General features: G+C 39.9%; 1 protein-coding gene and 1 long non-coding RNA gene across 2 annotated transcripts; one reads left to right on the top strand and one right to left on the bottom strand.

Moving 5' to 3' along the window:
• Window positions 1–23767: 23767 nt before the first annotated feature.
• On the bottom strand, window positions 23768–26719 carry LOC110964602 (E3 ubiquitin-protein ligase TRIM39-like). Its single transcript, XM_022213377.2, has 2 exons — window positions 26630–26719; window positions 23768–26483 (listed from the first exon to the last, which is right to left on the bottom strand). The coding sequence occupies exon 2, from the start codon at window positions 26479–26481 to the stop codon at window positions 24853–24855; it is 1629 nt and encodes a 542-aa protein (XP_022069069.1). The 5' UTR covers window positions 26482–26483; window positions 26630–26719; the 3' UTR covers window positions 23768–24852.
• Window positions 26720–76386: 49667 nt separating this feature from the next.
• LOC110964601 (uncharacterized) lies at window positions 76387–140383 on the top strand. Its single transcript, XR_007944685.1, has 4 exons — window positions 76387–76634; window positions 81754–81844; window positions 117753–117926; window positions 140239–140383. It is a non-coding gene; the product is annotated as an uncharacterized LOC110964601 (long non-coding RNA).
• The last annotated feature ends 3796 nt before the right edge of the window (window positions 140384–144179 follow it).

Below are 144179 nucleotides of genomic sequence, written 5' to 3'. Positions count from 1 at the left end.
CAGTTACCCAAAGCTATAAGATTAATTAACTACTGAAAGGTGTTATACTCATCAGTCTAGTGTTAGAAACTAGACCTGAGTTCATGATTTTCATTCAAGAGTATGTTTCATAACAGCGGATGTGACTGCCTGATAAGAGACATGGCACCTGTGTTAAATACAAAAAGTGAACAAAACTCTTTCTTTCCCCTGCTCTGGCTTTTTACAGCATCTACACTATTAACTGGAATATGTGTATTGTAAAGGCCAAGCAAGACCTGGAACCTTGAAAACTCCTTTGAGAATAAAAGAAGCACAAGAAAGCTTAGTTGACTTTACTGTTCCGAGAATGCATCCCTTGCTCGGTATTAGTCAGTATATTCATCGGAAAAACACTGTAAAATGAAGGTTAGTAGCTCTGAAACTAATTTTTGTTGACAGCTCTTTCCTCACCGCAACCCCTTCTGATATGTGCCTCTACAGCAAAACATATAATTACCTTTGAGCCGACATCGCCAACGAAATGCATGTAGTGATTGAATTTGGTTTAAATGGATTCGTGGTGTATATTTATGAGGACTGCAGCTGCATAAAACATGTTCTATCCCATATTTTCAAACAGTGGTGAGGAGAAGTCTTCGTTCATGCATTAATTCAAATTCTTCCACTATGTTTGATATTTTTCATTGTCAGAGCGGTCAGATCCCCTGAACTGCATGGACAAATAAGCACGGAGGTTCTGTAGAAAGTTATTTAAAGAGAGGAAGAAAACAAATCAAAATTGCTCAATGATGTGTTAAGGCTATGTCTCTGAATGGGCCTTTATCTACTTCAGATGGATGACCACACGGTGATCTAACTGTATTCTTTACTAGTTCACTTTGGTTGTTCTGCGTGTCAGCACCAGTTCTCCTTGCTGGACACATGCTTGCAGATGCACATGAGTTCACCTGCTAATGTGAGCCAATTTTCTGCCGTTTAACGTGTTCACATGTTTGTAACGAGATCTACTGATCTATGTATTTACACAGCTAATTTACCTCCACAGACATTGTTCCACAGAGCAGACAAATTGTGCAGTGGAGAATATGTTGCAGCACGGAATTATAAATCATTTTAAAAAGGGGGATGGAGGGCGTACAACTGGTTGTGATATCATAATGCAGTGACACTAGTTCCCTCAAACATTTTCAATGTCAATTTGTTTTGACGCAGCACCAAAGAAAAAACATTCACTTCCCCAATTTTGAAAGAGTTGAAAAAAGGCGCTCCAAGCGTGTGTGCAGAGAATTGACCCCGCAGTAAGTGGGATATTGTGTCCCAAATGAGGCGTCAAAGCAATGGAAATTGCATGCTTTCATTTGTTGATTGTGTATGACATCTCACAGAATCACAGCCCTTCACGATGTCATCTTTTTTTTTAATGAAATGTAAAAATTGGGGGGAAATGATCATCGCAATTTCCGAGAGCCGATGGTGACATATTGTGACTGTTCAATTTGTCAATGTAACGCTGCAACAGGCTTTCAAAATGCATACAAAATTTAATTTACAATGATGCACACTGGTGGCAGACAAAAATATTATCAAAGAACCTGGCTCTAAAAACTATATTTTTAGTAAAAACAAAACAAATATTCAAAAGAGTGAAACCTTCAGAACTGAATCTCTATATTTGATTTCAGGTTTCTTTTAGCTGCAGGTACTCAGGACGGGTAGGAACCTAGAGAGTATATCAGCCGTACTGTTTCTATTGTGCCGTGGATTTGATGGCTGCAACTTCAAGTGTGTGAAAACAATGGCAAAAAAAATTACATGGGACATAACACCACTTCTATGACTATGAAGCTGATAGAACAGATTTTTGCTATGTTAGCCTACATGGTGAAAGTTGCATTGAGAAGACCTTAAAAAGGCAGAAAAAATGGTACTTGTTGCCCTTATTGACTTTAACCAATGAAAGTTTGTGTTCTTTGAGTTCAATCAATTAACGTCAGAACCCACACATCAATTGTTTTCAGGGCTGTTTAGAAGTGCCTACCTTGGAGATGGTACATTTTCCCCCTAAAAGTAATCCTAATGGAGGTTCTACAGAGGCGCTTGCTGCAGTTGGAACACGTACAGAGGTTTGGGCCACCATAAAATGGCCTACAAGTTCCTGCACTGGAAAATGGGTTATGATTCTTTTGATTTTTCCTGTGATCTCCAGTGTGCACTGAGACAGTTTACAATAGGAAATGGTGTGTGTCAGCACCTTAAAGTCTGAGGACATAGACTGATAAATAAAACCTTGGACTCCTCACTCTGGCTTGTGAGTAATCACCGCCTCAAGTGAAGCAGTTCAAGGATCTCAGTCTTGTTCCATGTGCTCGTGATCAATAAGCAAATTGGGAGAAAGCAGTTACGTAGACGTTGAACAAGACTGTTTTGGTACAGAAATAGCTGGGCCTGAAGGCTAAGTTTTTGATTTTCTGATTGCTTTATTTTCCATCTCTCACCGTTGGTCATAAGCTGTAGGTAGTGACAGAGAGATTGTGGGTTCAGGCAGCCCACATATGGTTCCTCCTTCATATTAATAAGAAGTCAGTCGAGCTGGTTCGGGTATCTAATATGTATGCCTCCTGGAAACCTTTCCCTGGAGGTATTCCAAGCATGCCCGATTCAGAAGAGGCTTTGGGGCCGACCCAGAGCATGCTGGAGGGATTACGTAGCCCATCTGGCTTGGAAATGCCTCCAGATCCCCCAGGAGATGTTGGCTGGGGAGGCGGATGTCTGGGCTACCTCTCTAATCCTGCTATGATCATGACCCAGACCTGGATAAGTGGTTGAAAATAGATAAATGGTAACTCTAGATAAATGATTATTAAAACGGTATTATTCATTTCCTCACTTCGTAATTAATTTATTAACTAATCGTTTCTGCTCTGGCGTCTCTAGTTGCATCATATTCGTTCCATTTTTGTTGGACATAAGACATTTTGCACAACAGCATGTTTCAAACGTTCCATCTTCTTGGAGATCTATAGATATGTAAAGCAGAGGCTACACATTGCCATACATGTACAATAATATAGATGTATGCATGTAAAAAGTGACATCAGAGGTTTACGTCTCTGCCATGTTTGCATGGACTCTGCTTCTTTTCATAGCTTTGTTTTATCCCTGCAGCTTTTAGGACTATCCCCCTGAGAACTCCACATGTTTTAAATGATTTTCTCATGGATTGGTCCTGCGACGTTTACTCATCTTACTGATAAAAGGGTGTATCATATTCAGCAGACATTTTCTAGTGTTGTCTATGAATCTGTCCTACTTATTTGCTGCATGAGATCATTACTTTTCCTCTGCTGAGGTGGAGCCCAAGGAGAGGAATGATATCTGTTTGTTTGTTGAAAGATTACGCAGAAAGTACTCGCGTTCAAAGTTTCTTGATCTTTCTCCATTAGTTTTAATGCGTTCCTCCTTACAAGGAGCGAAATTCATTAAAAGGAGAACCTTGTCAGCCTTTCTTTACATGCAGACAAATAGTGCAGATAAGATTGGAGCAATTTTGCAAAAAGTATATAGAGGGTATTTTTGTATCCAGGTATGCAAACCTGATATGGACCTATACATATAGACTCAAGGATGTAATTTCTTGCTGTCAATTTTATTTGAGTCTCATCAGATCGTCATTTTCTGAAAAAGTCAATACTTAGACTTTTAATATTCTTACTTTGTCTCATTGAACAAATTCAGGTTTCCATGAGGCATTCTGTTTGTCATTTAAAAAAAAAAAGTAATACACATATGACATTTCACATAAGTTGCACACTTTGGGTCGAGCTGGCATCACTTTTTTTCAACACACATGCAGCTTAAGTATGGCCAGTTTTTTTATCCAGGCCAATTCCACTTTGTTCTCACTGATCCCCTAAAAAATCAATTCTCTTTTTATATTTGTATGTGAATTAATCTGAAAATACAATGGTTTATTTAAATATACTTTATTGATTTTTGTCCACTTGGATGCAGGTTAGAAGCTGTAAACATAAAAATGAAAAACAGTATTATCTGCCCAAAAATAGTGCCCATTGCAAATTTGTTAGAATTCATTAGCATTCATTTGGAGTCATGCTTGATTCCACTCCATGGTTCCAAGTCAAATTTTCACTGTCCCTTTAGAAATGTTTTGGTTTTAACGAACACGTGCAGGAAATGGCAACTCTTTAGTTGCTAAATGTGTTGCAGCATTCACTAGCTAGTCATTAAGTGTTTCTGTTGGTTGGTTTTGTGCAATTAGTATGCTTTGGGTTTGCAAAGAGGTCTTTGCCCCCCCAAATTAAGATACTGTCAAACTAGAAGAGAAAAGTTATCTCTAAAACCAAAACAATGCATGAAAGGCCCTAATTTGTTCTGTGGAGCTGAACTAAGAACAACAACGCAGCTGGTTTGCCACGGCGAGTGGCTGCTTTCATACTGTTTGTAATCATTTGATCAATTATTAATATACAAATGTTGATTACAGCAACTTGAAGTGACATAGGACTTGCAAAAGAAAAAAATTGGAATGATAGAAACTCAGCTTTAAAGCTATCCTGATGTAAAATATTTACAAGCTGTACTAGAGAGCACATTCAAGACAATGTATCACGCTTTCACACTGACAGATTATCGACACTCATCAACCATCTCCAACAATGAGTCTTTGTCTTTATGGAATTCAATCATGGATGATTTACCCTGTATCAACATGCATGTAGCAATTTGATTGCAGGGGTGCTCAGATATGTCTGTTTGGCCTGGCTGTATGCCACCTTAACCTGATCTTGCCTCTTTTTAAAGTGTTTGGATTCCCTGGAGAGAATCTGAGCACTACCATGCGGTCTCTGGAGTTAAGGTGAAGGCCTTTGGAGGCTAAATACACATATCGATACTGGACACAGATGGAGAGAAGAGACATATTTTATTTGAGTCCAAACAAATCCATGCAAACAATGTGTTTGGAAGAACATGATGTTGCTGGATGATGTGAGACACAGCAGGGTGGTGCACACTTGCTACGTGCTGTTTTTGAGGCCCAGAATCTCTTGCAGAATCACGATGTTCAAACCCTCTTTGTTTTCCTTTTCCCCTTCCACAAACTGTGATCTTTTAGCCCACACCTTCCCTTTCTGTGCTCTTTATTGTCTTGAATATAAAGTTGCCAAAGATCAGTTTGTGGACTGACGGCAGAAATATCAAATCCACAAAAGAAGGTGATCTGACACTTTGCTGGGTCTGTCATGCGGCACTAGAGTGAGCAAGAGGGGAAATCCCAGACAGATGGATGTTGATGGGCTGCAGACGTCTTAGGAAAGAAAGACTGATGCAGTCAGTGAAAAGGTGTGCGTTGGTGTGTTTGATTTAACCCCAGACAGTTGTGTTGTACAGACTTTTTGGGCGAGGAATACAGGTGTGAGCTCAAGCACGCGGGAATGCTTGCATTAGTATTCACATGTGCTGTCAGAGGAAGGTTTTGATAAGGATTCTGTTTTCCAAAACGGGAGGCAACGGAGTCAAATTTAAGAACTGTGTTTACAGGAGCGGGGAGGGAGTAGGTCTGGAGGTAAACATGGCGTTGCTGTCACAGACCGTGGATTAAAGCGCTGTATGCAATGAAATACTTGCAGAGATTAAGGTGTTTCATTGTGCTTTAATTTGATCCTATTGATGTGTTTCTATTCTGAATGTGAAGTCAAGTGCTGCACCTGCAGTAATGTTTGGTGTTTGGTTTAAAATTCTGTTTACTTATGCCTGAGACCACCTCTTATCTCAAATACCAAAAAGCATTTTTATTTGTTTCATGCATGTACTTGTAGAAGGACCTGGATACACGTATGTCTTCAAATTGCACCTTTTCTGTATTTTTTACTCTTTTACTTCCATAGAAATTTGATGATCTGATTAAATGTTAAGTGTGTCAACAAAGAAATAAAAAGTTTTGACAATCAGTTGAAATGAAAGTCTTGGGAGCACTATCTGGAAAAAAAAATGCAATAAAGCGTTTTTCTGGTTCCAGAGAGTGCTGGAGAAATCTGATAAGTTACCTAAAGCAATGCCACTTGAGTGAGCGTCGGCTGGATCTGAAGACTACAGGTTTGAAAATTAAGAAAAATTGGCATAGCTGTTAGAAAGAAGTGATTTTACCAGACTCCTGTGGTGCACTTCTCATCTCCGCTTGAGGCCACATTAGCTGCTACTAGCAGAACACACTAGGATCTTCGAATGAACTATCAGAGAGAGAGTGCTACTGGGAATAAGGTTGGGCGCCAGGTTTTGACAAAGAAGAATAGTGCATGGAATGAAAAACACAATGTCTCTTGTGTCGTTGGATCAGTTTTAATCTTTATTTAAAATTGTGCATTCTGAGTTTGCTGCTGTAACTAATTTATTTTAATGAAGAAAAGACTCCTTCAGCCTTTCAGGTAATTAGACATAACAGCCAATCTGATTACTTCCTCCTGCCTCAAGGATGAAGTCAGAAGTCAAAATGATGTACCAAATCATTCAGAAAATCTGCACAGTCACTAGTAATGAAATGAACTGTTTGATGCAGCCCTGACACATTTACATGCAGCACATCTTTAGCATAAACTTCACACAACAGAGAGCCCAAATCATCCGTCTGCCCTCCTACTCCCCACATCCCAATCCAATCAAGCGTCTGTGGGATGCACCGGAGCAAGTCCAATCCATGGAGACACCACTCTGATACCTACAGGACCCAAAGAACCCACTGCTGACATCCTAGTGCCAAAACCCACAGGACACCCTCAGTGGTCACATTTTTTTTTTTTTTTGGGTGGCACAAGGGGGACCGACACAAGAAGCTTTAATGTTGTGGCACATTGGTATATATCTATGCAAAGTGCCTAAATAGGGCAAATTGAAAGCCAGCATCACTTTAAAAAACTACAGTAAACATATTTCTGTATAGTTACTATGCAGGTACTTTATTTACATGAGCTGAGCTGTGTTCTAGCTATGGCTCACCAAGGAACATAATCTGCATTTGGAAGGATATTTTGGATCTTGTGTGTTCATGCTTGAGATGCTGTTTTGCACTTAGGGGTCCACTACCGGATAACAACAGTTTTCTCCAAGGAGAAAAAAGGATTAGACATTTTAGAAAACTGTCTGTTGCTTTTAAAGTAGAGTGGAGTCAAGGGGCCATGTGGCCAGTGTTGCATCTTGCTCACATTCTGCCTGGAAAACAAATCTATTCATCAGACTAATAAGCACATAAGTTCATTATCAAAATCCCAGTCCTTCGAGGCCGCTCGTAGATTCAGGGGTTGCACTCTCGGTCCTTTAGTTTGCTGCAAATCCCATAAATCTAAATTACTCCCGGTCTGTTTTTTCATTTGCGCCAATGCAGGTGTAAAGAAAAGCTATCTTGCTGTTTATGGAATGATCCCTTGTTTCCACTTTCTGCTGCATTTTGAAAGTATGCAGTTAGAAAAAGCACCAGCACCAAACCCAGATTACTTTGAGGCAGAGGATCTAGTAGCTGATTGTTGCAGAAATAATAAAGCAAAGGGTTGACGGATAGATGGATAGCTGGTCAGACAGAGGTACTGATAGAGCAACAAACCACATATACATGGAGGAGGAGTCCATAAAAGCAAGTGGAACACGGGACAGATTGTGAAAGAAAGAGAGAAAGGCTCCATCTGTCCTTGTCTAATAGCGAGTGGAGAAGAGGCTCAGCTGAATGAAGGCGGCTATTAAAATTCCTTGTAAACACATTATAGGCCTGGTCCTGTCCAATATATAGAGCCAAGACATAACAGTGATATAGAGGCTGGGCTGCATCCATAAATGCATGAAGCCAATCTCATGTCAGCGTCTGCGGGCAACTTTCTGTGCATCCTGATGTGCAGTAGTTACAGAGAAGAAAGCACAAGTACACACGTCTCCGAGTGGTTTGTAGGATTGGAAAAAACACACAAAACAAAGCAACAACCGAGTTTCAACAATACACATGGGGCATGTGAGCCGATCTGCCTGGCATCAGCTTGCATTTTTCATCATAACTGGCCATGCACAAACACAAAATGAAGTGAGAATGATTTGTGGTTTAGAGTTCAGGGGGAAATTTAGCAGAATAAATTACCATAGTTCGTGTTTAGAGCTAAATACAGGCAATATATAAACTCCTGCATGTGGCACCAGCAAAAGACACAATGAGTGGGAGAAAACCTTCATTATTTAAGTGGAAAAATCAGAGCTAATGTGTGCGTATGGCAATTCAGGAAGAAACAGTTTAGTTAGTTTAATGTGTAGTTTAATCACATTTTTTTGCGTGAGAGTTTTAGTTCTGTCTTCTGATTTTGTGTTCAGACATCTCTAAAGTTTTTGTTTTGTATGACGATTATCCACAGTAGCGGCTAAAAAAAAAAATTCCTCAGTAAAAAAACAGAGAAAATAATAGTACATTAAAGCCCTTCCCAAACAATTTCACACAAAGCACCAGTAGTGATGCATTTTATGTTAATTTAACTAGCGATGATCAGTTTGCCAGAGATAACCAGCTGAGCAGAGTGACGATGAAAGCAAACAGGAGTATAGTGGAAAACCTCAGAAAGCTCCCAACAAAAGTTTCTGAAGCGCCAGATAAAAAAGAAATTCAAAGGAAGGATTCCAGTGAGAACAAGATCAATGCAGAGTTTACTTAATCGGCTCGCATCAGCAGTGCTTGTGTGATTAAAACTGAATTACTGATTTAAAAAATAAGTGAAAATAATGAACCTGAAGTAGATGTTAATGTCAAGAGTTAGCTGAGAGCTCACATTTGAATAAACAGTTTTGACCTTTTATTGCTTTCCCACCATTCCAAAATTTATGTAAATTTTTAAAAATCAAAATGTAAATATACATCAGCATCTAATTAAACTGTCAGAATCACAATATTGTCAGAGATGTGAGAGGAACAAATGTTATGGCATTTGCCATTCACTCTTAAGCACACATGCCGTTAAACACGGAGGAAAACAAACACCCGAACAACAAACAAGCATGTTGTCAGGCAAAAAACATTCTGTTGTCTGAGTTTGATACCTGAAATTGCCTCTCATCCCGTGGTGGCCAATCAATAAAACTGACAGGGCCTGAAAAAGCAACATTCACTCACAGTCATCTACAACCTTTTGTATTCAGCCGACAAAATAGACACGACAGAAGCAGGGGTATTATTAAGAGCTGACACTGTATTCATTTCACGACAGTATGGGGCTGGTGTTTCCCCGAGTCGTCCTCAGTATTACTGTATTAAGAATATATTTCCCTAAATTTTCTTAGCAAAGGGGAAAATAGTTGATTTATTCTAGCATGTCATTCCCTGGGATTTGAGAATAATGTCCACATTACTGTGAACATTACTGAAGGATGTGACTGTATTTTTTGTTCTGTACTGTGTCAGACTGTTGGTTCTGAAAGAGGAGCAGAATAAGAAAAAAGAGCAGGTGAAAACTAATGTATTTATAAAGCAGAATGCCAGCTGAAAACCATTAGGTAGGTGTGGCTGATTTGCATTAAAGCCCAGACTGCTATATTATGATCATGAGTCATTTCCTGTTTCTCAGGAAAGAAATATTTTTTGGGGGGATTCAGAGCTTGTTTGGTGTTTTCCAAATACTTCTGTTTTCTTTATAGTTTATTTGATCTGAACTTATGACTGCCATTTTTGTAACTTACAGTTTTTTCTTTTTTAGTATATTACTGGTCATCATGGACTTAAACCTAGACTCTTGATTAGATATTTGAGAATCAACGAATCTTAACATTATGTGCATTTCTTGTGCTTTGTTTTTCATTTTTAAAAAATAGGGAGCAAATGTCATCATGGAGAATTTTTTTTCTTTATTATGAGTGTGACCTCAACATATATTTTATATCAGCTGTGAATAATTTGCAGTCTGTACCCCAAGCATCTCAGTGTGGGCTCAAATATAAATGGTGAAGGTACAACCATGACTAAAAGTACAGAGAACTTTAAAATGTTTTTTGTGCAAAACAACAAAACTATAGTGCATCGATCCCAAAAAATTTAAAAAAAGTATAATTTAAATTTCTTTATATACTTTTTGTCATTGCCTGACAAAAAATAAAAATGACTATTGTTATTGTTATTGTTGCCATTACTGGTAAAATGGTGACTCTGCATGTCACATTTTCAATTAGTTTCCATGCTTGTCTCCTATCTACTGCAGTTCAGACACAATGTTCTCAAATTTTTATGATGTGACTGCTGGTTGGACTTGAGCAGTTAATGGCTTCATGGTTGCTCCAAAGGGAATTTTTTTAGTTTTTGTTGACTCTGCACTGATAATTTCTTCTGAACAAAAGAATAAAAATAAAACATGAAGAAAGAAGCGTTTTGATGAAATATCACAACCCAGATGAGTACTTCAATGACCACCAGAAAGTGGAAAATTCAATGATTCTCTTTGTGTTCATGGTTTCTGGCTCTGGAAAAAAGGTACAATTTTGCCAATTTGAAAAAATAAAGTATAGCATGCCTTTCAAAACCACAGCAGAATTATGGAGTTCAGAGGCTTAATGCTATACAACAAAATGGGGTTTATATGGTGCTCTGTAACATACATATTATTATGCTGAACCACAGCTAGTAGTACACTTCCGAGTGGTCTCATCTAATGCGGTTTTTATAATCTTTGAAGGTTTTATGTGCTGTCTTTTAACCCAACAATTATGCTCTCCAATTCAGCAGCTGCAGCCAGCTGTTGGTAAGAGAATGTCTCTCTTTAGAGAACACTGCTGCAAATAGCTAGAAGAGGAAAACAAGCTGCCTCCCTTCAGGTAGTCACAGCTTTATCTCACTACTATTATGGTAGTATGGAATAAAGAAACCTTTTCTGTATAGTAGTGCACCCATGCTCCTACTGTTATGTGTTCTGCTACACAGACCTACCTATTTGGAATTGCAGTTACTCACCTTGTTGGGCCAGATGTTTCCTGATCAAATGTAATTTAAAATGCTAGCAGCATCAAATAACTGCTGCTGAGAGATAAAGTATAATCCTGTTATTTTGAGATAGTCTGAAAGAGGTAGCCTTGTTTGGTCTTTGCCGTTTTTGATTAGCTTGCCATAGCCCACGGCTCTGCTTATTGGACTGTTTAGATGTCATGAGGCTACATCAACAGGAAGCTGCTCAGTTGAGATTTCACATCCGCCTGCCTCTCACCATGCCGGCAGTCCCACCATTCAAATGTTCATGCGGGTTTGACTCCCTCATGCACACTGACCTGTTATATTCAGAATACTGCATTGTTGTCTCTGTGCACACATGCATTCACTGTAGTCTGTTTGCATAGATGTAGTCTTGCTTTGCCAATCCATTCTGTAGTACACAATGGTCTGAATGCACCAGACAGTCATTCTGTCATAGGATGACAGAAAAATGCTTTGGCTTGTTTGGATTTCTTTAAACCAATCGCAGTTTTCATGGACAGTGCGAAGACTTTGTTGTTTCTTCAAAACAGTGACAGGTGGAATTTTGGTGGTGGAACATTTGCATGCAGGGAGAAAAGCTTGGTGATTAAACTGGATAATCCACCGGAAAAAAAAAAAAAAAAACTAGCAGAGCTGCTTCACTGCATGTCCCAAATACTCGCCAAAACATGAAATTTTCAGTGTGGTTCTCTGCTCGAGGTTGTTGTTGTTTCCCGTTGTGAAGAAAATATGCAGATTGTGGAAGTGGAAGGACAAAGCCGCTTGAAATGAGCGGCTTACACCCGCATCCTACATCCGGTAAGTCAGACTAGTGTGAATACGCCACACATTGACGCAGCGAGCCTAATTTTAATCAGGGTCAGTGTGCTGTCTAATTAAAGAACGGTTTTCTAATTAATTGCATTACGAGCTGTAGAAAGAAGAGGGTCCTTCAGACAGAGAGGTGTTGCTCCATGTTCTCATGTGCTGGGGCAACACTAATTGGTCTGGATTTGCAATCTACCAGAGACACACAGGGGCTCTAAATGAACTATTATTAGTTCTTGCAGGGCACAGCTAACTTAGTGGTGGTGCTTCTGGTAAAACATGGCCTGTGGAACCTTGGACTAGTCAACTAAATGGCTAATTTTTCTCCTGCCAAAGACAGTCGGCAACAGTTTCATCAAAGACAGTATCTGTGTATCTGTGCTATTATAGATTTAATTCCAAGAGGTAGAGATAAGATCTACTGGGGAGGAATCTGCACATGACCCATCTTTCCTTCAGGCTCACCACTATCTTGTGAATAATAGTGTTGTGGAATTTCAGCAGTTTTGAGAGAGGATGAGAAGGCAGACAAGGAAAGACACACTGGAGACTCAGATGGCTTAGGTTGAAAGTAAGGTTTACTGACATCAGAAGTGATACAACAAAGCAGCAGTTCATGTGAGCAATGTTCTGAGGATGCTCTTCAACCTTCAGGTATATATTGTAGTTGGGAGGGAGGCCAGATTTAATAGACTGCCCAACGTGGAGACAACTAGTCTGGATGACATCTAACCTTGCTTACTCAGAGAGTTCTAACATATCTTCCTCATACTATAACTGTCTTCTTCAAGTGATATAATAGGGCGCCATATAGTCTGGACCTGATCATGATCTCAGACATTCAGGGGTAAAAGATAAAACAAAATTTAAAAGGTCAAAGGTGGTAACTTGCTCTAATCTTATTGGATGATTTAGGATGATTTCAGATAGCTGCTCCAAGGAGATATGTTAACAATAGTATCTCCTTGCGGTGGGTGCTGCTGTTGGTCAGGAAGGAGGTATTGAGGTAGGCTAATTGCTGTCACTTATATTTACGTGCCACTTAACATCCTCAACTAATCACCTTGCTAATTCAGAGTGCTTTGATCACTTCAGCACTCACTGGACATGTAGTTTGCTTTGTCTTATTTTTTCCAAGCTCCATTACTTTTTTCCTAAGTAATACAAAACATTTAAATCCATATAAATGCATACAGCAGTATATCAACTCCACTCCAATAATACTGCTGTAATGTTTCACGTTTATTCTGACACTCTTCACTAACATCTTCTGTCAGTTGTAAGTTCATGCTGTTCAGATCACTACAAAACTAGCCAGTACAAGCACTATTTATAAGGTTAATAGCTCAGTAAGAATGCATTTGTGACAAATTTACCACATCATGAGATGTTTTGTGGCATTCGAAATCTTTCAATAAGCTTTTAACAAGGAACTAATAGACTACATCACAGCTAAACTGACTGCTTACTGCAGTGGAGGCAGCTCAAAGGCTAAAAGCTACAGTTCCATTCAATAACCCCGCTAATTCGGTGTAGTGAGTCCACTTTGAAGATCCTGCGTCGAACATTTAAGTGTACTTTCGCTTTACACCTCTATTGCAGTCTCTCGAGTTCTTATGGAGAAAAAAGAAATGCAGTCTTCTATTTGCATGCTGAGATAGACTGTAAGATGTTTGAAATCACCAGAAAAGCTTCTGAGTGGACATTTAAATCGCTGTATTATCAAGTTTGAAAGGGAATTTTCATGCTCAGTGCTTTCAACATTATGTTCCCTGGTTGTCCAAACGTGCTGTCCATAATACCTCCTCTAAACACTCTATGTGGGCCAGTTTGATTCCTTTTCATTTCACTTGGTTGTATCGGCTGATTTTTGTACTGTAAAGGCATTTTGTTATGCTGTATGGGGAAAGCAAGAGTATGCTGGATTCTGCCAACAAAGCAACAAAAAAAATGACATTACAGGGAGAGATATCATGGTGAGGTTTTTAGCAGCACTTCACATGATGGGCAAAGCATGTCAGACAGAACCTGGGAATACTAATGTAGTACAAAACAGAGGTCGTATGAGGAAAGCAGCTAGCTTGGTCTAACAATTCATGGTAAAAGCGAACAAAAGATTGTGAATTAGTGGCAAGACGAAGTTGTATAAAGAAAATATGATGTTCCTTATTCCACATTTCTTTAAAATCTGATCCCCAACACCCTGTAATGTAGTTATTGTAACAGTATTGATAGTACAACATGGAAAAGTTAAAACCCTTTCTATTATTCTTTGTGATATTTTAGTTTGAGGGATAAGCATGCATAAAGTGCATGCATCTTTTATCAGTTGTTCCTTCAGCCCCAGATACTTCTCAGTCTTTTCCTGCTCTTTCCTCCTGATGTGGAGCTGCCACATCTACCACACCTGGCCTCTTCTGCTCCTTGTCAACCAGCACTGTGGCTGTTTGGTTAGCCAGATGGTTGAGCCCAAGACTTTTGACATTCTACTCCATAATTGGCAAAGCCGTTCCCATACAGTATCCCATCCACTTGGTTGTGCCTCTTGGTGTAAGCTATCCTAGCCTGTTTCTGTGGTCCTGTCTACTGTGGTGGACAACTGCCTCAATGGACCTGGTACTCAGGGCCTGTGGTTGTGATTTGAGCCTCTGTGCTGTCCTTCAGACTGGCTTTTTCTAAGCACTCTATTTGCTGATAGTTCATCCCATGGAGGAATTTGGTCTTCCACGATATCCATTTTTCCTCCTCATCACACTGGCATTTGCTTCTGAGATGCTCTGAGCAAGTCATCCTACATGACCATCTTCATGGATGCTTCTTGTTTCATCGTGGATCATGGTTTTGGTACTCACTTATTTTCACCGACCATCTTTTTGCTTTTTTCGCTGTTCATACAGCCTCAGGGTGCTGGATTTTGGGTGGAACCCTCAATGCATTGTGAGGAGTTTTTGTGTCTCGTCTAAGTGCCATCCATCTCCTACTGTAGCTAGCTCACTTTTTCAACTTCATGACTGGTTGGGAACACTTGTTGATGGCTTGGATCTTTTACTCTGATAGCACTGGCCTTACTCAGTGGAGGTATGTTGCTGTGACTTACCACCTTGCATCTGCATCATGTCCCCCAGTGATCTCTGAGGTACCCAGGTACTTGTTGCTGTCATGTATGTCTGCTATACTGGAATCTAATAACTCCACACCCTCAGTTCTGCTCATCTCCCCTCCCTTTGCCATCACACAGCTAAACTTATCTAACCCGTGTGACATCCTGATGTCCTTGCCTTAGACCCTGGTGAGGTGGATCAATGAGTCACTGTCTCATTTGCCCCTGGCACACAGCTTGATGGATTTGTACACGTGTATGTGTGTACAGGTGGCTGATGGTTGCGCATGTTCTAAATCTGTATTCGAAACCATTCCTTCAGATAATCCGACAAAGGGGATTCAGGCCTATGCAGAACAGCAGGAGGGACAGTGCATCACCTTGATACTTGGCCTATGGTGATGGCCTCGCAGTTGTAATCCAGTGTTGTTCTCCACAGCAACAGTGAGTTCTTGATAACATTATCAACGTGCTGTGTCAGGCATTACAGTCTCCATGCGTAGGCATTGAGTCGTAAGCTTTCTTGTGCTCAATGCAGGCAGTACTCAGTTGGTCTGCCCAGTCTTAGACTGTAGCTCTGTCAACCAGTAACTGGTGAAGTGACCCTCTGGTATTGGCTCATGTGACTACTCCACTTGCTTTGATGCCTGAGAAGAGATTTTAGGTTGTGGAGAGGCAACCCCTTCAGTTGGTAGCACTAAAGGGGTTGCATCTTTATGGGGCTCTTTGATGATCAGGACTGTCTGCCAGCCTGCCTGCCTGCCTGTCTGTCTGTCTTATATATCTGATCTATCCCATCTATCCTATCTAATTTATCTAATATATTGATATGTGTATATATATTAGATGCAGCTTCCCCTTTATAAATACTTTAGCAGCAGATGCCATTGTCCCTCTCACTTGCAGCATAAGAGATTTGATTCACCATCAACTGTAACAAATATACAAGCAGAATTTAGTGCAACATAACTCAATTATCCCCTTTAATTTGAAAACTAATGCTAAAGAGTCAAATAGTACTTTCCTCCACACCTGGATGAGTTACACCAAGCATCCAGATGTTTATATGTAAATAACCTCTCTTTTTAAATAGTCACTTTAAAAGTCATATTTGTTTTTAATTTTGTGACTAATTTTACAACACTGTACAAAATGGTGATGTGGAATATATAGCAGTGTGTCTGCAGCTCCTGTTCGTCTTCATTGGAGGACTTCACTTCAGATTAGAGCCTGCTCCCTTCCATTCCAGGTGCAACTTTCTTTTTGCCATACGCTGATAACACAGCTAAGGGTAATTTGAGACGAGTGCAATTATTTACCTTTCAGTTTTCGCCCTTTTCTCTTTGTAATTTAAATGTCATTGAATGTCCTCTTCTTCCCACGTTCTATGGTGTCTCTTAGAAATGTGAATTTATTGGATGTGGTTTTAACCCATGGCAACCAATCCGAGGGAACTAACAAAGAAAAGGTGCAGCAGGCATATTTATACAAGTGACCTTGTGACAACAACCTCAATCTCAGAGTTATAGTACAGCGTGATTCACCACAATTTGTGGATAAAAGAAAACAGATGAGCTTGGCATGGCTTCACATTTTATTTTCTCTTTTAAAAACGTTTTCTTTTATTTATTCACTGTAGTGTGTTTGCTTTAGCACCATCCACACATCCTGACTTTTCTCACACCACAGACAGCTGGGAACAAGTCTGTTTTGTATATTGTGGCTTCAGTGAAAGGATATATGTGTGTTTGTGCGTGTGTGGTCTGCTCAGATTAAAGCCTGTCAGAAAGCCTTAAGATCAAAGCCTTTGTGGAGCACAAATCTGATCTGTCACTGGAAAAGCCACACAGTTTTGTCTCCTCCATCTTCGAGGTAGAGAGCAAAGTCACTCACGCTTTGTATTTCACTCTGTCAGTTGCTAAAGTCATGAACACTTTGATTTTAAATGTGCCATTAATGCTGTGTTAAGTGTACTACTGTCATGTTGGCATAGTTCTGAGGAAAGCTAATAAAAGCAGATAATATGAAAGGTAATTTTTGGAATATCAAAGTAGTCTACTTCAAATCAACGTATTAATGACATGTCAGGAAATAGAGCTCAAAAATTCTAATTTTGTGAAGCGCAACATTACCAGAGAAATAGATTTGATGTTGGGAAGCACATTTAGCTGATCTTTTTATGATGTGATATGTCATGTGGCCTGCGTGCAACCATTCAATCAAATACCTCTGTTTTTGTTCCAGTTTTGTGCTTCATGAAAATAATGTTGATAAACGGCTATTGTGTAGTGAATGTTGTGTGTGTGTTTTATGTACTGATACAGGGTACTATAATACAATACAATTTATGAGGTTGGAAGCAAGGTTATTGGTTAAATAGTTGCTAGATACAGTTCTAATACACTGTTAATATAATCTAAAACTAAACTTAACTGACTAAGCATCTGACAGTCTGACATCATCACTGTGAGCATGTAAACATACTGAATTTAAGATCTAATTCAAAGGACTGCTGTGCCTCTAGTACTTCCTTTTGAGCTGTTCAACACTCTTGTCTTTTTTAAAGCAAGCATCGAAATGAGAACTAAATTGTAGAGCAGATCTCAGTTGGCTTTTTTTTTTTTTTACAGGTGCACAGTAATAACAGTAATAAAAATACAATCAGAAAAAACTATCATAATATGGTTCAAGTGCTGTTGTGTTGTTTCAGTGGCATATTTAAGTACTTGCATGCCACTGCAGTTGTTTGTATAAACTGAATTAAGGCTTTGTTGCACCTATAGTTGTACTTATGACTGGCAGGTCTTTTAAAATTAGTATAAAGCTGGTAGGTGGCAATCTTTGTTTTTAGCAAGGCTTATTTATCTCAGTCAGTACCCCTTCCAGTGCTACTGTGGTTAAACTTAGGTGATTCACAAAAATAGAAATGTTCCTAAAACCTTAATGGTTTCTTAGAGCTAAATTCTCTTTTTGTTTTCCTTTTCTCTTTCCTCCATTTTCAACTTGCAAGATCAATACACATCAACACTTAGTGCTATGCATGTATATGGACTTGTTTTCTATATACGTAATAGTTCCATGGTTAAAAAAAAATACTTATACTTTCTTGTATATTTGTGTCAACACTGTGCTGTTACATCAGTCACACGTTGCACAGTATTTAGTGTGTGAGAAGAGAGCACGTTTGCCACAGTGGTAGCTATAAGGGTAATCATGGCTCAACAGAATTCTACAGAGCATTGTTCTATCAGGCTAATGAGGATGGCCCAGTAATGGCAGATCTGTGATTACAGATGATTAGTGTATTCCTGTGTTGGCTACGACTCCAGTCTCTGTAAGCTGTTGCTGCTTGCTAACTTGAAGTCATCCTCAGAAGGACAGACAGCTAACTGATGCACGTTTGCAGCACAACAGCTGGAGCTTTGCATTTGCTGGCTTAGAGGCTTTGATTGCTCCTAGCTCCGGGTCGTCTCCAGCCTTAGTCAGGTCCTCCAACTCTCTGAGGAGGACTGATGGAGCACTGACTCATTAACAGCAATGTGGATTTAGCCTTGTTAAGGGACCCTAATGGAGAGATTTATCTCATTACATTTGGCACTTCATTAGATACACATACTGTTGGACAAATGGCATGTGCCCCTGCAGAAGCGCACACACAGGCACACACACGTATGCAACTGTACTGTACTACTTTTCATACACTGACATTCATTAAGGCGATATAATGACCTATGGCCGTGTACTCGGGGTGTATTTATAATCTAACGAACTTCAACACAGTGAGGCCAGCATCAGAATGACTGTGGAACCAGTTTATCAAACTATAAAGAAAAGAAAATCTATCATGCATGTGAGTGTTAAGTCTATAAATCATTATTAGCGCTCTATTAAATTCTATGTATCGGTAAAGACACACACATCTATCCAGATGTCTCTGCTCTCTGTGTACTTGTATTTTGTGTGTCTCTGTGAATTTCCTTGAATGTTTATATTGTTATATGCATTACCACTTCATTTCTAATTAGTTCAACAGCTGACAAAAGGTGCAGCTATTTGTAATGGTGTGACAGGGGATGGAAGAGGAAGGTGGGTCCACTGAGGCTGCAGATGTACAAGGCTCAGATTTTTGGCTAAAGCACCGCTCATGATGGTGCTAAAGGAAAAGAGAGAGGATCAACAGTCTGCACAGTTTATCCCCCTGGAAACATGGATATCTGAATCAAATGGCATGGCAATGCTTGAAGTATTTTGTTGAGATATTTCAGTTTGGGCCAAAGGAGTGAACTGACTGACCAAATGACATCCCTAGAGCATGTCTAGAAAATGCATCAGGCAACATATCATAAAATATCAGCTACATGTCCTAATTACATTTCAGCCTCTGTGCATATGTCAGGGCCTCACTTCGATTCCAGACACTCCAACCCAATAGTTATTGATTAACAGACAGCAGGTATTAAATTTTACAATAGCAGTAAAGATTATATGCAGCTGAATGGAAACCCAATTGTGAAAATATTCTGTATTATTGTAGTTGCCAGGGGTACTAATAAAGCCAACTACAGTGTTTATTAGCTGGAAAGTAATTAATGAAAAGACCACAGACATGTAGCTTTTCATTATTCACTCCTCTCCTCACCAGCGTCTCTTTTCAAACAATGCATCACAAAGACTGCCCCGGGGCCTCGTACAAACTGCTCGAATTGTCCTTTTTCTGTTGGTATCAGCATTTCACAGTCATCCAGGATGGCCTTCTCTCTGCACTTGTGATGTGGTTAAATAAAAGCAAGGGAACAGAATGAGCAGTTGAAAAGCTGCTGCTTTGTTTAAAGACCACGATTTTACTCGCTGAGTAAATCAATAGCAGGTAAATATGTGTTCTTGGTTAGCTTGACAAGCGACATCTGACTTATTGCATTGGCAGTGTTACTCTGGGATGATGCTTTTCATTTTAAAATGTTGCCTGGCAGACACCTCACAGAAGACTGTCTTTGATGAAAACAGGATCAAGCATCTTTTATAATTGAATATGCCATACCGTGTAGAGAATAAAACATATTCAAAAAAAGATAATGCAGTCTAAAGCAATGAACCTGTAATTTAATGACATGAACAATGTCATTCTCTGGACTTGTCTGTGCTTTTATTGGTGTGGCTGGCCAATGTACACTACCACCATGTTGAAAAGTGTGGGGTCACTTAGAAATGTCCTTTTTTTTTTTAAGTTTTTTTTTCTTCAATGAATATTACATTAAATTAATCAGAAATAAAGTCTAGATATTGTTACTGTGATAAACGAGTATTCTAGCTGGAAGCGGCTGATTTTTAATGGAATATCTACATAGGGGTACAGGAGCCTATTTCCAGCAACCATCACTCCTGTGTTCTAATGCTGCATTGTGTTAGCTAATGGTGTTGAAAGACTACTTGATGATTTAGAAAACCCTTTTGTGTGTGATGTTAGCGCATGAATAAAGGTGAGTTTTCATGGAAAAAATTAAATTACCTGAGTAACCCCAAACTTTTCTATGGTAGTGTATGTAAGAAAACACAGGTGACTGAGGCTTTTCTTTGTGTTTTCTACAAACATTTTCTAATCATTTAGAATCGTGGTGTCAAACTCATTGCAGTTCAGGGGCCACATGTAGCCTTTTTTAATCTCAGGTAGGCCAGACCAGTAATACCATAGAATAACCTATATTTCAAGACGATTTCAAAATTTTCACTTTGTTTCAGTGCAAAAAAAAATCTGAAAATGTTCACATACAATGAACGATTTTTTTTGCTAAATATTATGAACAAACTGTAATTTCTTAAGAAAAATAAGTGGAATGTCAACAGTATTATGCCTCAGTTTATCATTTGCACATGTGCATTACAACTTACAGACCACAGTGTGTCTAGAAAGGCACAGCACCTTTAATGACAGTTATCTGGAACTGAATGATACAGTATTTTACTTTGATCAAAGCATTTTGCCAAGATCTTAAAATGACTTTAAATTTACATTAATTTCCACTTATTTGTAGTAACCTTGACCACCTGAACTCACGTTGGCCACGTTGGCCTCCAGTACTACTGTGAGGAATCTTGGAGTTATTTTTGACCAGGACATGTCCTTTAACTCACACATAAAGCAAGTCTGTAGGACTTCCTTTTTTCACCTGCGTAATACTGTAAAAATCAGGAACATTCTGTCTCAGAGTGATGCAGAAAAATTAGTTCATGCTTTTGTTACTTCCAGGCTTGACTATTGCAATTCCTTATTATCAGGTTGTCCAAATAGCTCTCTCAAACATCTACAGTTGATCCAAAACGCTGCTGTGAGAGTACTGACAGGAGTTAGCAAAAGAGATCATATTTCCCCTTTACTTGCTTCTCTTCACTGGCTTCCTGTTAAATCCAGAATAGAATTTAAAATCCTTTTTCTGACATATAAAGCCCTTAATAACCAATCTCCATCATATCTTAAAGATCTGATAGTACCATATTACCCTAGTAGAACTCTTCGCTCTCAAACTGCAGGCTCACTTGTTGTTCCTAGAATTTCTAAAAGTAGAATGGGAGGCAGAGCCTTCAGTTATCAGGCGCCTCTCCTGTGGAACCTGCTCCCAGTTTGGGTTCGGGAGGCAGATACCCTCTCTATTTTTAAGACCAGGCTTAAAACGTTCCTTTTTGATAAATCTTATAGTTAGGGCTGACTGGGTGACCCACAGAGGTTCGGCTTGTGTCTTCATTTGCACAGCTGACTCCCTCTTGGACGTCCCTTCGTTCTGCCCCTAGTCATGCTGCTATAGGCCTAGGCTGCTGGGGGACTTCTCTTGACGCACTGAGCCCTTCTCTATCTACCTTTACATTTAATATGTATACCGTTATTGCAGTACATTCACTCTGTTTCCCCCTGTGCTATTTCTCCGAGTGTCCCTGGTCCCAGAGCTGGATGCTTCAGATCTGCGGTTGATGTTCCACCAGCTGGTCCAGTCTCCACCATGTCCACTGTGGGATGCTGCTGCTGACCTTCCTCCAGCCCTCTGCTTCCAACTCCCCTTTTTCCACCAGTCAACTCTGCATCGCCTTCACCATACTTGTTATGCTAACTTATACTGTTTGAATTTTACTGCTAGCTATATATGGAGTATGTTTAATATCAGAGCCGTACATCATAAGAGTAAACTATGAGTCAGTTTTCAATGTTAGCTTATACTTTTTTGTGTCACATATCTTGTCATACATGTATCCAAATGTGTGTTGTGTTTTCCTTGCTTTCCCACCCCTCCCTCTTCTCCCATCCCTCCCCCTTGCCCTCTTCTGTCCTTCTCAACCCGCCCGGCCAGCAGGCAGATGGGTCCCCCCTATATAGAGCCGGGTTCTGCTCGAGGTTTTTTCCCTGTTAAAAGGGTGTTTTTCTTGCCACTGTCGCCTTTGGGCTTGCTCTGGGGGTCAGGCATATGGGTTCTGTAAAGCGTCTTGAGACGATTTGACTGTAATTGACGCTATAGAAATAAAACTGAATTGAATTGAATTGAACTGAACTAACACACCATACAAACTAAAAGGAACCTATTAAGGAAAAAGGTTAAGTTGCCCTCCTGCCTTGGAAATGTGTAAAATTTATACACAAAAAATACATAAATGTTGTGGCAGTAACGTGGACTAATTTAAAATTGCAGTTAGTTTTATGGAAAAATTGCAGTTAATGTCGTTTCTGTCATTTTTACACTTTGCAAAGTCATCCCATGGGCCGTATGCTTGACATCCCTGATTGAGAACATGAAAAAAGAGTGTAAACATTTAGATAAGATTTAAAAATTATATTATTTGAGTAACTTATATTCTGACGAATTTATTTAGGTGCCATGTTGCAGGCCGCACTCTTACTGATGTGCATTTGGGCCAATAAAACTAATTTGTTTATTTTTTTTCCCTGTTTTTGGTACAATTTCTTGTACCTGATTTTATTGGTGGCCCTTACGACCATATAGTGGTGGAATATAACTATGTATCTTTGCGCAAATACTATTCTTAAATACAATTATATGCTACTTGAGTGTCTTAGTTTATACTCCTCTTCTTTTTCACAGATGTCTTAAAGATTTTCTATACAAAACATGTCACCTGTTTGTAAAATATGATGCATTGTTCATAGATGAAACTACAATAAAATAGACAATACAGAGAAAAAGTGTTCTGTCACACAAAGTACTTTTGATACTAATGCATTTCAGATTTTTTTTTTTTTTTTTTTTTTTTACAGCATTAGTAAAGCCCATTCTTCTTTAGGAAATATATTCTCCATTAGCTGAAAAACCAAACTGACATTAATCCAACTTTTCTGCTCATGCAACACCATATTTATTGTTTGGAAATAACATGCTGCCATTTAAGTCATGGCATATAAATGTCTATGTCGCATTATTAAAATCTCATTCCCCTGCTCATGACAGGCAAAGTTAACATTAGTTTTGTCTTTTAAATCACACTGGGGGAGAATCTTGATAGATTATTTTCCAATTGGTGGCTACAAAACTGCTAAGTGCATGTTGTGGGAATCTCAGGCTGTCAAGAGAGTCTCTAATTTGTGTTTATATTTTGCAAAGTGACAGATGCGCTTTAATTGCATATTGAAGTAATTCGGCATTCAGTGCATTCACTATCTGTTGGCAGGATCTCTCAGTTTGCTTTGAATGTTTTTCGAAGGTGTGACCTGATGAAGAAATTAAGATAAATACACATACCACTGTGTGCACCTTATTTTTTGCCACTCTGTTTACTTTTCACCTCAATTTTCTGTCTATCCAACACACATACAGCACATTCATTCATTCAAAAAACAAGTCAGATAAGAGAGAAAATGCGAATCCAGTTTCTGAGTGACATTTTTAATAATTACTTTTTCATTCAACTAACAGTCTGAAAATAAAATATAATAACCCCAAATATAGCTTTAAAAATTAGCTGTGGATTAACTTTCTATCATAGTTTTAGTCCCAAAAACACTTGAGAATTTTCATGTAAATAATACAAAATGTTTAAAACCTAAAGGAAAAATAACATATATTTTTTTAATTGATAGTCATCAATTAATACTGACAGTACAAGGGTTTCCTCCTGCCCAGTGTCACAGCTCTGGCATTTTAATAATTAAAGTTTTGATGAACTCTTTCCATCTGTCTCCCATATCTCATCAGACATTTAATGTCTAAATTAAAGAATTAAATTATACAAGCTAATACAGAAGACACATACTCGATAGACTAGCATCATCACTAAAAGAAATAAAACTCTAAACAAAGAAAAAAGAAAACACTAAGACCCTAATTGACTGTGCTAATAAATGTTTGCTTAATTCTCTCTGTAACAGATTTGCAGCATTTGAACGTAGAAAGCCTGCACCTAGCAAGTTTGTCTAATTTTAATTAGAGGACGTGGCATTATGTGCCAGTCAGGCTCCAATTTTGTGACAGATCCTTTCAGCAATTTCCCTTTTAATTAAATAAAATTAATTTGTGGAGAAAATAATTCTTATCTGCAGCTACATTAGAAGAATAGGACTCCTTCAGTGTATTTTAATAGATTCATGATGCTGTTATTCAGTCACTATACCTGTGTGCTGATTAAGCGAGTCTTTGCTGAAAACAGTAATAGCTATTTAATCCTGCTAGAACAATCAAGGCCATCCATCACACCATAAGTATACAGTCTTCGTATCACAAAAGTCCAAGCTACAATAAACAAATGCCTTGGAGTATTTGTGAATACAGCAGCTATGGCCACACTGGCAGGCAAAAGCAGCTTTGTAGCAAGCATTAAAATTAATGGCCAGCTCTTACAAATCTTTTTCAAACCATGGAAATATATAGCTGTATCATAATCCTACAGTGGTGTGTGTGTGTGTGTGAAGTCCTGGTGGCTGCATGGGGATTCTCACCAGCTCTCTCCCCCCCATGTCTTTCACAAACTCTCAGAACTCTCAGCTGGTGTGTTTGACAGGAGTGATGATCAAGGGAGCTGCATTTTTACCTCCATCATTAGCACAGGGGCTGAAGAACGGGAAGAGCTTCTCATTGAAGTGACATCCAGTGAAGGAGAAGATTCTGGCTCTGGCATCCACATCATAAAAGCACACCTGACCCTCCTCATAATCCACAAACACCCCGATCTTTTGAAGCATCTCCCTCCTTTCGAGGTTAATGGCAGGGCCTGTGTTGGCTGTGAGCTCGTTTCCTTTTCTCAGCCTGATAGTCCAGTATCCGTTCTTCGGGCTCAGCCTTATATCACCCTTCCTGTTAATGGACTCGTGTGCAACACCTAGATCCCACTGTGTTTTTTCTTTTACCTGGACCTCATAGTAACATTTTCCTGAGGAGAAGCCTTCCTTGGCCAGGACGTTAAGGACTTCATCAAACCTCTCTGGTTTGTTCGGGACGGACCTCTTTTGGTTGACATGTGTGACTTGCTTCCCATCTTCAGAAATGTTGAGACTGGGGTTTGCTGTGTCAGGATCCAGGGTCACATCTACAGCATGCCGCTGCATCTGTTTAAAGTTGGGATCACACAGCATGGTTATTTCTCTTGTGATTGTTGCCTCCAGTTGGTCCAAGGCGGCCTCAGTTGGAAATTGCTCACTGCTGGGAATCACATCAGACCAGTCCTTCACCTCGGGCGAAATGATGGTAAGAGAAAGGAAATTCTCAAGGAATTTAAAGGAGTCATTGGTGAGTAAAACATCATTAAGCTGCAGATCTTTCTGCTTTATTTGCATAATTTCTCCCTCCAGTTCCTTAATGAGGTCTTCTGCTTCCGTTTCATTTTTTTTCTGCCTCGTCTCAATTACCTCAGTCAGTTCAGCTTGGCTTCTCTTCATGTAGTCCACCACAGCAGTCATCACATGCCTGCTGCATGACAGTGCTTTACTTGCAGTATTTCTGCTTGCCTCCACCGAGTGTCGAATTTCGAGAATCTTCTTCTGACGCTCCTGGATCAGCTGATTCGTGTCTTTTTTTTCTAATCCCAGCTCGGTTTTCCTCGTTTGAGCCTCCTCCTCTAGAGTCACTATCTTATGTGTTTTATGATCACTGTCTTTACAGGATTTACACAGAAACATTTGATCCTCCTTGCAAAAGAGCTCCAGAGGTTCATCGTGTTTCTTGCACATCCTGCTCTCCAGGTTTGCAACTGGGTCGATCAGCTTGTGTTTCTTCAAGGCTGCAACATTTATATGACGATGGAGATGTGTTTGACAGAAGGACATGAGGCACACCAAGCAGGACTTGAGGGCTGGGAGCTTATTTGTCCCTGTGCAGAGAGCGCAGAGCACATCTTCATTTTCTGCTTGGTCAGAGTCACTATGAGATGGAGAGGTCTTGAACTGTGCTGCCATCTCAGCAATGAAAGCGTTAACTCGAAGCATTGGTTTGTTGTAAAACTTCTCATTGCAAAGTGGACATTGGAATACAGTATCAAGAGTGCTCCAGTAGTCTGTGATACACTGAAGACAGAAGTTGTGGCCACAGGGAATGGACACGGGTTTAGTGAACATGCTCAGACAGATGGAACAAAGAAAATTTTCCTCAGTCATTTGACGTGTGGCAGAGGCCATGTCTACAATACACAAGAACAGATATAAAAATGTTAGACCACCATAAAGTCACAATAGTTTCACTACTGTCAGCGTTTGAAATTGCAAAAATAAACTTGTTTACTTAAAAAAAACAAGACTGCAAACTTTTTAAAGAATGTTACTGTACCTGTTCTGAAGAATTCTCTAAAATATGGAGGAAAGTTTACAACACGAGTGAGGAAAGTTTGAGAACACAAGGCACTTTTCTTTCTTTCAGTTTCTCTTTTGGCCTGACTTTAGAGTCTCCTCCCATTTCCTCATCTAACCGGCACATGTTAACCCTTTATAGACTCTGTTCACTGAAAACCAACATTCACAGCTTTCACATTCTTCCTCCTTTCAGGCATACTTTATTATTTATGTTACGCTTCTTGTCAATGTTTCCACAATGTTAGTGTGTCATAAATCCCTCTCATGCACCAAGAAATCAAAGTTTTGAAACGGCACACCATGCCAAATTCAAAATGAGTTTGCATGCATGCATGTGCTTTCACACTTTATCCAAGTCCGTGGCTTCCCTTATGATAAACTGTAAATACTCATACTGTGCTCTATCCTCTGAGGAAACAATGCTTTTGAACACAATAGCTTCCCTGCATCTTTGAATGGCTTTGTCAGAGCTGTAGGAATCTGCGTTTGCGTGAAGGTTTCTTTGCATTAGCAGCATTCATGCATGAATTTCCAGATGCTGTACCCAGATTTATCCACAACATGCACCTTGGAGGAATGTAGGTGTGAATGTGTAATAAGAGGCTGAACGCTGATAAATTAAAAGGAAGAAAGAGCGAGATACAGTACATTGTTCTTAACCTTTCAGTGACGTAAATTAATTATTCTTCTTCCTGTTTGGTATGTCAGTTACACAAGGTATGCATGAAAAAAATAAAGTGTGTGTGTGGGTGGATGCTGAATGCATCATCTCATTGCTCCATTATTCAAACCTATGTATTGTAGATTTATTGTATAAATGTAGTGGTGCAGCCTCAGCAGTCATAAATGTAAAGACAAAAACATAAAGGGAACAAAACTTTGAAATGCTGTCATGAAACACCACGACTTAATGTATATTTGCTCAGAATTGTAAATTGTTTATAAATACAATTTTTATGCTCAGAAAAAAGCTCCCAATAGTTCTCCGTCTGTTCTCATCGGTAAATAATCGACCAACTCTGATCGGGATCTCCTGAGTCACATCTTATTCAAGCCTCACCTCAACACCCTGACTACCATAAAACATTCAAATGACATTTGGATCAGATGGAGATTCCCTTTGATCCTGGTCTGTGTGAAGCTCCAGGACTCAGGCCTTTCTTCTCCTCTGCATGATCTAATGATTAGTTCATCGAGAGATGAGAGAGGTTTTTGGCCTCCCATGTTTTTTTTTCTTCTCACTCCTTCCATCTCCCATCCACCAGTGCTTTCTTCCCACCCCCCACTTCACCCCTGTTCTCCAACTCATCGGGCTCTAACCTTGAAAGCATTAATAAGAGATTAGAGGAACTGAAAGTGCTAGAGGACACAGACCTCCCTCTATTAGAATTGGATGCCTCCTGTTAGGTGTCTGCTTGGTTTTGAAGGGAGTGTAAATCCAGAGGAAAGCCTGATCTCTACAGTGCTGCCGACAGACAAGAAAAGAGCTGTAGCTTGGACTCGGTGGACTACAGATGGATTTGTGTGATGACAGAGCATCACAATCAACCAAACACACATGTAATGTTACAGTTATCTTCATTGTAAGATTCATGGACAAATGTCTGTGGACACTCTTATCTACCTGTTGAAGGTTTTACTCCATTAAGGGGGATTTTAAGGGAAAGCTTGTACTATTATATATTTTTTTATATAGACAAAATGCACATTGAAAGAGATATTTATCCTTTCTATGCTTACTGTGAGGAGCAGCTAGACTGTAATAAATCTAAATTGAAACCCACAGTTTTGGTCCTTTGAGAAAGAACTTTCACAAGTTCAGCTGAACATTATCGTGAGCCAAATCGAGTTGGTATCTGCATTGAAACCGTCGTGTGTTGTTTGAGCACTGGCAATTTGCTCCAGCAACAAACCTACATGCAGTAGCCAAGACATATCCTTTAAGACACTGACAAAAAATGTTTTGACTGTCGAGTTTGTTCCCCTTGTGGTTCAGAGTAGTTATACAAAGCAAAGTATTACTGCTTGGCCAATGTGGGGAGGTGGAATGATAACAAAAGCTACTAACTCTCTAAAAGTACACTTGGCACGCAGTTTTTCAATTAAATTCAATACACTTCAGTTCAGTTCATCCATCTCTCATTGTCTACACACTGTTTAATCCTCATTAGGATCACAGGGGAGCTGGAACATATCCCAGCTGACGTAAGGTGAAGGCGGGGGACAGCCTGGACAGGTCATCAGTCTATCATGACCACACAGAGAGACAAACAAGCACACTCACATTCCCACCTATGGACAAATTAGAGTAAAAACTTCACCTTTGCATATTTTTGGACTGTGGGAGGAAGCCAGAGTACCCAGAGAAACCCCACACTTGTACAGGGAGAACATGCAGCCTCCATGCAGCAAGATCCCAGGCTGGGATTTGAACCGGGATCTTCCAGCTGCGAGGCAACGGTGTTAACCACTAAGTCACTGTGCAGCCCAAATCCAGTTCCATTCAATTGTATTTATATAGCACAAATTCACAACATATGTCATCTCACAGGGCTTAGCATAGTAAAGCACAGACCTGACAAAAAAAAAAAAAAAAGAAACAGAGAAAGGAAAACCCAACAATCCGAAGTTGCCTATGAGCGACGGTGGGAAAGACTGGAGATGAGTGAGTAGAAAAATATTCAAAACTATTCTTTACATGACAATGAATGAATGAATCCCGTCCCGTTTCTCTAACAGTCTTTGTTTCTTCTTGCTGTTTATGATAATACTTGAAAACATGTTTCACTAATGACAATAGACATTTTTATGACAGACAATTTCACTTATTACAGGAAAATCACAACTGAATTTCATTAAAAGATGGCTCATCATGAACCTAATTGCACAATAGAAGGGCAATGCCACTCTAAATTATTATATTTCAGTCCCCTTCAGTAGCCTGGGGACAGCAATGAGCCGGCTGAATGGATCATCTTGACATTATTTGACACCATAATTTTAAAAAACAAACTATATGGTTAAAACTAAGTTATTACAACAACTGTGATGAGAAAAAGTCACCATAATTCCCCACAATTTAGAATAATACTTTCCTTAACATAACCAAATCCACACACCCACAGGAAGGGAGAAATCAAACTTTCCAGATCTTGTTTCTGGGCTGTCTGTATGGCTGCTTTGCTCTACGATGTTGTGAGGAAGAAAAAGGCGAGTCAGTCACCTCCATCATTCTAGTTTGTTTACTGCTTGGTCAGAGCAAGGAGTTGTATTATTTCCAACCTCCAGACATAAACTTCTGGAGGGAAGATAAATAATTAGTCATGAGATGAGTTCTACCCTTCATCCATCAGCCTGGGGATCATGGCTGCTGTAGGAGAACTGAAGCCAAATGAGAGTCCTCTCCCTCCATTGCTTTAGTTCCCCTGATGCTCCAGCTTTTAGATTTCTCTCCTTGATAGGATGACTTTGAAACACTGAAAACTGTGTACGAATCCCTCCATTTTGTTAGGTTGTTCATGGAGTAACGCAGGTTTTTTGCAACTCTTGTTAAAAGCCCTGCTTTCAGCATCTGGAGCAGTCGGCAGAGATACTGCTTTTACCTTCATGAAAATTGCCTGGAAAAGTAGAAACACTGAACTGGGATGCAAGTCAGTTCAAAGTAAATCTTGTTTGAGGCAACTCATGCCATTAAAATCTCTGTTGCATTACATCTTGTTGCCTCTCAGAATTTTTCATATCTTCCGCTCTTGTAACTTGGCAGTGAAGGGGAAGATTTTAGGGTTTGTAAAGTCATATGAGGAGGAATGGATAAATGTGGGACACGACAAGTTGAGAAGTTTATTTGAAATTCATTAAGTGATAAATTGAAACCAACAACAGAAAATGAATACTGAATTCCCGCCTGACTGACACCACAGTAAAGTCCTGCTGGTAGCGGAATATATTCTCTGGGGATGTTTTTTTTATTATGTCAGAGTGTGAGAAACCTTTTTTGAGAGCTGAATGTTTTGTGAATTGTATCTGGGCTTCTCTCCTGCGTTGAAATCAGACCGGACATTTTCTTGAACCTGGAGTGGCGCCTGGAGATGTCAAGGATCAGAAAGCTTTTTCTAAATTTAAAAGCTGTTAAGCTATTTTATCTGGGCTCTTATTCATTAAGCATATGGTGACTGCTGGATTTTACACAACTATCTGAGATAGCCTCCAAACACCAGAGGAGTTAGTTTCTCTGATAGGCTGCTTTGACTGTTGAATTATTCATTTGTGCCATTTGCCAGAGTCAGTGTCCGTGACTGAAAATTTGACAAGGACTGAATGATTAAAGACTCATGGGGTAAATATTTTTGATGTTTTGGAGGTCACAAACTTCTGATAGTTTGCTGTTTGTTCATTCTGAAAAAGTGAAAAGCAATAGATTTTGGCGTAACATTTTTGAATCAGGATGTTCAGCGAAATGCATATTACATTACACGCCTAATGTTTAATGTTAGCACATAGGCCTCATCAGGAGGCCATAGAGGAAACTCTGGAAATGGGAAAAACAAAAAACTACATGTGTTCATGCTAGAAAGCATGAACATATGAGAAAGACAGTCAAATGGCTTGTATAAGTCAAAATTCTTGACACCCCTCTCTAGTCATTGATTAAACCCCTGAAAACTAATCTATGTGTATCTAATTCACATATTTAAAGGCATTTTTTTTGCAATGGAAATGATCCCTTCCTAACTTTAAACGACTCTGTTAAGCACTGTGAAACTACTGTACAACACAAGGTGTAATACTGGAGTAATTCAGTCATACATGTTCGAGCTGGAAACTGAAGAGAAATAATGTTACGATGATAAGTCCCACCCTGCAAGGATTGTTTTTTTTTTGAGACTGTTGTCTATATACTGCAGTTTCAATTTTTAGTTCATTCTTTATATGCCTTTTAGCATATAAAAAATGCCACATGGACATGTCGGCAAGGTAGAAAATTTGATTTTCTTTAATATTTCTTCAAGGTTTTCTTTGGCAGCATTTTTTCATTTATCAATTTAGTCAGTGTAGGGACTTTCTGTACATTGTATAAAACAATAAACTATATACTCTATTTACTATATAGTTTACTATTATGTGATACTTTCTCAGACACCTCATGAAGTTTTGCTTGTAAATATTAGAGCAAAAGGCAATATGCAAGTGTTTTTCTATCTTCTAGTTGTGCTTTCCTCTGACACACTTGTCAGATATTCAGGTGTGCAGACTGAGACTTGTTTTCAGCTTCTTTCTGCAAAAGTATTGGAGTTAGAATAGAAGCTGCTGCACTGAGCTGCTACATGAAGAACTGCAGGTGACTGTGGTCCACTGTCACATGAAACGCTACCTGTGCAGCATGAAATGTGATTGCAATCATTATTAACCAACTTCTAAAACATTCCTGAAACAATGAAAGTTTTAATTGGTCGTGCTGTAAACATCCCCACCTGTGGTTCCTCTTTTGTATTCTTGACAAAGTGAAATGTTTGCTGTTGTGGGATCAAACCCAGCCATGACAATATGAGGCATGAACACAACAAAGCATGACGAACCATAAACAGGGAGACAACAGTTTCCATGTCCTTCCTTTTTGGAGTTTTCACAATGACAACTTCAAGCCGGCTCAAGTGTCTCCTACGATTAAAAGGCTCCAACACAAGGCTAAACGCTAAACAACATGTGAGACTTTCATTACATCGGTTGTCAGGAAAAGGTACCCGATGTAAGCCCAGATGCTTCTTAGAAAACAAAATACCAAACAAAGGGCATTGTTATCCAGACTGAGGAAAAGTTAGGTTGTGAAGGAATTCAGTGTTGTTGTTTCTGAATCTATATGAGCATATTTGATTGTAATATTAAACTGTCCTTTCTGTAACCACCAGACTGTATGACTACTTTGGACAAAGTGAGCATCTACAGGCCAGCTGAGAATTCTCAGATTTGTCACCACAGTTCAACTGTTTTTCAACATATTTTATCCAGTTTTATCCATTTTTACATCACTGTAACTTTTGCCACTTTGTGTTGCTCAAATAAAATAACCAGTCAGCTGAAGACAGTGGATTTCCATCCATCCATTCTCTATACACCGCTCCATCCTCACCAGGGTCGCGGGGGACACTGGAGCCTATCCCAGTCGACTCGGGCGAAGGCAGGGGACACCCAGGACAAGTCACCAGTCTGTTGCAGGGCCACACACACAGACGAACAACCACACCCGCATTCACACCTACGGGCAATTTAGAGTACTCAATTAACCTCAGCATGTTTTTGGACTGTGGGAGGAAGCCGGAGTGCCCGGAGGAAACCCACGCATGCACAGGGAGAACATGCGAACTCCATGCAGAAAGATCCCAGGAAGGCCAGGAAGCGAACCGGGGATCTTCTTGCTGCAAGGCGAAAGTGCTAACCACTACGCCACTGAGCAGCCCGACAGTGGATTTATTATGCAAATAAACAAGTGTTTTAATTCATTAAGGGACCATCAGATGTGTCACCAACCCTTCAAATATCGTATATCCTTTAAATCATGTCATCTATACTGACGTGAAAAAATATTGTCACCTTACACACTGAACCTACAAGGTTTTTTTTTTTGTATTTTCAGAATAATCTCAAAGTGTTCTGTATATAAGAATTTCAGCATACTTTCTAAAATATGGTGTCTTTTATAATAATTAAAATCTGAAAAAAAATGGTAAAATATTCCATAAAATTCTTTAAAAAAAAGTATAGTGTATTTAAACACCAACCATGAGCTAGGTGATGTAGCAGCTAACCTTTGCTAACCGGTTAATAATCAGATCTTCTCAGGCACTGCTGTTACCTCATGCTAATTAGCTCATTGGCTAGAACAGTTTATGTTGCTTAGCAAACATTAATCATAAAAACAGTGTTTCCTAAATCTAGATGCTCTATCACTAGTGATACGTTTGCTTATACCTTTAATTGTGAAAATGTCAGTGTTACTCATCTTAGTGAGCTTCGACATGATCTTCCATTTCCAGACTATGATTTTTCTGCTTATTGCCATACCTACCTCTGAAATCCTCTCTCTCTGTCCATACATCTCTTTTTTTGTCAGTCACTCTCTGCAGCTTCAGCCACATTTAATGACTCACAGCTGCAGCCCTTCCTTGGCTGTCACAGAGGGGCTTTTAACAAGGTCCTGCACTCCTTTTGCTCTTTCCTCCTCATTTTAACATGCTGCCACCGCTTTCCCCCCTCTCTCCTGTAATTTCGCCTTTCTCTGAGGGTAAAGTGTACAGGTGACCGACTAAAGTAGAAGAGAGATGGGAAGTGGTTAGAACCTTTTTTTTTCCTTTTATTAAACAGGAAACTGCACATTTCTCAGGCCCCTTCAGGCCTTTGGAAAGACACATTGCTCAGAATTTGAATTTGCTTGATGAAAAGTCATGTAATGAATAAGAAAGTTCTATTTAAATAAATAAACAAACTAGTTTTTGAACCGTTATGCATTTCCCTGAGTTGAATAATTACGTGGTTGAAATATTGTGACAATCACCATATTATTGATGTGATTTTTGAAGCACAAATTACTAGAAAAATAAAGGTTCCCAGCTTGTCAGTTGTAGAAATGTGTTGCTTTGATTTGTTTTCCGTGACAGGAAAATTAATCTTCCTGTTTTTTTTTTAAATGTTTGTGGACTTTTAAGTATGTCAGATTACATTCTAGGAAATTGCAATGGACATATAATAAATGCATTTTGGGGAAATGTGTCATTGAGATATTTGTTAAGAATAACTATTATTGTTATTTTTTTAATAATAGAAGAACATCTGCCACTATGGAAGACAGAACAAGCCCAATCCTAATCTGCTGGAATGCTCTCATAGTCAATGAGTCGTCTTCATCCACACCTGGTGAATTCTCATGAACAAGCTATAAGTGAACAGCAATTATGTACGAGTTGAGCCTATATATTAGTCAACTTTGAGGCTGAGATTGACTGGCTTCACCTCTGTATTACTGTCTGTAGAGCATCTAAAGACCAGCACCAAACCCTTCAGTTTAGTAGCTCTAATTGACTGCAACAATACGTGAAATAATGATTTTGTAGCTTGTAACTGCTTATCAGTGAGGAGATTATGGCCGGTCGTTAATTTATCGAGCACAATTAAAAAGAAATAATGTTCTTACAAGCAAGTTTATAACAAATTGAATGCATTTTTGAAGGAATATTGTTGGTCTTTCGCAAGTTTTCACATTTACATGGTTGGCAGGTGCTATATTTAATGCCATAATAACCTCTTTCTCCTCCCAGCTCCCCTCCCTTCAGCTTCATGTTCTGTGCAGGAGCACAAATGTCTGTAGGAACTTGCTTGCTTCTCATTTACAGAGCCAGAATTTGTCTAGAACTTATTAGAATTGTTGACTGCAATTGTAGTTCTTAGGAGGAGGTGTCTCTAAACATGATGTTGTATTAGAAAAATAATCTTGTCACTCTCACAAATGTGTATATATTTATTTATTCCTCATGTTTTGGATTTGTTAGAATATACACTACTGTTCAAAAAATTTGGAGTCACTAAGAAATGTCCTTCTTTTTTAAAAGAAAAGCATTTTTTCAATGAAGATGGCATTAGATTAATCAGTCCAGACATTGTTAATGTGGTAAATGATTATTCTAGCTGGAAACGGCTGATTTTTACTGGAATATCTCCATAGGGGTACAGAGGAACATTTCCAGCAACCATCACTCCTGTGTTCTAATGTTACATTATGTTAGCTAATGGTGTTGAAAGGCTAATTGATGTTTAGAAAACCCTTATGCAATTATGTAAGCACATGAATTAAAGTGTGAGTTTTCATTAAGAACATGCCTAGTTGACCCCAAACCATGTCGATGTACAGTATAATATACTTTTTCCTACAAGAGCATCAGATAAGCTCACACAAATGTCTATGAAATAAATTATGGTAAAATATTATATACATTAAATATTATATTGTATAATCTTGTATCTGTTTATTCAGTCAGTAACCCCACCTGCCACCTTCTCAGAATCTCACTCCAACTGGTAGCTGAAAGATAGAAACCAAATTATGGGATGCACTCCTAGACAGTGTATGGATTCACTTCAGTAAAAGTCATTGTATTTGTATTTGACAGTTATAAAGTTACATTGGATTAGGTTACTGACCACATTTTTCACAGATAAATATTAATTGTATTTGACTGCATTTTTAAAATGACCCTCTCAACCCTGTAATTGAAGCGCATATCAGTTAATATTAGAATGCGTGTATGTGTTAGTGTGCATTTCTAGATGAATGGAGATCTGATGTCCTTGGGCTTATATTAGTATTCATGACAAACAAGGAAATTAAAGCCAACTAAATCACCTCAGGCTCCCTGCATTTCAATTATAGACAGTATAAAAGAGTTATTGATCCATAGCGGAGGAGACACACGGAGAAGCAGAAAGATTTTTAAATACTCATCAGTCGTCACACTCGTATAAGGTTTAGTAAATCTGTTCTTTAATTGATTTCTGGAAGGAGGCAAAAGCCGGCAAGTTTCAGAAAACAAGTGAAACAGTTCAAAGTGTTGGTATGCTCGTGTGAAATACATTCCCCATGTATTCCTCTGTACTGTTTCTTCAGTAATCTATGTGGTCCTGCAGTGCTCTCTCAGAAAGCCCCAGCGGTTTCCGGTGTTCCATTATCTGTAAGATGCAGTAAGGAGTAGGGAGGAGTGGCTGCTCGGGTTCATTCAGTGTTCCACCTGACTATGATAAATGTGAGAGACCCAGTTCACACCTCAACCACAGAGCCTTCCCAGTCCACCCCTCCTCACCCCTTCCCTACCACCTCCAGCTCCTCTCTCAATTGGTTTAGCAGTGGGATCCAATGTGCTCCGCTAACCATGCAGCACAGAAGCTCCAGAGGTCAACTAGCTGCCTTCCAGATGTCTAGTAAGCCCCTGGCTCCATGGATATATTACTGGACAACCCGGTCTCACAAGGATTCGTGAAACTGTTGTACTGGATGGGTCTAGTGAGAATAGTCCAGGAGTCCAAAGGGTCAAGGGGGACAGAGAAGGACAAATCTGAAGTGACGGGTAATATTTCCTGCTTGGAGCTTCCCCGCAAAACAATACAAAATAACTAAGAAAAACAAGAAGAGACACAAAACAGACACAAAGAGATGCAAAATGACAAGAACAAGACAGAAAATGCCTGCAGAGATGCAATACAACTGCAACGTGATGTAAGAAGAGAGATAAATGACCACGAAAAGCACAAACAGCACAGCCATTCCTTGTTTAGATGTTTTGTATTTCTTTCACTCTGGTGGATCCTGTCTTGATCTTATCTATAAGGGGTGGTTGAGCTTTTACATGTCTGTGCCCAGCAGCCTGTTGTCTCACCATCCACCCACGTCTAGTTTCTTCCTTCACTGTGTTTTTTCTCTCTCTCAGTTTTTGTCTCTCTCTTTTCTCTCTATTTCCTGTCCTCCTTGTGTGCCGTCTGTCTCCCCTCAGTGTCTCTTGTAACGCCAAACGGTCTTTGTGAAAGATGGGGGAGATCACAGAGGATTTCTATCTATCTGACCCCGATGTGCCCTTCATCTTCCTCTCACAGCTTGATCTATCATACACAAGTGCTTTTTATTGTTGTTTGGCAGCTGGCTCTTGGCCCATGGCTCTACTTTCCTCCCTCTGCCCCTCTCATTATTGCCGTGTGCCTCGCTCTGTTGGGAACGAGCCAAACTATTTGCATTTCCTCCATACGACACTTTTGTTGTTGTGTGTAAAACTGCACTCAGCCTCAAAGCCCCTCGTATTTCTGATATTGTCATACAGCAGTCTTGTGATCAGGTAAAGGGTATTCATAAAGAAATGCTGTCACAAACAATTATCTTAAACACTGCAATCCTCCACCCGCCCCTGAAAAATTTATTGTCAGTTCTTACGGAGCTTTCACCGAGCACAAACTGCGGCAGCTCACCGTGGCAGTATTATGATGTTTTAGAAGTCTGGTAGGTTTAATTCAAAGACACTCCACCTATTCCTTGATGCTTATTTTAGCTGCCTCTGTCACTGTCTCTCCTTGACCCTTTAGAACAAGAGATATCCACTGTGCTGAGAAAATGTAATCATCTGCTTGACAAACTTCTCAATGTGACAGAATTAACTTCTACCAAAACAGGAACTGGAGCATCTCTTCTTCACTCTGTCTTGAGCTCTCTCTCTTGTGATCTTTTCCAACTCAAATGGCAACTTTATGTTTTATTTTTATTATTTCTCTCTACTACACTGAACACGATGTACACGGGACTATTCTCACAATGTCATAATCATTCTTCACACTGTTTTTTTTCCCCCACAGCATGTTTATTTGTGTAGAGATGAAACTGATAATATATATATAATGTCACTTTACACAGACTAATGCAGAAGCATGCTGTCTCATTTAAAGCACATCTACACAACACAAGTTTATTCACATCTTAAAATTGAAACTAAGCCCTCAATAACAAGAATTCTAATTAAAATCAGCCATTGCACACTCTAGGGTAGATTGGACAGTGGTCAAAGTGTGCAGTTATCTCTGGCTAATCTCACAGGGAACTTGGCAGTGACGACAAGTCTCGTCTCTTTGAAGTGTCAGTTCATGTATATTATGAGGCCTGCAGGGCATTGTAGCGTCGCTGTGTTTGTATCAACACAGCAGACACTTTGTTAACAGCCTTTTAACAATCCCCTGCTACTGCTTATGGGGTTCTTTTACCCCCAGGTCTTTGTGTAATAAGGAAAGGTTGTTCATTTAATCTGAAGTCACTGCAGCAAATGATTAGACCGTGTAGCATTTAACAACTGCTGTACTGGTACAGTGTTGGCTAGAGCTTAACTGGCTATCATCTAAACGGGTGTCCGCATCTATTTTCAGCATATATGTTGTAATCTGTATCATGACTGTGCATTTCCTGAAGACATTTGCCTTCATTTTCAACATGCACTTACCTTTGTGTAAAACATGTCCTGCACTCACCTTGCTTGAACATATAAACAGAAAGAAGCTGTGCGTTTATGAACAGAAAAAATACATACCATTGCAATAAAGTTAAAGATGATCTCTAGTTTTATAAGACATTTGCTCCTACCCTCAGTGTTTCATTGGCTAAAGTACTGGAATGTTGTCTTACAGTTTCTCAGTTTTTCTCAGTGTCAGTTTTGGTCAGAGTAAAATCTCTGATGCTCATGTGTGGCAGCTATTTTTTTCATCAATTTCCATTCCCTCATAAATGGGTTTACTTTTACATTTTGCTCAGACAAAAGTAAGGAACAAAACAGTAAGTGTGGATGGACGTAAATGGTTTGCGTGTTTTTAGGACATCAGTGGGCCCAAAAGCCCATCCAGGGAATGTCAGACATCCCTCTACCCAGCAACATTTTCCGGCTCCTCTTGGGTAATTCTAAGGCATTCCCAGGCCAGATGAGATATATGATTCCTCCGGTGAGATCCGAGTCGACACCTGGATCCCAGCTGGACTGTTCGGTTAACTTTCAAAGGAAAGTACCACAGAGGCATCCTAATCAGATGCCTGGACCACCACAACTGCAGGAACTCTACTTCGAGGTCCATCTGGATGCATGGGCTCCTCATCATTTCTCTAAGGCTGAACCCAGCCGCCCTACAGTGAAAATTGTATTGTACTGTCTTTGTTTTGGTCCCCACCCAAATCAGTGAGGGATGGAATAGAGACTCACAGGTAAATGGAAAGCTTTGCCTTCAGAGTCAGCTCTGTCTTCAACATAATAGTGCAGTATAAAGCCCACATTAATGCCAAAGCTACCTGAAGTAAGACCACAAATCTGTGAAATCTTCCCAATTATGCTATTAGGAGTCTGTAACTGGGTGCATTTTTCTGCCATCCCTGTCTTCTTTTACTTCCTGTTCCTTTAAATCTGACTTGTTTCTTTTCTTGTCTCTTACCTTTCCATCAATATCTTCCTGCTCTTGTCACTGCTTCACATCTTCAGTCAGAGCTCCAGTCAAGCATCCGAGCAGTAGAAGAAAGGTCAACTATTAAAACAATAACACTGCCCTTGGGTTTGACGCGTTTAATGGATAAAGCAGCTGACCACAGCTCCATACCTCATGGTGGTGTATCACTCTGTCCTGACTGATGATGATGGACTGATGAGATGGATGGACTGCTTCTCTTTGATGGACCATCTGGACGCTTACACCCATGCTGTATTATTTTCTTTCCATCTTGTAGTTGCTTATGTGTTCAGGTCAGTGTGCAGAGTTTCTCCATCAAGTTTGATGACACGTGACAGTCCCTGACACTTCTGTCTCTGCTGATTAACACTGGAGTGTGTCCATGTGTACTGCTGTTGCCTTCAGGGACAAGAAAGTGCCAATCACTCTTTTTGTCCAACCTTGGTTTGTCAATGTAGCGTGCAAGAAGGATTAAAGTCTCCTGCCACTGCTGTAAGACTGTTGGCGTGTTTGAGTAAACTCAAATAGTTTTACCGAACTCCTTCAATTAGTGGTCCTAAGGAGAACCGGATATCTATAATAATCCAGAATTAATGAGTCACAAGGTAGAACGTGTTTGCTATGGGAAGTCACTGTAAGCTGGCAGACACAAACGACAACAAAAGTCTAAAAGTGTTTTTAAATGTAATGTTGATAGTTTTTTTAAAAAATCATTAAAAGATACAAAATGGTAGCAGGAGAGGTTTGTCTCTGTTTGATTGACAGCAGCTGAGCTCCACCAGGATAGGCCGAAACAAAGTAAACGGATGCTGCAGCTTTAAGGTCGAGTCTGTCTGCTGTTATAGTGAAAGGCAAGTTTTTGTGACGACTAATGTGGTTAAAGTGAAGTGTCTGTAGCTCTTGGAATATGTAGCTGCAGTATTACTGTTAGTCAAGGCAAGCATCTCAATGCTTGTCTAATATTAGGCAGTTCAGCAGTATGGGAACAGGGTATAGAGAGCCAAAGTCACGACGTCACATCCGAACTAACCTCTTCCACTAGCTTCCTAGAAAACTCTGGTTAAGCTTTTTACATTTTTTTTATTATTTCTGAAGAAATACGGTATGCTCCTGTTTCGGTCAATACTCTTTAATCTGCCTCCAGCAGTTGGCACTGAAAGCAAAGTCAACAACCCAAAATCTAATCAGTAATAACTCCGCAACTGTACTGCAAAAATGACCAACCTTAGGCTGTAAGTGTAAGAGAGACTTGGGAGATGTTTGTTGTTGTTCTGCTGTAAAATTCTCAACTATGATTGCATCAGATTTAATGCAATAGAAATGAAGCACAGATATCCTGGATCCATTGTCATTATAGTAGCACCAGGCTGCCTTTAAAAAATGGCACTGAGTACATTTTTATAACAGATAGGGTCCAGTCTTGGTAACAGGTGTGTATGTCTGCATTTTGGACAGAAATAATAAGAAGAGCTGCCTTTTATTAACTTTATGCCCCGGATCATCCATATCGAAAATCAAGAAACATTGATCTTGACCTTCGCTCTATTTGCAGTCGTTTACAACATGTGTTAAGAAATTGCCAATATTTGTGGGAACTGACAACAGGTGTAACACCAAAAATGTATTATTTGGCACCAAAGGGCTGGTTAAAAAAAACAAAAACAAAATAACAAACCTTGTGTAGACCTACATGTTTTAGTGCATCTAGATTTAAAAGCAGTCAGTGTGAAAAGTTACTCTGGAGCCCTGCCTCAAGGGTGGAAATGGGTGAAGAGTTTAAGAACTGGTTATTTTTGTGTTTAATATCACTTCTTTTCAACCAACCAGAAAATGCTGAAGAAGTGTCAAACATGAAATAAAAGGGTCATATTTTAACCCAAACTATGATGTTTTTCCTCGCCCTAACCAAGTAAGTTTGATGCTGAAACACAAGAAAGCTTCTAACACATAAAAATCTCTGTCAAAGTGCTACATTATACAAAACCGAACCATATGGTTTGGGATCTTAAATCTTAATAAAGAATGAGAGAAAAGTAAATATCTGAAATAATAATAATCACATAATGTTTGTTTTAAAATATTACACTGCCCATAAAAAGTAATTGAATCTGCAGTTTAATTGTACAGGAAAATGTGATTTTGTGGAGACTTTGTTGCCATGTCTGAGCTAACTGTGACTGCTCAACTGAGGCTTGACTGTAATGTGAAGTGTGCAAATATCTAAATATATAATACGTAAAGACTCCAAGGCTAGATTTTTAGTTTTTAGCATTCATGTCAATTTGTAAATTTTCTTCACATTTTTTTATGGCCAATATTGAGACGTGTTTATGCCACTAGGTATTTTTGAAGCAATATAAAACACTGATTTGTGCAGTTAAATGTTTTGGGTCTCCTGTCTCTCTGTTTCTGTCTACTCTTCCTCATAAATAACACAGCTGCTTCCAGTCAAATATCAATAATGAGTAAATGCTGCAGAAGTCTCAGTGAGGTTCAGATTCACAGCTGTTTTGAGGTTTAATAAAAACCTGAGAGATTTGCTCTTTTGAAAGCAGCCTACACCTCTAACCTCGCCAGTCCCAACATCCCATCTCATGCGGTTTCTGCCACAATAGATTCAGAGCTGTCTAGATGAGGCGTGGCAGGATAAGACCTCTAGTCAGTTCAGTTTTGCTGTTGACAATTCCTCACATAGCATTTCTCTGGGATCTTCTAAATGCCTGACTCCTCTGCTGTAATTGGGAGCTGATGATAAAGTGCCCTAAGTGCTGACCAGCAGAGTTAGATAATCACAGCTCACCTAAGTAGACAAAATTAAAACTTCTGAATGTCTCTTTTTCCTTCAAAGCATTTCAGAATCAAAGTTAAGAACTTGCTCCAGCACACCTTGTGTTTTTCCTTAAATTGTCTACTCTAGTGTATTTCTAGATTACCTATAAATATGGATTAGCTCCAGGTTTTTGTGTACTAAGACAAAACTTACACAAAGAAAATTTTAGTTGTCTTCTCAATAACACAGTGTCAGTCTCTACTACTACTGACTGTAATCTCTTTTGCTCTTTTACAGAAACTTTGCACAAAGGCTTACTTTGTGAAATCTCGTTGGTTGCAGGAGATGACTGGATAATGGGTTAATTGCTCTTGTGAAAGAGCCACAGTTTCTTTTATTGGCAGATGGATTGCCGAGCAGCCATTAGGTGGAAAACAGATCCATTACATTGCAACACCCACTACAGTCCACAGTGCCAACTAACTAATGGAGGTGTCTGTAAAATGTATGGATTTATCTTTCACATGCTTTATGTGACTGAGGAGAGATGAAGTTTAATGACTACTCATTGAGGCCGTCCCATCGTACATTTCCACATATGTCAGAGCTCTTGGTATGCCAGCTCTTCTACGGGGCTTGAGCGGGCTCTCGTGTTATAGTGAATCAATATCTTAGGCAGGATCTCATTTCTCATGTCTGTTTTTGTCTTTGCTTCTAAACTCCTGGGCACTGGGAATCCCAGAGATGGGCAATGCATCTGTGGTGAATGGATGAAACAGACACTCAGTCTGTACTGTTGCCATGTTTCCTTGTAAAGTTGCACGGTGTAACATGAAGAACACCAAAGTTAAAGTAACTTTTCCCAAGGTCTTGCACAGCTTTTTGGCATCAATCAGCAATGCTACCTTCAAGTCTGACAGTAAAAGATGGGGAATACTCCAGATGATTTCACTTCTCCAAGGAATCTCTCCTTTATTCACTGACAGCTGATAAAAGATGATTTATATTGCACTTACCTTTGATGAAGCAATAACGCACTAAATTGCAGTCTCTTCTTTGACTATGTAGAGTCTAGGACTGGATAGCTCGATTCTGAGAATAACACATTAACCTGTTTTATGCTCAAAATTAAGTTACCGCGCATCTCATGCATAGTTTAACACACAACCCAAAATCCGTATAAAGCTATGATCAAGTCTCTACTGTTACTTATTTCACTTTTTTCTAGCTACATAGACCTGCTAAATTCAGCTCTTTCCCACAGACATCTGTTGCAAAATCGCTGCTTGCTGACACTGACAGAACTTGACCATGTTCTTCCACTGTTGGACAATGACTCTGCTCGGTAAGCCACACTGCTGACAAATGGTCAGAGTAACAAGAAACACAACACTGAATTGCTGCACAAAAACGAAAATTGCTGGTTCTACAGAAGTTTAATTACACGTGTCCGAACTTTCGTTTTCTGGCCTTTGAACTTGTCAGCTCACTTTGTTGTTTCAGTGTGTCTGCAGGAAAACTAAGGGACAAAGCATCTTACTCTCCACAGTAAAGACTGTTGAAAGAGCATATCAGCAACCACTGAACCATAAATGCACATTCATAACAGATTTCTCACCCTTGAAGGAAAAGTTGGTTCTGGCCTTTCTGCTCTGCTGTAACTTGGCTTTGTTGAATATGTATGTATATGTTTTGTTGCCATTTGTGTTTACAGTGTTTTTCATACTCATTTATTACCATACATCAGAGAGTAAACACCACAGAGAAGACGCCAGAATGTCAAGCATATGTGCAGGGAAAGGGAAAAAACGATGGATAACTGCTTGAAATTTAGACAATTAGTGTTTGACATTTGCTCATAAAAATATTTCATGGGTGTCTGCTTCTGCAGTCAGGACTGCAAGGAAACCACGTGAAACAAGTGTGGAATTGGATTCTGTGAATAATTGAGTGAACTGAGTGGGTTTATGTTTTCCTGTGGATTGGTTTGGAAGCTATCTAAATATGTGTTTGAAAAATATGCATATTTAGCTTGAGGGCAAAATATAAAATCAGTGACTCAAGCTCATAGATGTTCACATAAACCTGTATAAGATGAATTCCTCTGATTCTTTCCTGTTTATTTTTTTCTTATAACTGTTTCACATTGTTTCTAATACATATTCTAAAAGGCTAAAACCAGTGTTAACAGTTTACTGTGCATGCTTTATCCATCCTGCTGGTTTTATCCTGTGAAGGGTTGCTACATCTTGGACAGGTCACCAGTCCACCATAGGACTAACACAAAGCGACAGAGAATCATGCATGCTCACATTTACACCTACAGCCAATATACCAATATAGAATCACCAGTCAGCATACAATGCATACCTGTGAAGTGTGTGAGGAGCTGGAGTACCTGGAGAAAACAGCACAGGCACAGTTTCATCCAGTTTACTCCAATTAAAATGACAGATGGATATATTTTGTGTTCAGCTGTCATTTGAATTCAGACAGAACTTGAGATTTCAAGTGCCAACTCTCAGCTTCACATTGTTCGTTTACATCCAAATCCCTTCAACCAATTTCCTGAATCTTCAAGGGAACAAAGGTAATTGTATAATATTCACATATTTCTTCGGCAGGTGTCTTTGGCAGGCGTAAATGTGAAGCAAACACAAAAACCTCACAAATGATCTGGAGTTGATTCAGTGTGTAACAGTTTCTTTTGTTGGCTCCGACTCTGAAGACAAAATAACCATCAGTGCATGTCAAAGAGGCAATCATAGGGATGAAAAACAAGTGTTGGGTGCACTAGAATGTTTGGTGTATCAAGACACTATGGCACAGAACACCAGTGTAGAGGTTGACTAAAAATAGTTGTCACGTTGAAGAAATCCAATTTAGACTTGCCCAACAGGTGTAGGAAACACTCTGGGATCGAGGAAATGATTGACATGCTAAAGGATACTCTCAGAACAGGAGCAGAACTGAGTGACCTTAGGGCTCTTTCTACAAGGGGGAAACTTATTGTAACCCTCAACAACAGAAATGACAAGTTACAGTTTTGGGGAGAAAAACACAGCAAGAAAGTGTGTATAGTTCTGGAGCAAAGTGTAATGTGCGAACGAGACACAGATCAACCTACCAGAGTGATGAACCATACCATGAAATCAATCCAACCTAATTGCTCCATCTGTTAGACAAGGTAAAGCTTGTATTTTGACTTGCATGTGTACGGCTGCCAGTTAAACCACTGAAATGTGTTTATGGATGATGTTACTGCTGACAGCACCTGCAGGTTAAATGTAGAGATTTATTTGCATATATCAAAGTGAATGTATCATAACTCACTGAAGTTAAATATGCAGCCTGGCCAAACAAATGGACATTTTGCAGGCCCAAATTGCAGAATGTTCTTAAGTTAATCTATGCAAGCTTGTTTGTAATTGACGAAAACCAAACTGAAAGCAAAGGCTACAAATGGCAATTTGTCCATTGGCTGTATTTCAATACAGACAATGGACAAATTAAAGGAAAATTGATTTACAGTAAGTCAATTTTTGAGTGGGACATTCATAAAATCTAAAACTAATTTATGTGTTTTGCATTGTGGCTTCTTTAAGTTCGCTCCTCATATTACCCCAACGGATTATTTCAATACAGAAAATGGACAAATTAAAGGAAAATCCAGCATAAAATGTCTTGGTTTACATCTCTACTACAGGGATGAACATCATTCTTCCAAATGATATTTTGTCATTTGGTGATCTGAGGATGGTGGTACAGAGCAAGGGGTGTTTAGTTTGGTTGAGAGCTGGTGGATGTAAAGGCCATAGCACATGATTCACGTCATTTTCATCAAGGCAGCCAGTGGAAATGTACTGTGCTTCAAAAAGAAAAACAAACAACCTAGATTTGTACTACTTTATATAATCTAATCCAGTGGGCTTTGTTTCTCCAAATTGTTTGTTTTAGAAAAGTTACAGTACTCAGTGTTTGTATGATATTAATGTATAATCCTGAAGTTGAAGCTGGATGTTGGCACTTTATACTCAGAGTCACTGTTTCATTTCAAACCCAATGCACTGGAGCACAGAGCTAACAGAACAGAGAAATTACCACCATCTTAATATATTCTGACTCTGCTGTGCTTTCTATTGTGTTCTTCATTTTCCAAGCCAGAGTGTTTTAAATTGATGGATGAACTATTTATGCAACCATTACTTTCAGTTCCATATAAAAAAAATAAAGCTGCAGAGAATTGAAACGTACTTCAGATTGGTAATTCATCACAGTCAAAACCACATTATGGTTTTGTGGTAATGCAGTTGAAGACATTTATACTTTTTAAGTTTCTTTTGTTGACTGAAATCTCTCACATCTATGATTGAATCAGTGTGTCTGAAAAAAAAATTACCTGGAGGATAAGAAATGAATGTTGTGGCCATATGTGGTGGCCTGTAACATTAAAAAGAAGGATGTTATGCTCTCACATCTTAGATACTGGAGCTTCACAGCTGCACCTGAACTCACCGACCCCCAAACAACACTAATTTAATTGCATCACGTAAAATTAAATTACATTGGTGGCAAGGAGGAAGTATAGCTGATAAATGATTCATTTTGTTTCATAGTATGTCTTTAAAATAAACACATCAATAGCAACTAATGTCAAACTGACAATAGTCATTTCAATATTGCATATTACGTTTGTTTTCACATTAATATTTCACTGTATGTCATTGCTTTTTTATTTGAAGACAACCCACTGCTGTAATGTGGGGCCTACCCTTGATCCAAATATCAGCAGATTTTTTTTTGCCCACCTGAAACTCAGAGATAATGGAAGGTCTTAATTTCTCTGCACAATGCCTTCATAGAAATGTGGAAATTGATTTTACTTTTCTAATGTCCTCTAACTCCATGAATTCAAACACAGTGAGTACAATAATGACTTTTGTATTTGCTCTCTATGGACCTCATGTTTGATTAAACTGTTGAATGGTTCAGATGAAACTGGCTCCCTTTTTGCAAGGCAAACCTCATTGAAAAGCATCCACATGGAGATAATGAAAAACATGAATGATGGAGAACAAACATTAGTGGGTGTATTGCACTGACAGATTCCAATCTAAGATTGCTCTTAATCTGTGAAATTAAAAAAAAAACTACTGTCATTGACACAAAACTCATTACTGAGAAATAACAAAATGACTTCAAATGTGCTTCCCAAAGGACAACTTTTCTGGGACAAATCTTTGAATACCATTGTCAGGATCTGTGCATGTTTAATGATCATTTAATAGTTCAATAAGTGATCCTGTGTGTGAGCAACAGAGTGACATATTTTTGTACATGCAGAATGTAGAATCTGTTACACTACTTGGTCCTGAACTGTTCATTTCATATTTAGAAACCCAGGTTTGGGATTAATGTGAGGGCAATGCTGTGTAAAAATGAGGTTCAACAAACTAGCATTAGTGATCAAGGAGACCAAAAACAAATATGGTTGATGCTACAGGTACGGACTCGTACCTGTAGCATCTGTACTAGAGGTACGGACCCGTTAAGGTCACTGAAGAGCTGGCACCGGTTAACTGCTATTTGCTGCACATTACAGGCAGTTTATATGAATGACTTTGACGGCGAACATTGTATAATTTAACCAAAAATACACCGTCTCCTCTCACACTTTAGACATTGCAGTTTTTACGCTTTTAGACGCCGTGTCTAAATTGTTTGAAGTCCAGTTCCTATTAATTAGTTTACCGCGTTCAGTGGTGGAAGCGGCTGACGAACTCCATTGCAAATGTTCCCATTTAATTTTGGATGCTAATTTACAAGATAAAGTTAAGGATGTCGAATATGAAACAAACACTCGTGAATGGTGAGGAGCAGCTCTTTAATTCGGCATGAATTTAAAAAAAACACAAACTCGATTTACTGTGATATTGTGAGATTTGTTTGTGGTTATGTAACTTAGCCATTCAACAGAGCCCGCTAACATTAAAGTGACTGACGTGCAGTGTCTGTGTTGACAGACGTAGAAAATACGTCAGGATTTTGTTTGGGTTGTTAATATGTAATAGTCTGTCTCTACTTTTGAAGGTAAAAAAATACTTTTCGTTTGCTGGCTGTTAGTTCTGCCATTTGTTTTGTTTGCTGTTTGTGCTTTATTAGAACAGGGTCACGTGAATAAAAAGTTTTGCTATTTTTAATAGTAGTGCCGATTTCAACCCCCAAATCGCTGTCCGTGAAAAAGTCAGATAATGATATTTATAAGACATTATGCATGATAGAAAAGAGAACAGCAGATGACTGACATGACAGGCTCGGCACGCAGATTCACCTCGAATCACGGAAGCGCCTTCATCACTCGGATTACCAAGCCGGCTCATTAATATTTATGTACATCGGATTACCAGCCAATCACAAAGCGCGTTCATCAGCCGACTCATTAATATTCATGTCCGTCTCATTAATATTTATGAAAGGTAAAGTGCCGTACCCGTAGCCTGTGGCCTACGGATACGGGTCCGTATCTGTAGACACTACGAACAAATATATGAGACTGATGTAGATTTTGCAATGAAATTTAGAACAGCTAAAGACAAAACTTTGTTGAATTTAAAATGCTAAATTAATTTTTACTGCTTTCATACGGGCTGCACCACAGCTTGGTGGTTAGCACTTTCGCCTTGCAGCTAGAAGGTCCCCGGTTTAATCTTTCTGCATGGAGTTTGCATGTTCTGTCTGTGTTCTCCGGGTACTCCAGCTTCCTCCCACAGTCCAAAAACATGCTCAGGTTAATTGCTAACTGTAAATTGTGTTAGTTAATTGTGTTATTTAGCATTGTGTGGCGTAGAGTAGTTTTCAGTGTTTGAGGAGATTTGGAGGTGAATTGGTGTGTCCAGGCTGCTGTGAGTGGGAAGAGTTGGGTGAGGAGGAAAGCAGGGACTTTATAGATCTACACATACTAGAGGAGGCAGTAGTGTTGAGTTACATCAAAGCCAGGAAGGGTTTTATTTTCTTGAAGAAAATTCTAAAAATGCGGATTTGTTACACAGAGATGAGTTTTTAAGGTAAAATCAATGACCAGTGTGGGTCTTAAAGTTGTGTTGCTTAATTAAAGGTAATTTGGAGTAGAGAATTAAGACAATGAATGCCACTCAGCCCTGTAATTTGGTCTGAAATTAACCATCAGCAGTCATTCATCTTAATGACAACTGATGGAGGGAGTTGACATTTGGTTACAGAGTAGCGAAGCACTAGCTTGAATGGGAGTTCACCATGCAGTGCATGTATGTTACATATCTACCGTATACTTGCTTGCATGTTTATCTGGTCCTCTAAGAGACTTCTTGCAGTTTATTTTCAGACACAAGACTGAGAGAGACATAATTGCGAGGCTTTGAAAGCACTGGCCTTTTCTGAATCAAATAGCATGTGACTTTGAAGAGAGCATTTTCATGTCTTCAAAGGGAAGCCAGGGAGAGAGAGAGAAAGAGAAAGACAGAAGGGAGAGTGGTGGGGTAGGAGGGAAACAAAGAGTAAGAGTGTAGATAAATATCTCTGGCTTATGCCTACATCTCACTGATACTCCCCAGACACCCACTTAGATGAAGCAGAGGACCTTCACTGGTCAATACGGTGCCTTTTGATTAATTTAGACCATTATGTGACACCTCAAAGTTGAGACACATTTTAAAACGAGGTGTAAGCAGCTGGAGGATCCTAATTGACTCTTTCTATCATTAAATAGTCCCTAAAGTCGGCTGAAGAGACGTTTGTAGGGATGTTTGTCTCTCCTTTTTAGGGTCCGAGCACCGAGGGTGCCGAGGACAGGTGGTGCAAGGGCACCGACTGTCCAAGGCACCAGTGGTGCCTAGGACCCTATTGAAACCCCAGGGTTTATTATTATTATTATTATTATTATTTATTTATTTATTTTTCTCCCGGCAAATGAATTGGCTTTTTGGTGGCCTTATCATACTCCAAAACGCGTGAAATTTGGCGTGCACATCAGGACTGGCAAAAATTTTTATAATTTATGGGAGTTGCACATGCGCGTGGCAAAATGGCTCTATAGCGCCACCTGCAAAATTGAAAAACGAGAAATGGCAAAGCCGCTACCTCGCCCGGGATAGGGAAACCGGGGCCTTCCCCTGGAGCCAGACCTGGGGGGGGAGCTCGCACAGGAGCGTTTGGTGGCTGAGCCTTGGGGTCCCGTGGGGCTTGCTCGGGCATAGCCCGAAAAAGTAACACAGGGCCACCGCCCAGTGGGCCCACCACCTACAGGGCAGGAAGTCGGGGTCAGGTGCTATGCCCAACGGGCAGGAGGCAGGAGCGGGCGCCTGGGCGTGCCGCCCCCTGGTGGCGTATACTAGCTCTGGGGACGTGCAACGTCCCCTCAAAGTTGATCATATTCACCTCAAATGTGGTGACAACAGGCTGAACATGTTGATGATGCATCCCAGTGAAAATGGGATGCATGACACAAAGGGTGTGTCTGTGGCGGTTTTTGATGTTTCGCCATGAAAATTTAACTATTCATATCTCAGCTGAACAAGATCCTATCTGCCTCAAACTTCACATGCTGGACACCAGGTCCAGTCTGAACACATAAATGAACACTCATAAATTCTGAAAAAGTCATAGCACCACCTGTTGGTAACAGTAAGTTTAAGGCATTATATTTTTAGGTACTATGGCCCCAAACTTGGTGATATCATGCCAGAAATTAGTCAGCCGAGTCTTCAACTTTTGACAATCCCACACTGTGAAGGCTGTGACATTTCATGTAACACTGTTGCCGTATCAACCAAATATCGCCATGAAAAACAAAGTCCTTTCTGACAGGTTAGGAATACTCCAACGCTCACAAAAATTACCACACACATCACCATCAACCCAAAGAACAACACTGTATGCATCTCGGCACTGCACATGCTATAGCGCCCCCTACAGTATTTTTAACAAACAGCCCCCCAGCACGTTTCACCTACATCCATGAAATTTGGGAGGCTTATAGAGCATATCAGGACACACAAAAAAGCTTCTTGGAGCCATGCCCTAAATTCAACAGGAAGTTGGCCATCTTGGATTAATTGTGAGATTTTTGATGATTTTTCTCATTTTTGAGAGTGAATACCTCCTAGGGGATAATTCCAGGAGACCTGAAATTTTGTCAGTCCACACAGCAGGACTTGGTGATGAAAAGTTATCAAAAGTTTAACCAAAAGCCAAATGGTGTGGCCGCGGTGACCATCAGAGGTTTAATGCTTCGCCATGAAACAACAGCTGCTGTATGACCAGAGGCATCACTAGGTTTTAAGGACAGGGGGGCTTAGCCCCCAGGAGATGCACAGGATGTGCATAACTATCCTCTGCATGCTCCAGTCTGCCTCAGACTTTACATGTGTAATCAGACTCCAATCCTGATCACATCCATAGGCCAACATACACTCTCAGTCGCGGCGCCACCTGTTGGATGGACAGGAAATGCTTTATAAGTAGCCTGTATATGTTCCAAACAGCCTGAAATTTTACATGTGTAATAAGACTCCAATCCTGATCACATCCATCGGTCAACATACACTCTCAGTCACGGCGCCACCTGTTTGATAGACAGGAAATGCTTTATAAGTAGGTTGTTGCTAGAGGTACGGACCCGTACCCGTAGCCTGTGGACTACGGACACGGCACTTGCCATTTGCCAATAAGATACGTGAGATCTGGTCACGTGACTCCCGGTAGACGCTAGCTGTACGGACTCATAGCATCGGTACGACAGGTACGGACCCTAAACCTGACCCTAACACTAACCCTAACCTTAACCTTTGCTTACCTTTCAACAGTTTGCAGTGGTTAGCAGCTTCTTGACTCGCGAGACTCACATACGGGTCCGTATCTGTCTGGCAAATGGAAAGTGCCGTACCCGTAGCCTGTGGGCTACGGATACGGGTCCGTATCCGTAGATACTACCTTATAAGTAGCCTGTACATGTTCTAATCAGCCTGAAACTCTACATGACTGATCAGAGTCCAACCCTCATCACATCCACTGTTTGAAGTACAGTCTAGGTCGCAGCGCCACCGGGTGGGTGGACAGGAAATGCTCTATAACTGCTCTGAATATGCTCCAATCTGGTTGAAATTTTACATGTATGATCAGACTCTGGTCCAGATGCGATTCAGAGGCCGACATTCACTCTCAGTCACAGCACCACCTGGTGGACATGCGTGGATTAGCCGACCAGCATGGATGCGAGGACCCGTCCATCGCTGCTTGCAGCTTTAATTATTGTGATCATTTTAATTTTTTTTCTCCTGGCAAATGAATTGCCTTTTTGGCGACCTTATCATACCCCAAAAAGCGTGAAATTTGACATGCACATCAGGACTGGTGAAAATTTTGATATTTAATGGGAGTTGCGCATGCTCATGGCAAAATGGCTCTATAGCGCCACCTGCAAACTTGAAAAAGTGGTCATTAGGCCAACTGCCATCAGAGTTCTGATGCATTGCCATGAACCAAAAGCTACGGAAAGACATCACTAGGTTTTAAGGATAGGGGGCCTTAGCCCCCAGGATGTCTCACTCACTCACTCACACCTAGAATCGAACCCCAGCCACCTGGGTGCCAGCCAGCCATGCTACCCACTGAGCTATACTCCCTATGCATGCCTTACTCACTCACTCAGCTATACTCCCTATGCATACCTCACTCACTCACACCTGGAATCCAACCCCAGCCATCTGCGTACCAGACCTCCTCTCTACCCACTATACTCCCTATGCATACCTAACTCACTCACTCACTCAGCTATACTCCCTGTGCATGCCTCACTCACACCTGGAATTGAACCTCAGCCTCCTGAGTGCCAGACCTCTACTCTACCCACTGAGCTATACTCCCTATGCATACCTCACTGACTCACTCACTCAGCTATACTCCCTATGCATGCCTCACTCACTCCTGGAATCGAACCCCAGCCACCTGCGTGCCAGATCTCCTCTCTACCCACTGAGCAATACTCCCTATGCATATCTCACTCAGCTATACTCCCTATGCATACCTCACTCACTCAATCAGCTATACTCCCTATGCATGCCTCACTCACACCTGGAATCGAACCCCAGCCACCTGCGTGCCAGATCTCCTCTTTACCCACTGAACAATACTCCCTATGCATATCTCACTCAGCTATACTCCCTATGCATACCTCACTCACTCAATCAATCAGCTATACTCCCGATGTATGCCTCACTCACTCACACCTGGAATAGAACCCCAGCCTCCTGGATGCCAGACCTCCTCTCTTCCCACTGCGCTATACTCCGTATGCATACCTCCCTCCCTTAGCTATACTCCCTATGCATGCCTCACTCACTCACACCTGTAATCGAACCCCAGCCACCTGCGTGCCAGACCTCCTCTCTACCAACTGAGCTATACTCCCTTTGCATACCTCACTCAGCGATACTCCCCATGAATACCTCACTCACACCTGGAATCCAACCTCAGCCTGCTGGGTGCCAGATCTCCTCTCTGCCCACTGAGCTATACTCCCTGTGCATACCTCACTCACTCACTCAGCTATACTCCCGATGCATGCCTCACTCACTCACACCTGGAATCGAACCCCAGCCTCCTGGGTGCCAGCTCTCCTCTCTACCCACTGAGCTATACTCCCTATGCCTATGCATACCTCACTCAATCAGCGATAATCCCTCTGCATGCCTCACTCACACCTGGAATCGAACCTCAGCTTCCTGCATGCCAGACCACTACTCTCCCTACTGAGCTATACTCCCGATGCCTATGCATACCTCCCTCACTCAGCTATACTCCCTATGGATTCCTCACTCACACCTGGAATCGAACCTCAGCCTCCTGGGTGCCAGCTCTCCTCTCTACCCACTGAGCTATACTCCCTATGCATACCTCACTCACTCAGCTATGCTCCCTATGCATACCTCCCTCACTCAGCTGTACTCCCTATGGATTCCTCACTCACACCTGGAATCGAACCTCAGCCTGCTGGGTGCCAGACCTCCTCTCTGCCCACTGAGCTATACTCCCTATGCCTATGCATAACTCACTCACTCGGCTATACTCCCTATGGATGCCTCACTCACACCTGGAATCGAACCTCAGCCTCCTGGGTGCCAGCTCTCCTCTCTCCCCACTGAGCTATACTCCCTATGCCTATGCATACCTCACTCACACAGCTATGCTCCCTATGCATACCTCCCTCACTCAGCTATACTCCCCATGGATTCCTCACTCACACCTGGAATCGAACCTCAGCCTCCTGGGTTCCAGATCTCCTCTCAGCCCACTGAGCTATACTCCCTGTGCATACCTCACACACTCACTCACTCGGCTATACTCCCGATGCATGCCTCACTCACTCACACCTGGAATCGAACCCCAGCCTCCTGGGTGAGAGATCTCCTCTCTACCCACTGAGCTATACTCCCTGTGCATACCTCACTCACTCACTCAGCTATACTCCCGATGCATGCCTCACTCACTCACACCTGGAATCGAAGCCCAGCCTCCTGGGTGCCAGCTCTCCACTCTACCCACTGAGCTATACTCCCTATGCCTATGCATACCTCACTCACTCAGCTATACTCCCTATGCATGCCTCACTCCTCACTCACACCTGGAATCGAACCTCAGCCTGCTGGGTGCCAGACCTCCTCTCTACCCACTGAGCTATACTCCCTATGCCTATGCATACCTCACTCACTCGGCTATACTTCCTATGGATGCCTCACTCACACCTGGAATCGAACCTCAGCCTGCTGGGTGCCAGATCTCCTCTCTACCCACTGAGCTATACTCCCTGTGCATACCTCACTCACTCACTCAGCTATACTCCCGATGCATGCCTCACTCACTCACACCTGGAATCGAACCCCAGCCTCCTGGGTGCTAGCTCTCCTCTCTACCCACTGAGCTATACTCCCTATGCCTATGCATACCTCACTCACTCAGCTATACTCCCGATGCATGCCTCACTCACACCTGGAATCGAACCTCAGCCTCCTGGGTGCCAGATCTCCTTTCTACCCACTGAGCTATACTCCCTATGCATACCTCACTCAACTATACTCCCTATGCATGCCTCACTCACTCACACCTGGAATCGAACCCCAGCCATCTGCGTGCCAGATACTAGCAATATAGCAATACTCCCTATGCATATCTCACTCAGCTATACTCCCTATGCATACCTCACTCACTCAATCAGCTATACTCCCTTTGCATGCCTCACTCACACCTGGAATCGAACCCCAGCCACCTGCGTGCCAGACCTCCTCTCGACCCACTGAGCTGTACTCCCTATGCCTATGCATTCCTCACTCACTCAGCTATACTCCATATGGATGCCTCACTCACACCTGGAATCCAACCTCAGCCTCCTGGGTGCCAGATCTTCTCTCAACCCACTGAGCTATACTCCCTATGGATGCCTCACACAATATACTCCCTATGTATGCCTCACTCACTCACTCAGCTGTACTACCTATGCATGCCTCACTCACACCTGGAATTGAACCTCAGCCTCCTGCATGCCAGACCTCCACTCTCCCCACTGAGCAATACTCCGTATGCATACCTCACTCAGCTGTACTCCCTATGCATGCCTCACTCACTCACACCTGGAATCGAACCCCAGCCACCTGCGTGCCAGACCTCCTCTCTACCCACTGAGCTACACTCTCTATGCCTATGCGTACCTCACTCACTCAGCTATACTTCCTATGGATGCCTCACTCACACCTGGAATCGAACCTCAGCCTCCTGGGTGCCAGACCTCCACTCTACCCACTGAGCTATACTCCCTATGCATACCTCACTCACACACACACCTGTAACCGAATCCCAGCCACCTGCTTGCCAGACCTCCTCTCTACCCACCGAGCTATACTCCCTATGCATACCTCACTCAGTCAGCTATACTCCCTGTGCATGCCTCACTCACTAACACCTGGAATCGAACCCCAGCCACCTTCATGCTGGACATCCTCTCTACCCACTGAGCTATACTCCCTCTGCCTATGCGTACCTCACTCACTCAGCTATACTTCCTATGGATGCCTCACTCACACCTGGAATCGAACCTCAGCCTCCTGGGTGCCAGACCTCCACTCTGCACACTGAGCTATACTCCCAAGGCATACCTCACTCACTCACACCTGGAATCGAACCCCAGCCACCTGCGTGCCAGACCTCCTGTCTTCCCACTGAGCTATTCTCCCTATGCATACTCCACTCAGTCACACTCCGTATGCATGCCTCACTCACGGAATCAAACCCCAGCTTCCTGGGTGCCAGACCTCCACTCTACCCACAGAGCTGTACTCCCTATGCATATCTCACTCACTCACTCAGGTATACATGCCTCTTTCACTCACACCTGGAATTGAACCTCAGCCTCCTGCATGCCAGACCTCTCCTCTACCCACTGAGCTTTACTCCCTTTGCATACCTTCTTTATTCAGCTATACTCCCTATGCATGCCTCACTTACTCACTCAGCTATGCTCCCTATGCATGCCCCACTCACACCTGGAATCGAACGTCAGTCTCCTGGGTGCCAGATATCCTCTCTCCCCACTGAGCTATATTCCCTATGCATACCTCACTCACTCACTCACTCACTCAGCTATACTCCCTATGCATGCCTCACTCACACCTGGAATCTAACCCCAGCCTCCAGGGTGCCAGACCTCCACTCTACCCACTGAGCTATACTCCCTGGGTATACCTCACTCAGCTATGCTCCCTGTGCATGCTTTACTCACTCACACCTGGAATTAAACCCCAGCCTCCTGGGTGCCAGACCTCCTCTCTACCCACTGAGCTATACTCCCTATGCATACCTCACTCACTCACACCTGTAATTGATCCCCAGCCTCCTGGCTGCCAGACAGCCACTCTACCCACTGAGCTATACTCCCTATGCATATATCTCTCACTCACACCTCCACATGAGTACGACAGACTTGGAATCGAACCACAACCTTCTGGGTGTGAGACAGCCACTATTGAAACCCTCGGGTTTATTCTTCTTATTTTTTTTTCCTCCCGGCAAATGAATTGGCTTTTTGGCGGCCTCATCATAGCCCAAATCGCGTGAAATTTGACATGCACATCAGGACTCGCGAAAAATTTGATATTTTTTGGGAGTTGCACATGCGTGTGGCAAAATGGCTCTATAGCGCCACCTGCAAAATTGAAAAAGTGGTCATTAGGCCAACTGCCACAATGTTTCATTTACAGGTACAATATTTGGTGCGCATATGCACCACATCAGGACACACCAAAAAGTCAATCACAGTCACGCCCTAAACCCAACAGGAAGTCGGCCATCTTGAATTTGCTGTAAATTTTTCAAAATTTATAGCTCCTAGGGGGTAAGTCTGAGAGAACTGATGAAAAGTTATCAAAAACTCGGCCAGAAGCCAAAAGGTGTGGCCATGGTGGCCACTCAAAACACTGAACCTTTGCCACGAAAAAGGAAGTGGTGTCTCATTCTTCTCAGTATTCTCCAATCTGCCTGAAACTTTACATGTATGATCACAGTCCTGTCCTGATGTCATCCACATGGGGATGTTCATTAACAGTCATAGTGCCACCTTGTCGTTTAAGGAAATAGACATTGTTTGCACTTTCATGCCCTATTCTTACCCAGTTGATCATATTCACCTCAAATGCGGTGACAACAGGCTGAACACATTGATGATGCATCCCAGTGAAAATGGTGATTTGTCATCAAAGGATGTGTCTGTGGCGGCCAAACGAATTTCGATGTTTCGCCATGAAAATGTAACGATTCATATCTCAGCTGAACAAGATCCTATCTGCCCCAAACTTCACATGATGGACACTAGGTCCAATCTGAACACATCCACACTCATAAATTCTGAAAAAGTCATAGCACCACCTGTTGGTAACAGTAAGTTTAAGGCATTATATTTTCAGGTACAATGGCCCAAAACTTAGTGATATCATGCTGGAAATTGGTCAGCCGAGTCTCCACCTCTTGACAATCCCACACTGTGAAGGCTGAGACATTTCATGCAACACTGTTGCCGTAGCAACCACATATTGCCATGCAAAAAAAAGTGCTGTTTGACAGGTTAGGAATACTCCAACGCTCATTAAAATTACCACACACATCACCATCGACCCAAGGAACGACACCTTATGCATCTCGGCACTGCACATGCTATAGCGCCCCCTGCAGACTTTTTAAAAAAACAGCCCCCCAGCACGTTTCAACTGCATCCATAAAATTTGGGAGGCCTATAGAGCACATCAGGACGCACAAAAAAGCCTCTTGGAGCCATGCCCTAAATCCAACAGGAAGTACGCCATCTTGGATTAATTGTGAGATTTTTGATGATTTTTCTCATTTTTGAGAGTGAATACCTCCTGGGGGATAATTCCAGGAGACCTGAAATTTTGTCAGTCCACACAGCAGGACTTGGTGATGAAAAGTTATCACAAGTTCAACCAGAAGCCAAATGGTGTGGCCATGGCGACCATCAGAGATTTGATGCTTCACCATGAAACAACAGCTGCTGTATAACTATCCTCTGAATGCACCAATCTGCCTCAAACTTTACATGTGTAATCACACTGCAATCCTGATCAATTCCATCGGCCAAATATACCCTTTCAGTCGTCGCGCCACCTGTTGGATGGACAGGAAATGCTTTCTAAGTAGCCTGTACATGTTCCAATCAGCCTTAAACTTTACATGACTGATCAGAGTCCAACCCTCATCACATCCACTGTTTGAAATACACTCTCAGTCGCAGCGCCACTTGGTGGATAGACAGGAAATGCTTTATAACTGCTCTGAACATCCTCCAGTCAGGCTGAAATTTTACATGTATGATCAGACTCTGGTCCAGATGCAATTCAGAGGCCAACATACACTCTCAGTCACAGCGCCACCTGGTGGACGTGCGTGGATTCACCGACCAGCGTGGATGCAAGGACCCGTCCATCGCTGCTTGCAGCTTTGATTAACATTGAAATCAATGTGGATCGAGTGATCTAAAAGAGGTGATGAGAAACACAGTGAGTTGTGACTCAGTTCAGGTCTCACTTGTACTGTATTCTCACCACTCATTAAGTCCTTTTTGTTTCAGAGTCAGAAAGAAGCATCACTTGGACCTTAACAAGTTTAGGATTGTCCTCCTTCATTTCCAGGTTTAAAGATGTCTAAAATGCAAACATGAGTTGCTCTTGTGAAAAATATGTTTGTCTTTTTCCTTCTATTTTTAAAATGCACACCGTGTTTGCGTGTGAAGTGGAGCTTTGGCCATTATTCCTACCTGCTCTGCTGTTATTGTGTGATTCCCACATAGCCCAGAATCAACAGCTTATTCAGTCTTTTTGTCCTTTTGTTTTCTCTCTGAAGAATTGTATGTGTCTGAGTGACAAGACGCAGCTGAGTATTTTTTCTGTTGCACATCTCTGAGGGATTGTTTTGACTGACAGCCCTCTATGGTAGATTTTTTTTTGTTTTTTTTGACAGCTATTATTCTTTTGACTTTATCTTTCTTGTGGCTGTTAAAAGTTTGATTTGGGCCTTTTCAGACTTGTTCTTCTTTTGTGCCTGTGGTTTTATTTTGTCTGCTTGAATCCATTTCATCTTCAGGACTGACTGTTTAGCAGGAGGGCGCCATTGAAATCGTCGGTCAGCACAAATCACATCGCTCTGATGAATGCCCTACGCACATTTTGATTCTCTGTTTAATAGTTGGGTCAGATGAACCAAACAAGGGAATTTCGAAGCTGCTATCTTCAATTAACTTTTAACCTCACATGAGAGAGTCACTTTACATGGTCCAACTTGAGATTTAGAGCACATATAAACTTACTCAATTCAGTGTTGTTTTATTTTTAGGTTTTTCTTTTTAAAAACAACTTTATTATTATTATTATGTTATACTTCCTGCTGTGTCACTCTGCTTCTGAATATTTCTCCCTGATTATAGAAACACAACAGGAAATTTTTCCAATTACGTTTTCTAGGGGAGGCCTTTGTAGTCTTTGCGTTAGTAATTACCTGCGTGCCTATCTTTGTTCATCAACTTTCTTCTCATACTGAGCTATGACATATTTAATCGGTAGAGTTAAGCCAATTTTTATAGCTCTTGTGCAGGATTACATTAGTATGTGATGTACCATATGCTTAGTCTGTTCTTGGGAGATGAGCAGAAGGAGTTTTTTATTGACAATAAATTAAAACCATTTTGGCTTGTCTGTCATCTTTATATCGGAAAAATTAAAAGAAAACAAAAGGGGAACCCTCCTGGAGAGTTCGAGTCAAGTCAAACAAACTAAATCAGACACTAGGTAAGGATAACTATGTGTGTGGCTGCTTATGGATGTCTGCTTCAGTGACTCAGCACAGGTATTCTGTATTCAGGTGACATGCAACCAGTGACACCTGTGTTTGTTTTCATGCCACATCTTTCGTAATTTTGAGTGTGTTGCCCAGAGACATACACTCACCTCTGCAAACATGCAATCATTGACTGAAGACCAACACTGAGCCTCCATGGCCGACCAGCAGGAACAGCTCATAATTCCAGCATGTCTAAGGGGAGCCAAAAGACGAGAGGGGTGACGAGCAGTGAACGACAAGACCAGGAAGTGTCTGTCTTTGAAATACCCCTCTCTGCCTCTCCCTGTTCCTGCTGCTGCTCCGTGTCATGGTCCTGTCAGCACGGCTGCCGACCGGCTCCAGGACCTCGCTGCTCCTCCACTTAATTACAAAACATCTCTGGGGTCTGATAATCTCGGACGAGCCTGTGAATGAACCGCTGACGTCTACTTCCCCGACACTCACACTCAGCTGTAATAATGAGTGTTTCAAGCTTTACAAGTCAGCTGTGATTTAGCCAGTAAAAACGTCTGTTAAGTAATAGAAAAATAAATGTGATGGACAGATATGCAGAATAAATTACTCCGTTATCGATGCACGATCTGATATTACCTTTGACATTTTTCCAAATGTTGTAAATTCTTGACCAATTTTTGATGAGTTAAATACAATACTTCAGTTGTGATGCAGCCACTTCCCTGTCTGTAGTCATCCTGTGATCTCAGAAATATCTCTTAAGTAGATACTGCAAAAAATGAACAAGAAAACAGGAAATTAGCTTCTCTCACAGTGGCTAAGGCCACACTAATGGCTAGTAGGTAAGTTAGAAGACAGTCAAAGATTACCCTGAAACAGAGTCTGCAAAGCAATAACCAACAACACTTTAAGATATGGGTTTTAGTTGGTAAAAAAAAATGATAGGAAAGTGAAAGATGAAGTTACAGGATCAGATCAAGTTATATCTGCTGTTCTGAGGGGATATGTAACTGCAGGAGACAAACTGTTAGATCTCAGTCGAAAACATCCTAATTTAATCAGTCCAATTTAAATTTTACATATTCAGTCATAGTCACCCTTATTAATGAAGAAGCCTAGTTATAAATCACTTGTTTCCTGCTGTCACATGCTGTTGAAATGTATAGCAGTTCTAAATATCAGTCATTGGCCTTTTTTGATCACCAGTAATCAGCACTGGCCCTGAAGACCCATATTGGTTGATCTGTAGTACTAACTATGAGCTACATGGCACATTAGTGTTTTAATAGCCTACATTTCATAAAGTAAGGGTTAAATGCCATTAGGGATGTCATGAAAACTGATATTTTGATACCAAGACAATATAAAAATTCTGAAAATGTGGTAGTGGTGAAGACACAAAAACTATGACAGCTGTCATAGGTGACTACTGGAGACTGTGAGTTTTATGTAATGGTGTAGCGACAAGTTCACTGCAAATTTTGAGGGAAAAAACAACTCAAAGATTGTTTATGGACATATTTTGGGTTTAAATCAAAGATTAGACAAGTTATAGTAAACCAAGAGTCAAAATACAAAGATCTTTAAATATGCATGCATGCATTTGTTCTGGGTCAGATGACGGTTTAAAGATGTTAAAAATGGACAGGATGCTTTTCGGGTTTTTGTTGTGCTGTTGACCCTTAAAGTGACCCCATGTTCAACCTGTTTTTCTTTACTTACCCAGTAGCCCACATTTAGAGCACTGTTTATCCGGATTTGGTATTCCTGAAAAGTTAGCATCACGGTCAGAGTGATCCAATCCATTTCTGTTTTGCAAAACTGGAATAAAAGTAAGATGGATTGCCTGATGTAATCCTGAATACAAAAACATGGAATTTCCAAATGTGAAACATTCTGACAGGAGATTAAACTTTTGGAATAAATGACCTCAGGATATTCTGTTGAAGTCCAGAATGACCATTAAGGCTGACCTGTTTACCACTAACCGTTGCTATTTAATGCTAATTTAAAACAGGAAATAACCATTCAGTCTGCAGTGATTTAACAGTTCATAACAGGCAACATTTAATTTCAGGTTTAAACCACTATTGTCTGCCCAGCAGTGTTTACATTAGAGTACAAGTACTATGCTTAGTGGCCCACTTTCTTTGGCTGTATTTCTGTTTCTAATAATTACATCCTATTTATATAAGCCTATATTTAATGCATGATTATTACAGCCACTACAACCTCCTTTGTGGCTACTTTAAATCCCATCTGCACATGTTTAAGTCTGCTTTTCAGAAGTGAGCAGTTTTTCCCACAAATAGCACGGCTTTAGTAAATACAACAAAATACTAATCATCCTATTAAAATGCCTTTTTTTCAACACCCTCTTCCCTGAAATGCATATGCAATGACAAGAGAGGATTTGCACAACCTCTGCTTGAACTGTGTTCATATCGCTGCATAGCTGTAAACTAATAAGGGCAGAGGAAGTGTATGCATAGCGTAAATGAGTTGTAGTTTCTGTCAGGTGCGTCATTTATTCGTGAGTTGTCTTTTGTCTTCTAATGGTAGATGTCCACAGGGGTGTTTTTACACACGATGTAACATGCTGTTTCTCAACACTGCATGCTTGGTGGATGTGTCAGTAGGGGGTTACATGACAAATGCTTTACCTTCAGTTCTGCAGAGGTGTCGGACTAACATGGCAGCTCGGTCGCGAACGTTCTTTTTTTGAACAGTTCACCGAAAGGTATTTCTGAAAACATTTGAGAAGAGAAATGAGCTGTGCAGTTTCTGAATCTGTCCTCATTTTAATTCAACCCCTGCAATTTTAAGAGGATTTACAAAGTTTCGCAAGGTGTCGGACCTCCACTTGAGACGCCTCATTTGCATTACATGAAGTCTTGGGTATTTTACACAAATGAGGTGTGGGCAGCTAGCAGGCAACATGACACCACCAGAATGCAATGCAGAGCATTTCACATGGACACTAAATGGAAAGCGTTAAACTGACTGTTCTTGTGGAACAATGCAGCAGAGGGAGGGGGTGGAATGAGGTAGAACGAAGTCACCTACTTTATATTTCAATCAAATCAAATCCCTGAGGTATCTGCTGAAATTCCTTTGAGACCTCACCCAATCCGCATCTTCAGTTTCACTCAGAAATGCATCACGAGAGGCTGAAGATCGACCTGACTCCCCGACTTTTTTTTGCCTTAAGCAGTTCCACTGCAGCAGTCAGTAATAAAGTTCCTTCATCAAGACCTAATCGATGATGCTTTTAGCAGGGTGAGAGTGTTAGTCGCTTGGTCTCCCCTCCCACATTTATTCCTGTCGGGCTGAAAATTCAAAGGAGTAGCTTTCAGTCACAAGTCACTTCTCTAATCTCTACTCTCCTGGAGCCCCAGACATGCTTTATGTAAGCTTAAATTAGATTCTCCTCATAGCATGTTATCGCCCTTACTGCAGTACTGTCTGCATGCAGCCTTGTGTATTTGTGATGGCTATGCTGCAGGCTGAGCAGGGATGTATTGTCAGAGTGGAGACCTGCACAAGCTGGGCCACAGGCATCCTGGAAAGCTCAAAAAATTACTCCTAGTGGTAGAAAATGACAAACAACCTGAAGACAGTCCCAAAACACAGATGTTTACAGCGTCTTGAACTTCTCTCTTATAATAAGTTTTCTTCTTATTCATTTTGTTTGTATTAAAACAAAAGACATTTGTGTCTGAGCCATATTCACAGTTTAAGGCGGTCGTAGGTGGCGTCTCCAGACTCCATTTTTTTGTTTGTTTGTTTTTCTTACTGCATTGCTAAAGATATCAGAAAAGAAAGTAGCTGAGATGCTTCTTGCCTGGGTGATATAACTCATCAAAGGCAAAACAGAGAAGGAATATTTTAGAATTACCTGTTTCCCCATGTTCACATTGCCTGAAGTTGTGTTTTGCCTTATCTGAGCTGGCGAGGAAGTGAAATGAAAATTGAAAATAAACCCCACAAGCTCAGGCAATTTCAGTGTTACAAAGCAGTCTGTGTTATCTTGCTCGTCGGTTTGTGTTTTTAATAACAGTCTGTTGATCCTGCTGGAAAGTCAGTGGTAGGAAATGAGTCACCATTGCCTTCTTACTCAATCTAAAATATGGAATTATTTGTATGTATGCGCTGTATGTCAAGAAATCAAGTGTGGCGGTTCTGCCTACTCGTGTGAACCTTTGACTGGCTGCAGATGAACAAGATAAAACTCAGACTGCATTTGCTTTGATTGACAGGGAATTGATGAGGATTAGCTCACTGGCAGATACATGGTCGCTAATGTAGCAGCCTTAGAGGTTGTTTAGATCAGCAGACCAATCAGTATTTTCCCGTGTTTGGTTATTCATCAGTAAACATTCTGCTCCCGTCTGTCAATGGTGCTGCCTCAGTAATGGATGCTTTTATTAAGGCTGATTAGATTAATTCTAGGAGATGAAGACACATTTGTTGGCAGCAGACCCTCAAGGGTTGAAGGAGAAAGGATCAGTCAATCATGTCCGTCTCAAACCTCATAATGCACTGCTGATTGTTTGAAGGGCAGAGCTAGAGGAGATTTATATAAATATAAGGGAACCGAGGCTTCCTATCTCCATTAGCTGTTTTTCTTTCGCACACACACACACACACACATGCTGTGCTCGCTGACATCACAAAACAAGAGGAAAATTTGCATTCCACTCATCTATAAATGACCTCTGATATAAAAAAAAATGGTTGTTTACAACTGTTGTGCCTTAGGAGGTTTATGGCAATACACTCCACCAGACCTTGAGAATGCTTTCTCCTCATATGTTTATCTCTCAGTAACTTTCAATTAAAAACAACATTCATTCAGATAAAATAGTCACTAAAGCAGAACTTCCATATGATATTTTTATCCATTATGATCTTATGATAGTCATTCACTCACATATTCTGTTTGCTGCAATACATAAAGCAACCAAATTGTCCAGTGTGTTAGACGACCACAGTACATACATTCAATTTTTCAGCAGCCATTAAAAGGTATGTATTGTTTTATGTAGTATGCATAAAATTTGAACATACTACTCTGTCAAAATATTGTGCGTTAAACTTTAACCGCTGTGGTCGGCAGTAAATATTGAGCTTTCATCTGTGTGTTTTCTGCATCTCATGAAATACACATAAAACTGTGCAGAGGATTGTGGGTCAAATTGGCCCAAAAAAGCATTCACAGGCTTGCACACTGTAAAATCCAATCCAGGTGTAGTGTTACCTTTTTATTTTTGGCATACTGCATTTGAGATGTTATGTATTAGGGCATACCATATCTTGTTCTAGCATATTATTTAGTGTAGAAGTGTAGTTGTTGATATGCACCTCATATTTCCAGAGAGATGCTGAATCAACTCATAATCTTCAATGCTCAGTTTGTTTATTAGTCTTTTAATGTGATGCTTATAAACGGTATTAGGTTATTCATCTCTTGTAGTCAGGTAACCATTTTGTATGGTTTTCATTGAGTAAAAATGTCCCAGTTTTGCTGTGTCCACCCTCTGGTTGGGGAATTGTTGCTTTTCTCTGTTTTTCATCATTTTCCAAGTTACATGTCTTTGGCTCTGGACTATTGTTTTGACAAAACAAGTGGTTTGTCGCTGGTTTGTTGAAAATTGTGACAGGCATTTCTTTTTAACTTTTTGTCTCCCTGCTTTCCTCTTTCCATCCCTTTGATAGAGGTTGGCTTTTGTTTCATCACTCCACACTTGTTTGTTCCAGAAGTCATCCAGTTTTTTGTTTGCAAGTTTTTGCAAACAGCAAACTGGCCTTTCAGTTTTGGAGACTTTTTAAAGTTTCCACAGAAGTTCTGATCAAGAAGATGCACACTCACTTCCTGGAGAACATTCTGAACTTGCAAAGTGATTATTTTTTTCTTCAACAGATTTTTGCATTTTGCTTTGTATATTAACTTCTTCTCTTATTAACTTTAGGATAGACAACTTCACCTCAAACTAAATAGTAATTCTCAACTCATAATTAATGGAGCTGTATATGGGTTTTGTTTTTTGGCACAACCTTGAAATGATAAATAGCTGCACCCAAGTGGAAATTTTCACTTTATCTCACACACAGTAAGTCTCAAGAATATGTGTGACTATTTAAATCCTTACAGGACTGTGTAGTACATAATAGTACATGGAGGTTCAGTTTACTAGGTGCACGCCTCCCACATAGTCGCTTCATAGTACAGCTAGTACAAATGCATGTACGGAGCATTTATATTCGTCTGGGGTTTTTTTCTTTTACTGAGATCCTATGAAAGTTTCTATAAGGATCAATGGCCCTCCTGCTCTTTGGCTTCATTGAGAGTCAGGATCAAAATATCAAGAGAAATTGTGGGTGTTACACAACACAGCTCTAATTACAGCCCTAAGCAGAGAAGAAGCCAAGATGTGGAACATTAATATTGATATGTTTGTGTGCAACAGGGGAAAAGGCGATGCTTGACTGACAAGAATACAGCATGATATGTATACATCTATATATGGCATGATGTTCTATTCCTTTGTGTGTACATCCGGCAAAATTTACAGTTGCCTTATGCAGATACTTTCATTAGTATAATGCATTTGTGGGAAACTTAATGTCATCACAAAAAGTTGACTTCTTCAGTTGTTCAGCTGAATCTTTGCACACACAAAAAGACACAAGTAATGTATGTAGGCTTATTACTATGGCAAAATGGTTATGTCACAGAAAACATGGTTGACCGAAAATCAGTGCTTTTAATTCAATTTTTATTGACTGGTGAAGCTGGTCAGGTTGACCTGAATACTATGTTGTTGCTTCAGTAGCAATCGGCAGCAATCTCTCTTACGTGTACACATTTAATGGAACTATTGCTACAAAATGTATTTTGTTTATGGAAAATTAATGCCTTTTTATGAGAGAGTTATTTTAAATTATTAGGCAATTAGTTTTTTATCTTCCATAATATTATCGTTTTGTTTTCATCCGTTACTCTGCACTGTCTGTGTGTTCAAGGAGGCAGGAGTCTGTTGTATTAGAGTTGTAAGGTACCGCCACAATATTCTGTGTTTCAGAGACGGGACATGTGAAATACTGGACTTTTGGGAACTGAGTAGTCAGGCTTCCACTTCTTCATTAATCTTCGGGAGTCTTTGCCTTCGGCTACATTTATGGGTCTCACATCCACTCTAAGGAACTCTGCTGTGGGATCTGTTATCCCTCTGACTGTTCTCTTTTATCTGGTTTTGGAACTGTGAGTCCTGCTGTGTACTTCTGACTGTAGTTGCGGATTCTGGTGTCTCTGATGCCTGGTGATCTACTTATGTACATCTTATTAGACTGGTTACTCTATGTTTTTATGCTAATTATTGCTCTAGCCTCAGATGTTCCCACACTACTCTTTATGTTGTATCAAAGCTATTCAGATTAGTTGCAACTATTTCCGAACCACACAACTACTTTTGACATTTATGTGTAATGTTAGCTGTGAACGGCAAATTAAGGTGGATATAAAACTGCATTTTCACAGTGCTGTTGACAAAGTATCAATATAGTGCAAGAATGTGCTGAAAACGTGTATTTTGCCCTTTCCTCTGTACTGTTAACCTGCATTTAGTCCCCCTTGAAATACCCCCCCCCAAAAAAAAAACAAACAAACAAAAAAAAAAAAACATGAATCTCAAAATTGAAAACAGGATATCTATGAAACAAAGGAATCCAACAAATCCACATAATCCAAACCTGTGAAAACACAAATACACCCATGCACTATTCCAAACACCACATTCTTATTTTGGGCTGCAGTATTCTTGCACTTGTCACTTACTGTTCTTGTTTGCCCAAACTGAAATGTTACCACAAAACAGTTTTGTGAGAGTGTGTGTGTGCACGTGCTCATTACGACTGATTTCACATAGACACACTCCAGTCTGGCTCCAGTTAAATTTATGAAAGATTGCTCTCTGTTGGGATGATCTAAGTTTTGTGCTGATGCAGATTCACTTGTTTTTTGTGCTGATGTTGTCGGTAGGTGAGTAGGATGTATAAGGACATGCATGCACACACACACACACACACACGATTAGGTCAAAAAGCCATCCACTGCTACGGCAGTTTTGCCGTCACTGCATTTTATTGTGCCTGCTGTGTGTTTTCATGATTAAGGCTGTGCTTGTACAAAGATCCTTCTCTTTCCATGTAAATGATTTGCTGTCAACTCATATACATCATAAGTAACTGAACTAATGTGAAGCATACCCAAACTCTCCATCCACAATTAGTGTAAGTGTGCAGTCAATTGAAATAATTATAAGATGATTTATGTGAGAAATTGGGCTTTTTTTCTCCTTTCTGGACACTGGTTTGGTGTTTATTTTCGCATTATCAGCTCATACGCAATTATTCTTTTCGTATTCATGCCAGATATCAAATACATCAAGAAGTGTGAATAAAAAAGATAGACATATTGCCTTTCTTATTGCACTTTACTTTTGAGACTAGCTTCTTAGTTTCTTTCTCAATTCCTATTTTAGTTCACCTTCTCTCTTTAGGACAGGGTTTGCTACACTGTGAGCTTGCTCATTGTGAATGAAATGGTCCCCGAAATGGTTCTGTCTCGGCTAGGAGGTTTACAGCTAATAGGCCTTAAAATGGCTTCATTTCCCATTTGCCCCACCGCCCCTAAGGAAACGTTTAGTGGAGCTAAAGGCCAATCAGGAGTCCAAGAGATCAGTAAAGTCTCGGTCTGAAATCAATCCAAAGAGTTCACAAGCTCGTGAGTCTGGGGAGTGATGGGAATCAACTTGCCATCGACAGATTCAAGGGCCAAAAGCCTGTCAATATCAATTATTAAAGAAGAAATGTGGCATCATGACCTACATGTGGAAAATATATAGGCCATAACCCTGCATTCATCTGCCTCATTAAATCTGCCAATCATAAGACATAAGCAGACAGATGAAAGGAGTTTTAAATGTGAGGACAATTTCCTTCATGTTGTCTTAGGGATGCTGACCTAACTGTGAGGATGCACAGCTAAGATAAAAAAATAAAGGAATATTTGATATGAAGGTTTCTACCTGTTGCTTGATCTCTTTGTTAAATAATTAATGTGTCCTTCATTGGCTGCTGGCGACCACCGTGAAAGGAGAATGTCAGTGAATTCAATGCAATCGGCTACGGGGTTCACACCAAATTGACACAAAGTACTGTGAAGCACCGGGTACACTGACTCTTAAATGGAAATGAAATTTCATGATCAGAAGCATTGAAATCAAAAGTAATGTACTGCAGGAAATTCTTCGACCACCTCAGGCAAACCTCAAATTGACTTATTACACCCAAAAAAAAGAGAAAAAAACGGGTCAGGGAGAACACTTTGTGTTTCTCACAGATTTCCTGCACTTACTTTATTTTCAAAAAAAAATTAAAAAATCTTTACTGTGGCTGACATACTGCTGAATTTGCTCCCAAGATCAGTGAATACAAGCAATTAGACTCAGCTCATGAGTCGACATTTTGCAATTTCTGACACAGCATGAAATATAAGTCACAAAGTAAACACAAAGAAAACGACAAGCACTGAAGAATTTGTCTCTGCCTAATTGAATTTGCAGTGCAATTTGGCTCTATAGGCACCAGAATAGTTCCTCGTTCATCATTAGATGTGTGACAGCTACAAAAACACACTGTACCTTTTTACGGTTCAGACTCTGGGCTTTTGGAGTTCAGGAAAAGTAGAGCCAGTCAGTAACCACAGTCATTTCCCTAATTTGAAGATGCCTAAATTAAACCAGACACAACTTTAGAGTGTTTTATTCCCACAACAGATATTGTAAAGAAATGAGATGACAGCATATTAGGGGGTTTCTCTCAGTCTCAAGCAGTTCTATGTTTCTACAATCCACAGCCTAATGCAAAAATAATGCTACGCCTTCTGCTCAGTCACTCTCTCTCGTGCTCTTCTTCTGTTTCATGTACAGCTTGTTCGACATTTTTGCTTTGCTTCAAATCAACTTCCTGTGCTCATCAGCTTCCCCATGAGTCTGCCGTTGACCATAACGCCAATCTGTATTTAGGTTCACGGAGATGCTAATAATTAAGAAATAACTCCAGCATTATAATAATGACTTTTTCAGACTGCGATTCCCAACTCGGTATAGAATCAGTCACTCATGACTCTCAAAAATAATTGTACAGAACAGCATGGTGCCACATGTTGAATTGGCTTTTGGACAAACCAAGCTCAGCCAGCGGCAACCAGCTGAGACTAATCAGGTGAGAGTCATCCCAGATATCTCTCACTGATGGATTTTGACTCATTATCAGCAGCTTTCAGACTTTGCCTTAACCTTGACCTTATTATTGCAATCTCCTCTTGAATCACCAGCTTAAAAGTAAGGGCTTTCAACTGTGACTCTGTTAATGAGATACATGGCTTCACAGAGCAAAGGTGTTTTGTTTTTTTGGTTGAATTGGTTTTGCGCATTACTGGGACTGTCTATTGTTTCTGACAGATGATGTTAGCAGGATGTAAGCATGATGAAATGAAAAGCAAATATCTGACAGATCAAACAATATCTAATAGTTTCAGATAAACCCCCTTTTGGAGATGCTGCTGTAATATTCAAACTGTTTGCTGGGTTGTTAAGTTTACTTGTCTGCTTTGTTTTCTTTGTTTTATTGAGCTGCACATGTTTTGGATGCAAGCTGATACTGCGATGGAACTCAAAACTATGAGCCCAGTCTCATTCCTCACTTTTTACATGCAGCATCCTTGTCGCAATAGAACGCACAACTTACTCCTTACAGTTATTTCTGAACCTTAACCCTAACCCTAACACATAGGGTTGTCCAACAAACCTCTAAAAGTCACTAAACTTCAGAAATGGACTAAACAGCTTTTTTTTTGGCTTGTTTTGTTTGCCTTACTTTATGGTGTGAAAGGGTGTATTTTAACCCAAATTATGATCTTCTTCTGGACTTAACTGAGTAATTTTGGTACCAAAACTTAACAACCAGTAAGAAAAACTAAGGCTGAGCTAAAAAAAAAATTAGGAGTGGCTGATTATCTAGTTAAATTATCATCATTTTCATTTACCGATTATCAATAAAATACATGAAATCCACTTGATCTGTGATGCAGCCACCTATTCCTGCTTGTAGTCAAAAGATTAAGAAAATAGAAAGAATTAGCAAATATAATTGCAGAAGTGGAGACAAACAATAATTGATCTCTCTTCAGAGAAGAGCATCCTACTGGCATGCGATGCTCTGATACGTCGATTGCTATTGTACATATTAAGCTATAGTAACCTTAATAAGGAAGCTTAGGTAGGAATGACAGGCTCCCTGCTATTACATACTGTGAATGAATGACATTTAATTAAATTTAACTTTACAAATATTTGATTTCAGCCTTGAAGAAACTTTATCAGTGGTCCAGCTTGGGATACGAACCTAGTGCCACCCATCTATTGACATAGCTGGCACCAACACCAAAGGAGACCTTATGTATATTTCTAAGACTCCAGCAGCTTTGACAAAATCTTTCACAATATGAAAATAAGAACAGGTTATTTCCAAATCTTAAAGCATTGAATGGATGAATGGATTTACTTAGTTTGGATATAAGAAACAATATAAATGTCTCAACTCCGTCTCCTCAAAATTGCCCTGCAGAATTGTTCTCCCAGCATTAAAAAGTAAGGCAATGCAGTAGCCACTTAATTATAGATAGAATACGTATTTATTATTAATGCATTGTTCACTGAGGATGGTCATTTCACAGTCACCCAAGCTAACGTAGGTGTTGCTGTCCACCTTTTTTTGCTTTCGTTTTGATTACTGGCATGTACATGTGGCAAATGTTGCTGCCTCAAATAATCCATCAGCTCTGAACATCTTATTGCTGACAAACGGTCCAAACCTTATCAAAACGGATTCATCATTTTCACCTAATGGGTAACTGATGCTTTTCTTTCCTTTGTAATTCAAAGCAGCAGCCCCCACAAATGCACCACACTATGCTCTGACTAACTCTCAGCTGGCACACAATCTGATGTGTTAAAAAGACGTAAGAAAGTGGAGAGTGGGCTGATTGCAGAGGAAAGATAACAGCGTCACTGGGTGAGAAATAGTAGTCAGGAAACTATTACTGGGCACTGGCCCAACTGGGCCAATTTCTCGACACTTTTTCAGTCCAAATCAGCATCTTACTGCTAGCAAGACACAAGGAGGTGCATTGTTAAACAGTTCATTAGTTTTCATTTAGACTCTTATCACTGCATGTGTTGTAAATCTGCTTTAAGCTGATCATGGATGTGTAGTAAACCTTTATGTTTTGTTATTTCTCTCCTCCCACTGTATTATCTGCGTTCTGAGTGTACTGCCACCCGTTCAGGACAGCTAATGGGGTTGTAAGCGGTTAACAGGCCTGTGAAGCTCTTGTAAGGGAACATTAACATAGCAACACCACAACAATGAATGTGTTATCAGGCCTCGCCATGGCAACATACAGACAACTTTTAATGAGCGGGTCTGAGCAGGGATGCTGTTGTTGTGTTAGTGGAATTTTTATAAGAATATTAATTAGCAGAATGAAAGGAAATGCAAAGCGGTCGTGTTGCTATATGATGAGCATGTTGGTGGAATGATTACTTCTTTGTCAAAGCCTAAGACTGCAAAGCTGAACATTCTTCATCAAGCTGTGGACATGGTTGAAATGCTGTAATCACGTTAACGTTTAATACTCACATTTACAGTGATGTGTGAAGTATCTGATGTCTGCTTTGTAAACAACATTACACTGCTTTTAGATAAGCAACAGAAGCAATTTCTTACTGCTGTTCTGTGAGTGGGATTGCAAAACTGCTCAGTTTGTGGGTATATACAAAAATACACAAACAAGCCAAGGACACACAAACAAACACTGTGAACACAGGTAAACTAGGCATTGGGAAAAACAAATTTTATGGTTGAAATCCCAGAGCTGCATAGTGCAGCTTGGTATTACCACTGTTAAAGTTAGTATCAGGGAAGAGGACAGGCTCGTGGCTCAGCCAGCAGCTACTGCTGCTCAGTAATTTACAGGTCTGCCAGCAAGAGCTCAACCAGCAAGAGTTGTAAGAGTATTTAGAGGTGTGAAATGAACTCCACATCATGAGAATGAGCTGCTAGTGGATATATGATGTGTGTCTGTTGACTTTACTGCAGGGTTTTTTCTATGGGGATCTGAATATGTTTGCTTTTCTATGCAAGACTTAGGACTTGGCAGAGAACCATTAGCCTGAGGTTTTGGGTGGCAGCTGATACGAGCATTTGTAGGGATGGACTGGAGAATTTTCAGTCTCTTTATGCCTCAGAAATAATGTCTGGATTTGTACTTTGCTCTGCAGTAATATCATGTGTTCCGTATGCTGCTTACTGACTGTATTATTTTGGGTCAAGTTGAATTTTGGCCTGGATCTGTGTTTACCAAATTTCCAGCAGTTTAGAAAGCTGTGAAGTGCCAACTTGGGTGTTAGAAAGAAGTGTGAGAAGAGGCACACATTTATCATGCTACTTACTTTTTTTGAAATGCATAAGTACGCTTCAAGAGCAGTCCACAAGTGATTACATGAATAATCACACTTATGATCAGAGCATGGTTCATCAATCAGAGACAAGGATTAAATCTAGAGCTGCCCTGCTGTTCATTATTAGAATCCTTAATATTACCAGCATCAGTTAACATGTGAAATTACAACCAATCTGATTATATTTCTAATCTATAAATAATAAGGATGAAATCGGCAACAAAGCAAGTCCCCAAAATGTAAATCATTCAGTTTTAGGTTGAAGATTTGTTTTCGTAATTATGGTAAGACTCCAGGAAATTAATATAAATAAATAGTTGACAGCCTTTTCCATCTGAGCCGAGGTGTAGTGGCACATATAACCTTTTGAGTAGAAGTCAGAGAAGCTGTGCTGTTGAACTTGTGAGGGGAAGTTAAACAAACCATCACATCATGAGAAATATATTATAAACGACACTGCTGTAAAAGTCACTACAGAGTCAGATGGAGTGCTCCTTCCTTTGTGACACAAAGCAGAATTGAAATGAGAGTGGAGATCACAAAGCACTCATGTCAATACGGTACAGCGATTTTATCATAAAAGGAACTCAGAGATCTGAGGCCCTTGAAATGTAATGCTGATTTTGACCTTGTACCCTTCTTTAACCCACCTAAATCAGTGCTTCCTCTTTTTGTCGCAGTTGAGCAGCAATCACAAAGGGGAATTTCAATTTTTACTTTGTCATTCATCTTGTGTCTCTCTCTAAAGATATGAATGATAACAGGACCATAGACTCTAACTCCACTTTGACGATGGGCCTGTCAGACCTCAGTGCCTGGTGAACCACCATGAGCATCTTGTAGATGGTTCTTGTAAACATGACTGGACCACAGCTCATGCCAGGTACCAAACAGTTCATAAGGTATCACACAAGAAAAGATCAACTATACTGTAAATGCACTGATGTGGAAATGTCTCTCCCTCAGGTCATTAAAAACCACGTGCTAGTGACATTAGTCCGGAACTTGCAACATTTTTCTGTTTGTTTTTGACATTTTGTCGTAGTTTGAGGATATGCTGCAAGTAAGGTACAGCTGCCTACATGTTTAGAGGTGGGAGCAATGACGGCCCAAAGGTTGCAGAACCTTTTTTGGTTTCTGGCTTGAATTCACAGACTGGCTGGAAAAAAAAAAAGGTGTGTGGGAGGACAGATGAGTAACCGTGTTTTCTCCCCCTCTGCTGCCCTCAAAGTGCCCCTGAGCAAGCCGGTGAGCATCAGCTCTGGACTCATGTACTCACCACACCAGGCAGCTCCCAATGCGTCAGTGTTTGAATGTCTGGAGCCTCCCCTCCTCTGCATCTCCTCCCTCAGGCAGTTACAATTAAGGATCTGCTGTTAAATCATTTTCCTGCTTAAGCAAAGGTTTAAAAATGCCAAATGTGTCCAGAGGAGGATTCTCTGTGTGTGTTTTCATACCTGCGTGGGCCGGCGGGGGGGCTAAGTCATCCTCATCTGACTGTACAGAGTGCAGCAGGAGCTCAGGATGTTTACAGTATAAGTAGTAACCCCTTCAAGGAGTACCCTGGTGTTCCATGAGTCACTGAAGAGGTTGTAGTCCTTATGCAGCCCCCATAAGTTCAACTGAGTTCATCCTTATTGGCTGAACACATAAAGCACACAAAGGTTCTAGCATTAATGAGAAATATTATGCAATCAAGTCATCAAATATGCAGATGGGAAGACTGATATTTCTCACATCACTGTACATTAAGTGTTGAGTTAAGCAGAATCTTTTTTATCTCACCTCAGAAGCTTGTTGTCAAATGCAGTACACAGACTGAGGAGGAACAGTTCACAGAAGTGGGAACAGAGGTGAATTTGGACAGAGGTAAAGGTGGAGGGCTGAGAGGAGCTGATGTCAGAGTGGGCCGAGGCAGGAGGCACGATGGAGATTGGTGGAGTGGGCTGAGACAGAAGGAGGCTGTGGAGGTTGGATTACTGACAAGCGAGCTGGAGGTTGGAGAGGGCAGAGCAGGGAGGCGCAGTCAGGAGTGAGCGTGACATGGTGAGGAAGGATTGAGTGGAGGGAGGTTAAAGCAGGCAGGCGGGCGAAGAGGAAGCAGGAATGATAATCTACGAGTGGAAACGCAAGCCGGCCATGTGGCATTAGTGCCCCACTGACTGACTGAAGCAAGGGTTGAAATACTGCTGAGTGGATGGGAGGCAGGTGTGTAGGCTGATGATCCATCAGGAGGCCAAGAGGAGGTGAGGAGCACCACGCCCACAAACATATACACAAACAGAAAGCGAGGCTGGTAACTGAACACCAGAGACTCAGGGGATGGAAAAATGTTAGAAATATAAGGAAAGAACAGGAGGCACAACGGAGACCGTGACATGCAGAGCGACAGTATCCACCGGTCTTTTACTACTTATTGTTCTCCATCTCTTTTTAGTTATTCAGCTGTTTTTGACAGATCCATCTAAATATAAGAAAAACAGGCTTACTGGTGAGCTTTCTAAGCACCTGAAAGTAGATTTTGTTACTTTTGTACAAAGGCAAGCTTCCTGTTTCCTTCAGTCTTTTTTTGAAGCTACCTGGCTGCTGGCTGGAGCTTCCTATAACGGACAGATATGAGAGCAGCATCGATTTTCTTCAAATCTTAGCGAGAAAGTGAATAAGACTTACTTCCCAGCATTTTGGGCTATTTCTGTAAAATGACTGCATATAGCTCAGTCTGTGGCTCTGGAGTTATGATGCAAAACAAGCACCAGCTTTAGTCAGGTCACGTTGGGTCAGCAGCTGAAAATATGACAGCATATATGCGTGTGTGTGTTGCCATACCAAATGTGCCAAGTTTACAACAACAGGGTTTAGGAGATGATACTGTTTCTGCATGCTGATCCCTTCTGTATAACCTCCCTCACTTGAAGTCAAGATATGTAAACACGTCAACATCCCTATAATCCCTCAAAGGCCCGATTTCTTAAACTATGGTTCACAACCCCAACTGTGGCTGCTTACTTTTGTTGAGGAGTGTGACTCAGCGTTCATGCCCTGAAAACACAAATAGCACATGTACAGTGCAGCGACACACATACAGTAACAACATAAAAGAAATAATTTATACAAAAACCCATAAACCTCAGTGCACAGGATGGCGTTTTATGCCTCCTCCATAGACACAGATGCTTTAACCGAGAAGAGACTAGCATAAACAGCTCATGTAACTGAAATTAGAACACTTTAATGCTTGCCTGCTATTAAAAGTGAAGTTTTTTATTTTAGTGATTTATTATGAAGATATATCTCCAAAGAATATTTTGCAGGGAGTTGCAGACTAACAACAGGCGTTGCATCACAGCTGGACTGAATGTTGTTCAGTAGACTCCATTAAAAAAAGCTGAATTCACTCTAATGAGGCATTTATGCAGCGTTTAATTTAGAGGAGCTGGTATTATCTGCCAGTCAGTAATAGTATTTTGACTGCTCTGCCTGTGAGAAATTAGTTCTTCAAATTGCTTTCATAAACACCCTTTTAACTAATCTACATCCATTTGCAAATTGTCACAAGATGTGTCACATTTATTGTGTGCTATATTTTTTTTAAAGAAAATCACTGAATCTGAATAGTAGGAAACTTTGAATTGCCGAAAGCTCAAAGATGAATCACAAGGCCTCATTGCTGCCCTATATTAACGTTAAAGAGTACTTCACATGCAAGAATTCAGAAATAATAAAAGCACACCAGTGGCATTAGAGTAGCAAAAAGTAATCTCTAATTTGTGTACAGGCTAATACTGAACTAAATTTGCATAGCTGTGAGGGTGCACAAGGATGTGCATCATGTGGAAAATGATGTGGAGATGTCTGTGACGGTCCATGTTGACATGAGCGCAAAAGTTGCCCTGCAGGTAGAAATTTATGAACAAACCAACTGTACATGTTGGAAAACACCCTCAAACATGGCTTCTTGAATGTGAAAGGGTTTGCTCATAGTGACAAATCCACAGAGAATTATTACACGGTTTTACTTTTTCCCCTTAGTTCTGTGAAGCTGCATAGCATGTTTTTACTCGTTGATTCCGTTTTAAGGCCGTGTTCTGGTTCACACTCGCCACTCTCATTCCACTTTCGGCTGCAGGCAGCAGTTTTAAAATCCCACTTAGTGCTGCTGGCCCAGCACCAAACAACAGGCAGACAAAGATAGCAAGTAGCTGCTGAACACTCTGCAGCATTTTGGCTGCTAAGGAGCCAGATATTACTGGTGTTGAAGAAGACCAAACACAGAGCCAAGGGTGAGTGAATATTGGATATTTATCAGGTGGATAGAAACAAGATTCCACATGGCTGCTAATGTTGCTGGATGTGTAAATAGTCAGCTGATTAATTAACTTAAATACATCAGGGTTGTGTTAACAGCTTGTTCCGGTCCACCTTCATGTCCTTACGAGCACAAACACTGAAGGCTGTTTGCAAGCACATGGTGTTAATCATCTTGTAACATTTGTGTTTTTAATTTGAAGTAGAGTTGTTCTTCCATTATAAAGTGTATTAACAGTACAACTAAGGATTGTTAATGGATCTGTTGATTACTGCCTCAATATATCGATGAGATGCGTTTTCTATAAAATGTCAGAAAAAGATGAAAAAAGTCGATCGGTGTTTCCCAAAATCAACGATGGTGTTTTAAAATGTCTTGTTCAGTGCACAGCTCAAAGATACTCAGTTTACTGCCACAGAGGAGGGATTGAACCAGAAAATGATCAATTTTAAGATGCTGGCATCAGATAATTTTCACTTTGTAAAGAAAAAGATCAAACCAATTCTAAAATTTGTGCCAATTGATTTAATGATCAATCATCCCATCTTTAATGTATTTGCTATTTGTGTTTGGTCTTTGATTTGGATATGTGTTATGTTAAAATACAATACTGCACGGCAATGACACTGCAGGTAAGATGTGATGATAAGTCTGTGTTAACCACTGGGATCATCCTGATTAAACTTGGGATGCTAAAATTACTGTGGGAGCAGGAAACAGTTATTACTCTGCTGTATCTGAGTGGAAGCACAGAAACATTCACTTAAATACTCAAACACTGAGCTAGACTCAGATGCACAAACACAAACATTAAAGCACATTACAATAGCTCAGTCCCACCAGATGGACTACAGACTCTTTGTTTGGATTGGAGACAAAAAGCTCAAGCTTATGATAGCAATTACAATAGCTACTTGGACACTTACAAATATCTTAAGCATAAACATGTCTGTGTGTCTTTTTAGCTGAAATAATCACTTTGAAATGATATATTATGACAGGTTCTGTCTCTTCATACTGCAGTTAATGAGGGTAAAGGTGATGAAGAAACCAGTGTCCCTCCTGCAGCTAACTGGTTCTTTTTTTCAGTGTGTTCTCCATGAGCATAATGAACAAAGGTAGCCAGTCAGAGAACGCTGTCATTGACATGTCCTTAGGAGAGCACACGCCATCTCATGCTAAACTGTGCTCAGCCAACACAGACTTAAGCACTTCATCAACATTACTTTGGATGAATATTTTAGGACTTTAAGATTAATGAAGCGTCCACGTGTGTTCCCATCTGTTTATTATTGTCATTAGAACTTCAGAAAGTGCTTACTCTTACATTTACTGCACTGACTTCACGGTTACCAACCATCGCTTTCTATTTATAAAACTTGTACACAGTGTAGGTTCTGCTGTTTTGCACCTCATTTGTGATTACTCTTGGTGGAATTTATTATTTGTGGTATTCAGAACATGCTTTTCATTCATTTATTCACATAGATACGTATTTGAACTGCCACATATAAGATATAAACATGTGGACGCTTCACCAATTTAATTTCATGTGTGTTATTTACCGCTGAGAGCAGCCTCTGCCAGCTCTCCTTTCAAGAGTATCATAAACATTACCGACAGAGCGTGGAGCTGTCCAGCGTGATGGAGATGGAGGGAAATAGTCTAACTCACACCACGAGAGAGAGAGAGGTGTGTTGGGAGACTTGATCTGTGTGGCAACAATGGATTGCGTTTTAGTTGCGGTAATATATCTTCATTAAAGTCGTTTTGCTGAAGTGGTTTGTGAAGGGTGGCGTGGAGAGGAGAGAAGGGAGGAGACAGAGATAGAGAGGGAGGAGAGTGTTGAGGAAGAGGACAGCTGTGTCTCCCCACGTGGATCATCTGGAAAAGCAGCTGGTGCCTCCCTACCTTTAACTCCTCTTCCTCCTCTCTCCTTCCCTATTCCCCCTCCCCTTCCGTCCTCCGGTGCCAGCCCAAATTACCCAACATCTTCATTAATGTCTCATTACAGCTGAGTCAGCCGATGTAACCCACTGCCACAGTAGAGCACATACTGCTCATTTGTTTTGTTTTGTCCCCATAGTTTCAGCCTGCACTCGGTGGCACAGGAAAGCTCAAACAGTATATGTTTTCCACTCAGGATGGCGGGATTTGCGTCTGTCACTGTTAAAAGTCCACTTTTCTTCCTCTACTATAAATTCAGTTTAATTAGGAGTAGTTAACAATGGGATAAGATGACTTTATTGAGCTTTAACTGGGGAAATTCACATGATACAGCACCTAGAGAGAAGTGAAGTATCGTACACAACAGGACAAGAAATAAAAAAGAAAATAAAGATGAATATAAAGATAATAATAGACTTCATACACCTTTTATATGTACAGATATCACATAGTGCATAATTTCTAATATAATATCTAAATTGTAGGGCACATATTGTGTGTAGAATTGCTAAGAATAACTATAACTCAAGTTTTGCACTTACAATAAGGTGCTACACTGATGAAAATCATAATGAATTCATAATAATTAATAAAAATACATTAAAATGATATCACTAATAGTAAGCTAATAAAAATGCTAGAATATACATAAAATACGTTTGCCAAACATGATTTTAACTCCTACTTAACACAGATGCATAGTCTGGGTTTTCAGAAAGTTATAAAATCACTGATATATCAAATATGATAACTTTATAAAACAACTCCAAATCCACAAAACAATGTTTCTGTAAAATTAAATTGCTTTCTCAACTACGTCTTCCTACATAAGCATTTTATTGTGATGTATAATGTACCACAGGCGCATTTTAAATCAACACATCTTTGGCATTTGCTGTATTGTCTTACTGTCACTTCTATTCAGCCATCCGATCACATATTAGACAGGGGATTCTTTCTTTTAAAACATACATTAGAGTACAGTTTAACTGTATGGGGAAATTTTGTGGAGACACTGTAGATATTCAACTGTCGCAGACTGCTGTGAAAAACCGAAGCTGAGATGTAAAAAATAATGCTGTAAATGGTGTTTCTCTGTCTGTTTGGGATAGGGAGCGGCCGACTTGTCCAAGATGCACCGAAAATGTCAGCTGGGAAAGGCTGCAGCCCCCTGTGACCATCTACGGGATAAAATAGGGAAAGGTAACCGGTGTATGGGTTCATAAATGCAGTTTATTTATTTATCTATCCATTATTTGTTCTTTTTTCAATTTTGCACATAAAAACCCAAATGATATCAGTGTTTTGTGTGACCATCCTTCACATTTTAATACCATATTGCATGAGAGGACTGAAAAGGCTCTCACAAGGTTTAAAAGATTTTATCATTTGTTAATGTCAGTTCTTTACCTGCGTCACATGCCCTACGAGTCGATTAAGGAGGTGTTGATGAAGCTCTTATGAGTGGACGGATGACCAAACTTTTTTATAAGTCCTATTTAACTTGAATTGTTGAAAAGTTGCCATTTGAAGAAGGACTCATTTTTGAATGTTTGTGGGGTCTTATTTCCTTTTTTTCTACTTCAAAAATCAACAAAATATGCAGTGTAATGAGTATCAGTGATTTAAATACATTTAGTTTAAGACGTTGGAAGTGATTTTTTTTCTGCTTACAGTCACTTTATTGCGGTATGAGTTAATTTTTATATAATTTAGTTTTGAACAAAATTCTATTGTATAATCCCAATACTCATAAGAAAAACAGCATGGTACTCTTGTCTCAGCGGAACCTAGTATTATCTGTCTGCAGACAGGCCGACACTTCATGAGACAGGATGGAATAATTCTGTTTGAAGTACTCCTGCCGGCTCATTTCTTCAACTCCACATCCACCCTATCAGCCTCCATCTCCCTTTAACTATTTTTGAAGAGGAAATCTCAGGTCAATCAAAGTTGGCTGCTAAGTGCTGTCTGAGTTATGACTCTGCATCCACACTCCATGATCTGCTTGCACTGAAACAGGAGAAGTAGAGACCTCCTAGCAGTAAAGCTGACCTTCACTGAACTCCATTCATAATCCATAGGTTCAGTAAAGTTTGGCGAGAGATGCACAGTCATATTTCCAGTCTGTTAGCTCTGAACCTCGTGAACCTTTTGACCCAGTCTGAACACACGCCCTCCCCCTGATCCTCAAACACTCACACCAGAGAGCATAACTTTACACAAGCTATAAAAGATGCACACACACTGAGTCACATGTCATGTTTTATAGACTTTGAACTAATCCAGCTGGATTAACTCTTGACGAGAAACAACGGCTTATTTTGACCTCAAACCAGAGAAGACAATTTGCCAGCTTTCTCTTTGTTTTAATATAAATCTGTGTTTTAACATCATTCTAATCCATCCTACATGTTGAAATCAAATTACTTTTTATTAATGGAAGAGTCTGGTGTTTGACAGCTTGTTGGCTGCCGTGTTTGGATTTAGTTACCGAGATTGATATCTGTTTCATCACTGGGTGTTCAGCCAAGAGATGCTTGAGGACAAGTTAACTCTACAGTAGCTTAGCGCACAGATTGGGAGTGAAAACTGCCAGTTTCTTCTAAAAGGGGAGAAATATAACTCCAAACATGGCTTAGTCAAAAAATATGCCTTGTTAATATGTTGTATTTTTATTGCCCGTAAGGTTGCTGTCATTGCAATTAAGGTAGAGGTCTTCACAAATCCAAATGTCTGAAATGCACCCATGGATAACCTCCCAGAGCCAGACATGCATAAGCAATTAAACTAAAACCAGAGACCTCAGGTCAGTCTGTCCGATCCAAGTAAAAAGTTAAACATAATTGGACCCAGCCGCCAATGGAAGTGAATATACCCTGATAGAGAGAGAGAGCTTTGTAATATGCTTCACATATGAACAAGCAGCCATGTCTAAAAAGAGTAGCAATGATGAGATAGATGTAATGTAGCCTTCAGGTCTGAAAAGTGAAGCAAAAGCCTTAAACCTGTATTCTTTCCAGTGGCCAGGAGAGGGCGAGTCCTCTGGTTCCAACAGAGGTTAGGCTTTATAGAAGCTTATGAGAAAACAGTCCCGCTTCTAACTTGATTTTTGACCTCAGTAAACAATTTCCTGATAAGTAAATGGTCTCAGTTGCGAGTGTCAACACTTTTTTTCTTATAAGCATTGTGATCATTGTTGTCCTATAAGGAACTGGCAACTTGTCCAGGGTGTGTCCCAGCTATAGGCTCCAGCCCTCTGCCACCCTCTACAGGATAAAACAGGTAAAGGTAATTGAAGGATGGATGGATTTTGCTCATTTTGTAAATTATGGTTCAGTTTAGAGTAAAATAAATGAAAATGCAGGGTATTTTTTCTGTTACCTTAACAGCTTACTATTGCATCATTGTGTGTAGTGTCCTCAGGATTTCACTCCGTTCCATGTCTCAGATGTTACATCTGGTTTTAAAAGAGCAAGATGATGACGGCCACATACCAAACTCGAGACTTTAACGCCATAGTCCACAAACTAATACTTGACATCCATCTTCACAAGCAGTCTATGAGCAATACATTTTCTGATCTTTGACACCCTCAATAGCAGCCCCACTTCTCAGACAATTATATCACAACACATTCTCTTACAGTAGCTAACAGCAAGACAAAATGGATTCACTCTGGCATTAGACATATGATAACGTAGGACCCAGCACAACTGTGGTAATGGGTCTGATTTCAGGTACTACAAGTGAGTGGACTTGAGTTGAGTGGGTTAATTACACCCCTGCTCAGGTTAAAGGTGGAAGCAGTTACATTATCTGTAAGGAAGGTCACCTGCAGCAAAGCCATAGAGATTTCAGTCAATCCAAACTTGTAGATGCCCAAACAGTCCTGAGTTGAGCTCTAATCAGGTACAATAATTAACACCTTTGTTGGTGTACTGTGACCGCACAGGGTCTTTAAATGCAGCAGCACACTGATGTGCCTTTTGAGAAGATGCATGCAGCCAGTGGGTGAGGTAAATACCTCCAACACTCTACTGCACCTAAATGCTCATCATACCACGTCTCGCTTTCTATCTACAAGTACACAATGCACACGTCCATATCACAGCCTAGAGACTGTTGAAAGCCTGGTTTAGAGAGAGGCTGAACAAGTGTTGGACCAAGCTGTAAACTGAACAGAGAGGAAATTGATATTGATTGTTTGATCCACCTGCTTGTAAGAAAACAAACAAGAGTGTGTCCCAAAATGCCACAGTTTCCCTTGAATGTATTATTTATTTCAACCACCATTATTTAATCATTGCTGTCCAGTTTCACCAACCAACTGTAAAGCACTCTGTCAGTTCTGCTTTTAGATAAATGAAAAATAAATACAGGAGATTGTTGTTATTATTAAAGTATTACTGGTGGTGACAAATAACAGGACAGCCTGGGGGGAGAGTTCCTTCTGCTGAACTGTCACTTTGTCAGCACAAAAAAAGTGCCCTAATTTGATTTAATTCTGAGTCATTGCTCATTTTGCAAGGGTCATTTGTCATTCTGTAGCGTACTGTAGCCTTTTTATTTCTAGAGTTAAGCTGTTTTCATTGTGGAGTCAGGACATAGGCATGAGAGGAGCCTTTATCTGTGTGTCTGTCAGCCCAGTCGTCAGAATGTGATGAAACGCAGAAAAATTACACCTTCAATGTCAATTTGCTCATCTTGATCAATTTTCCTGGCAGTGGCATGGCAATTAAAGGTCACAAACAAAGCAACATAGTTTTCACTGATTGGTCCAAAAGAGACTGAATGTTGATTTGTAACATCGATCTAAACCAACATTTTAGGCCTGGGATTTTGTCACTCTGATAGACATTTTCCACAGCAGACAGTTTGACATGTGACAGCAGGACAACTACAGATGTATTTATGATGGCTGCTTTCATCTTGGAGGAGGTCCTGCTGTTGTGCATGCTGGTTAACGGTCCAGACTGTCATGGCTTACTGGGACACTTGATGGAACTGAGCCACCATCTGTGTTATTCATTCTAGCCATGCTTTTCTTATCGCGGCAAGTCAAATTCTCTGTTGTGAAACTGGTTTGTCATCAGAGGTCGCACCTGAACTGTGGTCATATCACACTGTATTTTCTATTCTCTACACTTTTGCACTTTACTGTAATGTTAAATTAGCTTCAGATTCCTGAGGAGCTATTTTTAGCCCCAGAAGTAAAAGGGAAATGTTATGTAAGTCACAGCTGGAGTACTTCTGCGACTTAGCATTGAACTTTTACATCAGTCATCAGTCCAAAAAAGCAACTAAAGCATTCCAAAATGTTTTTTTCTTTGATAAAAACTTGAAAGTAGTAGCTTCTCCATATAGAATTTTCAGGAAAGAAGTTGAGTACTTCCAAAGTAAACTTCCAAAGCACATTTTGACATGAAACATCCAGTCACAAAGCTTAAAATTATGCTATTTGGGCAGATAACTGCAGCGGAGAGCTGAAGATTACAGTGTTGAGACTTAAATCATATCATTTTTAAATTCTGTGTCACTTATAATAAAATTGTGCAGCTATGATGCCACTTTTGGTAACAGCAGATTTGTTACTGTTATGACTCATGCCTCTGACTGGCTTCATCTCCACAGCAACAGTACCAGAGGGTCTTGTTTATGGTATTGAGATCAGCCTGCAAAGGTAATGGACAAAACAGGATTTGTAACGAATGCAACTGAAATGATTAAAGGTCCCCCTCCAGTAAAAATCAAGCTTTTTGCCTTTGTCTGCATTGTTGTTGTTGTTTTATACTCTACATGACACATTGTCGAGTAAGTTAGCATTTCCACCTTGAAATTGCATTGTAATTATGTGAATAATTGATTCAAGTCTCAATCAGACTTCAAGGATTTCATGCACAACAAACTGAAAGGTGTCGGTGCAGAGAGACAGCTAAGCTAAAAGCTATATATAAATATATATATGACTTTTGATACACAGATACTAGTTAAGAGGGGTTTGCTCAGTGGCTGGAGAGGGATGTTAAAACAGACTCAGCAGTATCTATTCTGTAAAATCCCACACTACACATAGTGAGAGCCACATTATGGGTACCATAAGACTAAACGCTAAATGCTAATATGCTAATATTCTTACAGTGACAATGCTATTATATTGATTCTTTGCATGTATAAAGCTCACCGTCATCAGCTTAGTAGCATGCAGTGCTCACTAATTAGAGTGCTATTGTGATCTATAAAACATGTTTATTGTTGCCTTTGTAAACTTATACTGCAACTGAGATTATGTGAGGAAGATAGACTATTTGTAGCCACAGCACGGGTACTGTTTTGTCAGTGCAGTGTAATATCGAATTCAGGCAGATAAACTTCTGTCCAGTTTGAGTTGTGTTGACCATAAAAATGAGAAGTCTATTGATCTCTGTATGATAGATTTCTTTATGGTGAGAGTTGGTGAATGGAGTTTGTGTATGTTGGTGCAATGTTATTATTGGGATATTGAATTGAGGCTGTTATATCACTGAGACATACACCCACACTGTGATGACAGCAGAATACTGTGGAACAGCCAGAGAAATGGTTCTCCTTCGTCTGTCTTCTCTCCACCAAATGTAATTACGCCGGTCTCTCTGGTTCGCTGTCTCTCTCCCCGTCTTTCTCTCTCTGACCTTATAACCTTACAAGCTACCACTTATTATCACAGACACACAGACTCTCTCATCTCTAAATCTGACAGGATTTATTCACTCTGGCAGCTGTGTCTAACACACTTTATCTCAAGGGTATATTTTACCGTTTTTCTATAGTTTCCAATAGACTTTGCAACTCATAATTCATATCCTCCTCTAAAGAAAGTGTAAGAAGGTTTTTAATTTTTTTTTTTTTTTGGTATTGGTCACATCTCTATCCTCTGGTCAGTCTTACCAACAATTTATCGACGTAACGGGCAAATATGCTGGGAAGAGGCCACAAATATGAATTCTTCAGTATAGTTATCTAGAAGTTATATTGCTTTGACATTTAAGTACTGACGCTGTATTGATATAAAAAAGAAAAACGCATTAAAGACGAGATATTGAATGTTGTGCCTCTCATCGTTATTCCAACGGTTCACACTAAAGGTGCCACAAAAAATGCACTTTGATTATTTCAGTTTTCACGGTGTGAAAAACAGTTCATGATGGAGAGTTCAGCTACAAGAATGTCCAACACTGCCTCCATTCATGAGCAACTTTTAAGTTCTACCAATCATACTGGAGTATGTAGAGCAGATGTTAGAATGCTCCACCATTGTTCATTTAGATTCAGTGCATGTTTTTGACATCAGGCCACAAAGTGGCTGATTTAGATTGGTTATTCATCATGTTGTTGTCTTAATGGGTAGTTAAAATTTGGTGTTGGTTCCAAAGAGGACTCAATCTAGATTTTAAAAGTACAAGTTACCCGCATCCAACAGAAACGGTCTCATTAGCTCTGTAGTTTTTTTTTCATTTGTTTGGAACTGTACTTGACAAGTGGCACATGCAGTGAGAAGAGGTCTGAAAGCATTGAAATAACCACATTTAAATAACAGTCCCTCCTTGTTCTCAATGTCTGTCCATGTAAATCCACCAGCTATTTAAATATTTTAGTCTCATCAACATACACATGGACTAGAATACCGACAGATATAGTTCTGATCAGATTATTGTGCTTATAGTATCTGTTTGTCTGTCTGTCTCTTTGTCTGTCTATCTCTGTCTGTCCGTCCGTCCATCCAGTGAAAGTTTCCAGTGACTTCCATAGCCCTTAATTGTCTGTAATGGAATTATTTAAACACCTGTTTTTGTCACACACAAAAAACTGTTGCATAGATTTTTGATAGATCTTCTGAAAACTCTCTTCCCTGACTTCTGTAACTTGGTGCATTGACCTTTCCAGATTATTCAGTGTTTATGTTCTACATATTTAGATAAATCTACATCCACTACAGGAGCTGATATAAAGAATTAAATCTTTGTGATTTTAACAAAGTTGAACAATAATTACTCTGTGAGCATAACAGGCTACGGCCTCGTCTCAGGCGGTTTGTAACCTCCTCATCATTACAACTATAACTCACACCACTGTCACCTACAACGGCTGAGAATGGACCAGTGCCAGCAGGAGCTGCTTGTAGCAACAGGAGGTTCGACTGAGACCAGCTGCCGGTGGCAGAATAAGAGTGTTAAATTGTCAGCTAATTAATGACCATTTACCCTGGATGTACATTTTTGTGTTGTTTGTTGAGCAATTTGCATGCTGCCAGCTTTAAACCTAAACCCAATTTCATTTCATGCCTCATAACGCTTATTTTTTCAGTGTCTTTTGTTTTCTTATGTGGCCCATTCATAGGTACCACTGTTGTAATTTGTTATGCTCTGTCAATAATTCCCCAGTTTTCCTTGCGCACTGCCCTCACAACACACACAAAACATGACAGCCTTTAAGGGCTTTTTTTTAAAAATTGTACTTCATTAAGCCTGTGCATATATATATGTATTGTCTAGTGCTCCTTGGAAACTCCCTTTAACTATGAAGTAGAGCAAATAAGTACTGACTATATTGATTCCAGCCTGGATGTTCAATGCTCACTTGCCCTGCTCCATTCAGAGGTCAGAGGATTTTCATGCTTATAGATGGTGCTGCCACTGGATGGTAGCCTCTAGCTGCATTTTAGTGAATAATAATGAATAGCCGATGCATATTTACATCATTGTTAGGTGCAAAATGGCTATTCAGTTAACTTTAAGCTCCCCAGACAAAAAGGACATTTATGATTGGCTTCCCTCATGGAAATAGATCTTTCAGTTACAGGCAATAATGGCATTGATTCCCTGATTTGCACTCTGATTAGATGTACTACTGGATGGAGGCCTCAAAGCAGCTGCTGGTGAGACTAAGGAAGATATGTGGATGAACTTGTGTCTATCGTTTTCTCACGGTTTCATGAACACACAGATTTGTCCGTTACTCTCACACAGACATTTACACAAATGCATGCAGTTTTCTGTATTTTTGAATGAACAAAAAGGCTGACAAGAGGAGTAGAGTCTCCCACAGTTATTTCTGCTGGGTTCACTTGGCACAGATTGTTTCTACATGAGTATACAGAGACACAAACATGCACTCTCATACTCTATGAACTGATCTACTGCGGCAGTGAGTAGCCGTGTTTCCATAATGTACTTTAATGCACATTTAGAAGTAGTGCATTAGAAAAGGTTAATAGAAAAGGCAAAATTCCAAAAAGCTGACTCAATGTCATAAAAAAAGCAAGCTTGAAGTGTTTTTTTTCCCCAAAAAAATAGTTGATATGCCTAATGGAAGATGGAGACATCTTTTCCGAATACGTTCTGATGTAGCAGTTTGACACAAATGACTGAGCAGATTTTTCCACTTCAAGAGAATCCGGACTACAAGAAACATGACCAACATCAGATGACATGAAAGACTAATTACAACTTGACCCACTGAACAAAATTCCTGAAGACCTCTCTGCGTGTTTTTGGTTGCTGCTGGCTGAAGCTAAAGCAACTGGGTTTTAGGGTGTTTTTATTTTTTGCCATTTGGTAAACAACTACTTCTACTGCGCTATTTATTACAGTCATGCAATATGTTACATAGCCGTATATCACTAACTTCTGAGGACACGACGCAGCTGAGATTATTTATTATTATATATATATTATTTATATTATTATCCATTTGTTCATACTTTTTGCGACCATAAACGAGGGGTGTCAATATGGCTCATGGGCCAAAACCAGCCTGCCAAAGGGTCCAATCCGTCCTGCAGGATGGCTTTGCAAAGCGTAAAAATTACAAACAAGACATCAACTGCAATTTTTCAATAAATGTAACTCCTATTGTCAAATTACTTTTGCAAATATTCAGTGGTCTGTAAGCTGTAATGCACATGTGTAAATGATCAACTGAGGCATAAAACTGTTGAAATTGCTTTTATTTTTCTCAAGAAATTTCAGGTTGTTCATTAATGTTTTGTCAAAAAGATACGTGAATATTTTAGGAATAAACTATTTCAACTAAAACAAAAGGAAAAATAGGGCTGTATCTGGCCCCTGAACTCAGCTTGACACCCCTACCATAGACTGCATGTAAAGATGGAGCAAGATTCTAGGTCTGAAAATTGATACAAAAGCAACTAATGGCCAGCAGAGAGTGACTCTTATGGTTGCCATTGAAGTCTGATTGTGTAGCTGTCTACTTCATCATAAACATTTTCCTATTGCCTTTTTTTTATCAATCACCAGTTTACCAACTGATGTGCAATACCACAGCAGCTACGTCTATCTCTATGTAGAGAAAAGTTATATAGAAGCACAGTTCGTATAGACTGATGTATCAGGCAGAGGTTAATGTCCTATGTGATGAAGTCAGTAGAAAAATGAATAGTGTAAAATTAATGATGGAAACCGCAGCTCATAAATGTTATAAAGGGTTTGAGGGTTTACAATAAATTGTGATATACCTACATATTTAAAAATGGAGAAGATGAAGTATTCCTCATGGTTCATAGAGACTGATGGATTTTTAAGTGATATCTGGATGAAATTAGGAGGGGAATAGAGATGCAGGCAAATTCCAGGAGGCTCGGGCCTGTCTGTTCATCAAAAAATATTACACATATTACCCAGCAACCCTCACAGTGGCTGCTCATGTCCCCCTGACCGCCACCCATCGCTAACTCTGCTGCAGGGGAACATTTATTGTGGGAAGCACAGTTTGAGGAGCAAGAGAGAGAGGACAGGTTGTGTCAAGGCGGAGAAGAGAAAACGACAGCGATCGCCAGGAGGTTTTTGTAGTTGAATATATTTTTAAAATCTAATTTCATTTCTGCGCTTCTCATATGCAGGCAGACCGAAGTGTAGTTAAATTTAACACACCTCCAGGAAAGATTTTAGCATTGAAAATAAAGCAGCAAGGTGAGGGCATACTGTATGCGTAAACGCTTGAGAGCGGTGCCACGTACAGTAATAAAGGAGCAGAAAACACACAGAGAAATGCATTCAAAAACATAAAAAAGCCACAGTCAAACAGTGAGCAACAGAGAAAGAGATCAGAGGCAACCAGGCATAGAGACGGGCGACCTTGTGTGGGCGGACGGAGAACTAGAAGGTTTCTCTTGATGCTTTTGTTTAAGGGCACTTTTCGTGATCTCTGGGTCTCGAAGGAGTTTCTCACAACAAACCCCTTTTTCACTGAAACCACTCAGACACTGGGTCACCGCACCGTTAGTGATGAAACATAAAGCATGGCTTCCGGACTGAAGCGGCATTGTTGCCATAGCGATGAGAGAGCTGTAGCAGCAGAAAATCACCTAGAAGGAAAGACCGTTAATAATACATTATCACACACATCTACTGCTGCTGATGCTCTCTGCACACACACATGCACTTGCATGGCTTTTAACCACACTGTTCGTGTGTGTGTATGTGTGTAGATGGATGGACAGATGAAGAAAAACAGGGCTGTTGTTTCAAGTGATTGTTGTTAAATGGACTTAGTTGCTATGATAATTGTGACAAATGGTGACTGCTTCCTCAATAAGAAGTGAACGCTAAAGTGTTTTGTCACATTACAAAAGTGGTGACATGAACTTTTATTGAAGTGAGGACAGGAGAGGCGCCGTCTGTCTTCTGCCGGAGGCTACAGACCCACCTTTCCAGATGACACCTGAACACCCAATGACAGCTCTCACTTACTCCAGGAAAAAAGGCTGTAAAGGAAGCCTGCCAGTAGACCTTGAGGATATCTTTATAATAGCAGTTCTGTAGGGCTGAAGCTATGCACAGCTGCATTTGGAGATAAAGACTACAGGCAACGATGCTGACTGGTTTATTTTCAATTAGCTGATTAGCACCTATCATAATAAACAAAAATGCTTGGTGAGATTGTATTTAGTATTGCAGTTATTACGTTCAGGTTATTGGGATCAGCCAAGGCAGAATAACCACTTGAGTCTACCTCAAAAAGTGGGTCAATCCTCATTATATAGCACCAATTCACAGTATATGTTATCTGATAGCACTTAACGTAGTAAGGTAAAGACTTTACAGTTGTTGTTTTTTTTTAAGTGCATTTTGGGAAAACCTTTAAGGATATCACTGTGTGGGATGGGCAGCTGGTCAACACAGATAAACAGAGAACCCAACACTACAAAGTTGCCTTTAGATTCCCTGTTAGTAAACAGTCTGCAACAGTGGGAAAGAACCAAAAACCACAATCAGAATCCCATGGTAAAATGCCCAACTTCACAGCAGGAATAAACGTGTACAGTTTTTTAAAATGGTAATGTCTTCAAATGTTTTCAGGTAGGCATGCCTCCATATTCTCTAACAAACAGCCATGGCTAGGTCGACCAGCATTTGCTATCTGTGCAGCTAACATGGGTGTTAAAAAGGCATCAAACAAAGTGGTCACTGACAGTGTGATCAATCAGCAAAATCAAAAGAGGAAAAGATCCTGTCAGGGAAAAATGGGAAGCATAAAATGGCAGATGTTACAAAGTGAGTTTCAGTTAAATAATATTTTACACAAGTTCAACAGGTTACTTCATGTCATTTTATCATTAGTTGGATTGTAAAGTTAAGTTGTAGCAGCGACATCACATTGTGGGATTTTGGTCCTAAATGTCTGATAGTGTGAATTTCTAACTTCTGAGGCTGACAGAATTTGGATGGTTCCCACCCAAATTTTAAATCAACCATGGGAGGTTTCTCACAGTCTGATAAATGCACAGCTTTTGATTGACGACCAAAGCTGTCACCACATTTCTTTACCTGTCAACTTTGTACTGAGACAGTCCAAAACTGCACAGCGTAAATGCTCCTCGAGAGAATGACATTTTCTCTGTCTTTGGAAAAACTGAGTCTAGCCTCAAATGCAAGTTGTAAGTCTGTTACACTCAGACTTGAAGCTACTGCCTTTTCCTGCCTGGCATTTGTGCATGGGAAATGCTGATCTGGTCCAGATGAAAGTATGTAAACAAGTCAGGACAAATGCATGCCATCTATTTAGGATTTTGCAGGTATGATTTAGAAGATGTAGTTCCTTGGTACAAATGAGATCTTTAAGACATACCGAATTTAGTTGCAATTTAACTGATAAAAGCTGAACTGACTCTTGTTTTTATCTTATTTATAATTAACTGAACACATCAGTGAACTTTCATGACTGTTATTAGATTAAAGAATGAAACATGTCATTTTGTTTTAAAAGACAAGATAAAACAAACATTTACCACAAACGCACAGAAGTCTCATGAGGTGACATGGCCATGCTTCTAATGAGATTAGCTCTTGCACTAAATGCAAACCTAATTTGCCCTCAGCCAACATTTAATTCGTGAACACTACAGTAATAAGCAGCCTTTCTTGCTGCACTTTTCCATGTGTAAAAGAACACGAGCATGAAGTCTGATAGGATTATCTTGGCAAAGCAAATGGAGCAAAACTGATAAACAAAGCAACAATACAGAAGTTTTTGAGCATAAAGAGAAGCAGAAACACACACAGTGGCTGATCCCTGAACCGTCAAGTCAAGTCTGTTAAAAGCAACATGCTGACCTGAGTTCAGAGTCCCAGAATCAGATGAAACAGGGACGTAACCTTGGAGAGCACTTTTTCTCTGAGCTTGAGGCTTTCCTGGTTCAGAGAAAACCTTGTTTATTGCTTTGTACAGAAAAAGTAACATAAAATCACAAGACTGACAGTATATTTTGACATTACAAAAAAGAGAATCTGACAAAAAAAAATGCATTAATGGAAATCTTATCACACAGACACACACTGGACGGGTAAATGTGAAGGCTACCATTCGTATCTCAAAATTTCAGACTGTTCTTATCCATTTAGGATGTGCAACCTATTTCCCCCACCAGTATGAGTCTTGCATGTACAGAAACAGTAATGTCCATTTTCTTACCCTCTTTTGTCACAGAAAGCTCCTTTCTTTAACTTTCTTTCTGTCATCTCATTTCTATCCTCAGTGTTATCTCCCAGGCTTGCCGAGTCACCACAGGTAACACTTAGTATGCAGTAGTGTTGGGCTGACAAAGTAAAACTAACTTCATGTTAATTTTGGCAAGCGGTGTACAGACAGGTCAGAATGAAAAAAAAAATGAGGGTGTGCAACAAAAATAATACACGTAATGGACTGTTGTTACTCATTGGAAACTATTAAATCATTCTCACAGGGGGAATAATCTTTATTTATTGATTTTAGTTCATGTATTTTATTTTACCTGCACTGTTTCCCAAACACAGAAAAAGGCCATGGGAGGCTGCATACCAGTCTCAATTCAACATAACTAAACTGAATTTGTATAGTGAAGGTTATGAAAAAATGTGGGCAGAGCAGCAAGGCTGGCTAAAGCACTTTTGAAGCAGATACTGGCACTGCATCCTCTATCGCCATCCGATGACATTCAGAGCTGTCAACAGCAACACCGCAAAGATAAACTATGACCAAGACTTTTTGACCCATGCGACATCTTATAGCCTGTACCTGGATATCTTACTTGTATGCGAAAAACACATTAATCTGAAGGGAACATGCATACTTGGCAATCAGTGCATGGTCAGATCAGATCTGCTATATAAGTGAGTCAGAGTATACCAGTCCCATCTCACTCACCTTATTCATTTGCATGTCGAGATTCAATACTGCTGCTGGTAGAATGAAGATTACATACTAATGTGTCCTAAAATGGAATATCAAAAAGAAATATGAAACAGCCTCACTAAAAATGCATATCACAAGGATATACGCTGTTGATTGCATAGAAAGCAAGGTCAGCAACAGCTGAAATTCATTATGTACGCTGAATTATTCACTGGCAGTCAAGACATGTCTTTCATTGCTTCTGGAAAACTTTCACATGACAGTAGTGATAAATCAGGGAACAACATGTAGTGACAATTGTGGCCAGTCAGAAAGCGAATGTGTCCATCTGCACCAAGCCTCCGTTTCTGTCCATCCAGTCTGAAATACGACCTGGATTTTTCAAACCAAAATGGGTCAACAGCATTTCCAGAGGTCTATTTTAGGACTTCTAAGACTCTGAAGTGGTGTGAATGCCAGGTATCAACACAGCAGAAGGTATGCATTTTTAAAAACATGTCAGTGTAGATGTAGTCTAAGAAAAAGACAATGCTCATGAACACCAGATATAAATGCAAAAGTCATGATCAGATGACATTATCCAGACAGGATGAAATGCCCTCAACTGTGACAACTGAAACATGAACCTTGACATGTGATGTACATTTCTATAGATCCTACTCTTCTGCAAATGTTTGGTACATGAGCTGGACTATAATGTGTGTGTGTGTTTTTTTTAAACAACTTTTAATAAGGCGTACACATGAAAAAAATAGACCCAAACTTGAAACTCAGACGGAATTGCTGTGGCTAACAACCTGAAAACCTGCTTAGTCAAAGGCAGGAAGCTTTGAGTTTAGGTACATTTGATGTGAAAATCAACTTGCTTGAAGTATAAATTATCTGTTAGAGTAAAGTGCAGTGCAGTAAAATGATCTTGCTTTCTATTTCTCGTTGTTACCATACTGCTTCTGTAAAAAAAATAAATAAAAAATGACTTGTGGCACTTCCTCGTGCTAATGAGATTGATTTTAAAACATCAGACAGCAGCTAAACAAACGTCAGTTCAGTTCAATTTTATTTACATATCACAGGTTCACAACATGTCATCGAGGTACAGACCCTATGAATTACAAACAGAGAACAGAAAACCTAGCAATCCAAAATCAAACCCAGAAGACAGACGGTGGCAAAACAAGGATATTGTGGATAGAGTACATTGCACAATAATATCTATTCAGCATGTAGCTGTTGATTCAGTGAAAATAGATAAAAATACAATTAGTAACACCTGTGAACATCCCAGACTGATACTGAGATACAGATTTAATGGAAAACGGTGCATCCTAGTGTGCAGTACAGTATGTAGTAATAATTGGATTAGATTTTATGGCTGTTCCTCTTTTGCTGCTTCACTCCTGTATCACTTATCTCTCCTTCGCGTTATCCATCATCCTCTCCTCCACCTCACCCGAAGAAGCCGTTCATCGCTCTGGCAACTGAGCAGTGTTTTCATTATCACGTGCCTCTTCTCCTTCTGTCACTTGGCTAAAGATGGATGATCGGGTCATCAACAGGAGGCAGAGAAGTCCATGCGAACCACCGCAGCCGTTCATCTTCATGGTGCTTAGTTCAGCAGCATCATGTCTCTGATAACTTTCTCCATCCCTCCCACTACTCTACCACATAACAGCTCGTCGAACCAGATTTCTCTCTCGCTGTCGACCCATCAAAAAACACCCATTCCAGTCCTTCTGAGGATAGATTGTATCAGTATTTTGTTGTGCTTTCATTTCTGTTTTGTTTCGGTGAAGTTTTTTTGTCACTCATGGGGATGGAGACTTAGCATGCATAGTGTCGCATGAACACGTATGAACACAGTGGCATTCTTTCTCTGCCACTGTCTGCTGCAGGTGCAGAGGAGACTCGTGGGAGAGTCAAAATAGTCTGGGACTAAGTGTGCGTGTGTGTGCGTTCCCAGGTGTGGTCTAAATCAGTGCCTGTGAATATACCCTCTGTGTTTTCTGAAATTTCTTTGTGATCTCACAGGTCAGTGTTCAAAGACTAAAGTGGAGGCGGAGGGGAGGAGCAGACAAGAGAAACCGACAGAGTATATGAGAGTTTTTTGCCTCTGTGATAGAAAGTGAGAGATTTCAAGAGAGAAAGACAGTAGGGGAGAGTGAGAAAATCATAAAAAGACAAGAGACTTAGTAAAAATAGTTTAAATATTCATGTTTTCCTTAGATGATTTATTCATGAGTGGCTGATATTTGCAGTTATTTATAAACTGCCTGTGTGTCACCATTGTTGACAGAAGTGTTGCTCTGTGTTCATGGAGCAGGTAGATAATGAAAAATGGAACATGAAACAGCCAGCATGAGCTTAAATTATTCCACAGTAAAGGTTAGCTGTAAGTGAATATCAGTTTGAGGATAGAGGCAATTTTCTTAACATTTGTGCACTGTGTGTCAACGCTTTTCCAGCAGCTGCTAGATATGTATTCTTATCCACGTCTCCCTCCTGGTTCCAGATTTTGACCCCAAGTCTCAGCCTGATGACTGGCATTGCCCCCATAAATCCCATGATGCCCTGCTTGGGCTTGGTGCCCTCTCCACGCTCACAGGATGTGTCAGTTGTCAAGGAGATCATCCACTGCAAGAGCTGCACATTGTTTCCTCCCAACTCCAGTGAGTCTCATAGTAAGATATCCGCACTGTTGTAAGAGATATAAGCATCAGAGACACAAAGTATCTGACCCTTGTTCAGCCTAGAGCATGTTTTATTTATCAGTGCAGTAGTGGGCATTATCTGTGACTCATCTCTGTCCTCATCCTCAAGCCTCAGGATGGGCACATACGCACCTCTCAGCCAGATATTGTTAGACAGCGAAGAGGAAGTGAGTATTCTTTCTTAATGTCACCTTTAATTCCTCTTAGTACCTCTACCCAGCCGAGCGTAGCTGATTTGCATTTTCGTTTCATCAAGAAGGAAGCAAAAGGGGGGGGGGGGGGGGGGGATTAAACGGGGTGGTGGGCCTTGTGTGTATGCATGCCAGTATACACACATTTGTGTGATGTCCGTGAATGTATAATTAAAGGAGTGACCTCTGTGGACATGTAACACAGTGCTGCTGTCTTCAGTATGGCAGTCCATAGAGGTGATGGACTCTGTCCTCCCCAAGCTTAACTTAACCTTATCACTGTATGTTCACTTAATCTCACTTCATCGGCTCTTTCTACTCCACTATATATGTGTATATAGCAGAGTGGCTATACATATAGTAATTTTTTCTCTATCTAATATTGCATCTCCTCTTCCTCCACTTTGTAAGAGGAGGTCAAACCCACTTAATTACCTTATCAACTCTGAGTCTTGGAGCCGCTAGTTCCAGTTCAAAAGGTCTCTGTCACGTTCTGTATATGTACTAACACACAGTCTCTACAGTCCACACACACCTGTGACAACATTTATGTTTATCAGGACTAGGCCCCGACTGATATGTTTTTTTTGAGGCCGATTCCGATATTTGGCAGAAAAAATTCTGATAAGCAATCAATCAGCTATTTTTTTAAATTGATTAATTAAAAATATATATAATGAAAATATTTTATGTTCGCATGACTCGTCATGACACATGGCAAAGAGAGTTAAACTGAAAGGGGAGACATGTTGAGTCATTGTTGATTTCACATTTTGTTATGAACTTAGCTGTTGGCTCAGCCCAATCCTGTAATGTTGCCTGGCTGTAGCGTGCTCCTGTACCTTACTGAGAAGACAATTGTGAGGATTGAATGGAATCAGAGCTCCATGTATTGGACAAATGTCGCAAGGACATCATTCTGCGCAATTCCAACACTTAACTAGGGGTCATTTTGTCTCCACCACATTCAAATTCTTCACATGTAGGCCGTTGTAACCCCAGTTATTTTCAGTAGTATAGAAAATTCCGACGCTCCTGAACGCACCTTCCGCACTCTGCCGAGAGTTGCACAGACACGCAGCACACCTTCTTGAGGTTAAAAACGTGCAGATGCTAAATTTGCGCCTGTGCCAAGTGAAAGCTCCGACCCAGGGTGTGCATTTCCATCTGGCAATGGCTGTGGTGAGTTTGAAAACTTGTTTGCTTGTTTAACCCTGTGATTATTATATTTAATAAATATATGCAAGGGGGGGGGGGGGGGGGGGGTTGCTTTGTTTTGAGGAGTGGATATCTGAATAACTACACTGAACACACTATCATACCAAATTTACTAATGGTACAATTTGCCATGAGTAAAACGCTCTGTCAGGAAAATGTGAAGTGCGTCTTCAGACCCATGCTCTGAAGACGCACGGGTCTAGGCACGCTCGACAGGGAGGGAGGCGGGCTAAAAGGTTGTCTATCAAATCACTCTGCAGCAATTGGGTAAGTATACAACCAATCAGTGCAACAAATAGGCTCCGAGAGCGCTGGAAATCAGAGGATGCGGTAGTTCGGTGAAGCTTTATTTATACAGTCATCGTCGCGCCTCTGTCATCACTTAGTTACGCCCGCCTTCTGACTCTACACTTCATGGTGATTCGTCTGGCCAGTTTTAGGAGCATCCAACCTCGAGCCTTATGGAGGGTAACTAGACCCACCCTGGCAGAGAATTAAATTCGTTGCCATGGGTTGTCTAGCGCAGCTAGGCTAACACTTAACAGCATTCACTGTTTTATGAGACATTAAGAATATATCGACAAAACTCTGACGATTATTTTTGAAACGGGCTACAAACGGCCGGCTGATAAATCAGTCAGGCCCTAATCAGGACCTGAACTGAATGGTGTTCTGCTGTAATTGGTTCCGTGAACCTTAATGGGATGTACAGTTAAACGAAGACAGGCAAAAACGATTTTACTCACCTTCTTTTGATAAATTGTCTTTATTACTTGCATTTATAGTACATTTCGCTGTTGGCCTCTCATGGTCGTTGGGTTAATGTTTCCATTGTGTTGTGAAGGAATAGAAAAGTTATTACTGGAAAGCAAGCAAGCTCTCCATCTGAACCTGAAGAAAATGTCATTGCATGTGCTGACCATATGTAATGGTGGGTCAAGGAAAGTTAAAGAAGCATACTATATAAAGCTGAACAATACAAAAGTGGAAAAGAGGCTGAACACTATTCCTACACTAAGCAGTGGCTCTAGAACGACTCCCAAAGGGGCCATTTCCTTTGTGACAGCAACTACAGTCTCTAATGGCCTCCATTAAGTGCTGCAGCAATGTATGCCAATGTTCAGGGCAAATGTATTGCTTCATATTTCAATGCAGTTGCCGCTGAAAAGTGTCAAAAAAGGGCTAGGTGATATCACAGTATATATGATGGGATTTGCTGTACATAGTGCAATGCAAAAAGAAAACTTTTTGTGAAAACACAATTGTACACTGCATAATACATACTTTTATATGCATGTACAGTTTGAAGAGGAGCAAAATATAATTTTCTAGATTGTGAGAATGATGTACTGATTTAACCAAGCTTAATTTACCATTTGTGTACTAGCCGGACGTCAGTAAGCCATATGAACTTGCTCAATTCCCTCAATGTACTTTGCTTGCCAACTTAGCAGTGCCTGCCATCTTTAAATGCTATAATGTTAAACAGCAAGAGGCTCCACTTAGTGGTACAAACAGGTACTGCGGCTAATGTACAACTCTTGATATATGTAGTATCTACAAAAGAAGTGTTGGGTATCAGCAGATACTAAATGTTAAATAAGTAATCAGATCAGGAACAAAAACACCTTGAGCAGAGTTCTAAATATACTCATTTCTGTGTTTTTCAGTGTTATGATAACATTAAAATTACTACCCGTGTGCCTTGATAAGTGGTTGCATTTGAAGTCAGGTGATTTTTTTTTTCAAAATAAACCTTTCCTTGACAGTTTTTTAAAATTAAAAATAGGTCTCTCAAAATGATCAATTATTAATGATGTCATCTAAAATGAATGATTTTATTTAGACTCATGTTTCAACTATATCACCCAGCATTATCTTCTATATTATGTTTGTTCTTGCTTTAGAACTATTCATGCATTCACAGTCTCATTGCCATCTTCTCAAACATCTTAGAACTTGCCATGATTCTTCTGAGGATTTAGGTTGTTTTGGTGTCTTCTGTTCCATCATATTATCCCAAGCTGATGCAACAATGTTGAGATCAAGTCTCAGTGGCGGCCATTTGACAGTGTTTCAAATAAAACGAATAAAACAAAACCCAAATTGACTGTTTTTCATTTGATTTGCAGTTAATCTTTAATGATATATTAATATCAATGAGTTCAAAGTGTTTCCTAGTGAGCATAGTTTCCGCTCACTCTTTTCCTTCACACTTGCATTTTGTTAATGATTAAACGTGATCCTGTTGACTTCCTTTGGGAGGAATTTTCCACCCACTGTCAGAGAAAGCTATTTGTCTGGAGGCTCTTTTCAAGACAGCCTCACATGTCAGATGGAGAACACATCAGTTTCAACCTAGACTATAGTGAGAGCTCCTCACTACAACCAGCGTGGGCGCTTGCCTTTGATAGCTTCTGTGTTTGACTCCGCTTTTCACCTGAGTATAAAGCATCACTGACATGGCTTAATGTAGACAGAAAAATTCATCACAGGCTGTAAATTAATGAATAAATCCCTCCCTTCACACCTTCACATGAGCATATGGATGAAAAACACCCCACACCCGGTCACTCTTGTACTGAGGCTGACTGAGGAGTCGGGCTGGTAACTACTGCATGTCACAGCACTTGAACCTGTCATAGACACTAATGTAGCGTTATTTTTTTTTCTCCACGCACTTTCACATTGTTCCTTCTCTTTTTGTTCATGCATTCACTCAACTGACACATGTTAAGTCTAAAATAGCCCCTTTAGTAAGACAGTCATTCTTGATTTCAAGTCTTTACTTCACCCTTAGAGTCTTGTAATTGTCTACATGACAAAAGAGGTAATACAGAAAGCCACTAAAGAGAGATTTTAAAAATGTTGTAAGCTGGGATTCAGTTGCAACTCAGTGGGGACGGCCAACAAATACACCGGCAAGGTTAAGGACTCCATCTCCTATGGGCCACTCACACTAAAAATGTAAGTACTCTTGCTACTTGTAAAACACTTTGGATAAAAGCATCCTCCCAGTGGCATGTTAAGATATAATGTGGCGCTCCCATTAAGCTCTTGAACAAAATCTTTGGCTTTAACATTTCCCTCCATCGTCTCTCCAGCAGCATCTTCACAAATCTTTGCTATATTTCTTGCCTCAATTTCCTTCCATCTCACCTTTTTCTTACCATGCCACCTGTCTTCTGCTTTTCATTCCCTTCCCTTTATGTCACCTGTAAGGCAAGCAGTGTGCCATAGATGAGAGTGGGTCTAAAAGTTAGTCTTCAGACGAACCCAATTTTCTCCCAACATGAAAGAGTAGCACTTTTTTCTTTCATTTGAAAAATGCCGCTGTCACATTCTACAATAGAGCGAGAGACTGTCAAATCTGTCCTTTTGAAACCAGTAAGAAGAGATTCTTGAGCGGCACACATTTTTAAGGCAAAAAAAGAGGGGAAATGCAATCTAAATAACAGCATTTCAGGGTATGAATTTAACACAGCAATTTATTTGAACGGATGGGAAACTGTTCACTCGGAGCCAAACAAAGCCGGTGAGATTTTTGACTCACTGGTCGGGTTTCTGCTGTAATTGAGACCACTGAGGTTCTGCTAAGGGGGTCACAGCGTGATAAATCCCCACCCTTGGAGACGACGTAGGGGGTCACAGTTGAAGCTGACAAGTATCTTTCTTTAAATGCATTCTGAAAAGGAGTATCATAGGGTGTTTGTATATGGCATGACTGTGAGGAAACAAAAATCAGGGGAAAATGGAAAACAAGGCCAGAAATGTTGCTTTCAGCAGTGTGTTTTTCCACGAGCTGTGCTGTTTGTGAAGTTAGAGGATGATTGTGAGTCAGTGCGCTATTTCCGAAGGTATTTGTTGTGTGTCCAGCAGGCGATAGCTGTGAGTGTGTGTGATGGGGATAGAGGGCAGCAGGTTACATATGGTGGCTATCACAGGAAGCAGGACCCCCAGCTAGTCCACCTTCAAACAATACACACAGCTTCCTCCTCGTTGACCTTTAACAGCACGGAAACATGGGCTTTCTCTTTATATCACACTTCGTCTTTATCTATATGTTTTCCTTTATTTTTTGAGTTCTGCATTCATGACTGCTTTTGTGTTTGAGGGTTTTCTTCTTTATCTATTGCTTAAACAATATTTATTTTTATGAGCTTTGTATATTAAGATCAATGTATATTTTTGCTTTGTTTCGTAATCAAAAAATATAAACGCACAAAAAAGACTAAATTTCTTCATCTTCTCCATCGATGTCATGATGTCTAATTTTTAGAGCTCTATTTGCAAATCTTCAAATATTTGCAGATATATTAAAGACAGGTCAGCGTCTGCTATCCTTCTTACTTACAGTGAATGTCACACTTCAGTTCACCTCAAAAGTGAAGTGGAGGACAAAAGTCTGCACATCTCAGCTGAATGAGAACACTTTAAACTGAGTGATGACAAGACAAAGGCAGTTTGCCAGCTATGCACCTTGAAACTGTCCTGCCACAACAATCATCGAAACTCCCCTGCTTGGAATAAGTAGTACATTTATATGGAATGGTGTTAATAACTGAGAGACAATACTAGCTAGAAAACTTGACTAATGTCTGTTGTCCTGTCACCACCATAAAGCTGCTTATATTCTTCATTTAAACTGTAAAGTTACACATGACAAAATGTCCATTTCCTTTGCTTGGAAAATAGTTCTAACAGTTGAAGTAAAACATAAGCAGTGATTTGGGGAATATTGTCCATACGTTCATTAGGGCATCATCTGACAGAGAAGCTATTAACATCCTGAACTACCTTCAAAACCATGCAGCAGACTTCTACACTTCTAAAAGCCGATAACAGAAAAAAAACAAAGAAAGTGAGAGATAATGTATGCTGTAGTAGAGTTTATCGGTATGGTGATGAGACCTGTTAATCCAGCTAAAGGCAAAGGCTTCAGAAAGTTAATGAAGAATTCACATGCTCTGTCTAGGAAATACAACAATCTGTAACTTTTCAGCTCTGAAGCCTCAAACAGAGATGTTGGGACAGCCCCCTAATTATCAATGTACCACTGGAAAAAGTGACCAGTGAATGTTAACGTATCCGTAGCACTGAATCAATGCGTATTTCATCATGTAAGTTCTAACTGTAGTGCTGCCTAACATTGCTCATAGTAGCAACAAGGCAACTTGCATTATCTTGATGTTAGACATAGCAGCTGTAAGGTTGCTAATTTTATCTATCTGTTTACGGGATGGCATTCTGTCCTCCAGTCATACAGGTCAAATTTAAGCTACTGTTCCTCACAGCTTCAGTCAGACAGACCCACCACAGTGTGACTCTTACAAACAGCTGGAAGCAACAAGCTCAACTTTAGCCGCTGTTTGTGTTTTGTCAGGAACAATAAACAAACAAAAATGATTGCATTCATTACTGGCGAGTATAATTAACCTGAGCTGTTCATTTCTGGTTTCATGTCGGTAAAGTTACATTTTTGTGGATATTTCCCTTCATAGCATAATTGATGTGAGGTGAATAATTGGAAAGCAAATCAATAGAAAAATGTGTTTTGTGATTTTGGCTTGCAAGCTCTGTCTTTTTGGACCAATATTGGTGCTGAAATAGCCCCCAAAACATTTTAACAACACAGAGTACTATTGCTTCTGTTCAGATGACGGCTTGCTGTTCAGATTTGTGTTAAAAGTGATGCAGAAATGTACCTAAGCCTGACAGAGTAGGATTGCTTTAACAGTTGTTATGTTAAAGTGACCACTGTTCTTGATCCAACGCATTCAGTTGTGATCGGATTAAGAGAAAGGGGTGCATGTCTTTGTGGGCCTTTATTGTTGTGTTGACTCCATTGTTGTTAAAACTATATTAAGAGCTTAAAGGTGCAGCACAACAATTCTACGTGATCAAAATCTACAAATGCTATTTAATGTTTAAAAAAGTCATATAAAGCTTTTGAAGCTCCAGTGGAACCTGCAAGAAGTCTGAAAATATCATTGGAGTAAGTGTAACAATGAAAACAAATGTGCATGTGGTGTTAGAAAGAAGTGAAGTTAAAGCTAAACCTCTTGAACACACTTCTCACATTTCTGCTCAAAGTTAGTGGCTTGAGCTCACATTTGCACGTCTTGGCACAACAGATCTCCAACAGAACTGTTGTCAGTTGAGTTGCATTGTTGGTAATGATGACACAAGGTGCTGCTGTTTACTTTAGCTTGTCAATTTGTTGCCATTTTAGTTGTTAATTGCCAGCCTATTAGTGTTTGTGGAGTATTTTTTTCAAGAGATTGTTTTTACCGCCCGGCAAAACTGCGTTTTCTGGAAGGTATTGTTTTCAGCTGCATGGTCTTGCTTGCTTGCGTGTTTGTCTGTAACAATTTGGTTTAAGCTCGATAACTCCATAAAATATTGATGTAGCCTCACCATATTTGGTACACAGGTGTACCATAATAAGACACAGGTCAAGTTTGCATTTGGTGACCGTGACCTCATTTTTAAGGTCACAGGGGTCATCTTTGTCGCCGGGCGGTCCAAGTTTGGTAGAACTTCTAGTTTTTAATTATTTTTATTCTGTCAACTACAAAATAAATTAAAAAATGTGATTACCCATGAACAAAAGAACTACAACAATGGAGTGGTAAAAATGTATCATTACTTTGTCATCATTACTCAGTGCAGAAAAAATGTAAGATTTGATTCAACGTTGACTCTTTTCTTTCTTTGCGACCATAATTTCCATAAACACACACACACACACACATTAAACCTTTGCAATGTCTTGCTCTTAAGTGCTGACAACCTGTACATTTCATTTGCTGCTTCAGGGAATTACTCTGTGAGTGTTTTTAATGGTCCTCACTTCCTCTGGCGCTGTTTTTTTCCAACACTTTTTCATCGGTGTCAAGCTTGTCTGTCTGTAATTACCCTCAAGTGAAAGACCAAAGATGCCCTTCAGAACCCTCCAGTCTACGTGCCTACATTTCAAAAAGAAAAACACTTCACAGTACAGATTTCATCTTCCTTTCAAAGCTGAACACTTAGTATTATGGTCACATCGCTAGCGTGTCTGGAAAAAGTTGTTGGTTTTTAAAGGGAGGCTTTTATGAAGTAAGGATGTCAGCTAAATGTCAGATTGTTACCTTGTTGTCCTTTTATTGTCCTCCTCGCTCATCAGACTAAATCTGTCAGAAATTGTAATTTAATGCTGAATCGTGCGATGAACCGCGACGCGTTTTAGCTGACTGCAAAGTAAAGGCAGGAAAATATCACCTTGGTGCTGTCCTACAGTCGGTGTGTGAGATTTTCTGTGTGTGTGCGTGTCCTGGCTGTGAGCGTGCGACCGAGAGTGCCGCCGTAAGTATGTGCATGTTCCAGTTTTAATACCATCATCATCTCCAAGGTCAGGGGACGGAGGCATTTGGGCCTCGTGCCAGAGCAAGCTGTGACATGAGGAGGACAGAGCCATAAAGTACCTTTGATGTGTTTTGCCATAACTTTGCTACAGGCTCTTCAGCACCACAGGACTGGATAAAAGCTCCTCTTGGGCCCATAATTTAAAATTTCATGTCCAGCCTTTTGAGCACTGAATGAAAAGTACACTGCATTTTTTTTTTCTAATTTACGAGATGATTGATGGAAAGTTCTATGATTTAGGCCACAGCTTTACAGCCATGGGAAAGCGATTTCAGCGGTTCAAAGTGTACATGAATGAGTCCTTCATTCCAGCTCTGCTTGAGATACTTTCCACATAACTGCTGGGTCCATTTTGTTCTGTGTGCCAGAAAGCAAATGTCACTATAATTTTCCCATGGGTGCTGCAAGAAAAAGATATCATTTTTCAGCTTTTATATTTTACCTACAGCACACGGGTACAATTTATTTGTGTGCATAAGGAGCTTTTAGGCTGCATTTTTAGGTAGGTCGATTAACCTCTGCTGCTTAGTCATACCCTTAAACATTCTCAAAATCAATTTTTTATGCCTTGCATTTAATTACTTGAGACTTTCATTTTTTTTTTTTAGTTGTTATATTTTAATGCTAACCTTTCCTGAAGCACACAAGATAGTGTTTCTCTGTTATTCTGGTACGTTTTGTTTCCATGCTGACTTATTAAAAAAGAACCAAGAGGTGTTAATATGATGTCACACCGACTGACAGTTCACTCAGTCATTGGACAGTTGTGTTGTGTGTCATCCTGCGTCATCAGCTACATTGACCCAAATGGATAAATGAAATTCGAGTGACTCATAGCAAATCATGCAGCACTTTACTGTGACTTATGTAATATTTTTTTCTACTGTTTACACCCCACAGGAAAAAAGTAGGAGCATTATTAATTAAGAGTTGGGCCTGCAACTGGAGTGAATGAAAGGGTGCGTGTTTAGGGCAAATAGCATTACTTTTTAAAGCAATAGTTTGACATTTTTTGAATATATTAACTGTTTTACAGTGATGAAGTAACCTCAAGTCTACATAGGTTCCTAAATAGGAATCTGCACGCAGTAGACTAACAGCATGCAACAAGTGTGCAGGGCTACAATCTGGAGGGATTTACTGACCATTCAGCAGCAATGTATATTCCTCAGTGACAACATTTCCCAGTTCAGTCACACTCTGTGCAACGTCTGTACATTATGATTTGCAAGTCAGTGAAAGTATCTAAATGACACGACTTTGTAATTATTAGTTTCTCCCGTTTTGATAGAAGCTAAACATACAGAGACTAAACCAAACGAGCAGAATGAGAAATCCTCACGCAGCATTTCTGGGATTAGGAATGTAATGTATTTACTGAATAATGGATTACTGTTTGACACAGTTCCAAAGGTAACAAAATCAGTCCACCAGTCCCTCTAAAGCACAGTGATTAGGGTTATATTATGTCTCATTTGTTCAATTTAGATGAAAAAGCAACAACTGTGGTTTTATGGGGCAGGTGGAGCAGTGACTTTACGTTCCGGTTGTCAGCAGATGGATTTGAAAGTAGCTCATGCTCATGTACATATATGCATTCGAATGATGGCTTTTTTACCAATTTAAACCAAAGGAAATGGACAAATGTGCGAGAGCCTGTCGCCCAACACAGCTCAGATTTGAATGCAGCCTTACTTAGAGTGATTTATAAATGGAAAAGGGTTTTATTAGAGAGCTGTGCATTAGAATTTACAGCATTTTCGTAGGTTGTTATTGCAAAAGATAGAAAACATTCAGCCTCAAAACACCAACTTTATCCGAACAGCACTTGGATTTACCATTAAACCAGAGAAATTAATTTTCACTCTGTCAACCACAGTGTTTCCAAATTTGAGTTAAGCTTGTTTCTATCTATCTTGTAAAACTGTGCCAACATGAAGCCCAGATGGTTTAGAATCCACCAGTTTCCCTCAGTGCAGACTTAACCAGCCCTACATATCAAGCACAGAAAGCCTGATCTCTCTGCGATTGCATCAGTCAACATTTATCTTTGCTCAGTCAGTAACGTCCTTCATGCCTCTGATCATCAACATTAGCGGATCAACCTCTGTCTGGCCTGAAGGATTAGATTTTCATGCTGCGGATGGTGCAACACGATTATTTCTGTAATATAGCAGGGATTCAAGCATATTGTTGCACGCTATCACTTGCCATTCTATATTTCCATCACAGCATGGTCACAGAAATTCTTCTCCGGTAACCTTTTAGCATGATAGATCTGCCTCAAATCATGTTATTAGGAGGTGGGATAAAGCATTAAAACTAAATGCACTACAAATGTCAAGAAGAAACACAGTCGCCATTAAAAAAAAAACATAGATGCTGCTGCACTTGTCTTGTAATATTCTTTACAGCATGTCATTATTGTTCATTTAACATGGCTTAATGCAGAGTAATTTTAAAGCGGCAGGATTCATGCTGCTGATGGTTATATTAAACTGTTAGATCATATTTTTTACAGGTTTATAAAAAAAAGAAAAGACAAACTCATATTAACCTCTGCTGTGTTCTCACTGTTATGAGGTTTTAGGAGGGTTCTTTCATCGTCAAATGCAGCTTCTTTTGGTTTTAAATCGGCTTACTTCAAACAAATATTTAACAAATCACCATTTTTAAAAATTTACCTTTATTTAAGCAGAACATTAACTTGTGATACCTGTTCAGCTGTCTATCAGTGATCATGTCTTATTGAAAAAACACAACAAATAATGCATCTTTGCAGTTTAACTGACAAAAAAAAACTTATAGAGGTTAGCCAAAGACAGATTGTCTGTCCCATATTCAATAGAGATGAAAGAAAATCATGGGTGTCTTGGGAAGAAAATCAAAGGAAAATTAACCCACTCAGCTGGAATGAAAACAAAAGGCAGAGAGAATCCATACAGCTTAACTCAATGTATGTTATACATGTTGATGTGTCGATGATTCAAAATTGGAGTGGCTGTTAAATTTTAATATGTTCAGGTTTCCTAACCTTCGCTTAAAAGCATGGAGAAGAAGACATGGATTATTTAATTAGAATTTATGCTGGTTTCTCATGTTTCCCCAGCAGTGATTATTAATAGAGACTTGAAGCTCTGAGAATCTGATTATGGAAATTCTTAAAATTGGTTTTCTTCATCTTTGGAATTTATATTATTGTTTAAAAAATGACATTCTGTATTTTGCATAAATGAATTTGTGGTGTCTTGTAAGTAGAGCTGGAACACTTATTTAATTAGCGGACAAAAAAATGAGTCGGCAAAGCTTCTCATGATTGATTGGGTCTTTAAGTAATTTTTCAAGCAAAATATTTGCTTGGTGGAGCTTCTCCAGCATGAAGATTAGCTGCTCTTTCTTTGTTTTAAATCAGTTTTAAATAAAATAATTTCAGATGCTGTCCAACCTACAAAATCTGAAATGCTTTTGTTGTTTCAGGCATCATAATCTGTTGCAGCAAATGATGATAGATATTATTCTTCTTATTATTTTTAATTATCCATCCATCCATTCTCTCTATACTCCGCTTTATCCTCACTAGGGTCGCGGGGGGTGCTGGAGCCTATCTCAGCTGACTCGGGCGAAGGCAGGGGACACCCTGGACAGGTCTGTCGCAGGGCTACATATACAGACAAACAATCACACTCGCATTCACACCTACGGGCAATTTAGAGTACTCAATTAACCTCAGCATATTTTTGGACTGTGGGAGGAAGCCGGAGTGCCCGGAGAAAACCCACGCATGCACAGGGAGAACATGCAAACTCCATGCAGAAAGATCCCAGGCACACCCCGGGATTTGAACCAGGGATCTTCTTGCTGCAAGGCGAAAGTGCTAACCACTACAACACTGTGCAGCCCCTATTTTTAATTATTATTATAATTATTTCCCGACATGGTGTAGGAACAAGAAGTAATCAATGAATCAAGAACATAACTGGCAGATTAAATAATAATGAAACTGAGACTCCATTTGTTGTGTCAGTAGTATTCATGACAGTATCATAAAATCTTCATTCATTCCTTCATAAACCATCAAATAAATCTTGTAAATCAGTAATGTTATCACTCAGAACAACTTGTGCTTGATGCTTCTCACCTAAAACTTCTGATGTAGCTTCAGTAATCGTAATAATCCATCGACTATCTATATTATGACTGTTCCCTGTAGCGAAATGAAGGCTGACTGAGGTAAAAAAAAACAAAAAAAACCTACAACTGACACAATTTAGTCTCATTTCTTTCCTTCTCTAGGTTTGACGGACCTTCCTTCTGCCTCCCGCCACAGGGGGGCACTGTTCAGGATGCATTACCTTATTTGTTGGTGGTCTGCTTGAAAATATCACTGACAAAATATCACATCAGTGAAGGTTTTGGACAGTTTGTGGATATCGCTGCCATCAGAAAAGCAAGATTAACTTCTGACACATGTGGTGCCTTCTCATTGGTAGGAACTCTTTAAAATCCATCAAATGCTTCTGTTTCTAACTCCTCACATCCCACTAAACACTGAAAATTGTACACACGTTGTTTTTTTTTTATTTCAGACTTTCACCATTGTGCAGTAGATTCTTCAACAAATCCTTGTTTTCGGTGTGTAGTGGTTTACATTGGTATACTTAAGGTCAGGAAGATAACAGCTTTCTTTCTTGCCCACCCAGACAATATTGAATCTGTAGAGATCACTTGTATTGTCAGTCTGTCGCTATCGGTGTGCCCAACCCAAGCACTCCTTTACCCCAGGTGGAGGAAGAATGATGAGCTGTTAACCTTTACTCTGATGGAAATGAAACGGCTGATATATATCACTCAGTGCTACAATTCTCTAGCCTCACACATTCACTCAGGACCGTTTGACAGATGGATAAATAGACGGACAGATGGACGGGTAGATGAAAAGTCAGTGGTTGTTTGGAGGCGAACACTGGACATAGGGCTGAAGAAACAAGACACTCATGTTGGTCACAAGGACAAAATAACACAAAATAATAGACTTGTGGATTTATATTAGTCACTGTTGTTTTTTCTTGTTATTGTACGCCATAGAAATTTGTGCACCTATCACTGCATTTGAATTTTGTTGTCTTTTCTACACCCGTACCTGCCACAATCCTAAACAGACAGCTGAACTTCATACCAAATGCACAAGCTTCTGTAACATAAACGCTTACTTAAGACTTGTTAGCAGATTTTCAGGAGATCTGCTGAAAAGGGTTTGAGAATCTTTTACTGGTAAGAAACTGCTTCAGTCTCCAGCCAGATTTAGCTAATTTAAATCACTGGAGGTTTGCAGATCACACTGACATCCCATCAGACACATCTGGATACACAGAGAAGAAGCAGCTGCTCTTTCCTTATTACCACCATTGGCTCCCTTATTAACACGACTGCCTTCAAAAGTACTGTATGTTCTTTAAATGAAACAAGACATTAGAAATTGTGAAGCGACTTCTGAAACTGCTTTTTAAAGTATTTGTGTGACAACTTTGACTTCAAGAATTCTAGTTTTTCTGTCATAACCCTCTATGGGTCTCTACTTTTAACTTTTGCTGCAATACATTTTTTAATAGGTCTCATAAAGACTTGGAATAAGAACAACCTTGTATCTAAGGCTGACACATTTTTACATAGCTTGATGTCTCCTTGATTGTTTCCAAATCTTTGCAATCAGTGAATATACTGTATGACTTTCCATTAGAGTATTTCAAGTTCTCTATTATTCACTTCTTAGATTAGCTGCTCAGTTATTTCACATATACAGAAACAGGGCCAGATCACTGTGCAAATGAGTTTGCTCACATTTGAAGTCCTTCAGGTAATGAGATGCTGCTTTAAGAAGTCTTTCTGCTCTTCATGTGACACCAGCTTATGATTTTTTTTTAATCTCCACCCAGCAGCTTCTCCTCCACAGAAGCCCTCAAATCTATCTATATGAAATGCTGGCCATATTTTCCCTCTTCACAGAGTTCATTCAAAACACCGGCCCTTGCAATAATACCCTCTGCATTATTTAATGTGTGTGCGTGTTCACTGTGTCCATGTGTGTGTGTGTGATTCAACTCATTTTCTATAGTAGGACTGGAGCTATACGTCCCTGTATTAGCCCCATGACAAACCTGTGGAGCTTTCTCATATATGTATCATTACTCTCTGTACACTTCAGGCTCTTCTCACAAAATACACACGTGTTCACAAACATTCACACACAGATACACATCACAGCACCCGAAGGTCTCGCCTTATAAAATATTAAAGCAAACCAAGAGCCTTGAGCAGGAAGAGCAGACTCGAGAAACAACCCAAAAATCACGCCTTTCTCCTGCTTGTGCTGACATCCGATTTTATCTCTTTTCCTCTGATGTGAGCGTGCATTCACATGTATTTGGAGGAAAGCCTGGCCCAGGGCTTTCTGAGCGTTTTTTTTCCCCCCTCCTTGTTTTAGCCTGCACAGCTCGCTGTAAACACAGCAGCCTCTCACAGATCATTCAGACCAATCAATTAACAAAATGAGTGTGATTGGACTTTACTCCCACAGACAGACAGTGGAATGAGCTTTGAGTGTCAGGTGGGAGGCAGTGGGATGATCCAGGGCTATCAATGTAATTAGTGTTTCACACTCTTGTGCATGTGGAGTAAAAAGCTCAAGTGACTTACTCAGCTTTTGCTTTTGTCTGTCAGTGCGTCTGTCAGTGCACCTGGGGCCACATGTATCAACAATGCGCACACATAAAAACCATGCATAAGCCAATTTAGAGACACAAACTGTTTGTGCGAATCAGGAACGTGTAGTCAGAATGAGTGTGTGATATGATAGGATGGAGATTAAGCATTGTTTCAGGTTTCTCTGACTGTCATTATTTCAACCAAAATGCATCTTTAGAAACTAAGAAAGACAAAAAAAAAGTTGATTTTAACTGTAAAATGCTTTTCACAGTGAACAAGTAAAAGTGAGTCTTAGCTGTGCATAGAAGTCATGGCAGGTATGACAGCTGTTACATACCTGTACATGTGATGGCTTCTTTCAGTCATTGATCGGTCTCAGCAGAGCAGACACAAGTATATCAATACGATATGCACATGCCTGTTTAAGGGTGTTTCCATATTCATTTACAGTGAACTTTCATCGTGGAAAAAGGACTTATGCACGTGCACCCAGTTCCACAAAGACTGAGATTTACACAACAGAATCAGACATATGTAGCAATGCATATTTCAGACATTGGGTGTGTACAGAGATGTAGTCATAAATCTGCAGAATGTTTATATATCTGGTCTCCGGTGTGTCACTGCAGGACACTGAGAACAGAGGGGATCAGTTTGTTCTTTCCTATCAGGAGGAAAATGAGGACAAGCTGATCGATTTAGCCCTTTGTATTCTTATCAGTGCATATCTGCCTATCTCTGCTTTCTGTTCAATCTGTGCTTATCTGCGTCTATCTACTGTAGATCAGAATCAGAGGACAGGTCTGCTAGAAATTAATATTTCATTTGGTTGACACTCCAATCCAGTCACTGAATTTCTCTGCTATTTTGTCATGTCCTCGGTTCTCCTTTTCTCTGATTCTCATTTCGTGTCAAATCTTTACCTCCTAAGGCCGGGTTAGCTCCAGCAAAGATTAAAAAAGACGGCATCAAAATAAGATGATGATGCTCCCATCGTCCACTGCTCGCAGTGCAGTAAACTGAGATACAAGATCAAAGGTTCATCCAGCGTCACACCTGCATGCATACCAAATACACTTATATATAGCATGAAACCATGTGGCCAAACCGCATGGAGCAAAAACATGAAAAGTTCTAATCTGTTCATATTTGCTACTAACAGCAGACAGTCGAACCCCCTTCAGGATAAATTTCATGAACTTAGATGACACCTTAAGCTTTTATTTAGCAACACCGTCAAGTCAAATCTGTAGTTGCTCCACTTGAACATTCCCATCACTGTTTTGTAAAACTTGTGGACATGGTTTTGAAAATTACCAAACTGCATTTTGTTTAGTAATATGGTTAAAGTGTGTCCCAATTGTACTTGCTCCTTCTGAAATTTCTTTAATCATCAAAAACATTTTGAGCTGATTCAACAAATGTACCAAATAATCAGCCACCCCTTTCTGTTACAATTTAAACAACTTCAATCTTTATAAGTTCAAAATGAAACTTGTTGGACAACTTTCAAATACACACATCAGTGCAGGTGTGAAATTATATTTAAGTTGATTTTCAATTTATTTCGAGCCAGCCTTGACGCTAATCTAAACACACTTGACATTTCATTAAGTGTTCCTTAGTGTCTGCAGGCTTCTTCTTATTTAAGTGCTTTATACTTCCTCCTGAGAATTCAAAGAGACTTGATATGTGTTAATCATTTCTGACTTCAAGGAGCTGTTCTGTAATTTCACTTGAGTCTAGTCCTGAATCAGAGCTCAGAGCACACATAAGGAGAGGGTGTTTAGGAGGCTCCTCTGGGATGTGAGAATATCTTCTTGATCCACATGCATTCTTAATGCAATCAAACACCTGCAGCAAGGGATTCCCTGACGATCCTAGGTGACATTCATGCCTTGACACTTCCCTCCTCACTTTAACATCAAAGTTTGGAAGACAGTCAGAGAACTGAGATTTTTATTATTATACAGATGGCCAATTTCTGTGTTGTTTAACTATTTTTTTCTGAAACTTTTAACTCTGCTTGCGTCTAAATGTGTCACCATTAGCCAAGATGTTTCACAGATTCACAGCGAGCGTCTTTTTCTTACAGCTGCTCACGGAGCTTCTTGGTGTTGACTGTGTTTATCGAATGACACACTCTGCAGACAAACAGCATCTTTTTGTCGGGGAAAATTATTGTGTTCTGGATTGTTTCCTGCAAGTTGAAAGTGACTGTGCCATCTGTTTCTCGTCAAAATAGCTGTGGCTCGTGGGTAAAAAGACAAACGCACAGAGGCAAGAATTTTGTTCATTTCTGATAAGCCATAGTGATGCGTTCATTGATTGTCTTATTGTGTATTTATGTTCAGGTAATGCCTCAGCTAAAGACTAAAAATGAGAATCCAAATCTCTTTTGCCTCCGGCCATTGTCAGTGATTGAATACCACTAATATTCATCCAGATTGTCTATTAATAATCCTGCTGCAGGGGGCATGTATTATGAGACCCGAGTCTGCCTATAAACAAACAGCAACACCTCAGGGATTCATGAGATAACACTTTGATTCAATATCTGTAGCTGTGATAGATCATCGTTCAGGCGAGCCATCTGATGGACCTCACAGTGCGTCTGTGTGGGTGTGTGTGTGTGTGAGCATAGGAGTGTGTGTGCGGCTCAGCGTGACAGAGAGAAATTGAGAGCATCTGCAGCACCCGGATTCAATACGTAGAAACCCCTGCAGCTGCTCGCTCTGTAAAGACTGTAAGTAATGTTTGTATGCTTGCACGTGATGCAAATGTGGCTTCGAATACGTTGTAAAGTGTGCTGCGTGCTGACGTCGCTGTGTGGGAGCGCAATCCTTCCTGCTCGCCTCAACTTGTTGGCAGCCCAGCGAGGCACCAGAGGACAGGACAACCACAGAGGAATACCAGCAATAGAAATCAATAAAGTCTCCTGACAACATCTGATTATTCACCAGCAGAAGGGCAGGAATTCTGCAACAGTAGCAGCAATATAAACTTTTCTGTAGATATTTGTCCATCTCTTATTATTTAACCTTCTGCTCTCTTGTGTTTAGTGTATAGATATGATCAGTTTTCCCCTCAGTCATTTATTTAAGCCGTTCTGATGCTCTCCTCCCAAGATAACTAAAAGTCCTTGAGGTCATTTCTGTCTAATCCTCTTTTTTTTGTCTGCTTTCTCTCATGCAAAATGATTTGAACTGATAATGCTGAGCTAACCTCAATATTTAAAAAATGCACAAACATAAATTCAATTTGATTTTAGCTTTGAGTATGAGCTAAATGTTCAACACTACCTCCAGCGAAGAATCCCGTTCTTACATGCTGACATGCCAATATGTTCACATCGTGACTGAAAGAAGCCGCCAACGTCATGGCTGAGCAGTTCCACATTGAAATTAAAGGGTATCATGAATTCAGCCAGTCAGTTTTTCACAAAACAAAATTAAGGAAACAATCCTGTACTTACAAGGTGAGATTTTCCATATCATTTCTTGTTCATGAATTAGTTATTCAGTTTGAACATGTATAACTGAATTACTTCAGTATTTCAACTTGTCGTTGTAGTTTTACAGTGTTCTTGCAGACTTTGAGGAGAGGCAACGGTGTACAATTACATTTAAGTCATTCTAAGGCAGGAAGTGGTTCTTTTTATTGAAAAAGATGGAATTGCAATACATGGACATGCATTTTTAGGAGTTTGGGACTTTAAGAAGAATTTTTTCTTCCTTTTATTTCACTTTCTACTTATTTATTTATGTGAAACTCCTCCTCACCAGGGTTCATGTTGAACTCGTTGCCTCCTGCATGTCCTTGAATATTCAGTGTTTCCAGAGAAAATTTCCAGAGACAGCTTTTCCTTGCTAGCAGTGACCTGAACTCTTTTCTCAGGTTCCCTTTTTGCTGGACAACTCTTCGGTTGCAGAGGCTGTTCTGTTGTTGTACTTGTGTGGTATTGATTTTGCCCTCAATTCTCTGTCTTTCTCCCTTTTTTATTTTCCACTTCCCTCCCATGTTTGCCAAATGACAGCATCTGTAGAAACAGCACTTGTTTTTGAATAGACTTTGTAAGCACCTTGTTGTTTCGTACTACTCTTACCCAGATGGTGCAAAATTTATTATGGTTTTTTGTTGTTTTTGTTTTCAATTTGCCATGCTTATGTTCACCCAGTCTCTTCTCCAGCTTACCTCAACTCCTCTCTGCTTTTTTAGACAATAGGTTTCCTGAACAAACGTGTGTACTCCTTTCCTGGCTGGAATACCATTGACTTCTACTCCTCAACTGCCACATCTGTCAACTGATGAGCATGAAGAGTCAGCATGAGCAGGAGATGGAAAAGGTTAAAGACAAGTTCAAGACGGCAGTTGCCTCCATGCCCTTCCAAGGTGAATTTTCTATGTTGCATGATTGAACCTTTTAAGATTATATTTCATGTGCTGGCCTCTTTTGAAATGGTGCAAATGCAAAATGAAAATACAGCTAATACATCCACATTGTCCTTCCTCCCACTCCCAACCTACTTGACATCATCAGCAAACAATTTAACACAAACGCGAAATTCATATCAGTTTAATCTGTATTATGTTTCCTCAAAAATGGAAATAGTAATACAAATAAGATGAAATAATATTGCATAGAATTTATTGTATAGAAAAGAATGCATAAATATAAAAAAAAATAGTATAACGTTTGTTGAAACATATAGTTTTAGGCAGAGTTAAGGTATTTTTCAGAGGCAAGAGATCCTATTTACCCCTGGTGTTCACACTGTTTGCTTTGATGGGATCTTTAAATTTTTTCTGACAAGTCTGCCTGCCACTCCTCACGAATATGCATACAGAGATCTGACTGCAGTGTGCATATAATTGAGACAGCCTGGCGTTTGGATTAAATGTAATTATCCAGATAATTAATCTAGACAGAGACCACATGCTAATAGCAGGTAAAGAAAGCGATGTGAGGCTCAGGATTATAAATGACTGATGTACATTTACTGCACTCTAGCAGCCAAAACAGATCAAAAAATAAATTCACTCTGGAGTTAGTGCTGACATACTTAACTTTAATGAGCGAGCCTTTGATATTTGATTTGAGCGGGATGAGCCGTTTGGGGATAAAATAAAAGGATCTTTTCAGGAATTTTGCTAATGCAGCTGTCATGCTTTGCTCCACATAATATAAAGGGGGAAAGTCAGGACAAGTGTCATGATTGCTTTGACCAGTGTCTATGCCAAGATGTTAGATAGAAATTAAGTGTTGAATGCCTAATAAACTGCCTGTCTGGAGGCCAACATGTTATGCAGTAGTAGATTCAGAAATGCATTCAAAAGGAAGCTCTTTTATATTCGGCACCGGATTTTTCACTCTTTGAATTGTAGAAAAGAGTTTTATCTTACAGTATTTTGAGATAGTGGCCTTGTTGGCTATGACTTTCATAACTGTTTGCATACAGAAACGCTGCTTCTTCTGCTTTTGATCGATGACCAAGACTTAACTAAAACCTTACCAGATCTTAACATGTAAAATGGTGTCTGGCTCTTTGCTGCCAGTAATGCAACCAGGATATTGCCAGGTGAAAGGGCCATGTAGGCTCTCTGAGAGTGTCTTGATCGTACGTGCATGCACTTGATAAACAGTCCATCCTATGTCACAGCCCCTGGAGAGCAGCACTCCATCCTGCAGAATTTGCCATTCACTTTCCAGCAATAGTTGGGTAACAGGAGCAATCGACCACGATACGCTGCTGTAATTCCCATGACAGTCCACAGTCTGCTGTTTTATCACAGGTCACCGCTCTATACACGGCATATCAAATGCTCAAATACCCAGAGAGAAATACCATGCCATAAATACGCTCTAACCCACACATTTTCACACATACACTTACCGACACACACCAGGTCTTTCTCACCTCCCCATTTCATCGTTGCTTCTCTTTAAGGCATTACAAGTTTTTTAAATATACTTGTTGCAAGGCACACGTGTTCCAGGAGCAGCTGAACTTAATATGATTTACTGTAGGATTAAAATAAACTAGAACATGATGCAGATGGGTGGTGTTCATAAGAAAAACCTACTACAGCACTAATGACAAGGTGGACAATAGTGATGGTTGCCAAGTCTAGTGTTCAGTTTCTGCAGCTACGTCAACAATGTGCTGCCTGTTTATGGCCAATACAGATGGAACTAGAAAAGCACTCAGAGAGAGCAGTACTCCGCCAAGGCTGCTCAGTTGACGGATGAAATCTTTAATAAAAATGACCTTGCGCTGAGTACAGGCATGTGTTATGCATGTGCATGTTTTGTATGTACACCGAATTGCGTGTAAATTACCCTTATAAAGGTCTGTTCATCAGTTCATCACTTCTGGCAAGCCTTTGTTTGGCTCGTGTTAAAATAACCGTTTCCTCCATGTTTTTATTTTGAAGCCATATTTTTAATGTTACGGACTTTTATTTTGTCACCATTCCAGCAGCACAGGAAGTGTTTATCTAAAAAGCGGCTTCTTGACATGACAAAGGCGCTGTCGAAAAGTCAGAAAATTTGCATAAAGATGAAAGAAAACAGTTTCACGCTGTTGTGTCTTGAAAAGGAGGTGTCTAAATTTATAAGCACCTAGCAGCAATGGGGACAAGCTCTTATGGTGTTTCGTGAAGAAAGGAGTGAAGGACAGAAAGGTGAATTTGTGTTCAAAATAAGGCTGGCGGCTGAACGTAAGTAAAGGCTTTGTGAAACATCAGGAGCTTCACCATTGTCTGGCTGGGGTTTGCTACATCACAAGACCTAAATATGTTGCGGCTGGAAGGAATTGATGGGACTCAGAAACACCCCACAGTTTAATCATTTGTTCCTTGTATGATTTCCAACTGATAAATCATGGTCATTTTGTAGTAGGATCTCAATCATGTGATTGTCAGCAGGTAAATGACACAGTGTTCACGTCATGGTTACAGTGCCGCCGTGCTGGCAACTACATCTAGCAATGGGAAATCCTTAACAAATCCTTGAATCCAGACTTTAAGCAATATCACTGTGAAAATTTAGTGAGGTGGTCCTTGTGTCAAGTCTGACCTTCCCTGAAAAATTCATCCAAATCCGTTGGTCCGTTTTTAAATAATGATTCAAACTGACAGACAGATTAACAGACAAACGAATGCCGCTCGTCACAGAACTCGGCCATTCCTTGGCAGAGTAATAAAATAGGTGTAATGTGCTGTTTTTTTTTTGTTTTTTTTGTAAATAACAATGTCACATGAGATGTCAGATTAAATTGACAGAACTATTATTGGAGTAGTCCATATGCCAAGCAATTACAGCACTCAACACATCAGGAGTAAATGCCTTCAAGCTCTGGTTTGATTCAGCTTGGACCTTCATTTCTTTGCTGTGCGTCACCACATTTTCTGTCTCTCTTCACTGTATCTATCCAACAAAACTGAAAATAGCCAAAATGTAATCTTTATAAAAAGGACTAACGTGAGGCTGCTAAGCTCAGTTGCTGTTTACCTTCAGCCCAGACCCACTCATTTGTGAAATCATCGTACTCTTTAGTGTTTTGTTTCATGGACATGAATGTTCCTTTTTGTGTGTGTGTGGAGATGTCCATCCAGCCATCCATTATCTATACACTGCTTAATCCTCGTAAGGGTCGCGGTGGGGCTGGAAACTCCCCCAGGAGAATGAGGGTGAAAGCAGGAGACAGGTTGTCAGTCTATTTCAGGGCCAAATAAAGACAAACAAGCACATTCACATTCACACCGCTAAACAGTTTAGAATCACCAATTAACCTGAGCATGTTTTTGGACTGTGGGAGGAAGCCTGAGTTCCCAGAGAAAACCCACACATGCCCAGGGAGAACATGCAAACTCCACGCAGAAAGATCTCAGGTCCAGGCCGGGACGTGATTTTCCAGCTGCGACAGCGCTAACCACTGAACCACTGTGCAGCCTTATGTGGAGATGTATAATATGAACTTTAAATCAATCTATTATTCGCTGGTGATTCAACGTGGTGCTATGAAATGACTCCATTTTACATGAAACTAGGAAATACACAGTGGTAGAGCAGTTCTGTCAGACTGCTTGTTTGTCAAGAGGCGATTAAAACTGATGAATTGTTCTAGTCACTAACTAGCTAAACCAAAAAAAAAAAAAGAAAAACTAATCTACAGTGTTCCTTGGGGATCACTTGCTGCATGCTAGAGCTGCTGATAATGTACAGAAGCTGGGATCTGAACCGCCCCCTCTGCGATTATGGAATGAGCACTTCACAGCCTGAGCTATAGCCGCGAAGACATTAATCAGGTCAGTTGGGATTTCAAGGTTGTATCATCACATTTGGAACAATGTGGTGTCAAATTATGATTTCATAATCAGCAGTCTACAAAACTATGTTGGTATCTGTGATGTGGCTTTGGATTGGTTCATTTCATATCTAATGAACTTGTCCTCTTCATCTTGTGCTCGTCTTATTTACTGTATACATGTTACCCCTGGGGCAAATCAGGCATAGAGATGACACTGACTTCAATTTCTATAAAGATGACACCGAAGTATAGTTCCCAACAAATCCTGGAACCTTAGATGCATTCTGTACTAGATTTTACATTGCCAAGATTAAGTAAAAATTAGATTTCTTGCAGCTGACTTTAAATATAACTAACCCCACTGACCCCCTCTCTAGCTTCTTCAGTAATCTCTCCTCAAGCTTTATCTTATGATGTTTGTTAAGAGGCCTGCAACCGAAGTGTTATTTTCAACGCTGATTTGATCAGGTCATTCCTTTCTTCTGCAGGTTCAGAAAAGGTCACCTATGCTTTTATCTCTTCCAGAATCAACTATTGCAATGCACTTTACTTTAGTACCAGCAGGTGAAACACTGAAAGACTGCAGCTGATAGAAAACACTACTGCCAGGCTTTTAACACACACACAAAGAGAAGCAACTCCATTACACCAGTCCTGGCTGCCCTTCAACGGTTACTTGTGGGTTTTGGAATTGATTTTAAGACTTTATTACTTATTTCTAAAGCCTTTATTGTCCAAGTTCTGCCTTTATCTGTGATAAATTCTGTATAAGTTCTAATTCTTACCACTTTTGTTATGTTTTTTTATTGTAAAGCACTTTGCAGCCTTGGTTTTTAGAAAGTGTTATATTAATTCCAATTATTATCTTCCTTTAAACGGCATGTAAAAAACTTAACGTGTTGGAATGTCCTCAAAATATTTGTACATGTGTATCCATTTACACAAGGTGTACAGCCAGATATGGTTTAGTATCATGAATTGCTGTCTTTCATCCAGTTAAAAGATGGAAATAAAATGCTGTAAAGAATGACATCTTTATAAATCAGCTTTTATAAGCATTTGCATTGAACTTCGGTTGTTTTGTTAAACCACCATCTCTACGTTTGTATGGATGAAACAGTCATTCTATATAAACTATTGTGTTTGGTGTGAACCAGTTTTTGGTATAAATAGAACCTTTATTTAACTGCATTCACTCGGGCTCCTTATCTTTACACAGACTTTGTGTGCTCCAGCTTCAGCGAACACTTGTATCTGATACATTTCAATGAATTCAAATAGATGACATGAAAAAGGCACAGCAAACCCGAAAGCTTAGTTGAATGACAGAAAACAACAAAAGTGATGCTCTGTCACTTGAGATCAGACCTTGATCAGGCTGCATTGCTCTGCCTCATGTATATTCATGAGCCTGCTTGTACTCATACATACCTTCATTGGTTTCAGAAGGAATAAGTAGGTTAGAACCTCTGAGGACTTTCCCTTTTTTTATTTTTCTTTATCAGCCACCTTCACTCGCTTTGCTCTTCCTGTCTATTTTCCTCTCATTAAAAGCCATCCGCATCCAGAACAATAATCCATACAAACACTTATTTCTATTCATGAGTTTGTCTTTCTCATGCCGTAGTTCCACCCATGAAAATGTCAACACTAAGAATGATCTCCCATGAGGTGGTTTTCCACAGCACACCTGTGAACAAAAGACACATCCATATTTACTAGGCTCTGCTTTTGTCAGCATCCCAGACACATTATTGTAGGCATTCACGCTTGTCACTTGAATAGAACTATCTTTACTGAAATCCCCAGGACATTGTCCCTGTTTTGGTTTTTTTAATCAGTCAATTTACTGAATGCTACCTCAGGGCTGCCAACTTGTGACCAGATCTTAGAGTGAGATTTGGTTTGTGCCAGATGCTGACAGGGGGTCTAATTTTGAAAATTATTGATCCTATTTCTTGCATGCGGTCTAATTTAAGAGCATTTTGCCCATTAAAATCTTATTGTAGAGATAACATTAAGGGATAATGAAGAAAACATTGAGCTTAAAAAAAAATCTGAAAAAAACAGAGCAAGGGCAGGCAGTATTGAAAATGGTTCTTCATGTAAAATATGGGTGAAAGTTCTGTGGCTGGATGTGCACAACACATTTCAGTATTTTCCATAAACATATGCATAATTGAAATAACTCCAGCAACCACTTTGTGACATTTGTCTTGGAGGAGTCAGAGCCCTAGAGATAGTAAGAGTTGCGACACTCCCATAGGGTGCCGTTGTACGCTTTCTTCCTGTCTACTTCCGGGTTGTGGAGGCTTGTTTAGTTCCAAGCACCGCTTCGACAGTGACAGCCACCGTTCATTTGCACTGCAGGTTGTTGAGTATATGTGGAGGTAAATTGATGAAATGCCTACCTCTTTTGAATTGTCAACTGCCTATATTTTATCAGAGGCTCTTTATGATGCATATGCTGAGCTTTATTTGTATTTGCGCAGCGTCATTATATATATTTTTTATCTTGGTAGACAACCGAATTTCTGCTACTTTTTTTTAGCTCGACTCTACTGTTAGCTGTGAAGTTATCTCCAGGGATATATTGACGGATTAATTGTTGATGAGTCGCTACCTCTTTTTAATTTTAACATCTTTATATTATATCAGAAGCCCTTTGTGGTGCATACATTTATCTGTATTTGTGAATATTGGCAGATGACCGACTTTCAGGCATTGCCATGTGCTTGTTAGCTCTTCTTTGAAAGCTACTTAGCTACATCGCTACCTCTTTTTAATTGTCAAGGCTACGTCCTTTATATGAGACCCTTTATAATGCATAAACTTATACTTGTAAGTATTTAACAAATATATTTATTAATATCTATCATATCTATCTATCCGCCAGTATCCCGAGAGCCCTCACTGAAGACACGAAGACCCTCATTGTTTCTCCCATTGTCAATAAAACATACTATTTCATTCATCAAAGCATAATGAGTTGTTATTCTTGAATATATATTTTGTGTATGTCTTAAAATGGTTATAGTGAGTCAACTCCTGCCTCATCAGAAGTGGCTGGACACTATCTGCTGAATGGACTGTTGTTACTCTGCTTTTCAATAACTCCCAGACTACAGGTAAGTGAATCAGAGAAATATAGACATTGTCTGGAAATACAATAATCCAGCTGGGCAAAAATTAACATCTTCAATCATCTTACATTTCTGTGTAAAAGTCGATTTTCCATGCTAACACGAATGTGAAACATTCCCTCCAAAACCCCAAAAGTGTCTTTAATATGTCACCTTACGGCTCAAAATGTAAAACTGACATTTACATACATACTCCAATGAATTAATAATCAAACAAGTACTTGGAGGTGTGATTTTATTCCTTTTTTACCGTGAAATCGCTGCTCTCAGTCCCATAGAAGGAAATGACAGCGCTGCCTGTTTGGAACTATTCAGGCTTACATGAACCACGTGACTGCCCCGCTGCGAGAGCATGAGTGTCGCAACTCTTACTATCTCTCGAGCTCTGGGAGGAGTCATCTGAGCACGATACGTCATCAAAAGCGGAAGTGAGCGCGCAATGCAACAGAATTCACCTTCGGACCGGAGCGCGGAACACGAACGAACGTCGGCGCTGCATCGTGCATGTATTATGTATGCACGCTGCAGCGCGGATGTCAGCGTTCTATCGTAAACGTGGATGTCAGCGTTTACTATACAGCTGTATCTAAACGCGGACGTCCGCGCTGCATCGTACATCGGACAACGAAGTTGCGTTCAGAAGCGCCGGAAATCGGAATATCAGTAAAGTAAATTTCTAACGAAAATTTTTGAAATTAATAATATAAAATTTTTCAGATCACGGGGGAGCAACGGCCCCACGGAAGATTGGCCACTGCCTGGGCAGCGCTACACACAGGCTTTTAAACACAGGTGTGTCACTCAGAGACAGCCAGAATGACAGCTGCACAATAAATTGGGCAGCATGTAGGATGGAAATGCGGACCGGATTTTCACAAACCTGGCGTTCTCTGGAGTAAAAACGCGAACTGGATTTCCCCAAAGGTTACAAATTCCCATAACAGCAAAGTGGAACGTTGTTTTTTACCCGTGTGATATTTGGAGTGATTATTCTAAATTCTCTGTAGGTGTGAATGCGAGTGTGATTGTTTGTCTGTATATGTAGCCCTGTGACAGACTGGCGACCTGTCCAGGGTGTCCCCTGCCTTCACCCGAGTCAGCTGGGATAGGCTCCAGCACCCCCCACGACCCTAGTGAGGATAAAGCGGTGTATAGAGAATGGATGGATGGATGGATGGATATTTGGAGTGTGACGTGAGAGCGTGTAAAGGGATTGAGTTGCGTGTGTCTCACGGCCAAAGCGTGAGAGTTGGCAGCCCTGCTACCTCAACAAAACTCACAACCCAGTAAAATTACCAGCTGCTGGCAGCTTTTGGGTTTCACAAAATTTTCTGATTGTTTTCAACAGTAGAAAGGGCTTCTTGCTCATGTGTTTGTTCTCACAACAGACAAAATGAAAGTGCAGCAAATCTTAGAAAAATTTTATGAGATTTGCAGGAGACAGCCACACATACAGGGGAGAATCTGCTGTTGAACAAAATCCTTTCTTGGTTGACCGTTTCATCTTCACCACCAGTTTTCTGGCTCCATGCGTGAGATGTGAGCAGATGCATCGGTTTGTGGCTTGTTTTTTGTCTCTTAATGGATATTTTTTTTCCCACTTAGTCCTTAGGTGTAAGGCCTATTTTAACAGCAATAGTTTGTACCTCTAATCCATTCTGTTCTCACGTGGATTTATATGAATACCTGTGTTCAGTGAAGCATTTTATGTGTTATTGGTTTTCTGTGCAGAGTTTAGATTTGCACAAATGCTGTAGTACCCTCTTGAAAAAGCAATTAAATGATATGGAGCACATAAAGCTAGCATTAACCATGAAAGATTTCTACTTATAGATTCCACTATCCCAGAGACATTCCCTTTCTTGTTGTAGTTCTGACTGCCCACTTGGAACCTCGTTCTGCCAACTGGTTTGGGAATACGAGACCTTATGGTTATATCCCCACTAGCAGGGAAAATGAAAATCCTGACCAGGAGTGTCGCTTCTACCATCAGCTGCGTTGTGGTCCTAACCACAGGTAGTTTTTGACATGTCTTGCTAAGCATGACTGCCTTCCATCAAAAACATAGGGTAGGTCTCCTGGGTGCTTCACTCTCACCAGTGGGATTGTTTCACCACTCAGTGCTTCCAGAGAGGAGCAGGAAAAAGAAAAAGCTCTTTCAAAGTATCCCCCTCTTTGCTTTTATGAGTTTTTCCACCCATTTCTCTGCTTTGGAAAAAAATAGGCTCTTTGTTTGGTTTGGCTTGTTTTCCCCCTTCTGTCTGCAGCCAAGACAAGGTTGTATCTCACTGGCAAGGTGAGATCAATACTGCACAAATACATTGGCGATCTGTAAATATTTAGATTTTTGTTTTTATATATAGGCCACTTGAATTCCATGAGTGAATATACTTCAGTTGATATCTGACTTGATGTTTTTTGGCTTTTTTACAGCTAGCCAAGAGTCATTCTGAAATAATTTTGTCAGTTTTAAGTTATAACATGCACTGTTTTCCTTAGCACTTAATGTGGACTGTTCACACTGTGAAAATTATTGTTTTTTTATTTTCTACATTTGACAAAAGTTCTTTTCACCAAATGATCGATCAGCCTTGGTATCTGACATAGGACAAAATAAATTATTGTTTCTATTTTTTTTTCTTTTGTCTCGACTAAAGCACAGGTTGAATTGCTTCTACAAGCCTAACAATCATCTTGTCAGAATGTTCTGTCATGCAGTGAGACACGTCATGCTGGATATAAACGGCACACATGCAGAACATGTGGAGTATTGTAGTGCAGTTAAAGGCTGGAGCTGATGATTGTTTTCATTATTGACTAATCTGTCTTATTATTTTCTTGATTCGTTGGTCTGCACAACATTTAAAAATGAGTGGAACATGCCTGTCACAATACCGAATGCCTAAGGTGCTATTATTGTATTTCTTGGTTTCACCTCGGTTTGACCAAAAACAAAACTATTAAGGTAATTACACAAGGCATAGACATAAACAAATGGAAAGACAAGAACATTTCTTTCATTCAATACTGCTTCAGACAGAAATGAATGGTGGAGCACTACAGCAGGGCTAATCCTGTGATGTAACAACAATTAACAATTGAATAGGAAATTCAGTGGTTCCATTCTGTAAATACATGTATCTTAAATATGTTGTATTTGCATCACTGAAGCATCTTTTCATGTCTGTAAGTTTGATAACATGTTTGAAGACTTAGTGATGCAGAGTAGAGTTCTGTTTTGACACAGGTTTTGTCTCATCACATCGTTACACCCAAAGGTGCAGACAGCAGTGCCTCCCCTAAGTGTGGTGAAAACTGCAGAGACCAAGCAGTAGATCACAAGTACACAGTGTACAAACTGTAAAATCACTTTCCTCCTTAGCTCCTACACTTGTTATTGGCCAATCAAAATATGGTATTTTAGGAATAAATGTATCATTAATACTGACACCGAATGCAGACACATATACTTTTCCAAATTTAAACTGAGCTGTCCAATATAAGACTGCCTGTGTACAACCACAATATAACAGCAGGCACCTTGGACGGAAATGGCAATATCAATACACCATAATGCAACCCAGAGCTGATGCAGCTTAATCTCTGAACTGATCACGAGTACAAAGGGTGCAGTGTGTGGTGATGGCAAGATACACCAACTTCTACAGTGAGCTTGTTTTTACTCAACCAAGGAACGCGGCCCAGTTATGTGATGATCGGCGTACGTTTGTGTGTGTGTCTGTGCTCAACATTACTCAGAAACAGAATAACGGATTTGGATGAAATATTCAATGAAGGACAGAAATGAAAGGACCACATCATTAGATTTTTGGCAGTGATGTGACTTATAGTCTGGATCCACGGATTTGTTAAAGATTTCTGTATCATTGTGCGATAGTGGCACAGCGTCACTGTAACTATGACAACAAGTGAACACTACATCATCTGCCTGCTGATGACATGATTGCGATCCTTCTACAAATCCACCGCTGCGGACTTATCGGGACCTATCCGTCAGAAGTCGTGCAATGTCTGAGCAGCCTTGGCGGAGTGCTACACTCTGTGAGTCTATCAAGTGATGTGCAAACTATTCAGATGAAATCCTGAGTTCATGTTTTCTGCTGTAGTCTAACAACAAAGCCTCCTGAGGACAATGAGGGTCTCTGCAGAGAAGGAGGAAAGGCAGTAAAAAAGCAAAACGAGTTTGTCTTTGTAAAGTATTTGTGATTTTAAATTGATGCCTACCAGACTGACCAGCCAACACAGAAACCTGAATTGGTATTCGCTGCAGGAGAATAGACTTATGATTGATAACACAACAACTCAGAATCAGTTAGCTGACAAATAGCTGGATATTTACAAAATGAAAAGTTGTTTTTCCCCTCTGGTCAGTCTGCCTTGTTGGTCGGCCAGCAGCCGACCAGCAAGGCAGTTACAATCATAATTACAATCATACATAATTACATCATAATTACAATCATAATTTTGATATGCAAAATGTTTGCATATCAAAATCTAAAACCTTAAATATTTCAAAAACGCATGCCTGCATCATGTTACACTGACTAAATCTCAAATATTTCCCAGAAACTCTCACAGCAAGTAAGCATCCCTTATTTAAATCTTTTTCTTTCTGAAAGTCAGGATGGAAATATTTTGTCATCTGCTTTTTTTTCTCTTCTGTCTACCACAAGTTTTAACTGAATTTGAATTGAAATAACGTAATGTTATTTCCAACTTTATGTGGGCTGTTAAGTAGCCTCTCTCCTTACCATAGAGAAATGCCACTTGATCTCTTGCAAATTTGGACATGAGATATTTAAAAACGGATATAATAAAGATGTTTTGATGCTGCACTGTTTTATAAAATAAATAGATAAATCCATGATGGTTTATTATCAGAAACATCTTTTTAAAATGATTTTACATAAAGGTAGCAGCCCTTTTTCCTCTGTTTTTATTTCAGAATAAATAAAATATCCTTTCAAAAATAATAAGTGCTTTATATAAATCTGTTAGTTGAGTATTATTTATTGGAATGTGCAGGTAAGTAGGAAGCTAGATATGTAAATCTGTGTGTTGTTGGTGCAGAACATAGAAGCACACCACAGTGATGTGCACCAGTTGTTGCTTCCCTCTTGCATGAATAACCCATTCGTCTATAAATTACTTACACTCATTAAATTTTAAAGAAACCAAAGAGTCCCTGACATAGTTTCTCACAGTCTCATGTTTTTAATCCTGAGCACCTGTGAAGAAAACTTTTCGCATGTTGGTACTTTGTTGTTAGGTTCTCATTAAAAACCCTCCTCTCTTGCACTCTCCGTACATTTATGTGCCACTATTGCAGCCCACTGACACTGTGAATCCTCTCTATCGTAGTGTATGCTTCATCTTCACTGTTGAGCAGATTCGCCAGGCTGCTGTTATTCCACACTGCCTCTAAACAAAAGGTGTAATACTACTTCTCTAAAGCTTTGCACAAGCCTGGACATCTGGTGCAAGCATGTTAAGATTAGTACTTTAATTTCCCTGTAAGATCCCTACAGTATTTATCCCCGCTTGTTCAGGTGTGTAGCTGTTTGATCAATACATTTTGAACTTTAAAATGACTTGAACCCTTTTGTAGTTGGTTAAAAGAAGGTAAACTCTGTCCATGTTTTTTTTTCTAAAGCATGTTTCTATAGTAGTAAACTAGAAAAAAAACCAGCAAGGGACCTATAATTAAACTCTGAACAACTCAATAGAGAGCTCACTTTAGAAGAACCCAATGGAAAACTGGAAATTCGGGTATTAAAAGAAATAAAAGTTGAGCTGAGATATTACAGAAAGTTTGATTTTGACATAGACAATTGTAAGTTGAGAGCAAAAATGAAAATAAATCCAGTGCTGTGTCCAAAGCTTAAAAAACATCTTTTCTAAACCTTTACCAAACAACCTCATCCTTAAATACAAGGCACAAAGGTTCTGGACTTGGTATCATTCTGAAATTATCATGCTGTCCTACCTAATAATCGAGGCTATCTGATCTTAGTAACCCCATTAAAAGGATTACTCAGCTTACATGAGGTTTTGGCATCAGAGAGCTACAAGCAGGTCATTTAGGTTGTTCTGATGCTTCTCTGCTCTAAAGTACATCCCCATTGGCTGCCTGCGGTTATATTTGGATGTACACAGCTTGTTTACATGTTTTGTTCGAGCAGGAAATTGAGGTTATCCATCTCATCTTTTTTTTTTTCAGGAACTGACAGGGCTTTGCTTTTTTCATTGTTATTTACTGTCAAGACAAATGCCACATTAATTATGAAAAAGATGTGTTAAATGGAAGCTGTGCTGTTTTAAATTGAGAGTCCACTGTTAGTCGTTGTTCTAGTGTAAGAACAGGAGAGTTGACACTAATCAACAAGCAAAGATTTTACACATACATGCACACACCGATAAAGTTTATATGATATTGTGCATGAATGTCTATCTTTGTGACGACATTCATGGACATAATTAATTCAGTTACCTTAACCATCATTACCAAATGCCTAACAAAAAAACTGTCAGCCTAACCCTGCCTAATCTGCCCAGTAACCCCTGAAGATGTCAGAAAGTGATGTTTGGCCAAAATTTCCTCATTTTCCAAAAATCTCATCACTTCCAAGGTCTGAAACAGCTCAAACTGGTCCTCACAAAGATATGACATACAGGCACATCCAAACACGTGTATTCATGTCATGCACATCACACAAACACTCCATATAATGTGGTGTGTCCACACACAGAAAACACACATCATTGCAAATCAAGCTTTGTCACAGCATGCTGCTGAACATTTTCTCTGCTGAATGTCAATGAGGGCCTATTCTTTGTGAATATTCATGTACAGTATCAAAAGAGAAGAGCGTTCATTCTGTTCCATCCCCTGCAGAACTATGAAAATGCTAATAACTTTCCAGAAATAGATCTATGACATTAACAAGCATTCAGACCCACAACTGGGAGCCGTCCACATTAGAGAGCTGATGCATTAATCACACTTTACACTTTAACCCACGAATATTGATTTGCTGTTAGGTGGAGCACCGTGCCTCTGCACATTGTTGTGAACTCCCCGGTGTGACTGCAGCAGCCTTTGCATCAGAGGTTGTAGCTTGTAGGGGTGAGTGTACATTCAGATTCAGATGTTTGTTAGAGCTGCTGCTGCTGAAAAGACTCTTGTGTTCAACATAAGTGTAAATCAGCTGCCGAATTATTCTCAGTGCCTCAGTCAGACTAGGTGTTGTTTACATCTCTGTATCTGTAATAAGACAAACTGTCTCACCATCTGGGCACAAGACAGAACGCAGCAGAAGTCTTTTAAAGGCCTAAATGAAGCAAATGAAAATCAAATACTTCTCTCTTTATTTCAATTTATCTTCTTTTCTTCCCCTTTTCAATTTCTTTAAAGTGTTCTGTCCTGTTGTGCTCATTTTTTTCTTCAAATTTAAAGGTGCCTCGACCGCAATACTTGTTTTTATTCACCACATCAAACATCTTTGCATTGTTACAGTCATTTTACATGCATACATTTTTGTAAGGCACCATTATGATGTGGCATGGCACTTTCCAAAACAGGAGTATGCATTAAGACTGTTCAATGAGGGAAACAGTAATGGTCAATGATTGTCACTACTTGAATGTGAAGCAGCACCAAGCAAAACTATGACATCCTCATAGGGCTGGTCCACTCAGCCAAAGTAACCATTAGAACCACCGCCCCCCTCTAACCTGCAGGACATTTATAATAAACCAATGCAGATTAAAGGCCAAGAAGATTGTTTTGGAGCCCGGCCATTCCAGCAACAGACTGTTTTCTCTGCTGCCCTCAGGGAGGAGAAACCACTGCCTGAGGGCGAACACAGTCAGAAAGAGGAAGGTCTTTTTCCCTCAGGCCACCCGACTGTTAAACAACAGCACCCAGTCCCCAAACTCCCATCCCCTTAACCTCCATGTCAATTTGCACTACTTGTATAGCACATATATATTCCATATTTCATTTTATTGCATTCTTTTCCCATATTTTCTTTATCTTGTTCCTCTGTCTTGCGTGATCTGTGCTGTTTGTTTACTTTTCTGTCCATCTGTCTGTGAGATTATGCAAAAGATGGCAAGCTGAACTTCATTAAACTAGGCGGAGAGGTGAAGCATGACCACAGGAAGAATCTATAACATCTTGGTATGCGACCAGACCGCTTTCGTTAAAACCGCGATACGGAGCACTGGCCTTGGCCCCTTCTAGTTTTTATGGTGTAATTGCTCTTTTGATTCTTGTTCTTTTAAAGAAGCTGGGCAGGTACCCAAGGTGTTTCACTGCAGATTGTTCTGTGTACATGATAAATAAAAATTAGCATTTTAATTTTTCTTATTCATGACTTGAGGAGTCCTGGGAATCAGTAGACAACCATCCTGATTGTCAGTCTGTTGGTCCACAACTTAGGTCCTGATGGAAATATCCCATCAGCTGTTGAATCAATTGTCCCAAAAGTCTGGGGATTACTTTTCATGCAGCAATAGCATCTTCTCAAAATTTTAATTTGTCCAGTAAGATGACAGTGGCATTCCAAAATCCGCCTCAGCTGTGTTTTGTGCTTAGTGCTGATTGGAAAGTGCTGCCATGCTAACACGCTAAACTAACATGATGAACGTCTAAACATTGGACCTGCTGTACATCACCATTGGAGGATTGTTCTTGTGAGCATGTCAGCATGAACATTCAGCTCAATGCTCCGCTGACGTCACTTCAGCAAATCCTCAAAAATTACTTTTGCATATATTTTCAAGTGACATCAATATATTTCCCAAAAAACACATTGCTTTTACATCTAAAACATTTGTTACATATGCTGAAAATGTCACTGTGTTGTATGTGACTGATCCTTTTGAGTATGTACCAGATTTTCATTGCAATGAGCTTTTGCTGGATAAAACAACATTCGTAGGTTTGTTGAAATAAGGCTTGATGGGCTGAAAACCGTAGATAAGCAGTCTTAGTGTTACATTAATGTTCAGGCACTCTTCAGCTGCAGAGGAAATCATCTACACAGGCAAAATGTCACATTCTTCTCTAAGATGAAAGCTGTTTTGTCTTTTAAGGAGTATTTCCTCCCGTTCGACATGGCACAGGAAATTGAAGTGGACAATTGAAAAGTTGATGGCTGAGGAAAAGAAAATGTGAGGACGTGGCCTTCATTGTATTGACGGAATGCTATGCTTCTGGAGTGGTTATTCTTCCTTTGACTTTGGTTAGAAAACACCAGGATTATGAATTATGAATCAGTTATGAAACAAGCAGACATAAGAAAAAAAGGTTTACTTCAGTATTTTTCATGAATGAAACATTGGGGGCTAACATTGAGGGGGTCTTCAGTGTTGATGACAAGAAGTGAGACTCATGAAGGATTATGTTGCTCTTTGATCCTTAGTTCTTTAACATGCTCAATAGCCCATTTTAATAATGCTATCTTTCATCTGTTACATACTTTCAGAGTGCCTTTCAGAGAGAGGTAAGGCCTTGTGCCTTTCAATGTCATAATAGAACAGACATCTATTCATATATGTACTTTTGTGTGTGTATTTCCAAGACAATAATTGTAGGCAAATGGTTGACAGAATGTTATGATTCTTGTGGAGGTCAAACCAGAGGCTGGCAGTGTTCAGAGGGAAGTATTTTTATAGTATTTACCATGAAATGTCTCAGACAGAGGCATATCTGACTTTTATATATCCCACAATAAACAAACAAAAAACACAGAAGATGACAGAACTGAAACACTACTGATCAAGTTGATCAATACTTTGATATACATAATATGTTGCCATAAAATAAATCTCCACATTGTTAGTAGGTACATATATATTCAGAACCGCTTATATATATTTGCTATATCTTAGACAAGACACCATTAAATGCAATAAAAGACAAAGAAATGACATAGAGGCACAGTGTAGAAATCACAAATTATATCTAAATGGCAGACACAGCCACTGTGCCATCACCCATTGATCTGTGGACTACTATTTTTTAACTTTGGCATTTGGTGTCGCCACCTCTGCCCTTTGAAACCAGACACAATGAGCGATGGGTGGATCTCACTCTGAACTCAAGGACATCACACACAGCAATGCAGTATTGACCTGTCAATTACATGCTTGCCTTGCTTTAAAGTCTCATTTGCTCTAACTTGGACTAGTTTAACAAATAAATATCATGTTATAGTCAAAGAGTCTTGAAAGTAGTGATTGAACACTTTATTATAATGGTTAGTGAGGCAACAAATCAAGAAAGAAATAAAGCCATTTTCACACAGATTTCTATGCATTGGGACTTCCAGAGAAGTTGACCCCTGCTGGCTGTTAGGAAAAAAATGCAGGTTCAAGGATTTTCTGCATCAACTTCACTTCTCAGACCCAGATGCTACATCCACCTTTAGTATAAAGTCTGTATTAGAGAATACAAATGAGTGATGGAACCAAAAACATATTTTTTCCTTTAGTCTCTGAATTGGCATTGTTACGATACAACCTCTAGGGGTTGGCTGGATGCAACAAAAAAAAAACAGATGTTATTGGTTGAGGTGAAGGGATTTATTGCTTAGTGACGAATGGAACATAAGAGTGACAATACAGAACACAAAACTGGTGAGTGTTGCTAAATCAAAGAACAGAATAAAACCAAATGAAGGCTAACAGAGTTTGTAAACAATCTAAACCCAAAACAAAGAAACTAAACTCCCTAGCCAAACTTAAATACAACAGCAACACCCACCACCAGTAACAGAAACTAATGCAAAGCGTGCAAAAGCAAACTAAACAAAACTGGTGCCTCACACTCACAAACAGACCACACAGGTCACGAATACACGAATACTCAAGAACGAATGGCTTCTTCACTAAGCCCAAAGTGTCTGTAGCACTCACTAAAAGTGTCTGCGGTACCCACCAACCCAACCACACATACCTACAGACTGAAACATCAAAGAAACACAAACAAATGATCACACAGGGAGGCACCAGGGTGGACCACGGTCCCAGATGCCAACCACCCTGACTAACAGCATGGTTGCAGGTATATAGCCTGCAGGTGTGGCGCTGGCTGCATCTGGTTGGATAGAGGTGGAGGGGAGCTGGAGGGTGGCCCAATCAGGAAGGTCGGAGGGCGGGGAGAACCAGATTGCAGTGCAGGTCATCAGCTCTGGTCTCATCAGCTGGAATGGCTGGCAGCTGGGGTTCCAGAGACTCTGGAACAACCACAGCTGAACCCACACATGTAATTTTCCCCCACACAAAGGCCCAACAGGACATCACCCCAGAAACCAGACGGCACACCAATACTGGTGGCAGCATTGAAAACCAATATATCAACGTTTATAAAATGGTTCATACCCTACTAAAATAATGCAGTAAGCAAATTTAAATCTGTATTAAAAGTTTACATTCATTATGTTTTAAATCTTTAATTAAATGTTTGTATTCTATTATGTGTTACCAAGTATTTTTACATAGCAGACTTCCAAATGACCATGTTGTAGCAGTCAGCCAACAAAACCTCACAGAAGCAAGCCAAATTGCAACAGAAGCCACATTTTTTAATAGCTGTCATTACTTCCTACATTTATTTGACTGCACGATTTTATTTTGTTTGTTTTATTATTGTGTGAAAGAATGAATCAAAAAGCCATTAGAATCAGTGTTTGGTTAAAATCACAGTGTTTCAACAGCTTTTTTCTGGTCGAAATACAGATACACAAAGGTAGTGTGGACTGGATGAGCAGGATACACTGCCCACAGATTTTATCCAACTCTGCTGCATTTCAAAGTTTGTAGCTGGATTAATCTAAAAGGAATGTTGTTGTGGGTCCAAATGGTGTTCAGGCCTTAGTGGGGGGTGGTGAGTGTTTGACCCACACCATCATTTAATCCTCCTCTCTGGGGCACAGTGGTGGTCTGTACCTACAGCTAGCACAGCAGTTGTAGACAAATTATGATCAATCAAAATGGATCCGCAAAAAAATTCTAGTGCACCTGTTTGTCCTGAAAGAGCTCCTGGAAGGTACAGGAAAATTCACTGAGTCCTAAGCTGCACACACGCTGACACACACCGAGCGCTGGCATTATTTTAAAAAAGAACCTGTAATCTGATTAGAAAGAGGCAACACAATAACAGATAAATAAGCTGTGCTGAACAGGAAATGGACTTAATCTTTTAATCTATTTTCCAAAGGAACGTCACCCCCTTTAGGCTTCATATTGCCAGATGCTTTGTTATTATTACTGCAGTGAATCTTGGCACTGATATGTCTGATATTCGACCCCCCCCAAAAATGAAACAAAATAAACATCTATAAATTTAAACAGCTGATAAAGCTAGTGTTGCTGGAACTTACTCTAATAAAACGTCATATTGGGATGTATTTTGTGAAATATGATGAAATGTGTAGCTGGTTGTACAGTGCACACAGACAGACAAGCATGAAGAAACTGAAATTTCAGATCTTACCGTAGAGCTGAGGGTTTTCTGTCAGAGTAAACAGGTTAATGGGAAGATAAACTGTGTCCTCTGAGTCTGAACACAGTGCGTATGTGTGTGCACATGGGTGCTGCTGCTCCTCACCAGGGAAATTCAGGGCAGATATAGTAGAAATGGGGCAGAATCTGACCAAACTGTTGGCCTCCCTGTGGCAGCAGCTTAATAGAACCTGATAATCGGTGCTATCCTCACCTGTTCCCTGCCTCACTGAAATCAAACTCCAGCGCACAAGCTGGTGTCTTCATTTCATCTTAAAATTTCCTTGTCTCAGTTTCCAACACAGACTGATCATGACAAAAAAAAATCTTTTTACAATGTTTTGCAACACACAAAAATATACATATGACTTTATGAGAGTATTTTAGAATTGCTTTTTAAAACTCTTGTGATATGCTGATGTGATTCACATGATAATTGTAGGAATTATGTCAAATATGTGTAATCATTCCATCATTATCATCCTTGCTACAAATGGCACGAGCTGAATGAAATATTATACATATTAGTATCTGGTGTCTTTGTTATTTGATTGACAGCAGACTCATGTAGAAATCTAATTTGATTAAAAACAAGAAATGCGATTCGCCCTGAAAGAACCAATCAGGGATCTGTAGCATATATTTACTGCCCAGATTAACCTTACTCATTCAACCTTTCACAAGTTCTTTTTTATTTGTGTTCTTGTTAGAGTTGCTCTAATTGTAAAGAAGCTACCTGGAGATTTGTTAATGAACCCTGGCAAACCCACAAATGTCTCCTCATTTCAATAAAATGACACTGGAAGAAAAGCACAGATAAAATCCTAAGAAAGTGTAGGAAACGTGTATGCACTACCAAGAAAAAGATGACGTTATCGATCCTATCAGCAGTGTAAGATAAGAATATAACACCAAATGAAGCTTCTTACCTTGTAAACAAGGACATAACGTGTTCTAATGGTATATGTTGGCTGACTTACATCATGAGTCATGGCTGAGCATTTCCATCTTGAAGCTACAGAATACTGATGACAGTCTGAAAAACAGGGATTCCTAACAAATCAAAAGAACAAATCGCTGCAGAGTGTGTATGTCAGTATCATTATTCCTATTCCTCCAATATCACAGCTTGCCCTTGTGTAGAGTTTCACAGTGTTTGAGAAGGTGAGCTGGTGTGCTGAGCTGAGGAGGAGTGGGTAAAGAGAGAGACGAGGACTTTATAAATCTGCACAACGTAGAGTTCCTTCTAAGCCAATTTAATGCAAGGAGGGATTTTTTTTCATGGAAACAGTGATGAGTTTATAGGGGTTAAATCAGTTACTCAGTTACTTATCAAGTGCTACAAAAACGGTCAATAGTACATCAGTCATAATGGGCAGATATTGTATTGTACGTCTGGGTATTTTGTTGGAAAACAAATTTAATAAGTTGCAAGTGAATATTTTATGGACGGTATCTACAGTTTTCTGACTTGCATGAAAATGTAATCCGGTCAGCTTTGCATATCTCTCAAAACACATTTACTTTTGTAGAGTGCTTGGTCTCAGAGACAGGCTGGTGTTACAGGTGGATGGCAGAGCGCTGTCATTACATTTATTAAGGTAATAACAGGGAAGGCAGTGTGGTCACAAAACAGTTGATATGATTCAAGCAACAGTTTGTAAGCTTAGACATTAGCCAGTGAAATAATTCTAATGCAGCCTGTAGCGCCTGACAAAAGTGTCAAGTGTGTCTAAGCCTGTTACAAAAACACGAATGCATGAAGAGACTTTATCAAGAGTATTGGTACGTGGTTGCTCACAGACTTAGTTAATTTCCGTTAGTGGGTAATTTCTTTCATGCAACAACTTATTGAGGGTGAAATGTTCAAGTTTAACACTGACAGTCAACAGTCGTGTACATGCTGCATGAGTTAAACCTTTGCTTTTTGTAGAGTTCAGAGTTGCCATCATATTAAACTTTCAATCCTCTATTTGTGAATGTGCTGAAAATCAGATTTTGGGCATTTATTAATATATTAGCAGTGGATTTGAGATCAAAATCAATAATCGGCTTTGTTCTGCTTTCAGTTGCGCTGAGGTCAGAGTGAATTAAATTTCTTCAGGAAAGTTAATAAGAAAAAAAGAATAGAAAAAGAAGAATCCTATTGAAGTCAAAAGCCTATTTAGAGATAAAAGGCACTTTTGCCATTTTTCAAAAGGGATTGTGTTTCAGTGTCTGCATGGGAACATAATTTCTTAGAGGCTCTCATACTCTGCATTTGGTTCATAAATGTAAAAAAGGAGGAAAACGATTCTTTGCATCGAAGTCTCAGAAGGGTTTCTTTACATTTTTGCTACAATTGAAATTAAACAGAAATTATTTCTGCATCAGAGTTTAATGCTTCTGTGTTGACGGACGTTTCAGTTTGGCAGTCACCAAAAGAAAATTATTAAAAATATCATCAACTTGAGCAAATATATGACACGTTGCAAACAATTCAGTATTTGGAGAGCTTGTAATTTTAAAAAATTAGTTGCATAATCAAGAATCATTAGCTGGTGTTCTTTGAAGAAGCAGAAATATATTTGTTTTTCTAGTTGATGCCTGAATTGGAAACCTGCAGGGAGAGAATGTTTCTCAAGCACAGAAGAGTCCTCAGCACAGTCGAGATTGGCATTGAGACAATATTTACCAACAGACGTCTAATAATGTGTCATTGTGTGTATGAACGTGTAGGTGTTTCCCAGGCAGAAGTCTTAAAGGAGGAGAACAACTCCTTAAGCTGCCAGCTGGATGCCTCCGGGAACGAGGTGGAGCTGCTCAAACAGGAACAAGGCGAGAACCAAAGAAAGAGTCACTCACAGCAGCTTAGCTTCCTGCAAGGCATGCAAGAGGTAACATGTAGCATAAACACATAAATATTAAATGTGTCATACATCAGACTTCTCTGGGCAATACAGGAGAGAAGTCAAGAAAATACAAAAGACATGTCAAATGTGGACTGTGCAACATTGGCTCTGAATTATTCAGGGGTCATTGAACATTGATTGCTCATTCATGAAATTATTTGAAGCCCTTAAGCCATATTTCTTGTAGCACAGTAACCCTTCCAGTTAGGATCACTATTGGAGTGGTTTCATCTATCATACCTTCTCAATGATTGTCCTAATATTGGCCATAAATGCAAAAAAAAAAAAAAACCCAAAAACAAAAACATAATTCCAGTAATGTTAAAGTATCCTTCTAACAGGCGCCATATTCTACATTTTAAAAGCTCCTATTGGTGCCAATTACAGGAAAATTATTCAGCCACATAGGGTGGAAAATAAAGGTTTTATGACTGGTAAAACAGCAAAGTAGACAGAAGTATTGACTTACTTTGACCAAATTAGCATCACCATGTAAGTTGTTTGTTTCTGTCAAATCAGGGCTGTACCATCGAAGACCATAAGTTCATATCAATAAGTCAGCAAATTTTCCGGACGAGCTGCTTTTTTTCTCAAGCTATGCCACTTCAAACATTGCACCACAGACTGTCGAGATGAAAATAACACACAAATCAACATGACCCCACCCCTTTGTAAGTTTTTTACTAGAGAGTTGTAGCACCTTTGACCAAACGTTTTACACATTTTGCTTACTATCATATGTATGCACAGACCAAAATATCCGACAAATGTGACATGATCAGCTGTGAAAAATTTGGTGAATTGAAGTGAAATGACCCTAAAGTCAAAACAAATGCAGCCTAAGTCCATGTACTGCTACATAAACAGGTTTTCTGAAGATGAAAATGGATTTGCTGAAGGATTTTATTGTTTAGGATCTCATTAAATGTTTGATTTGAGTTAGGAAACCAGTTGATTTACTTTGTTTTGAGACATATAGTAAGTTTCAAAAAAAAGATTTAGTATTGGATTTTTTCCCCCATCCTAAGCAGGCCTGTTTTGAGAATTTTATTGGTACTTGAATGACGACTAAAGGATCACTGCTTGATTGTTATAGTGTCACTTTAACATCTTTTTCCTTTTGATTTAAGTAGGCTGTTGGTCCACACAAAGAGCTTTGTAGTACAGTTTCTCTGCTTGAATGGAATGAACTTTTGTTTACATGTGGTTATGTATGACTGAGACTGATGTAAAGCCACTTAATTCAATAGTCTGTCGGGTTAAAATGGACAGGAAAAGAGAAAATCATATAAGTTAATGTATTTTTTATCCACTCATTGCCCTCTTAATCAAGCTCTAAAACTTTAAACTTTATTGATTTAAACATGATTCTCACAAGTACATTTACATCTGACACTGGAGAATAACTTCAGTGAAATTAATAATATTGATTGATTATTCTCTGTGATAAACACCAATAGACTTATACATTTTCTAATCTGTTTTCTAATCAGCTACAGCACCAGCAGCGTAAAAAGAGCTTGGCAGCAAACCAGCATCGAGCATTAAAACATCTTTATCTATTTTCTGCATCACCAGCTGAATGCATGTAGGTTCCCGTGGCAACACAGCGCATATACTTTACATTACTGTAACTGCACAGCTTCATTAGGTGGCAATAGGAACTAATGCATGGCTAAACGGGTTTGTAGATGTAACATACCCCATCAGCTGATGATATCATCGGGGAAACGACTGATGACAGGGTGGCGCTTCGTATAGCTGATTTAAATCACAGAAACTCCTCTCGAGCAAGTAAACTGCCCACCATCAGTTACCATGGTGATCCAGGCAGGTTAGGAGAGGACTCTCTTTGTGATATTAAAAAAATGTGACTGAGCACAATTCAGTCACCCATTAATCTCACTTCAAACACCTCACGGGTGGCACTTTGGCTGGACGTAAAGAAACATTCTCTTGTGTTCGGTGTGGTTTCAGTCACTGTGAATCTAATTTATGCTGTTCTGGAAGCATTCTTGTACTTCAGAGAAGGTAAAGAGGTGTTCAGTGCCCCTTTGCTTCATTACTGCTGATAATAATCAGTGTTTCTATCACAAATCTGAGAAATGTCATCTTCTGTGTGAATGTACGACACTGTTAAATTATACCTGAATGTGGGGAAATGAAGTGAGGGCAACATTTTCAGAGAAACTGGTGTTTACCAAAATGACCATACTTTGACCACACGCTTCTGTGACTTTGATATGTCACAAAAGAGAAGCAAAAGTGTAGATAATAACATTAATGGCAGCTGAATTCACCGTCAGACTCCTGTCAAAATGAGCCATTGTCAAAATATTTCCTCTCCAAAACCTTTTCAGATTTCAGCATAGCTCACAACAGCCCAAAGTAGAGGCAGTAACAAAGCAGTTAGTGTAAAGAATAAATCACTTCTTGAACTTTTCTGTCTTGTTAATGTGAGGGAAAATGTGCTCTTTCCACTGATAAAGTATAAATGAGATTATAGTGGAATTTCCAAGATGAAGAAGAAAATGTTCCCTTTGGCAAGCAGCCATACAAGGTGTTATATTGGATCTTGGAGTCAAGGTCACACAAAGGTCAGGATTTCAGCCGCACGGGCTGTAAAAAGTAAAACATCCTTAACATCTCTTGACGGCCTGAATGCTCTCACTTATCCTGACTGATGAGACGTTTGGTCAGGTTGATGTAGAGAAGAGTTCTATGAAGACATGCTCATGCTCTGTGGTGTGACTCTGTTGTCATTGTTTGTTTGATGAGATTTTGGGCCTGCATCTTTACTTCTAAATTCGTTTCAGTATTTACATGGAGTAATGTTTATTCCCTGTGTTACAGACGCTTCTAATTTGACCTGGTGTTTTCTAGCTGCAGGCATAGAAGCCAGAAAACAACTGAGTTTCCCATTTATACAGAAATTACACCCTTTAAACTATAAAGCAGTAAGTCTTTGTGTCCTGAGGAGCAGCATCAAGAACCATGTCTTTAGGCCATGTTTAATAGAATAATCCCCTTGGGAACATTTTGTAATTCACATGAAAATAAGAAAACGTTTCCTTAGGCAGCAATCCACTCTTCATATCACCTGCTGTGTTGTCAAATAGCCCCAGCTTGCAGTTACTCTTTCTTTAGCGTATGGAGAAATGTCGTGGAAAATATTGTTTGCATGGCAGAGGAGCTTTTCTCTACTTCAATCTAATATGACAAAGTGCATTGTAATTATCGTTATGACTGTGTCAGCAGCATGTATATGAAAACATGAGCTGACAAAGTGAACACTCCCAGCTGGAGATTCAGTTATCCTCCGGCCTTCAAAAGGCTGACATATTCTCGGCAGATAAATTTGTCCTGCCTACAAATCCATGATGCCACTTGAATGATGTGTTGAAGAGAATTGATGTTCACCTTGAAACCTAAGAGACATTTATATTGTGTTTATTGTAGCCTTTTCCCCAGCGCCTCTTTAGTTATGCCTTATAAAGTTAACTCCTCGTCTCCAGAGCCCTTTTTACACATAACAATATACACGTCTCTGTGGTTAACTGGTAGGCAATGGCAAGCAAATCAAGGTATACACCTTATTTTTCTCCTGCTCGCTGCAAAATGTTACCATCCGCCGCATTTTCTCTCAAATAAATGATGCCACAAGCTCACATGTTAACATTTTAAGATTAGTTTCACCTATGAAAGGTCGGCTGAGCACATCTGTTGTTTTTCCTTCCTACACATTCACACATAGATGTTTACATCAAG

This window comes from Acanthochromis polyacanthus, chromosome 10 (assembly GCF_021347895.1).
Source record: "Acanthochromis polyacanthus isolate Apoly-LR-REF ecotype Palm Island chromosome 10, KAUST_Apoly_ChrSc, whole genome shotgun sequence".
NCBI lineage: Eukaryota > Metazoa > Chordata > Actinopteri > Pomacentridae > Acanthochromis > Acanthochromis polyacanthus.
This window is presented reverse-complemented; position numbering and strand designations above follow the sequence as displayed.

Excerpts from the sequence above, each read along its gene's own strand:
- LOC110964602 (XM_022213377.2), bottom strand. The coding sequence starts at position 26,481 with ATGGCCTCTGCCACACGTCAAATGACTGAGGAAAATTTTCTTTGTTCC.